Here is a 144,179-nt window from a genome sequence, read left to right as displayed (position 1 = left end):
TCAGGCACAAAACTCCTGGAAAGAGCATCTGCCTTCACATTCTTTGAACCTGGCAGGTATGAAACCACGAAATCGAAACGAGAAAAAAACAACGACCAACGAGCCTGTCTAGGATTCAAACGCCTGGCAGACTCAAGGTAAATGAGATTCTTGTGATCAGTCAAGACCACCACACGATGTTTAGCACCCTCAAGCCAATGACGCCACTCCTCAAATGCCCACTTCATGGCCAAAAGCTCCCGATTTAAAAAAACACCATTGGAGGAAAACCTCCACTAAACTCAAAAAAAAAAAAAAAAAACACCAGAACACAGGCATGCTTACCTGTTCAAGGCCTCCAACAATTGCACTACCCAGGGTGCACCAGGCCCAAGTAAAGATAGCAAACAACACAGGTGCAAATAATACCGATGCAGCCAACCTACAATCAGGAATTGGCTGCTTGGAGCACCCATGCAAAAAAATAGTCTGTATGTGGCATGTTCACACAGGACTGCAAAGTATATGGTGAAAAGCCTATTAATGACGCCATAAATATAGCGGGCTAACCATGATGCATCCTGTGTGAACAGAGGCCACAGTGTACAGAGCCATCTAGGGCCCAGGCGCACCCTGGAAAAATGTACAGTGCACCAAAAACATAACAATGTATGCAAGGTATTGGTTGATATTATGGCCACAATATTGAAGCTGCCAACCCACGTCAAGGGTCCTTGTATCTTGGCAGTCCTAATCTAAAAAAACACCATTGGAGGAAAACCTCCACTAAACTCAAAAAAAAACACACCAGAACACAGGCATGCTTACCTGTTCAAGGCCTCCAACAATTGCACTACCCAGGGTGCACCAGGCCCAAGTAAAGATAGCAAACAACACAGGTGCAAATAATACCGATGCAGCCAACCTACAATCAGGAATTGGCTGCTTGGAGCACCCATGCAAAAAAATAGTCTGTATGTGGCATGTTCACACAGGACTGCAAAGTATATGGTGAAAAGCCTATTAATGACGCCACAAATATAGCGGGCTAACCATGATGCATCCTGAGTGAACAGAGGCCACAGTGTACAGAGCCATCTAGGGCCCAGGCGCACCCTGGAAAAATGTACAGTGCACCAAAAACATAACAATGTATGCAAGGTATTGGTTGATATTATGGCCACAATATTGAAGCTGCCAACCCACGTCAAGGGTCCTTGTATCTTGGCAGTCCTAATCTAAAAAAACACCATTGGAGGAAAACCTCCACTAAACTCAAAAAAAAACAAAAAAAAACACCAGAACACAGGCATGCTTACCTGTTCAAGGCCTCCAACAATTGCACTACCCAGGGTGCACCAGGCCCAAGTAAAGATAGCAAACAACACAGGTGCAAATAATACCGATGCAGCCAACCTACAATCAGGAATTGGCTGCTTGGAGCACCCATGCAAAAAAATAGTCTGTATGTGGCATGTTCACACAGGACTGCAAAGTATATGGTGAAAAGCCTATTAATGACGCCATAAATATAGCGGGCTAACCATGATGCATCCTGTGTGAACAGAGGCCACAGTGTACAGAGCCATCTAGGGCCCAGGCGCACCCTGGAAAAATGTACAGTGCACCAAAAACATAACAATGTATGCAAGGTATTGGTTGATATTATGGCCACAATATTGAAGCTGCCAACCCACGTCAAGGGTCCTTGTATCTTGGCAGTCCTAATCTAAAAAAACACCATTGGAGGAAAACCTACACTAAACTCAAAAAAAAAAAAAAAAAAAAAAATGGCGACATTAATAGGCTTTTCACCATATACTTTGCAGTCCTGTGTGAACATGCCACATACAGACTATTTTTTTGCATGGGTGCTCCAAGCAGCCAATTCCTGATTGTAGGTTGGCTGCATCGGTATTATTTGCACCTGTGTTGTTTGCTATCTTTACTTGGGCCTGGTGCACCCTGGGTAGTGCAATTGTTGAAGGCCTTGAACAGGTAAGCATGCCTGTGTTCTGGGTTTTTTTTTTTTTTTTTTTGAGTTTAGTGGAGGTTTTCCTCCAATGGTGTTTTTTTAGATTAGGACTGCCAAGATACAAGGACCCTTGACGTGGGTTGGCAGCTTCAATATTGTGGCCATAATATCAACCAATACCTTGCATACATTGTTATGTTTTTGGTGCACTGTACATTTTTCCAGGGTGCGCCTGGGCCCTAGATGGCTCTGTACACTGTGGCCTCTGTTCACACAGGATGCATCATGGTTAGCACGCCATATTCATTAATAGGCTTTTCACCATATACTTTGCAGTCCTGTGTGAACATGCCACATACAGACTATTTTTTTGCATGGGTGCTCCAAGCAGCCAATTCCTGATTGTAGGTTGGCTGCATCGGTATTATTTGCACCTGTGTTGTTTGCTATCTTTACTTGGGCCTGGTGCACCCTGGGTAGTGCAATTGTTGGAGGCCTTGAACAGGTAAGCATGCCTGTGTTCTGGTGTTTTTTTTTTTGTTTTTTTTTAAAAGCTCCCGATTACCCACATCATAATTGCGCTCGGCGGGCGAGAATTTTCTAGAGAAGAATGCACATGGCTTCATCACCGAGCCATCAGAACTTCTCTGTGACAAAACCGCCCCCGCTCCAATCTCGGAAGCATCAACCTCAACCTGAAAAGGAAGTGAAACATCTGGTTGACACAGCACAGGAGCAGAAGAAAACCGGCGCTTAAGTTCCTGAAAGGCCTCCACAGCCGCAGGAGACCAATCAGCAACATCAGCACCCTTTTTAGTCAAATCAGTCAAAGGTTTAACAATACTGGAAAAATTAGCAATGAACCGACGATAAAAATTAGCAAACCCCAAGAACTTCTGAAGGCTCTTAACAGATGTAGGTTGTGTCCAGTCACAAATAGCCTGAACCTTGACGGGATCCATCTCAATAGTAGAAGGAGAAAAAATGTACCCCAAAAAAGAAATCTTCTGGACTCCGAAGAGACACTTTGAGCCCTTCACAAACAGAGAATTGGCCCGCAGAACCTGAAACACCTTCCTGACCTGTAGAACATGAGACTCCCAGTCATCAGAAAACACCAAAATATCATCCAAATACACAATCATAAACTTATCCAGATATTCACGGAAAATATTGTGCATAAAGGACTGAAAGACTGACGGAGCATTGGAGAGTCCAAAAGGCATTACCAAATACTCAAAATGGCCCTCAGGCGTATTAAATGCGGTTTTCCACTCATCACCCTGTTTTATCCGCACCAGATTATACGCACCGCGAAGATCTATCTTAGTGAACCACCTAGCCCCCTTAATGCGAGCAAACAAATCAGTTAATAATGGCAATGGATACTGATATTTGACTGTAATCTTATTCAGAAGGCGATAATCTATACAAGGCCTCAGGGAACCATCTTTTTTTGCCACGAAAAAAAAACCTGCTCCCAGAGGGGACGAAGATGGACGAATATGTCCCTTTTCCAAGGACTCCTTAATATAATTCCGCATAGCAGTATGCTCTGGCAGTGACAGATTAAATAAACGACCCTTAGGGAACTTACTGCCAGGAATCAATTCTATAGCACAGTCACACTCTCTATGAGGAGGGAGCGAATTGAGCTTAGGCTCCTCAAAAACATCCCTATAGTCAGACAAAAACGCAGGGATCTCAGAAGGAGTAGATGAAGCGATTGAAATCGGAGGTGCATCACCATGAACCCCCTGACATCCCCAGCTTAACACAGACATTGTTTTCCAGTCCAGGGCAGGATTATGAGTTTGTAACCATGGCAGACCAAGCACTAGTACATCATGTAAATTATACAGTACAAGGAAGCGAATCACCTCCTGATGAACGGGAGTCATGCGCATGGTCACTTGTGTCCAGTACTGCGGTTTATTCATAGCCAATGGTGTAGAGTCAATTCCCTTCAGAGGAATAGGAACTTCCAGAGGCTCCTGACTAAAACCGCAGCGTTTAGCAAATGACCAATCCATAAGACTCAGGGCAGCGCCCGAATCCACATAGGCATCGACGGAAATGGAAGACAGTGAAAAAATCAGAGTCACAGACAAAATGAACTTAGGCTGCAGAGTACCAATGGCAAAAGATTTATCAACCCTTTTTGTGCGTTTAGAGCATGCTGATATAACATGAGCTGAATCACCACAATAAAAACACAATCCATTTTTCCGCCTATAATTTTGCCGTTCACTTCTGGACTGAATTCTATCACATTGCATAGTCTCAGGTGCCTGTTCAGAAGACACCGCCAACTGGTGCACGGGTTTGCGCTCCCGTAAACGCCGTTCAATCTGAATGGCCATAGCCATAGACTCATTCAGACCTGTAGGCGTAGGGAACCCCACCATAATATCCTTAATGGCCTCAGAAAGACCATTTCTGAAGTTTGCAGCCAGGGCGCACTCATTCCACTGAGTAAGCACCGACCATTTCCGAAATTTTTGACAATATATTTCAGCTTCATCATGCCCCTGAGAGAGGGCTAATAAAGCCTTTTCAGCCTGAATCTCCAGGTTAGGTTCCTCATAGAGCAATCCCAATGCCAGAAAAAATGCATCCACACTGAGCAATGCAGGATCCCCTGGTGCCAATGCAAATGCCCAATTCTGAGGGTCGCCCCGCAGGAAAGATATTACAATCTTGACCTGTTGAGCAGGGTCTCCAGAGGAGCGAGATTTTAAAGAAAGAAACAATTTACAATTATTCCTGAAATTCAGGAAGGTAGATCTATCTCCAGAAAAGAACTCTGGAATAGGAATTCTAGGTTCAGACATGGGAGTGTGAACAACAAAATCCTGTATGTTTTGAACTTTTGCCGCGAGATTACTCAGGCTGGAAGCCAAACTCTGGACATCCATGTTAAACAGCTAAGATCAGAGCCATTCAAGGGTTAAGAGGAGGTAAGAAGCAGCTAGACAGCAATTAAGGGCTAGGCAGCAAAACTCTGAAGGGAAAAAAAATAAAAAAATTTCACTTAAACACTTCTATTTCTCCTGCTTAGCCCAAAATATTAACACTTTGTGGGCCGGCTATACTGTCATGAATCCCCAATGGCTAGGGATAGCACAGGACAAGCAAAGTACAAATAAATAACGGACGAGCTCTAGGGTGATGGAACCTGGGCTGACCGCTGCCCTACGCCTGACAAACGCAACTAGAGATAGCCAGGGAGCGTGCCTACGTTGGTTCTAGACGCCACGCACCAGCCTAAGAGCTAACTAGTACTGCAGAGAAAATAAGACCTCACTTGCCTCCAGAGGAATGAACCCCAAAAGATATAGTTGCCCCCTCACATGTATTGATGGTGAAATGAGAGGAAGGCACACACACAGAGATGATATATATAGCTTTAGCAAATTGAGGCCCGCTGTAAACTAGAAAGCAGAAAGATACAAAAGGGGACTGAGCGGTCAGCAAAAAACCCTAATCAAAAATACCATCCTGAGATTACAAGAACCCATGTGCCAACTCATGGCACATGGGGAGAACCTCAGTCCACTAGAGCTACCAGCTAGCATAGAGACATAATAAGCAAGCTGGACAAAAAACCAAACAACTGAAAATCAGCACTTAGCTTATCCTGAAAGATCTGGGAGCAGGTAGGCAGGAACCAAACAGAGCACATCTGAATACATTGATAGCCGGCAAGGGAATGACAGAAAGGCCAGGTAAAATAGGAAACACCCAGCCTCTGATGGACAGGTGGAAACCAAAGGCCGCAACCCACCAAAGTCACCCAGTACCAGCAGCAACCACCAGAGGGAGCCCACAAACAGAATCCACAACATCTACCACTCTGTCTGCACTGTTGTGTTGCGTGTTGTTGTGAACTCCGTTTTCAGGCTCCCTCTTGTGGTCACAGATGATATTGTGTGACTTTGGTTTTTTGGCTCCCCCTGGTGGTTTGGTTTATTATCCTGCGGGTCTGCTGGATCAGCTGCCTCGTTATTCACCAGGGAGGCTCCTATTTAGCTCTGCTTCACTTCCACTTGTTGCCGGCTGTCAATGTATTCAGTGCTATTCTGATTACTCCTGATTATCTCATTTTCTGCCTCTTCAGGATAAGCTAAGTTCTGTTTGAATATTTTTTGCTCATCTGCCTGCAATATGATTTCTGTGTATGATGAGTCTAGCCCAGCTTGCTAACATGTGATTTCTTTTTGCTGGTAAGCTCTGGGGTACGGAGTTGCTTCCCCCGCACCGTTAGTTGGTGCGGGGGCTTGAGCAATATCTGCGTGGATATTTTGAATAGGGTTTTTTATTGACCGCACAGTTCCTTCCTATTTTCTGCTATCTAGTATTAGCGGACCTCATTTGCTAAATCTGATTTCATCTCTGCGTTTGTGCTTTCACCTTAACTCACCGTTAATATTTGTGGGGGGCTATTCTATATCTTTGGGGTCTTCCACTGAGGCAAGTGAGGACTTACTTTCCCTCCAGGAATAGTCAGTTTCTCAGGCCGTGATGAGACGTCTAGGATTTCCAGGTTACGTTCCACGGCTGCCTATAGTTGTTTGCGGATAGGATCAGGTTGCGGTCAATCTAGTTACCACTTCCCCAGAGCTAGTAGTCTGTTCAGTTACTTAGCTAGTCCGACTTGCGATCCTTGCCACTAGGATCATAACAGTACAGCCGGCCCATAAAGTGTTAATTGCATGGCAGAAGCAGGAGAAAAGAAGCTTAGAGATATTTTTTTTTTGCTGCCGTGTGTTTAGCTGCTGTGTGTCTGGCTTCTCTCCTCCTCTTAATCTTGGTGTGGCTCTGAGTTCAGCTGCTGATATGGATATCCAGAGTTTAGCCTCCAGTGTAGATCATCTTGCTGCAAGGGTACAAAGTATTCAGGATTTTGTTGTGCACAGTCCTATGTCAGAGCCTAGAATACCTATTCCGGACTTGTTTTCTGGAGATAGATCTAGGTTCCTGAATTTTAAGAACAATTGCAAGTTGTTTCTTTCTTTGAAACCTCGTTCCTCTGGGGATTCTGTTCAGCAAGTTAAGATTATTATTTCTTTCTTGCGTGGCGATCCTCAAGATTGGGCTTTCGCATTGGCTCCAGGGGATCCTGCATTGCTCAGTGTGGATGCGTTTTTTCTGGCCCTTGGATTGCTCTATGAGGAACCTAATCTTGAGAACCAGGCTGAAAAAGCGTTGTTGGCCCTCTCTCAGGGGCAAGATGATGCAGAGGTGTACTGCCAGAAATTTCGGAAATGGTCGGTGCTTACTCAATGGAATGAGTGTGCCCTGGCTGCAAATTTCAGAAAAGGTCTTTCTGAAGCCATTAAGAATGTCATGGTGGGGTTCCCTACGCCTGCAGGTCTGAATGAGTCAATGACTCTGGCCATTCAGATTGATCGTCGTTTGCGGGAGCGCAAACCTGCGCACCATTTGGCGGTGTCTTCTGAACAGACACCTGAGTCTATGCAGTGTGATAGAATTCTGACCAGAAGTGAAAGGCAAAATTATAGACGGCAAAATGGGTTGTGCTTTTACTGTGGTGACTCAGCTCATGTTATCTCAGCATGCTCTAAGCGCACAAAAAAAGATTGATAAATCTGTCACCATCGGTACTTTACAGCCTAAGTTTATTTTGTCTGTTACCCTGATTTGTTCCCTGTCATCTTACCCGGTTATGGCTTTTGTGGATTCAGGTGCTGCCCTGAGTCTGATGGATTTGTCATTTGCCAGGCGCTGTGGTTTTGTTTTGGAGCCTTTAAAATTCCCTATTCCACTAAGGGGAATTGATGCTACACCATTGGCTACGAATAAACCTCAGTACTGGACACAAGTGACCATGTGCATGACTCCTGTTCATCAGGAGGTGATTCGCTTTCTTGTATTGCATAATTTGCATGATGTTGTCGTGTTGGGCCTGCCATGGTTGCAGACTCATAATCCAGTCCTGGATTGGAAAGCAATGTCTGTGTCAAGTTGGGGTTGTCAGGGAATTCATGGCGACGCTCCTGTGGTGTCAATTGCTTCATCCACTCCTTCTGAGGTCCCTGCGTTTTTGTCAGATTACCAGGATGTATTTGATGAGCCCAAACTCAGTTCTCTACCTCCTCATAGGGATTGTGATTGTGCTATAAATTTGATTCCTGGTAGTAAGTTTCCTAAGGGACGACTTTTCAATTTGTCAGTGCCGGAGCATGCTGCTATGCGGAGTTATATAAAGGAGTCTTTGGAGAAAGGACTTATTCGCCCCTCCTCCTCCCCTCTTGGTGCGGGGTTCTTTTTTGTGGCTAAGAAGGATGGTTCCTTGAGACCTTGTATTGATTATCGCCTTCTAAACAAAATCACGGTCAAATTTCAGTATCCTTTGCCATTGTTATCTGATCTGTTGTGAAATTGGATTCTGGGCTCCCCCGGTGGCCACTTGTGGAATTGTACTTGTGTGCATCATCCCCTCTGTTCACCTGCTCCTATCAGGATGTGGGAGTCGCTATATAACCTTGCTCCTCTGTCAGTTTCATGCCGGTCAACAATGTAATCAGAAGCCTTTCTGTGCATGTTCCTGCTACTAGACAACTCCCAGCTAAGTTGGACTTTTGTCCTTGTGTGTTTTTGCATTTTGTTCCTGTTCACAGCTGCTGTTTCGTTACTGTGTCTGGAAAGCTCTTGTGAGCGGAAATTGCCACTCTGGTGTTATGAGTTAATGCTAGAGTCTTAAAGTAATTTCTGGATGGTGTTTTGATAGGGTTTTCTGCTGACCATGAAAGTGCCCTTTCTGTCTTCTTGCTATCTAGTAAGCGGACCTCGATTTTTGCTAAACCTATTTTCATACTACGTTTGTCATTTCATCTAAAATCACCGCCAATATATGTGGGGGCCTCTGTCTGCCTTTTGGGAAAATTTCTCTAGAGGTGAGCCAGGACTGTCTTTTCCTCTGCTAGGATTAGGTAGTTCTCCGGCTGGCGCTGGGCATCTAGGGATAAAAAAACGTAGGCATGCTACCCGGCCACTTCTAGTTGTGCGGCAGGTTTAGTTCATGGTCAGTATAGTTTCCATCTTCCAAGAGCTAGTTCTCATATATGCTGGGCTATGTTCTCTCGCCATTGAGAATCATGACAGTTTGACCGGCCTGAAAAAAAAAAGGGTTAAATTACTGGCTGAGAAAGGAGAGAAAAAAGAAGTCTGCTACAATTTTTTTTTTTTTTTTTTCCTCTAGTTCTGAGTGTGCTCTTAATTGAATCACTTGCTAGTCTGCCTATACTGCAGCCTTCCTCTCTTTCTCTCCTTCTAATCCTTGAATGGCTCTGTGTTCACCTGTTTCAAATGGATCTTCAGAGTGTAGCTACAGGTTTGAATAATCTCGCCACAAAGGTACAAAATTTGCAAGATTTTGTTGTTCATGCACCTATGTCTGAGCCTAGAATTCCTTTGCCTGAATTCTTCTCGGGGAATAGATCTCACTTTCAAAATTTTAAAAATAATTGCAAATTGTTTTTGTCCCTGAAGTCTCGCTCTGCCGGAGACCCTGCACAGCAGGTCAGGATTGTAATTTCCTTGCTCCGGGGCGACCCTCAAGACTGGGCTTTTGCATTGGCACCAGGGGATCCTGCGTTGCTCAATGTGGATGCGTTTTTTCTGGCCTTGGGGTTGCTTTATGAGGAACCTCATTTAGAGCTTCAGGCGGAAAAGGCCTTGATGTCCTTGTCTCAGGGGCAAGATGAAGCTGAAATATACTGCCAAAAATTCCGCAAATGGTCTGTGCTTACTCAGTGGAATGAGTGCGCCCTGGCGGCGATTTTCAGAGAAGGTCTCTCTGATGCCATTAAGGATGTTATGGTGGGGTTCCCTGTGCCTGCGAGTCTGAATGAGTCCATGACGATGGCTATTCAGATCGATAGGCGTCTGCGGGAGCGCAAACCTGTGCACCATTTGGCGGTGTCTACTGAGAAAACGCCAGAAAATATGCAATGTGATAGAATTCTGTCCAGAAGCGAGCGGCAGAATTTTAGACGAAAAAATGGGTTGTGCTTCTATTGTGGTGATTCAACTCATGTTATATCAGCATGCTTTAAGCGTACTAAGAAGCCTGACAAGTCTGTTTCAATTAGCACTTTACAGTCTAAGTTTATTCTATCTGTGACCCTGATTTGTTCTTTGTCATCTATTACCGCGGACGCCTATGTCGACTCTGGCGCTGCTTTGAGTCTTATGGATTGGTCCTTTGCCAAACGCTGTGGGTATGATTTGGAGCCATTGGAGGCTCCGATACCTCTGAAAGGGATTGACTCCACCCCATTGGCTAGTAATAAACCACAATACTGGACACAAGTGACTATGCGTGTTAATCCGGATCACCAGGAGGTTATTCGCTTTCTGGTGCTGTATAATCTACATGATGTTTTGGTGCTGGGATTGCCATGGCTGCAATCTCATAACCCAGTCCTCGACTGGAGAGCTATGTCTGTGTTAAGCTGGGGATGTAAAGGAACTCATGGGGACGTACCTTTGGTTTCCATTTCATCATCTATTCCCTCTGAGATTCCTGAATTCTTGTCTGACTTTCGTGACGTTTTTGAAGAACCCAAGGTTGGTTCACTACCTCCGCACCGGGAGTGCGATTGTGCCATAGACTTGATCCCGGGTAGTAAATACCCTAAGGGTCGTTTATTTAATCTGTCTGTGCCTGAACACGCGGCTATGCGAGAATATATAAAGGAGTCCTTGGAAAAGGGACATATTCGTCCTTCGTCATCTCCCTTAGGAGCCGGTTTTTTCTTTGTGTCTAAGAAAGACGGCTCTTTGAGGCCGTGTATTGATTATCGACTTTTGAATAAAATCACGGTTAAATATCAATATCCGTTACCACTGCTTACTGATTTGTTTGCTCGTATAAAGGGGGCCAAGTGGTTCTCTAAGATTGATCTCCGTGGGGCGTATAATTTGGTGCGAATCAAGCAGGGGGATGAGTGGAAAACCGCATTTAATACGCCCGAGGGCCATTTTGAGTATTTGGTGATGCCGTTTGGTCTTTCAAATGCCCCTTCAGTCTTCCAGTCCTTTATGCATGACATTTTCCGCGATTATTTGGATAAATTTATGATTGTGTATCTGGATGATATTCTGATTTTTTCGGATGACTGGGACTCTCATGTCCAGCAGGTCAGGAGGGTTTTTCAGGTTTTGCGGTCTAATTCCTTGTGTGTGAAGGGTTCTAAGTGTGTTTTTGGGGTTCAAAAGATTTCCTTCTTGGGATACATTTTTTCCCCCTCTTCCATCGAGATGGATCCTGTCAAGGTTCAGGCTATTGGTGATTGGACGCAACCCTCTTCTCTTAAGAGTCTTCAGAAATTTTTGGGCTTTGCTAACTTTTATCGTCGATTTATTGCTGGTTTTTCTGATGTTGTAAAACCATTGACTGATTTGACTAAGAAGGGTGCTGATGTTGCTGATTGGTCCCCTGATGCTGTGGAGGCCTTTCGGGAGCTCAAGCGCCGCTTTTCTTCCGCCCCAGTGTTGCGTCAGCCTGATGTTGCTCTTCCTTTTCAGGTTGAGGTCGACGCTTCTGAAATCGGAGCTGGGGCGGTGTTGTCGCAGAGAAGTTCCGACTGCTCCGTGATGAGACCTTGTGCTTTTTTTTCCCGTAAATTTTCGCCCGCCGAGCGGAATTATGATATTGGGAATCGGGAGCTTTTGGCCATGAAGTGGGCTTTTGAGGAGTGGCGTCACTGGCTTGAGGGGGCCAGACATCAGGTGGTGGTATTGACTGACCACAAAAATTTAATTTACCTTGAGTCTGCCAGGCGCCTGAATCCTAGACAGGCGCGCTGGTCGTTGTTTTTCTCTCGGTTTAATTTTGTGGTGTCTTACCTACCGGGTTCTAAGAATGTTAAGGCGGATGCCCTTTCTAGGAGTTTTGAGCCTGACTCCCCTGGTAATTCTGAGCCCACAGGTATCCTTAAAGATGGAGTGGTATTGTCTGCCGTTTCTCCAGACCTGCGGCGGGCCTTGCAGGAGTTTCAGGCGGATAGACCTGATCGTTGCCCACCTGGTAGACTGTTTGTTCCTGATGATTGGACCAGTAGAGTCATCTCTGAGGTTCATTCTTCTGCGTTGGCAGGTCATCCTGGAATCTTTGGTACCAGGGATTTGGTGGCAAGGTCCTTCTGGTGGCCTTCCCTGTCACGAGATGTGCGAGGCTTTGTGCAGTCTTGTGACGTTTGTGCTCGGGCCAAGCCTTGTTGTTCTCGGGCTAGTGGATTGTTGTTACCCTTGCCTATCCCGAAGAGGCCTTGGACGCACATCTCGATGGATTTTATTTCGGATCTGCCTGTTTCTCATAAGATGTCTGTCATCTGGGTGGTGTGTGACCGTTTCTCTAAGATGGTCCATCTGGTTCCCTTGCCTAAGTTGCCTTCTTCTTCCGAGTTGGTTCCTCTGTTTTTTCAAAATGTTGTTCGTTTGCATGGTATTCCGGAGAATATCGTTTCTGACAGAGGGACCCAATTCGTGTCTAGATTTTGGCGGGCATTCTGTGCTAGGATGGGCATAGATTTGTCTTTTTCGTCTGCTTTCCATCCTCAGACTAATGGCCAGACCGAGCGGACTAATCAGACCATGGAGACATATTTGAGGTGTTTTGTGTCTGCGGATCAGGATGATTGGGTTGCTTTTTTGCCTTTGGCGGAGTTCGCCCTCAATAATCGGGCCAGCTCTGCCACCTTGGTGTCCCCGTTTTTCTGTAATTCGGGGTTTCATCCTCGATTTTCCTCCGGTCAAGTGGAATCTTCGGATTGTCCTGGAGTGGATGCTGTGGTGGAGAGGTTGCATCAGATTTGGGGGCAGGTGGTGGACAATTTGAAGTTGTCCCAGGAGAAGACTCAGATTTTTGCCAACCGCCGTCGTCGTGTTGGTCCTCGGCTTTGTGTTGGGGACTTGGTGTGGTTGTCTTCTCGTTTTGTCCCTATGAGGGTTTCTTCTCCTAAGTTTAAGCCTCGGTTCATCGGCCCGTACAAGATATTGGAGATTCTTAACCCTGTGTCCTTCCGTTTGGACCTCCCTGCATCCTTTTCGATTCATAATGTTTTTCATCGGTCATTGTTGCGCAGGTATGAGGTACCGGCTGTGCCTTCCGTTGAGCCTCCTGCTCCGGTGTTGGTTGAGGGTGAGTTGGAGTACGTTGTGGAAAAGATCTTGGACTCTCGTGTTTCCAGACGGAAACTCCAGTATCTGGTCAAATGGAAGGGATACGGTCAGGAGGATAATTCTTGGGTCACTGCCTCTGATGTTCATGCCTCCGATCTTGTCCGTGCCTTTCATAGGGCTCATCCTGATCGCCCTGGTGGTTCTGGTGAGGGTTCGGTGCCCCCTCCTTGAGGGGGGGGTACTGTTGTGAAATTGGATTCTGGGCTCCCCCGGTGGCCACTTGTGGAATTGTACTTGTGTGCATCATCCCCTCTGTTCACCTGCTCCTATCAGGATGTGGGAGTCGCTATATAACCTTGCTCCTCTGTCAGTTTCATGCCGGTCAACAATGTAATCAGAAGCCTTTCTGTGCATGTTCCTGCTACTAGACAACTCCCAGCTAAGTTGGACTTTTGTCCTTGTGTGTTTTTGCATTTTGTTCCTGTTCACAGCTGCTGTTTCGTTACTGTGTCTGGAAAGCTCTTGTGAGCGGAAATTGCCACTCTGGTGTTATGAGTTAATGCTAGAGTCTTAAAGTAATTTCTGGATGGTGTTTTGATAGGGTTTTCTGCTGACCATGAAAGTGCCCTTTCTGTCTTCTTGCTATCTAGTAAGCGGACCTCGATTTTTGCTAAACCTATTTTCATACTACGTTTGTCATTTCATCTAAAATCACCGCCAATATATGTGGGGGCCTCTGTCTGCCTTTTGGGAAAATTTCTCTAGAGGTGAGCCAGGACTGTCTTTTCCTCTGCTAGGATTAGGTAGTTCTCCGGCTGGCGCTGGGCATCTAGGGATAAAAAAATGTAGGCATGCTACCCGGCCACTTCTAGTTGTGCGGCAGGTTTAGTTCATGGTCAGTATAGTTTCCATCTTCCAAGAGCTAGTTCTCATATATGCTGGGCTATGTTCTCTCGCCATTGAGAATCATGACACTGATCTGTTTGCTCACATTAGGGGGTCTAGTTGGTTCACCAAGATAGATCTTCGTGGTGCGTATAACCTTGTGCGTATTAAGCAGGGTGATGAATGGAAAACTGCATTTAATACGCCCGAAGGCCATTTTGAGTACTTGGTGATGCCTTTTGGACTTTCTAACGCTCCTTCTGTCTTTCAGTCCTTTATGTACGACATCTTCCGCGAATATCTGGATAAATTTATGATTGTGTATCTGGATGATATTCTGTTTTTTTCGGATGATTGGGAGTCCCATGTTAAGCAGGTCAGGATGGTGTTTCAGGTCCTGCGTGCCAATGCTTTATTTGTGAAGGGCTCAAAATGTCTTTTTGGAGTCCAGAAGGTCTCTTTTTTGGGTTTCATTTTTTTCTCCTTCTGCTATTGAGATGGACCCAGTCAAGGTTCAGGCTATTCATGACTGGACTCAGCCTACATCTGTTAAGAGTCTTCAGAAGTTCTTGGGTTTTGCTAATTTTTACCGTAGCTTCATCGCTAATTTTTCTGGTGTTGTTAAGCCATTGACGGATTTGACCAAGAAGGGTTCTGATGTTACTAATTGGTCTCCTGCGGCTGTGGAGGCCTTTCGGAAGCTGAAGCGCCGGTTTTCTTCGGCTCCGGTCTTATGTCAGCCAGACGTCTCCCTTCCTTTCCAGGTCGAGGTTGATGCTTCTGAGATTGGAGCGGGGGCTGTTTTGTCGCAGAGAAGCTCTGATGGCTCTGTGATGAAGCCATGTGCTTTCTTTTCAAGAAAGTTTTCGCCTGCCGAGCGTAATTATGATGTTGGTAATCGGGAGTTGTTGGCTATGAAGTGGGCATTTGAGGAGTGGCGACATTGGCTCGAGGGAGCTAAGCATCATGTGGTGGTCTTGACTGATCACAAGAATTTGATTTATCTCGAGTCGGCCAAGCGGCTGAATCCTAGACAGTCTCGTTGGTCGTTGTTTTTCTCTCGTTTTGATTTTGTGGTCTCATACCTGCCTGGTTCGAAGAATGTGAAGGCTGATGCTCTTTCTAGGAGTTTTGTGCCTGACTCTCCTGGTGATTCAGAGCCAGCTGGTATCCTCAGAGAAGGGGTGATTTTGTCTGCCATCTCCCCAGATTTGCGACGAGTGCTGCAGGAGTTTCAGGCGGATAGACCTGACCGTTGTCCACCGGAGAGACTGTTTGTCCCGGATAGATGGACCAGCAGAGTTATTTCCGAGGTTCATTCTTCGGTGTTGGCAGGCCATCCTGGGATTTTTGGTACCAGAGATTTGGTGGCTAGGTCCTTCTGGTGGCCTTCCTTGTCGCGGGATGTGCGTTCCTTTGTGCAGTCTTGTGGAATTTGTGCTCGGGCTAAGCCTTGCTGTTCTCGTGCCAGTGGCTTGTTGTTGCCTTTGCCTGTCCCAAAGAGGCCTTGGACGCACATTTCCATGGATTTTATTTCAGATCTCCCTGTCTCTCAGAGAATGTCGGTCATTTGGGTGGTGTGTGATCGTTTTTCTAAAATGGTCCATTTGGTGCCCTTGCCTAAGTTGCCTTCCTCCTCCGAGTTGGTTCCTCTGTTTTTTCAAAATGTGGTTCGTTTGCACGGGATCCCTGAAAATATTGTTTCCGACAGAGGATCCCAGTTTGTGTCTAGATTTTGGCGGACCTTTTGTGCTAAGATGGGCATTAATTTGTCTTTTTCGTCGGCCTTCCATCCTCAGACGAATGGCCAAACCGAGCGCACTAATCAGACTTTGGAAACCTATTTAAGATGTTTTGTTTCTGCTGATCAGGATGACTGGGTGACTTTTTTGCCATTGGCCGAGTTTGCCCTTAATAATCGGGCTAGTTCTGCTACTTTGGTTTCGCCCTTTTTTTGTAATTCAGGGTTTCATCCTCGTTTTTCCTCGGGTCAGGTGGAGTCTTCTGACTGTCCTGGAGTGGATGTTGTGGTGGATAGGTTGCATCAGATTTGGAATCATGTGGTGGACAATTTGAAGCTGTCACAAGAGAAGGCTCAGCGCTTTGCCAACCGCCGTCGCTGTGTGGGTCCCCGACTTCGCGTTGGGGATTTGGTGTGGTTGTCTTCTCGCTTTGTTCCTATGAAGGTCTCCTCTCCTAAGTTTAAGCCTCGGTTTATCGGTCCTTATAAGATTTTGGAAGTCCTTAACCCTGTGTCATTTCGTTTGGACCTCCCGGCATCGTTTGCTATTCATAATGTGTTCCATCGGTCGTTGTTGCGGAGGTATGTGGTGCCTGTGGTTCCTTCGGCTGAGCCTCCTGCCCCTGTGCTGGTTGAGGGAGAATTGGAATACATGGTGGAGAAGATCTTGGATTCTCGTATTTCTAGACGGAGGCTTCAGTATTTGGTTAAGTGGAAAGGCTATGGTCAGGAGGATAATTCCTGGGTTGTCGCCTCTGATGTTCATGCGGCCGATTTGGTTCGTGCCTTCCATGTGGCTCACCCTGATCGCCCTGGGGGTTTTGATGAGGGTTCGGTGACCCCTCCTCAAGGGGGGGGTACTGTTGTGAACTCCGTTTTCAGGCTCCCTCTTGTGGTCACAGATGGTATTGTGTGACTTTGGTTTTTTGGCTCCCCCTGGTGGTTTGGTTTATTATCCTGCGGGTCTGCTGGATCAGCTGCCTCGTTATTCACCAGGGAGGCTCCTATTTAACTCTGCTTCACTTCCACTTGTTGCCGGCTGTCAATGTATTCAGTGCTATTCTGATTACTCCTGATTATCTCATTTTCTGCCTCTTCAGGATAAGCTAAGTTCTGTTTGAATATTTTTTGCTCATCTGCCTGCAATATGATTTCTGTGTATGATGAGTCTAGTCCAGCTTGCTAACATGTGATTTCTTTTTGCTGGTAAGCTCTGGGGTACGGAGTTGCTTCCCCCGCACCGTTAGTTGGTGCGGGGGCTCGAGCAATCTCTGCGTGGATATTTTGAATAGGGTTTTTTATTGACCGCACAGTTTCCTTCCTATTTTCTGCTATCTAGTATTAGCGGGCCTCATTTGCTAAATCTGATTTCATCTCTGCGTTTGTGCTTTCCCCTTAACTCACCGTTAATATTTGTGAGGGGCTATTCTATATCTTTGGGGTCTTCCACTGAGGCAAGTGAGGACTTACTTTCCCTCCAGGAATAGTCAGTTTCTCAGGCCGTGACGAGACGTCTAGGATTTTTAGGTAACGTTCCACGGCTGCCTATAGTTGTTTGCGGATAGGATCAGGTTGCGGTCAATCTAGTTACCACTTCCCCAGAGCTAGTAGTCTGTTCAGTTACTTAGCTAGTCTGACCTGCGATCCTTGCCACTAGGATCATAACAGCGTGTGTCCTTTTAGGCTCAGTGTGTGTACACCTTGGCAAACAGGTTGCACACTTATGCGGCTTTGTACCCATGGCTCAACGCCTGAACCTTAGTCAGCTACATGCCTAAGGTGTCATCAGGTACCAGTTCTGGGGTAACTTGCCGCTTGGCTTAGCATCTGGTTCGTTCACGTGTGCGGTTAGCACAGTCCAGTTACAGAGCAAGCTCAACCCTTATGTTATACTTCTCTATGAAGGCGACAGGGTATCGGACCTATCGTCATAAGAGTTCTTCCTTTCGGCTCTGCATAAGCTTCATTCATGTGTGTGGTTAGCACAGTTCAGTTGCAGAGCATGCCTTATCCATGAGCTAACGTCCCTGTGACGTGAACAGGGTTTAGCCTTTAGCACACTTAGTGCAGTACCTCTCGGTGAAGTAACTGAGCTTGGTACTCGGTGTTCCAAACACACCGTGTGGTACTAATACAATGTGTTCAAGGTAAAGCTCGCTGTTTTGTTCCATCAATGTTCACACGAGCAGAAGGGTCATCTCTGCACGGTGGATCCCGGGTTGCGATTTCACTTTATTTATGTTTTATTTAGTGCAATCCCCCAACCCTAACATCAAGTTTCCAGGTCATTCTTAAACAGTAACACTATAAAAATGAAAAGCTATGGTGGAGCTGAGTATTTTCACTATTTCACATCAATTTGATTTTTTACATTATTTGGTAAAGTGAGTGCTGCCATTAAAAAAAAAAAGCACAAAATAGAAGCTGCTATACAACTAGGCAAACTGAACAATAAAAAAGTTACCAATCTTGGAACAATTGGCATAGAAGCATAGAAAAAGAAGGTTTACATGGACCATATGTCCCAAGTGTTGGGTGTTGTAGGGGGATATAAGAAACCAGCGAAGCAAGAACACAGCAAGTTCTACTGGAAAAGTACAAACTGAAACTGCCTTGGGTAAAACATCTACAGTAATTGTCCCTTCGTCCTAGGTCAAAGGTCAAATGGACCAATTACATGTGAGATTTGCAGAATAACCTAGAGGGCATTGTAGCAGGTTCTCAGCTACCTATTCTAATAGTTTAGTGTTGTATTTTTCTATTTTTTTATATTGTCCACTGTTTATTATGATACTGACTATTTCATAAACTTTAGGAATGCAATTGTTTTTGCCCTTCTTTCTGGGCATATTATGTTTAGATTTGGACATTTTGTTCATACCACACATACTGCTGGAACAGGTTCTCTCAAAAAGCTCTTAATCCTGTGTAGATGTGTCCATGATCAAGTAAAGGCAGAAGCTGCTATTGGGTTACTATTGAGCTTTTCCCACATTTAGTGTTCGTACATGATATTGGATATAGTTTGGATTATTAGAATTTAATTACAGAAATCCAAGCTCTAAAGTATACAGGAAGCGGATAGAAATCTATAAAATGGGGTCATAATAGAAAAGGACAACCATTACAGCTCTTAGGGTATGTTCACACTAGGCATTTTTGCTTCATTTTTTTATGCATTCTTTATGCAAATTTTCAGTGGCGTTTTATATTTCCAGCAAAGTCTGAGATTTCAGAAATGTTATGCAGACAGCTTTGTTTTTTGTCCTCAGTATTTTGTGCTTTGCTTGTTTTTTTTCAGAATACAGCATGTCACTTATTTCAGCGTTTTTATCCTAGTGAAAGTAATGGGTGGTGAAAAAATGCAGTTATCCAATTTTTCAGGTTTTTTTGTGCCAAAACCTTATGAAGTAGGATATGATACATTTTTGTCACTAAGGGTATGTATCCACGTTCAGGATGGCTGGCGCTTTGGACGGAGCAGAAAACTCGCTCCGCCCAAAGCGCCGCCCCCTTCTGTAGACGTGGTGATTCCGAATGTGTTAATTGCACACATCCGGAATCATCGCACCCCACACATAGGGCCCTGTGTTTTACCTTGTGGTGACGCAGCATCGCCGCAAGGTAAACAGACATGCTTCGTTCTAAAAAGACGCGCCGCATGTCCGAAAACGCAGAACCGCCGGGTGCGTGTTCGCACGCATAGTGGAGATGGGATTTCATAAAATCCCCTCCACTATGCTGTAACATCTGGACACTGCGGATAGAACGCTGCGGCTCCACACAGCGTTCAATCCGCAGCTATTCCGGATGTAATAAGGCCCATGGACACACACCCTAATAGTGATGAGCGAGTGTACTCGTTGTTTGGGTTTTCCTGAGCACGGTCTGGTGACCTTCAATTATTTTTGACTGCTCGGAGATTTAGTTTTCATCGTGGCAGCTGAATGATTTACAGCTAGTAGCCAGCCTAAGTACACGTGGGGGTTGCCTGGTTGCTAAGGAATCCCCACATGTAATCAAGCAGACTAGTAGCTGTAAATCATTCAGCTGCCGGGATGAAAACTAAATCTCCGAGCAGTCATAAATACTCGAAGGTCATCCGAGCGTGCTCGGGAAAACCCAAGCAACGAGTATAGTCGCTCATCACTAGTCACTAAACTTAATTAGCATACAGAAAAGACAAATGTAGCATGACAAAAATGGAGCAAAAAAAGCAAGAAAAACATAGAAAAACCTGTTTTTTTCTACTCCCAAGAGAGCAGTTTTGGGCGCAGAAAAAAACACAGGAAAAACGCCACATGTAAACATAGCATTATAGAGGTTCTCACCATCCACATTGATACTTTACTTGCCCCTTTTTGCTGTATTGCTTGGCAGGTTAACTACAGTAGTTAGGCAAAAATTGGTGAAGCTTAAAGAATTAGTTCTATCATTTACTGATAGCTACCTGTCATAGCACTGGACTCTGTCTCCCTTCTGTCACGGTTGGCTGTTGTGAACTCCGTTTTCAGGCTCCCTCTTGTGGTCACAGATGGTATTGTGTGACTTTGGTTTTTTGGCTCCCCCTGGTGGTTTGGTTTATTATCCTGCGGGTCTGCTGGATCAGCTGCCTCGTTATTCACCAGGGAGGCTCCTATTTATCTCTGCTTCACTTCCACTTGTTGTCGGCTGTCAATGTATTCAGTGCTTTTCTGATTACTCCTGATATCTCGTTTTCTGCCTCTTCAGGATAAGCTAAATTCTGTTTGAATATTTTTTGCTCATCTGCCTGCAATTTGATTTCTGTATATGATGAGTCTAGTCCAGCTTGCTAACATGTGATTTCTTTTTGCTGGTAAGCTCTGGGGTACGGAGTTGCTTCCCCCGCACCGTTAGTTGGTGCGGGGACTCGAGCAATCTCTGCGTGGATATTTTGAATAGGGTTTTTTATTGACCGCACAGTTTCCTTCCTATTTTCTGCTATCTAGTATTAGCGGGCCTCATTTGCTAAATCTGATTTCATCTCTGCGTTTGTGCTTTCCCCTTAACTCACCGTTAATATTTGTGGGGGGCCATTCTATATCTTTGGGGTCTTCCACTGAGGCAAGTGAGGACTTACTTTCCCTCCAGGAATAGTCAGTTTCTCAGGCCGTGACGAGACGTCTAGGATTTTTTAGTTAACGTTCCACGGCTGCCTATAGTTGTTTGCGGATAGGATCAGGTTGCGGTCAATCTAGTTACCACTTCCCCAGAGCTAGTAGTCTGTTCAGTTACTTAGCTAGTCCGACCTGCGATCCTTGCCACTAGGATCATAACAGTACAGCCGGCCCATAAAGTGTTAATTGCATGGCAGAAGCAGGAGAAAAGAAGCTTGGAGATTTTTTTTTTTTTGCTGCCGTATGTCTAGCTGCTGTGTGTCTGGCTTCTCTCCTCCTCTTAATCTTGGTGTGGCTCTGAGTTCAGCTGCTGATATGGATATCCAGAGTTTAGCCTCCAGTGTAGATCATCTTGCTGCAAGGGTACAAAGTATTCAGGATTTTGTTGTGCACAGTCCTATGTCAGAGCCTAGAATACCTATTCCGGAGTTGTTTTCTGGAGATAGATCTAGGTTCCTGAATTTTAAGAACAATTGCAAGTTGTTTCTTTCTTTGAAACCTCGTTCCTCTGGGGATTCTGTTCAGCAAGTTAAGATTATTATTTCTTTCTTGCGTGGCGATCCTCAAGATTGGGCTTTCGCATTGGCTCCAGGGGATCCTGCATTGCTCAGTGTGGATGCGTTTTTTCTGGCCCTTGGATTGCTCTATGAGGAACCTAATCTTGAGAACCAGGCTGAAAAAGCGTTGTTGGCCCTCTCTCAGGGGCAAGATGATGCAGAGGTGTACTGCCAGAAATTTCGGAAATGGTCGGTGCTTACTCAATGGAATGAGTGTGCCCTGGCTGCAAATTTCAGAAAAGGTCTTTCTGAAGCCATTAAGAATGTCATGGTGGGGTTCCCTACGCCTGCAGGTCTGAATGAGTCAATGACTCTGGCCATTCAGATTGATCGGCGTTTGCAGGAGCGCAAACCTGCGCACTGTTATGACCCCAATGGCGAGGGTCTCAGAGGTACGTGGAAGTCTGCAGAATACAAAAATCCAGCTCATAGGGCAGTGGTAACTGGGTTGACCATATATCTACTCCTAACGCCAACACTAGAAGTAGCCGGGGATCATTCCTACGTTGATTCTAGATGACACGCTCCAGCCGGAGAATCTAGCTACCCCTAGTAGAGGAAAACAAAAGACCTTTCTTGCCTCCAGAGAAGGGGACCCCAAAGCTGGATAGAAGCCCCCCACAAATAATAACGGTGAGGTAAGAGGAAATGACAAACACAGAAATGAACCAGGTTTAGCACAGAGAGGCCCGCTAACTGATAGCAGAATAAAGAAAGGTAACTTATATGGTCAACAAAAACCCTATCAAAATCCACACTGGAAATTCAAGAACCCCCGAACCGTCTAACGGTCCGGGGGGAGAACACCAGCCCCCTAGAGCTTCCAGCAAAGGTCAGGATATATATTTGGAACAAGCTGGACAAAAATACAAAACCAAAACAAATAGCAAAAAGCAAAAGGCAGACTTAGCTGATATAACTGGAACCAGGATCAGTAGACAAGAGCACAGCAGACTAGCTCTGATAACTACGTTGCCAGGCATAGAACTGAAGGTCTAGGGAGCTTATATAGCAACACCCCTAACTAACGACCCAGGTGCGGATAAAAGGGATGACAGAAAAACCAGAGTCAAAAAACTAGTAACCACTAGAGGGAGCAAAAAGCAAATTCACAACAGCGCACCATTTGGCGGTGTCTTCTGAACAGACACCTGAGTCTATGCAATGTGATAGAATTCTGACCAGAAGTGAACGGCAAAATTATAGACGGCAAAATGTTTTGTGCTTTTACTGTGGAGACTCAGCTCATGTTATCTCAGCATGCTCTAAGCGCACAAAAAAGATTGATAAATCTGTCACCATCGGTACTTTACAGCCTAAGTTTATTTTGTCTGTTACCCTGATTTGTTCCCTGTCATCTTACCCGGTTATGGCTTTTGTGGATTCAGGTGCTGCCCTGAGTCTGATGGATTCGTCGTTTGCCAGGCGCTGTGGTTTTGTTTTGGAGCCTTTAAAATTCCCTATTCCACTAAGGGGAATTGATGCTACACCATTGGCTATGAATAAACCTCAGTACTGGACACAAGTGACCATGTGCATGACTCCTGTTCATCAGGAGGTGATTCGCTTTCTTGTATTGCATAATTTGCATGATGTTGTCGTGTTGGGCCTGCCATGGTTGCAGACTCATAATCCAGTCCTGGATTGGAAAGCAATGTCTGTGTCAAGTTGGGGTTGTCAGGGAATTCATGGCGACGCTCCTGTGGTGTCAATTGCTTCATCCACTCCTTCTGAGGTCCCTGCGTTTTTGTCAGATTACTAGGATGTATTTGATGAGCCCAAACTCAGTTCTCTACCTCCTCATAGGGATTGTGATTGTGCTATAAATTTGATTCCTGGTAGTAAGTTTCCTAAGGGACGACTTTTCAATTTGTCAGTGCCGGAGCATGCTGCTATGCGGAGTTATATAAAGGAGTCTTTGGAGAAAGGACTTATTCGCCCCTCCTCCTCCCCTCTTGGTGCGGGGTTCTTTTTTGTGGCTAAGAAGGATGGTTCCTTGAGACCTTGTATTGATTATCGCCTTCTAAACAAAATCACGGTCAAATTTCAGTATCCTTTGCCATTGTTATCTGATCTGTTTGCTCGCATTAAGGGGTCTAGTTGGTTCACCAAGATAGATCTTCGTGGTGCTTATAACCTTGTGCATATTAAGCAGGGTGATGAATGGAAAACTGCATTTAATACACCCGAAGGCCATTTTGAGTACTTGGTGATGCCTTTTGGACTTTCTAACGCTCCTTCTGTCTTTCAGTCCTTTATGCACGACATCTTCCGTGAATATCTGGATAAATTTATGATTGTGTATCTGGATGATATTCTGGTTTTTTCGGATGATTGGGAGTCCCATGTTAAGCAGGTCAGGATGGTGTTTCAGGTCCTGCGTGCCAATGCTTTATTTGTGAAGGGCTCAAAATGTCTTTTTGGAGTCCAGAAGGTCTCTTTTTTAAGTTTCATTTTTTCTCCTTCTGCTATTGAGATGGACCCAGTCAAGGTTCAGGCTATTCATGACTGGACTCAGCCTACATCTGTTAAGAGTCTTCAGAAGTTCTTGGGTTTTGCTAATTTTTACCGTCGCTTCATCGCTAATTTTTCTGGTGTTGTTAAGCTATTGACGGATTTGACCAAGAAGGGTTCTGATGTTACTAATTGGTCTCCTGCGGCTGTGGAGGCCTTTCAGGAGCTGAAGCGCCAGTTTTCTTCGGCTCCGGTCTTATGTCAGCCAGACGTCTCCCTTCCTTTCCAGGTCGAGGTTGATGCTTCTGAGATTGGAGCAGGGGCTGTTTTGTCGCAGAGAAGCTCTGATGGCTCTGTGATGAAGCCTTGTGCCTTCTTTTCAAGAAAGTTTTTGCCTGCCGAGCGGAATTATGATGTTGGTAATCGGGAGTTGTTGGCTATGAAGTGGGCATTTGAGGGGTGGCGACATTGGCTCGAGGGAGCTAAGCATCATGTGGTGGTCTTCACTGATCACAAAAATCTGATTTATCTCGAGTCTGCCAAGCGCCTGAATCCTAGACAGGCTCGTTGGTCGTTGTTTTTCTCCCGTTTCGATTTTGTGGTCTCGTACCTGCCTGGTTCGAAGAACGTGAAGGCTGATGCCCTTTCTAGGAGTTTTGTGCCTGACTCTCCGGGAGTTTCAGAGCCGGCTGGTATCCTCAAAGAGGGAGTGATTTTGTCTGCCATTTCCCCAGATTTGCGACGAGTGCTGCAGAAATTTCAGGCTGATAGACCTGACCGTTGCCCACCAGAGAGACTGTTTGTCCCAGATAGATGGACCAGCAGAATTATTTCCGAGGTTCATTCTTCGGTGTTGGCAGGTCATCCTGGGATTTTTGGTACCAGAGATTTGGTGGCTAGGTCCTTCTGGTGGCCTTCCTTGTCGTGGGATGTGCGTTCCTTTGTGCAGTCCTGTGGGATTTGTGCTCGGGCTAAGCCTTGCTGTTCTCGTGCCAGCGGTTTGCTTTTGCCTTTGCCTGTCCCGAAGAGGCCTTGGATGCACATTTCCATGGATTTTATTTCAGATCTTCCAGTATCTCAGAGAATGTCTGTCATCTGGGTGGTGTGTGATCGTTTTTCCAAAATGGTCCATTTGGTGCCCTTGCCTAAGTTGCCTTCCTCCTCCGATTTGGTTCCTTTATTTTTTCAGAATGTGGTTCGCTTGCAAGGCATCCCTGATAATATTGTGTCTGACAGAGGATCCCAGTTTGTGTCCAGATTTTGGCGGATTTTTTGTGCTAAGATGGGCATTAATTTGTCTTTTTCGTCGGCCTTCCATCCTCAGACGAATGGCCAAACCGAGCGCACTAATCAGACTTTGGAAACCTATTTAAGATGTTTTGTTTCTGCTGATCAGGATGACTGGGTGACTTTTTTGCCATTGGCCGAGTTTGCCCTTAATAATCGGGCTAGTTCTGCTACTTTGGTTTCGCCTTTTTTTTTTTAATTCAGGGTTTCATCCTCGTTTTTCCTCGGGTCAGGTGGAGTCTTCTGACTGTCCTGGAGTGGATGTTGTGGTGGATAGGTTGCATCAGATTTGGAATCATGTGGTGGACAATTTGAAGCTGTCACAAGAGAAGGCTCAGCGCTTTGCCAACCGCCGTCGCTGTGTGGGTCCCCGACTTCGCGTTGGGGATTTGGTGTGGTTGTCTTCTCGCTTTGTTCCTATGAAGGTCTCCTCTCCTAAGTTTAAGCCTCGGTTTATCGGTCCTTATAAGATTTTGGAAGTCCTTAACCCTGTGTCATTTCGTTTGGACCTCCCGGCATCGTTTGCTATTCATAATGTGTTCCATCGGTCGTTGTTGCGGAGGTATGTGGTGCCTGTGGTTCCTTCGGTTGAGCCTCCTGCCCCTGTGCTGGTTGAGGGAGAATTGGAATACGTGGTGGAGAAGATCTTGGATTCTCGTATTTCTAGACGGAGGCTTCAGTATTTGGTTAAGTGGAAAGGCTATGGTCAGGAGGATAATTCCTGGGTTGTCGCCTCTGATGTTCATGCGGCCGATTTAGTTCGTGCCTTCCATGTGGCTCACCCTGATCGCCCTGGGGGTTTTGAAGAGGGTTCGGTGACCCCTCCTCAAGGGGGGGGTACTGTTGTGAACTCCGTTTTCAGGCTCCCTCTTGTGGTCACAGATGGTATTGTGTGACTTTGGTTTTTTTTGGCTCCCCCTGGTGGTTTGGTTTATTATCCTGCGGGTCCGCTGGATCAGCTGCCTCATTATTCACCAGGGAGGCTCCTATTTAGCTCTGCTTCACTTCCACTTGTTGCTGGCTGTCAATGTATTCAGTGCTATTCTGATTACTCCTGATAGTCCAGCTTGCTAACATGTGATTTATTTTTGCTGGTAAGCTCTGGGGTACGGAGTTGCTTCCCCCGCACCGTTAGTTGGTGCGGGGACTCGAGCAATCTCTGCGTGGATATTTTGAATAGGGTTTTTTAATTGACCGCACAGTTTTCTTCCTATTTTCTGCTATCTAGTATTAGCGGGCCTCATTTGCTAAATCTGATTTCATCTCTGCGTTTGTGCTTTCACCTTAACTCACCGTTAATATTTGTGGGGGGCTATTCTATATCTTTGGGGTCTTCCACTGAGGCAAGTGAGGACTTACTTTCCCTCCAGGAATAGTCAGTTTCTCAGGCCGTGACGAGACGTCTAGGATTTTTTAGGTAACGTTCCACGGCTGCCTATAGTTGTTTGCGGATAGGATCAGGTTGCGGTCAATCTAGTTACCACTTCCCCAGAGCTAGTAGTCTGTTCAGTTACTTAGCTAGTCCGACCTGCGATCCTTGCCACTAGGATCATAACATTTGGCTCCATTTGCTCTTTTAAGCATTGAGTTTCCATGACGCAGGTCATGCTTGAAGGTCTTATGAGGCACCTCCGATGAAAGGATGCTGCCCAAGCATTCAGATAGTTGGCAACCATACCACTGCGGTAGGCCACTTCCTAGTCTTGGACGTTTGCAATATTGCTGGCTAATCCATGCTACATCACTGGCAAATTATGCCTTCACTCTTAGACAAACCCATCTATGCTACATTGCTGGTATTCCTACATAATTGCAGAACAAGTGTTACGTTGGACTCTGCTGTACTATTAGACCAGTTTTGCCTCGGAACCTTCTTTGTCATTCAGCTCTGCATCTCAGGTTTCTTTACTCTGAGTCAACTGCGCTCTGCTTCTTCGGCTCCCATGAATCCAGTTTTGCTCCTCCAGTTTCCATCCTGCCACATCTGCCACCACTATCCCAACAGGATTTTTCAGCAGCGCCATTTTTCCGTGCTGCATAACAATGGCTCATCTGAGCCAAAAGCTTCAAGGAGGTGACCTATAACACTCAATAGGAGAAGTGATGGGCTCCATTTTCTGTTGTCAGACAGGCTAAATTGAACGATACATAAGGAGAACAAATCAAGGACATATAGTTTATTTGTTTTTGTCGGTAACTGTTTTTAATTCTTGTGAAATTGCTGTTTTACCTCTCATCCTCTTTGTCCTTCTCTAATCGACACTGGGCTTCTGGTAAAACAAAAAAAAAGAGCCAGAGTATAAATTTGTAAACTAAACTTGCATCTAGGGTCGTACCGGCCCACCAGAGAACTGAAGGATTCTCCGGTGGGCCCAGGCACTGACACCTGCTGGCATACTGGCCAGCAGCTGCCAAGGGCACCCACTGCTCCAAGGGCCCTCAGCCAGTGGCTATGGGGCTCCTGAGTTGAGGGGGCCCGCCCTGTGCCAGTGGAGCAGCTGCATTGCAGCAGCAGGTGATAGGAAGCAACACCTGTCCCCGCTGATAAAGGGAATTGAATATTCAAGCTTCCCCATGCCCCCCATGGGCATTGAAAGGAGTGAATACCATTTCTCTTTAATAGCGGGTAGCATTAGCCACAGGGTGAGGCTAACGCTGCCAGCATGTAAAGTCCCACCACCACCGCACCACATACACTCATGCAGACAGAGAGATACACAATACTCACCTCTCCGCAAGTTCCCCACAGCACATCCCGGCGTCCGGCTCTCTGCTCGATGCTTCCTGTCTGAGACAGCCCAGCTGGATGACGTCGTCATCCTGTGCGCTGTTTCAGACAGAAAGCTGCCAGCAAGGAAGAGGCTGGCGGAATGTGCTGTGGTGAACTTGTGGAGAGGTGCGTGCATGTACTGTATGTGGTGCGGTGCTTTGTGTGTGAGTGTGAGAGAGTGGTGTGGTGCTGTGTGTGCATGTGGTGCGGTGCTGTGTGTGTGTGTGAGTGAGGCTGCCGTCACACTAGCAGTATTTGGTCAGTATTTTACATCAGTATTTGTAAGCCAAAACCGGGAGTTGGTGCTAAATACAGAAGTGGTGCATATGTTTCTATTATACGTCTCCTCTGATTGTTCCACTCCTGGTTTTGGCTTACAAATACTGATGCAAAATACTGACCAAATACTGATAGTGTGACGGCAGCCTGAGAGAGAGAGAGTGGTGCTGTGTGTGTGTATTGGTGATTGGCAATGATGGGGTGGTGGGGAAGGACAGTGATGGTGGTGGGGGAGGCAATGATTGAGGTGGTGGAATAGGCAATGATAGAGGTTGTGGGGGAGAAAGCAATGATGGAGGTGTTGGAAAGGGCAATGATGGGGATGCTGGGGGAGAAGGCTACATTATATTATGTTGGGGGACTGAATTATTATCTCAGGGGACTACATTATATTCTGGGGGTACCTCATACTATATGAGGGGCTACAGTATAACAGTATACTCTATGGGGGACTGCATTATATTCTGTGGTGGGGCTGCATTTTTTTCTCACGGGACTACATTATATTTTGGAGGGGGCTAAATCATACTATATGAGGGGGGCAGCATTATGCCCTATGAGGGGGCTACATTATATTCTATGATGGGGACCGAATTATACTTTATGAGGGGTTGCATTATATTTTGTGGGGTGCTTCATTATATTTTATGAAGAGGGTTGCATTATATTCTATGAGGGGGCTGCATTATATTCTATGAGAGGGGGCTGCATTATATTCTATGAGGGAGGCTACTTCATATTCTATGAAAGGGGGCTGCATTATATTATATGAGAGTGGGCTGCATTATATTATATGAGGGAGGCTACTTCATATTCTATGAAAGGGGCCTGCATTATATTCTATGAGAGGGGACTGTATTATATTCTATGAGGGAGGCTATTTATATTCTATGAGAGGGGGCTGCATTATATTCTACTAGAGTGGGCTGCATTATATTCTATGAGAGTGGGCTGCATTATATTCTATGAGAGTGGGCTGCATTATTTTATGAGGTGGACTGCATTATATTCTATGAGAGTGGGCTGCATTATATTCTATGAGAGTGGGCTGCATTATGTTCTATGAGAGTGGGCTGCATTATATTCTATGAGAGTGGGCTGCATTATTTTATGAGATGGACTGCATTATGTTCTAGGAGTATGGGCTGCATTATATTCTATGAGAGGGGCTGCATTATATTCTATGAGAGGGGGCTGCATTATATTCTATGAGAGGGGGCTGCATTATATTCTATGAGAGGGGGCTACATTATTATATGAGGGTTGCTTCATTATATTCTATGAGAGTGGACTGCATTATATTCTATGAGTGGGAGCTGCATTTTATTCTATGAGAGGGAGCTGCATTATATTCTATGAGAGTGGGCTGCATTATATTCTATGAGAGTGGGCTGCATTATTTTATGAGATGGACTGCATTATGTTCTAGGAGTATGGGCTGCATTATATTCTATGAGAGGGGCTGCATTATATTCTATGAGAGGGGGCTGCATTATATTCTATGAGAGGGGGCTGCATTATATTCTATGAGAGGGGGCTACATTATTATATGAGGGGTGCTTCATTATATTCTATGAGAGTGGACTGCATTATATTCTATGAGAGGGAGCTGCATTTTATTCTATGAGAGGGAGCTGCATTATATTCTATGAGAGGGGGCTGCATTATATTCTATGACATGGGACTTCATTATATTCTATGAGAGGGGGCTGCATTATATTCTATGAGGAAGGATACTTTATATTCTATGAGAGGGGGCTGCATTATATTCTATGAGAGGGGGCTGCATTATACTCTATGAGTGGGCTGCATTATATTCTATGAGAGTGGGCTGCATTATTTTATGAGGTGGACTGCATTATATTCTATGAGAATTGGCTGCATTATATTCTATGAGAGGGGGCTGCATTATATTCTATGAGAGGGGGCTGCATTATATTCTATGAGAGGGGGCTGCATTATTTTCTATGAGAGGGGGCTGCATTATTTTCTATGAGAGGGGGCTGCATTATTTTCTATGAGAGGGGGTTACATTATATTCTGAGAGGGGGCTGCGTTATATTTTTTGAGAGCGGGCTACATTATTTTATGAGGGGGGCTTCATTATATTCTATGAGAGTGGACTCCATTTTATTCTATGAGGGGGGCTATATTATATCCAATGAGGGAGGCTACATTATATTCTATGAGGGATGCTACATTATATTCTATGAGGGGGCTACATTATATTTTATTAGAGGGCTACCCCAAACCCTGCTACATAATTAACACATGTACTACCTTATATTATAACTAGTGTTGAGCGATACCTTCCGATTTTCGAAAGTATCGGTATCGGATTGGATCGGCCGATACCAGCAAAATATCGGATCTCGCCGATACCGATACCAATACAAGTCAATGGGACACAAATATCGGAAGGTATCCTGGATGGTTCCCAGGGTCTGAAGGAGAGGAAACTCTCCTTCAGGCCCTGGGATCCATATTCATGTAAAAAATAAAGAATACAAATAAAAAATATGGATATACTCACCCCTCCGGCGGAACCTGGACCTTAGCGGTGTAACCGGCAGCCTCCGTTCCTAAGAGTGCAGAGTGAAGGACTATCGATGACGTCGTGGCTTGTGATTGGTCGCGTGACCGCTCATGTGACCGCTCACACGACCAATCACAAGCCGCGACGTCATCGCAGGTCCTACACTCACTGCATTCTTAGGAACGGAGGCTGCCGGTTACACCGCTAAGGTCCAGGGTCCGCCGGAGGGGTGAGTATATCCATATTTTTTATTTTTATTCTTTATTTTTTACATGAATATGGTTCCCAGGGCCTGAAGGAGAGTCTCCTCTTCTCCAGACCCTGGGAACCATACACTGGGAACTTCCGATTCCGATTTCCAATATCACAAAAATATCGGAACTCGGTATCGAAATTCCGATACAGCGAATATCGGCCGATACCCGATATTTGCAGTATCGGAATGCTCAACACTAATTATAACCTGATGTTAGCGTGTTTTACCACACAATTGGTGGTCTTGTATTTATTTCTATGTAGCTACATAGTGGGCCCCAAGAATGATTTTCTCTGGTGGCCCCAAGGTGCTCCAGTCCAAAGCTACTTGCATCATATAGGAAAATGTTCATACTTTGGCTTTTTAACAGACAAAACCTAAGATAGAAACAAAATGAGCATATACCCTGCTTTACATAATTAAGTAAATATAAATAGTACATTTAAATGATATGATAAGTAAACCATGTATTTGACCATTAAAGCCATCCCACCACAACAAGGTGTACCCCAATTGAGACTGTACTATTCTCTATTATTAAAAACCTCACCTTGTATCCGACAACCTCAATGTAGATGGGCGCAAAGCAGGACCAAAGCTCAACTGTTCAGATACCTGGCATTAGATGGTTAATAGATAAAATGCTTAGCACAAAAAAAGGGGGCAAAATCCCTGTTTGTACAAAGTGCAAGAAACTACAGCAAAATCAAAGAAAGGAGCTGGAGCAGAAGTTAATATACACATCTTTGCAGTGGGACAGCTTTTACTATTTCCTTACTGTCATGACCAGGACAGGGTGGTTCTGCTCCATCCTGGTCAGGTCAGGGTTAAGTTTGTCCGTCTCTCTTTAGTTATGGGGTGGCTATTTAATGCTGGTAGTTCCTGGGTCCAGTGTCGGTGATACTTCTGTTTACTCGGCTAGAGATTGCTGACCCAGGTTACTCGTCTGTAACTGCTGTTTCTCTGCGTTTGTGAGTTTCGCTGTGTATGACCCAGTTTGTCCCTTTACTACCATCTCTATCTTCCTGCTTGGTACTGCTTTGTCCCTCGTATTCTATTTCTGACCCCTTGGCTCGGCCCTGTTTACTCATCTGACCTTGGTTACCTCGTACTTGTCTGGCTTCTGACCCTTGGCTTTGCGTTGACTTCGTTACTCGGTTTGCGCACCTTTCTCCACACCACAGTCGGCTCTCCATCTGCTTGCAAGGCAGCTCCACCCCTGTGGTCATGTGACCATCTTAGCTCCACCCCCTGAGATCACGTGACCAGCCTAGCTCAGGTCCTGTGTGCTCTACACACCTTGGTCTTCTCACTCTGCCTATATTGGCTTGTGTTCCCGGCTAGCACCCATCCCCTAAACCCCGACGACACTGTCCGTGTGTCACTTCACTACACTTACTGCAGGGTATTTGCTCTTTTGTTTCGATCTTAGGTTTTATCTGTTGAATGGGCAGTGTGAACATGCTCCTATACATTGCATGTACACCAACTTATACTACAGCTCGTTTCTTTGGTTTTCCTTCCGATGTGCACTTGCCTAGCTAGTGCCAGGTGGACTGAAAAGAGGCCAGATCACATAGTGAACTGGTCTATGGCAGTAAATAGATAGGTTAGTATTGTTTTTTTTAACCCTTTCCCATTTCTCTACGACACAGCAAAAATGCTCAATTTGCTGAATTTGCAACCTGGATCATGAGAACTTTTTAAAATTCTAGGATAATTCAATTCACCTTGAAAAACATTTGTTCATCTCTACAATGTTCCAATTTGTGATGGTACCTCTACCAGATGTTACGGAAAGCATAGTGCTATCCATCAAAATGGTAGACCCCATAATTCGATGGCATCATCCTGAAATAAAAAGATTCTTCGCATGAGAAAGGCTATGTTCACATTTGCGTCGTCGACGCAACGCATGACGCATAGGAACGCACCAGAAAACGCACTGTTTTCGACGCATGCGTTTAACGCATGCGTCGTAAAACGCTGCGTTTTTTGTTGCGTTTCAGTGCGTTTTTCAAAAAAAATGCAGCGTTTTTCGACGCATGCGTTGTCAAACAATGATGTCATTTTTAGTGTCTAGACACTAGATAAAGACCACCAATGGATAGAAGAGGGTGGGTATAATGGAATTTTAGTATATATACCCCGGCATACATGAATTCCTCCCATTTTGCGTGTTTTTTACAGCATCAAGATGGAGCGTCCCATGGAGAGCATTTACCTCAATATGGAGCTGGATTTAGCCATGGCTAATGCTTACGCTATCGCTTTTCATGAACAAAGGAAAAGAGATAAACAACGGAGAAGGAGTCATCGGCGTTTTTGGCTACACCCTATAGTGGAAGTCCGAGAGAGCCGTGGAGCCTACCATTGTTTGTTTAGCAAGCTAAATGAGAACCTGGAAAAATATTTCGAGTATACCAGGATGTCTCAAGACAGCTTCCGCTATCTTCTGCGTCGGGTGGAAAGAGCCATTACCAGGCAGGACACGCAGCTCCGGAGATCAATTTCCGCCGAGGAACGTCTGCTGGTGACTCTACGGTACGTAATGCAGCTATTTGATAGACTTTAAATGTTGTGCCCTTTTTTTAATTAACCTTTTTTTTGGTTTTGGTGTGGGAGGGATGTAAATGTAATTTTATTTTATAACAATGTACATACTTTAATTAAATTTATTTATTTTTCTTCTTGGCAGTTTCCTGGCTACCGGAGAGACCTTGAGATCCCTGCATTTCCAGTTTCGGATTGGAGTCTCTACACTTTCGGGTATTATTGCCGACACATGCCGCGCATTGTGGGACAATCTCCGTGAGGAATTTTTACCAATCCCAACAACTGAGTTATGGGAGGCCAACGCCCAAAAATTTGACCAAGTGTGTTCCTTCCCTAACTGTATTGGAGCAGTTGATGGGAAGCACATTAGGATTACAAAGCCTGCAAGAAGTGGTTCACTGTTTTTTAACTACAAAAAATACTTTTCCACCGTCCTCATGGCCATTGTAGGTGCAGACTGCAGGTTTCTTGCCGTGGACATTGGAGCGATGATTCCCGGACATTTATGGAGTCTGATATGGGCCGAAGATTGTATGAGAACAATTTTAATTTCCCCCAGCCAAGACCTCTTCCCAACACCCAAGGCCCGGCAATGCCATTTGTGGTTGTTGGTGATGAGGCATTTCAAATGTCTGCCAACCTTCTGAAACCGTACTCAAGTCGGGGCTTGGACCACACAAAAAGGATTTTTAATTATAGACTGTCCAGGGCCAGAAGAACTGTGGAGTGCGCCTTTGGAATCCATGTCTCCAAATGGCGGATTTTAGGATCCGCTATAAATCTGAAAATTGAGACAGTTGATCAGGTGGTGAAGGCTTGTGTGGTTCTACACAATTATGTTATTGCCAAAGAGAGAGTCAACGTTGAACTTTATGAACCCATACCAAACCCATTGCCCGATTTCCAAGATCGTCCTCTGAGGACAACTTTGGAAATTGCTCAGATGAGGGATCAATTTGCATCATATTTTGTTTCTGATGTTGGCCGTGTGTCATGGCAAGATCAAATGGTTTAATGTAGATACTGTACTTTATCCTGCTGTAACTGTAAGTAAAATTATTGTGATTAATAAAAATCTAATCTGTATTTTTTAAATAATGTTGTTGCCAATAAAAAAAATAAAAAAAAAATCTAATGTTCTAGAACCAAATGTGTGTACCATAAAATGTAGTAATGTGAGCACCGGTTTCCAAATTGACTCTGACAAAACAAACCAATTGTTCACATATAGCCGTGTGTTCCATAGTTTTGAAAGCCAACATGATCGGCTCCCACCTTGTCAAGCAATTAATCTTGCAGACTATTTGCATATGGAACCTGGCATCATGGAGCGTGATGGCTGAAGCAGGTTTTCTGCCGCTGTGCTGCGGCTGTGTGACAGGCACTACACATGCCTTGGATGTGCATGTGTTCTGCCTGTCACACAGCCTCTGAACATGTGGCTGCTGCAGATCATATCCGCACTCCATGAAGCCGGGGGACATATGCTACTAGTCTGCAAGTGTTTTGCTTGACAAGGAGACAGACTATCATGTTCGCTCAACTGTAGCGAGTTAACACTATTGAACTCAGGATGCCGGAATACGTCCTGAGTCAAATAGTGGTAGCTTGGCCACGTGAACATTGCTACAACCTCACCTGACCAATAGCCTTAAGGTACCGTTACACTAAACGATTAACCAATGATCACGACCAGCGATACGACCTGGCCGTGATAGTTGGTAAGTCGTTGTGTGGTCGCTGGAGAGCTGTCACACAGACAGCTCTTCTGCGACCAACAATGCCGAAGTCCCGTGTAACCAGGGTAACCATCGGGTGACTAAGCGCATGGCCGCTTAAGCCAATGTTTACCCTGGTTAGGATTGTAAATGTAAAAAAAATAAACAGTATATACTTAGATTCCGGTGTCTGCCACGTCCATCGCCGTCAGCTTCCCGCACTGTGCCGGGCCAAAAGCACAGCACAGAGTTGACGTCACCGGTGTGCTCTGCTTTTACTTTACGGCCGTAACTCAGTGTCACTCATTGCGGGAAGATGACGGCGAGGGAAGTAGCAGACACCGGAATCTAAGTATATACTGGTTTTTTTTTACATTTACAATGGTAACCAGGGTAAACATCGGGTTACTAAGCGGCCCTGCGCTTAGTAACCCGATATTTACCCTGGTTACCAGTGAAGACATCGCTGTTTACCCTGGTTACCAGTGAAGACATCGCTGAATCGGTGTCACACACGCCGATCCAGGGATGACAGCGGGTGATCAGCGACCAAAAAAAGGTCATGATCATTCGCAGCGACCAACGATCTCCCAGCAGGGGCATGATCGTAGGTCGCTGTCACGCATTAAGATTTCGTTAACGATATCGTTGCTACGTCATAAAAATCAACGATATTGTTAACGAAATCGTTATGTGTGACGGTACCAGTACAGTAGGATTTGAAAATTGATATTTTTTTTAACCTATTTGTGTTTGTAACAACTCATAGTACATAGTACAGTAGTGTTTCGCCTGCCGTCTGTGGGTCCTTGAAGGCCTTGCAGGAGCAGGACTTTGCGGCTCTGTTCTATGGTGTCGTCGGCGGCGGCGGCGGTGGCCCTCGGCACGCGGAGCTCGGTGTGGCTGCTCTGCAGCAGGAGTCGGAGTCATGCTAGCCAGCGATGGTACTGCGGGCATTGTAGTTGCTGACTGCATGATCCGAGCCTGCTGCAGAGCAGTCACGTACGCATTGTTGCAGGCCTGCATCACCGAAATCTGGAGTTCCGGCGTAAGATGTTCCACCATGCCCTTCGCAATGGCACTAAAGAAATGTTTTGCCGGCCTCGAGAGCTCGGATTCCATATTTTCAAGGCGCCGGTCGATATTGGACAGAGCAGTGTCCATTCTATCGCCCAGCGCCTTGAAACAATTCTGGAATACCATGCTCAAATGGAAAAATTTGGGCAGTAGCGGCCTGTCCGAGGCCCGCTGACGCTGTCGGGAAAACCCAAAGGAAGGAGCGCCAGTGGCCTTGGCCAGGGGAACATCTGATGGACCGTCCGCCGGTTCTCCAGATGGTGGAGCAAGCCTACTGTCGCTGTGGGATGGCTGTGATGGTCCAGATGGCGATTCACGAAGGACCGCTCCAGAGGGACGAACAGGCTCGAGGGTGCTGCTGTGTGTTCTGTGAAAACATAAGGAAAACATTAGTATACAAAATTATAACATTTCACATTCGCCACCTCCTGTGTGTAATAAAAAGTTAACATTGCATCACACACTGTAACATTAAAATTTTACATAATTGTAAAGGGTCAGTTCCGTCTGTCAGTCCTAACGGTATTATTTGCTGATTGTTACAGCCAGCTGCCTGTCATGGCTGACGCGACCAATCAGCGCCGGGCACAGTCCTCCTTACTCCCCGCAGTGAATGCCTGTCGCCCGCATACTCCCCTCTGTCATGGATAAACACTTACCGGCGGTAACCGTTGCCGCCGTTAAGATGTAACCAAATTTTTACTGTTGACACTGCCAATGACGCATCAATATTATAAATTGAAAAAAAATTGTGTTAAAAAATTAACAAGCTATACTCAACCATGTTTGCCGTTTGTAACGGCCGCCATGTTTTACGCTTATCGTCGGAACTGTCATGACGTCACGGACATGTGACCGAGACGTCATCACAGGTCCTGCGATCAGACCAACCCTGGGTACAGAACCTGCCGTGGACTACAAGGTCTCCCGTGTCAATTATTTTAACGTTATTGGAAACTGTGATAAACCTGGATGTGCAATATACTACGCCACAATGAAATATTGCAAGTGGCTGGCCAATATACTATGTGTCTGTGTGCTGTATACTATGTCACTGGCATATGTAATAAAAATGGATGGGCAATAAACTACGTGGCTGGGGAATATACTACGTGAATATGCATGTTGGACAGTACACGATGTGTGGGAATAGGTAATACTTACTGGCCGGTCTCAGGAACTGCAGAATCCTGTTGTACTTATATGGTATTGACCTTGCCGCTGCAGCACCACTACGAGTCTCTCCCTCCTTCCGCAGGCCCCGATTGAAACGGTCCTTCATGGAGCGCCATCTGGTCTTCAATTTTTTGACTGTGGAAAAGGCAAACAATTAGTTTGAGAGAAACTTTTATTGATAACACAACCGTGTGCGATGATACAAAAGTAGAACACATCACAGACGGTTGTGTATCCTGGCCTGATGGTTCAGAGCGGCATTTTGGCAATACTTACCAAATTTAGTTTGGTCAGTGGGTGAAGCGCTGTCAAAGCCATCCCACAGCGATTTGGCTACCTCAGTCCACATACGTTTCAAAACCACCTGGTCCGCGTGCCGGGGGTCACGGGGGGTCCCACAACGGGCCTCGCTCCTGGATTGATGCTACCATGACATCTACATCAATGCCCTCTTCTTGGTCCCGTTGTGAAACCTAGAATAATAGGAAAACATTAATGTTTGCAATATAAATACAAATTGGTCTCCCTCCCTTCTCCCCCCCCCTCCAAAAAAAATAAAAATAAAAAAATAATGATAAAAAAAAAATTTGGACTAGGTTGTTTGAAAAAATACTTACTCGCCGTCTTGCCAGCACAGCTTGGCCCTGAGGTCGCTGCTCCTGCTGGATCCGTTTCTCCTCACTTGAAGAAGCCTGGAAAATAGTTTTTAAAAAATTGAGTGACACGTCTACAAATGACACCCGAATAGTAAGCAACAGTAGATCATGTACTCACCGGACTCGCCAGTGGTGTCGTGTGGCTCGAGTCACTTGCCATTGTAACACGATGAAATTCTAAAATGAAAAAAAAAATATATATTTACTATGCACAATACAGAGATGACACAATGCCAGAGTATAGCAAATGCATAATATCAGTCCCAGGAAAGATAACAAAACAAATAAACAACAGACCCTATGTACTACACAAAAAAGACAAAGTTTTTTTATGCCACAATTTTATAACATTGATTTCCAAAAAGGCCCAAGAAAAGGCAAACCATACCGCCATACATTACAATAGAAAAAAATAATAAAATAAAAAGAGTACGGCTACATATGAAGCCCTAAAATTCTTCAGAACCTGATTATAAAAGAAAATATTTATATTAAAAAAAAAAAACACAGTGGAACCACCGCATGCACAGAACAACCCAAAATAAACAGCACAATACATTTCAGAAAAAAAAAAAACAACCCCCCCAAAAAAAATAAAAATCAATCCTGGATACACCACCATACTTTACAATAAAACCAACTAGGCCGGAGACAATGAAACGCCATCATATAACGCCAGAAATACACATCACAACCAGAATAAAAAAACACCACAACAAAAATGGAAAAGAAAAGTCAATCCTGGAAAGACCACCATACTTTACAATATAATCAACAAGGCCGGAGACAATGAATGCCATACATCACAACCAGAATAAAAATACACCAATGTCCATATACACTACAGTGCAGAACTACATACACAACTTGCAATACAATTTAAAATAAAACATTAAAATGCCCAGAATCATTCTATACTTACATCTCTTGAAAGCAGATGATGAGCTCTGGTAGGTCTGGTCTCTGTGGTATGCTGGAGCCAAAGTGACAAACAATGCAAACTTTATCTTTATATATGGGGGATGTTTTTTCACAGTCTAGACACTTTTTGTGTAATTTTATTTAACAACGCATGCGTCGCACAACGCACGTATGACGCACGCACTTGCATCTCGTGCGTTGTCAATTGGTTTCAATGGGGATTGTAACGCAATTACGACGCACGGGCGACGCAAGTGCGACGCACACGTTTTTACGACGCTACAAAAATGCAACATGTAGCGTCGACCGCGCCCCACCAGGTGCGGCCAAATGACGCATGCGTCATGCGTTGCACAAAAATGCATGACAACGCATGTACAAGCTCCCCCAATGTTAAAGATAGGGGCGCATGACGCATGCGTCGTTATGCGTCGACGACGCTGTGTCGCAAGACACAAATGTGAACGTAGCCAAAGTTGTTTTTCAATTAGGCTATGTTCACATGTTGCATTTGTGGCACCCCAGGAGTTCAGGTACCACAGTGGTATTGCCTTCCTCTCGGGGAGGGTGATGCCATGCCTGGAAACGAGGAAAATCCCTTTGACAGGTAAGCTGTACATTCAACACATTCTGACTCCAAGCCAGAAAGGGGAGCTCTGAACCCCGTTTTCAGGGGAGCTTCCCTAAATAATATACATTCTGTTCTGGAGGAGGAATTAGTGAGTCTGGTGCAGACAAGCAACTGAGAAGGGGCACAGGAGAAGTCAGGAGCTAGAGGAGAGTTACAAGTGGGCTCCCTCTAAGCTAAAGCACAGAAACCGGTCACTGGGAGCTCGAGGCTGTGAGGAACTACAAGTCCCACGGGAGAACCGGAGGGCAGGAAACTGAAAGGGACTTGCCCACATTACACCTGAGGTACAGCAGCTACCAAAGCCTGGAGTCACCGTGAATAGAGACCCCAAGGAAATGGCTCAAGTTGCCTACCATGCAGGTACTGTCCCAGGACAGGAGAGAAAGAGTACCTTGCCAGAAAGCCACAGGCAGCAAGGGACTAATATTCAGTGCATAGTGGAAGGCTCCCAATCTGACCTGACCAAGGGGGTTCAATCCATTTCCAGGCTGCCTGGACTCCACCGTCACCTGTTGCCAGTAACCTGGACTAAAACTGACTGCCAACAGTAAACCAGGTAAAGACATTGCAACCCTGTGTCCTTCATTTATTCTGGCACCACACCACTCTGACCATACACACCGGGAGCCCTGGGGACCCCACTTCACCTGTGGGAAGTGAAACCATCTATGCCGCAGCACCATCACCCCCAGAGGACCCCTTTAAGCAGCGTCGGTCACTCTTGACCGAGAACCACAGATGGCATCACAAACTTTTATTATTTTCACATCCCCTTTAAAGACTGTTCCCCTTTAACTTGGGCGCCCAGGGCCATGGACCGGGTCACCACCACTGTGACCTCCACTTTAACAAAGACCTGGTACCGAGTACACCTAGACCCTAGGTAGCTCACATTTTTTGTGCATTTTTTCTGCAGTGAAAACCTATTCTCTTGGCAGTAAAGAAGCTGCTTACAAAAAGCAGGTTTTGCTGTGTTTTTGCAGCATTTTTCGTGATCTCAAAGTTCAGCTTTGGGTCCACCACAGAAGCATTAACACAGGTCACCAAAGCAAGACATATGTTCATCAAAAAATACATACACAAATGTAACAGCGAGGGGAGGTGGATTGGTTGGGAATAGTTTACTTAACCCCTTTCTGACATCGGACGGGATAGTACGTCCGAGGTCAGAAGCCCCGCTTTGATGCAGGCTCCGGCGGTGTGCATCAAAGCCGGAACATGTCAGCTGTTTTGAACAGCAGACATGTGCCCGTAATAGGCGCGGGCAGAATCGCGATCTGTCCACGCCTATTAACTAGTTAAATGCTGCTGTCAAACGCAGACAGCAGCATTTAAACACCGCTGTTGTGAATTAGACTTTTTGGCTCCCTCTTGTGGTTACTAGTGATATTACTCTGGGAGTTTCTTCCCGTTAGTCCAGGGGTGTTGCTATATAAACTTCCTGGATCCTTAGTCCAGTGCCTGGCATCGTTGTTATCAGATCCTTTCTGTTTGCTCCTATCTGCTGGTCCCGGTTCGTGCTAAATTAAGCTAAGTCCTGCTTCTTTGTTTTTTGGGTTATTTGCTTGCTCACATTTTTGTCCAGCTTGTACTAAATGTGATTCCTGACCTTGCTGGAAGCTCTAGGGGGCTGGTGTTCTCCCCCCGGGCCGTTAGACGGTTCGGGGGTTCTTGAATTTCCAGCGTGGATATTTTTGATAGGGTTTTTGCTGACCATATAAGTTATCTTACTATATTCTGCTATTAGCTAGTGGGCCTCTCTTTGCTAAATACCTAGCTCATTCTTACGTTTGTCTTTTCCTCTTACCTCACCGTTATTATTTGTTGGGGGCTTGTATCCAACTTTTGGGGTCTTTTCTCTGGAGGCAAGAAAGGTCTTTCTTTTCCCTTCTAGGGTTAGTTAGTTCTCCGGCTGGCGCGAGACGTCTAGAATCAACGTAGGCACGTTCCCTGGCTGCTGTTATTTGTGGTGCTAGGATTAGATATATGGTCAGCCCAGTTACCACTGCCCTATGAGCTGGTTCTTGTGTTTGCAGACTTAGTAAATATTTCTGAGACCCTCTGCCATTGGGGTCATAACACACCGCATCCGGCCGGGCGGCCGGAAATGATGGCATCGCCGACCCCCGTCACATGATCAGAGGTCGGCGATCCTTCAGAATAGTAACCATAGAGGTCCTTGAGACCTCTATGGTTACGGATCCCCGGCAGCTGTGAGCGCCACCCTGTGGTCGGCGCTCACAGCACACCTGATTTTCTGCTACATAGAAGCGAACAGCAGATCGCTGCTATGTAGCAGAGGCGATCATGCTGTGCCTGCTTCTAGCCTCCCATGGAGGCTATTGAACATGGCAAAAGTAAAAAAAAAAAGTTTAAAAAAATGTGAAAAAAATAAAAAATATATAGAAGTTTAAATCACCGCCTTTCGCCCCAATCAAAATAAATCAATAAAAAAAAAATTAAACTTACACATATTTGTAATCTCCGCGTTTAGAATCGCCCTATCTATCAATAAAAAATAGCATTAACCTGATCGCTAAACGGCGTAGCGAGAAAAAAATTCGAAACGCCAGAATTACGTTTTTTTTGGTCGCCGCAACATTGCATTAAAATGCAATAACAGGCGATCAAAAGAACATATATGCACCAAAATGCTATCATTAAAAACATCAGTTCATCACGCAAAAAATAAGCCCTCAGCCGACCCCAGATCAGGAAAAATGGAGACGCTACGAGTATCGGAAAATGGCGTGGGTTTTTTTTTTTTTAAGCAAATTTTGGAACTTTTTTTCACCACTTAGGTAAAAAATAATCTAGTCATGTTAGGTGTCTATGAACTCGTACTGACCTAGAGAATCATAATGGCAGGTCAGTTTTAGCATTTAGTGAACCTAGGAAAAAAGCCAACCAAAAAACAAGTGTGGGACTGCACTTTTTTTGCAATTTCACTGCACTTGGAATTTTTTGCCCGTTTTCTAGTACACAACATGCTAAAACCAATGATGTCGTTCACAAGTACAACTCATCCCACAAAAAATAAGCCCTCACATGGCCAAATTGACGGAAAAATAAAAAAGTTATGGCTCTGGGAAGGAGGGGAGCGAAAAACAAACACGGAAAAATGGAAAATCCCAAGGTCATGAAGGGGTTAAGATATTGACAGTACATTGAGTTTTCAAAACACTGTTTACTTTTACACTTTGGTCTGCCATTTAGCTGCTCAGGCATTGCTCAATTTCACACCTTGGTCGGCCAGTGTTTCCTTTTACACATCACTAATTTAATTAAACTGTTCTAATTCCAACTGCCATCTCAGGTGAGGAAACCAAGACATTATGATTTAAACTTGGGAAAAATCGCCAAAAAAATGAGTTTCACATAATTATATACCTACACAGCAAAACCTGATCACTGCATTTTGTTTGCATTTTTGCTACGTTTTTGTACTTATTCATTGCTTTTTACTGTGCAAAGGCTGGTCTCTATGTCTATTGTAATTACAGTTCATACATATCTGTGCAACTAATCTTAAAAGGGAATCTGTCATTAAAAAAATGCTGAAAAAATGCCAAAAGAAGTGACATGCTGCAGTTTTCAAAAACACAAGTTTTCCAAATCAGTCAGGAAAAAAGACCAATGTGTGTCCATGAGATTTCTGAAATCTCATAGCTTTTCCTGGTACTATAAAAACAGCTTTAAATTTACATAAACTCGCATACAAACCACAGTAAAAAAACTACAGCAAAAATGAACATGTGAACATAGCCTTAGAGGTTGATACACAGGTTTGGTTCCTTGTTACTTTACCATCGGTCATTGGGAGAACAAGAGAGCTTTGAGGAGCAAGGAGAACCTGTAGTACTTCCAGTATATATTAGTGGTTGCTACAAAAGTTTGACCCCAACACATCTGATAAAATAAAGTGGACAAGCTTTGCAAGGAGTCACTGCATTGGCTTTTGTTTTATAAGCCTCTTGGCTCTTGCTGTCCTTAAATTGACTTTCCCGTTGCTCTTACAGTCTGGTACTCTTTCCCCACCTGTATTCACTGTCATTATGTGATATGTGATTGAGTGCTAGGTGGGGCACAAGAGTCAGTCGGGTGTGGGCTCTGCCAGGTTCAGACGTTACATCAGCTCTGGTCTCAGCCATGGCTTTAGAGATCTCTTTAGCTACCTTCTTTGTGCTTGTTTTAACTTTTTTATATATTGTGAATGTTCTGAAAAGTTGGAATAAAAGCAACACTGCAAATTCTCCTCCTGGACCAAGACGCTGGCCACTGATTGGGAATTTGCATATTCTCAATTTGAAGAAGCCTCAGCTGACTTATCTAGAGGTAAGAGATTTCACATCATACAGAATCTAAGAAATCTAAAGATACAAAGTATATTCAGGGTTACAAAAAACACCTATATTTATTCAATGTCTATTCACTTCCTAACATATGTAGCAAATTATTGTAGGTTTGGGTCCTGGGACCCACTAGTGTGCTGAGTTACTGCACGTGGGTGCATAGAGCCACGTTTGGGCTCATAGATTTTCTATTGAGCATACGCACTGCTCTGCGCATGCTTATGCAGGAGCTCAGTGTTTCTACTTGCTAAACAGCCTACTGTAGGATTGTTTTTCACTGATCAGTTGGTGGTCCTGAGACTTGGATCACAACCCATTGGATACAGATGTTAAGAAGGGACTAGATATTAAATAACAAATAAAAGAGATCGGAGCTGCACTACCCCACATAACCTTGGGATAAGTGTGGTGCTGGTTTGTAGTTTGTATGATAGCAATCAAGTTTTTCTTATCCTCTACAACCCTTTTAACTCAATAGTTATTCCTGCAAATATATATAGAAAACTAGACTTGATGTCAAATTGTGTTGTTTATTTGCTCTAAAAAATGAATATTTCTGGAAATTTTGGGGGGGAACAATCCTCAAACTGTGCATTTATCGATCTACAGTTCTATCACTGCAAGTCTAGGATGTAGAGCAGGTGCCTGGATCTGGAGGGTGCAGGGTAGGGAGAAGATGAAAAAAGTACATGTACAAAATGAGGTCAACTTCAAAAATGTCCATCAAATGGATGAAACCAATTGAGGATGACCGTATTTATTTATTTTTGCTTGCTTACCATAGGGGCTCAGTGGTTAGCGTTGTTGCTTTACAGCGCTGAGGTTCTGGGTTCCAGTCCTTCCAAGGAAAACATCCACAAGGAGTCTTTATGTTCTCCCCATGTTGTAAAGACGCACTGATAGGAAGTTTAGATTGTGAGCCCCAAAGTGGATGAAAACAATGATGTTTTTAAAGCGCTGTGGAATTAAAATAAATGCACATAGTGCTGTTCATTCCACAGAACTTTAAGAACCTAATCATCACTTTTCTTTTTGGAGCGAACAATAGGGTTGAGCGAAACGGATCGTTCATTTTCATAAGTCGCCGACTTTTGGTAAAGTCGGCGTCTCATGAAACCCGACCCGATCCCTGTCGGCCATGCGGTACGCGATCTTGGCGCCAAAGTCGCGTTTCGTATGACGTGTTTAGCGCCATTTTTTCAGCCAATGAAGGAGCGTGGGCAGAGTGATGACATAGGGGTTAGGGCGTGCACGCCTATCATCATTTTATCGCTTGTGCGCAGTAGCGATTTGGAATGTGTAAAACGAAATTCTCTGTGCTGGGACGGAGGAGGAGGAGGAGGAGGAGGACGAAAAAAAAAAATAAATAATACCCATTGACGTGCATAGGGTTTCGTGTTCCGGCCGATCCTCGACTTTGCGCAGTAATCGGCCGATTTCGCCCGACTCGACTTATCCAACAGTCGGGTTTCGCGAAACATGACTCGACCTTAAAAAAGTCAAGGTCGCTCAACCCTAGCGAACAATTTTAGAAATTCTTTGGAATACGGAAAGAAAGTAGAGTACCTGCAGAAAACCCACACAGATGTTCTCCTTGGTGGGATTTGAACCCTTGACCCCAGTGGTGCAAAGCAACCAAGCTAACAGTAATAGATACTTGGGCAAACAAAGGTAACAGATGTTTAAAAAAAAATATTTCGGAAGGGAAGCACTGTGGCTCAGTGGTTAGCACTGGGGTCTTGTGTTCAAAGTCCTGCCATGGACAATATGTTGCATGTGCTCCCTGTGTTTTTCTGGGGGTTTCCTCCAGGTTCTTCGGTTTCCTCCCACGCTACAAAGAAATACTGATAGTGAATTTAGATTGTGATTCCAAGTGGGTGCTGTCAAAATTAATGGGGCTATATAAATAAATAATAGATCTTCTGGCAGTGCTTTCTAACCCAATAATTAGCAAATTTTGACAATTTTTTTTGTCCCACTCAAGCAACGTGGACTAGTACCTATCGTAGGTGAGTACTTTTTTGGAATCACGACGAGATGGAAATTTGTTCGTGCCTGCATATTAAACCAAAGCATGCAAAGTATCAGCTAAATTTATCAGGAGATGCAGAAGCCAGACCAGTACGGATTAGCTGACGTTAGGTTACATAAGCATTGGCACCCAGCCGATAGGCTGGATAAAGAGGCTTTTGTGTTCTGGTAAGATTTTGCAGGGTAGTATCACAAGAGTACAGCCCTGGGATGAATAATAAAGTGGACTATCTGTAGCACTGGAATATTGTAAAGTAGTTACATAGGTTGAAAAAAACCCTAAGTCCATCAAGTTCAACTTTTTCCACCAATTAAGTGTACCTGTCCTAATTATATTTTCACTATCGATTTTAAGCTTGCAGAGAAATATGGTCCAGTTTTTACCTTTTACTTGGGCACAAAAAAAATGGTGGTTCTCGCTGGATATGAGACCGTAAGAGATGCACTTGTCAACAATGCTGAAGAGTTTGGGGGAAGAGGAAGGCTTAAAATATTTCACGATATGGACAAAGGAATGGGTAAGTTATCAATATTTTTTTTATATTGTTAGTTTGATTTATTGTGTTGCATAATTTTTTCCTCTAACCTACGATTTAGGGAAAAAAACGCATGAAAAAGTGGCTATTAGAGATGAGCGAGTACACTCATTGCTCGAGTTTTCCTGAGCACGCTCGGGTGGTCTCCGAGTATTTGCAAGTGCTTGGAGATTTAGTTTTCGTGGCCTCAGCTGCATGATTTACAGCTGCTGGAAAGCCTGAGTACATGTGGGAATTCCCTAAGAAACAGTCATTCTACACATGTATTCAGCCTGTCTAGCAGCCATAAATCATGCATCTGCGGCAACGAAAAACTAAGTCTCCGAGCACTAACAAATACTTGGAGACCACATTAACGTGCTCGGAAAACCCCAGCAACGAGTATACTCGCTCATCACTAGTGGCTATGTCATAATAACAATAGTGCAATATATGTAGTCATTTGTATTTCCAGTTGCTACATATAACACTCAGATAATATCAGGGGGTGAAGTCAAAATTTATACAATTTTGTCAGAGCCATCAATGTAATCAGTCAATCATACAGTTGCACAGTGGATACATCATATTCCCATTGATCACCATTATTCCACATGTGCAGTAGTGAACCATATTAGACTGACTCAAATTGAAAAATTTGATGCAAATCTAATTTCTTGCCCAAATTGGAGGAAACTTCCCAATGCTTGACGGATTCACTCATCACTACTGTTAACCTCATATGGAACTTTTTATATTCTCTTAGACCACAAGGCCAGATATAATTAAACCTGTGCCCCCCGCAGAGCTGTAACTGACGGTTTCTGAGGCTGAGTGGAAATATGTAACAAACCCAACCTTGAATTACCAATGGCAACTTATAATACTGCTGTCTTCTTCCTATATGACAGACGTAGCATTGGACCCCCTCTAGGAGTATAGCTAAACCCCTTCTATCTTCTATAGTTATGTCCTGCTTGGTCTGAACTGAAATGTCAGTGCTATCTGATTATGTAATTTTCAATATTTTATAGGATATGGTTCACTACATAATGGATTTCATGAAAAAACAGGCAAAATGAATACACTGTCTTCTCCTTAATACAGAACTGCGGGGGCGGAGCGCATAATAGGGGGGTTCCCTATTGACTATCTTTGTATCCCTGCATCATGTCATGCCTTCACAGAGCCAGCATTAGGCAAAACTCACTTTTCACTATTATCCAATAATTAGTGTTGAGCATTCCGATACTGCAAATATCGGGTATCGGCCGATATTCGCTGTATCAGAATTCTGATACCGAGTTCCGATATTTCTGCGATATCGGAATCGGAAGTCCCCACAGTGCAAAAATCAATATAATGGAGTGTGGGCGGAGACTGCGTGTGTCTGTGCGGGCAGCTGTTGCTGCTGCTCTCCACGGGAGATCATCATTGGTTTTTTTACAGATGACACTGGCTTCGGGGATCAAAATGACAAGTAATGGGGAGTATGTAATCTATGTTTAATGTACTGTATGACTGTATGTATGTACTGTATGTATGGATGTATGTAGTATGTATGTATGTATGTAGCATGTATGTAGCATGCATGTATGTATGTAGCATGTGTGTATGTATGTAGTATATAGCATGTATGTATGTACAGTATGTATGTAGAATGTATGTAACATGTATGTATGTATGAATGTAGCATATATGTATGTATGTATGTATGTATGTATGTAGCATGTATGGAGTTTTTTTTTTTTTTCATTCAACACATTAGCCGGATGATGGGACTACTACTGTCCCATCATTGGCTAATGTGTCAATCACTGTCAGTGTAGCAGGCATAGCCCGATGGGTCTTGTAGTCCCATCGGATGATTCCCGCACTGAGACCCCCCCACGCCGCATCGAGCCCCAGCACGCCGCATAGAGCCTGGGCAGCCTGGATACAGCGCCGCATAGAATTAGATCCCTGGCAGGCCCTCACAGACCCCGCCTGCACACACAGACACTCAGTGTCCGCCCACGCACCGCCCACACTCTTCCCCCCTCCAGAACAGCATATATAAGGACAGAAAGGGCTGATTTACGTTCCAATATTTGTGTCCCATTGACTTGTATTGGTATCGGGTTTCGGCGATATCCGATATTTTTTGGATATCGGCCGATCCAATCCGATACCGATACTTTTGAATATCGGAAGGTATCGCTCAACACTACCAATGATAAATATATTTGAAAAGCCTACGTATGAGGATCATTTCAAACAACTAGTAAATTAATACTGTACGTTCTGTCCTTATTTGTTTCTAACTCTTTGACACTTTCTTCAGTTATCTAATCTGTCTAAGAATCATTAACTGACATTTCTGTTCTTTAACTGTTAAATATACAAAAACGATGCCACAACATTTCTGTTTCAGGATTTCTAAATTCTTCAGAGCACTAGTATCACAAAGTAATTACAAGAGTGGAAATTTACCCATTATCTATCTTACAATACATCGAACCATAGCAACATTTTCACTTGCTGTTTGGTTTTTATACAATGCTACAGGATGAAATTATTTAGCATAGTGTTTCCAATAGAAAGCCACTAGTGATGAGCGAGAGTACTTGTTGCTCGGGTTTTCCCCGAGCACGCTCGGGTGGTCTCCGAGTATTTGTAACTGCTCAGAGATTAAGTTTTCTTAACCTCAGCAGCATGATTTGCGGCTATTAGACAGCTTGAGCACATGTGGGGATTCCCTAGCAACCAGTCAACCCCCACATGTGCTCAGGCTGGGTAGTAGCTGTAAATCATTCAGCTGCTGTGATGAAAACTAAATCTCCGAACACTAACAAATACTCGGAGAGCACCCGAGCATGCTCGGGAAAACCCGAGCAACGAGTACACTCGCACATGACTAAAAGCCACCTAAACTGCCTCCTTAAGAGTGCTAGTTACAATGCCTCCTTATCGACAGTTAAGGTCAAAGTGACCTAATAACAGTGCCAACTGCTATGCTCCTCTAGTGTCAAATACACATAATGGATTAAGAATATTTGCCAGATGTTAAAAAATATGGCATGGCAGAGAAATATGTAATTTTGTGCTGTGTAATGGACTGCGGTGCTTCGATGTCATGATAGCTACTTTAGGATAGTCAACATCATCATCCATGTATGGTTGATTTAGCTTTTGTTGGACCTGATAATGTCATTCTTGGTTTATGGAGTGACTGATAAACTCATCAGAAGTTGTTGATCTTAGATATATGGTAAACGTTGTATAATTTATCCATCTTTATTATTGATTTTAGCCAAGGGCTCTGCACTTGGTCTCTTGAGGTGTCATTGTAGTCGCCTATTCGGTGATGTAAATTTATTCCAGAATTGTGGGCACAATATACCAGAGGTCAAGGTTATAAATGCAATCTTTTTTTACTTAAGTATATACCTGACTAATTTAATACTAGATTGTGATTATTGTACTGTATTTTTTGTCTATGTCATCTATAGTTATAGTGTTGTATATATTTTTGAGTCATGCAATATGTTGTCATTTTTGAGCTGTCAAAAGCGTTGCATAAAATGTCGTTGGCCCATATGGGAATTTTCCCTAGACAGTAGGGTTCATCATGTGAAGTGTTTTTATTTTAATTTGAAGACGCCATGGACCCATGTTTGAAATTTAAAAAAAATGGTTTGACTTCCCTTCAAAAAACCTAAGGCTACTAACACTGATTCATTACTAAATTCTATGTGCTACCAAGGCTGATCTCCTGACCTTCTGCAGTTCTCTCACTGCCTGTGTTGTAACATCTGTTGTGTAGCTCTTGTACTCAATAATGTCACCAAAGTACAATAGGGGTGTCCTGATGCCACAGTCATCAATTCATCAGTACCCACTGAAGTCTGATGTCCCTATACTGACACACACAAGCCACTATACAGTTGGGTCCTTCCTAACCAATTCTGTTTCCTCAAACTATCACAAGATTTGTGACCCAAGATCAGCAGCTTTCTAAAAATAAAAATGATTTGGCGATTTTCTGTCTGGAGATGCTTATGTCATACAGTGACTAGCAAAATGGGAACAATGTTTTGAACTCTTGACTTTCAGGCTCCATATCTCACCATTCACTATAGGTTCTAATGTAAAATGACCATCATGTTACAGACAATCATCTTGGATATCTCATACATACATTTGACTCGCAACTATTTAGCGTGTAATTAGTTATGCAGATTCTTGTCATGTCACTGCATTGTTACTGTTTTGGTTTTAAAAATCTAAATTTTAATTTGTATTATTTTGTTAATATTTTGTAAATCCACCATTGGCTTTCAGTACTGTCTGGGCCTGCTCTCATTCAGATTGAAACATGTCTCTACCAAAATATGATCCCCGATCCCTTCTACACCTTCCCCATGTTGGTGCATAATGGTCGACTCGCTTGGGTATGTATACTGTTTTTTTTTTTTTTTTTTCAACTCTACCCACAAGTGTTCAATTTGAGTTTAGGTCTGGCGACTGTGAGGGCCAGTCCAGCACCTCTACTTAATTGTCATTGAACCATTTCTTCGCCAATATTGACGTATGCTTTGCGTCGTTGTCCTTCTGGAACACTGTGTCATCCTTTTCATAATCATAGTATGAAGTAACTCATCTTGTAGGATACTCACATACAGCTCAGCATGGAGACCATCATAAATCCTATTCAAGAATCCAATGCTTTTGGAGTAAAATAACCTCATATTATCAGGCTTCTCCAACAAACGTGACAGTTAATAAAATTTCTCGATCCATTAGCCTCTTTTTCTATCTTTCAGACCCAATTTCACCCATCAGAGCCTGGTTTATTGACTTTCGTCCCATTGCTCCAAATCACCAGTTTCCAATCTTCTGCTGTCCACCTACCGTACATTTTTGAAAACTCGAGCCGACACTTCTTTTAACTTCTATTGAAGTTGAGGCTTCTTTACCTTTTATCGAGCCACTATTTCAGACTTGTGTAAAGTGCATTGCACAGTGTTTGCTTGAATGTCTGTGAACTCACTATTACGAAGCATATGACCCACCTCCTCTGCTGTGTTTGTTGCACAAGAACTGATAGACCTTTGTGGTGAAATGACTTATTGACTCCAATATTTTGCCTGGACGTCCACCTCTTGGCTTTTGAATGAATGGACTTCTTCCAACTGTCATGGCACTCAATACAGTTGGGAAATTTTCTTGGCCTAGAGACCGCTATCGATGAGTTGGATGATGCTGTTTCTATTTTCTTGGGGAATCTTCTTCATGGCTGCTCCTCAATTTGAGTCAATGACCTTTCATTTGGGAATCACCCTAATATCACACTCAGCTATTAGTGAATGTGAGAACAGGTTGTATTTTGTAGTATACAGGAAGAAAAAGATTTTTCCCACCAACAGGAGGAAAACAGTAACAATGCAGTAACATGGCAAGAATTTGCATAACTAATCATATGCTAAATAGTTACAAGTCAAATTTATATATGGAATAGCCAAGATGATTGTCTATAAAATGATGGTCGTCTCACGATCGAAGCAGTAGTGGATGGTGAGATATGGAGCCTGAAAGTCAAAAGTTCAAAACATTGTCACCCTTTTGCTTATTATTGTATGTCTGCATGTGGCCAGTCAGTGATTGTGATGTGAAGTGCAGCTTCTAGTGGTATTACTGACTTGTCAGGATATTGTCCACTTTAGCTTTGCAGCATTGGGGTCCTGGATTCAAATCACACCAAGGACAGTATTGTACAGTACGTTTCCTCTAGTTTCTCTAATTTTATCACACACTCCAAAAATATACTGATAGGGAAGTTTGATTGTGAGCCACAATGGGGACAATGATGCCGATGTCTGTAAAGCATTTCAGAGATTAAAGGCACTATAAAAGTTAACATAAATAAATAAAAAAAAATTATGTTGAGGTTGTCAAAATAAAAATTGGAGTGCTTAACTGTTGGACTTGTAGAAGCACACACAGCATGAAATGGCTGTAGTCCATATTTGTTCACTTGCATGTCTTCCACTACCATGAATGTACATCATTGAATTAAGAATTGCAGTAGGAATGGTGAGCACTTCCCTTTTTCTACTTTATGGACATTATTGCAATATTTGGCAATGTCTTAAATTTTAAGCACTTTGCATGGATCCAATCGAAGCATTGTGTGAATATTTCATGTTCAGAGAATTCCTAAAATTTGGCACAAATTTGATTTGCATTGAATTGATTCACTCGTCTCCAGTGGACACATCTACTATATGCATCCTTAAAATGTTGTCTGCCAGTTACAGTATGCGAGGTCAAATCTATGGACGATTGTTTATTATTGGTATGATACTGAGACAGTGGAATTACCCGCTTATCCCATCCACTACATAAATCAGCCAAGACTGGATCATTTGTTCTAGCCCTGGAACAAATCATATGATTGCTTCTCTCTACTTCTGGGTTATATACTTCTTAGGATTAAGACTAGAAGAAAAAGTAGGATGAAAATGATTCTTTTGATATTAGATCAGAAATTAGCTATTGTGCATATAACTACCGCTTCTGGCCATCGGGCCGGAAATGCGCGCATCGCCGACCCCTGTCATGTGATCGGCGGTCAGCAATGCATCGGCATCACAATCTGAGGTCTCCTTGAGACCTCTATGGTCGTTGATGCTGGCTTGCTGTGAGAGCCACCCTGTGGTCGGCGCTCATAGCAAGCCTGTAATTCAGCTACATAGCAGCGATCTGATGATCGCTGCTATGTAGCAGAGCCGATCTAGTTGTGCCAGCTTTTAACCTCCCATGGAGGCTATTGAAGCATGGCAAAAGTAAAAAAAAAAGTTGTAAAAAATAAGAACAAAATAAAAAAATATAAAAGTTTAAATCACCCCCCTTTAGCCCCAATCAAAATCAAACAATTAAAAAAAAACAAATATACACATATTTGGTATCGCCGTGTTCAGAATCACCCGATCTATCAATTAAAAAAAAAAGGATTAACCTGATCGCTAAACGGCGTAGCAAGAAAAATTTTAAAAACGCCAGAATTACGTTTTTTTTGGTGGCTGCGACATTGCATTAAAATGCAATAAAGGGCGATCAAAAGAACGCATCTGCACAAAAGTGGTATCATTAAAAATGTCAGATCAGCACACAAATATAAGCCCTCACCCGACCGGAGATCCCGAAAACTGGAAACGCGACGGGTATCGGAAAATGGCCCCATTTTTCTTTTTTTTTAGCAAAGTTTGGATTTTTTTTTCACCACTTAGATAAATAATAACCTAGAAATGTTTGGTGTCTATGAACTCATAATGACATGGAGAATCAAAATGGCAGGTCAGTTTTAGCATTTAGTGAACCTAGCAAAAAAGCCAAACAAAAAACCAGTGTGGGATTACACTTTTTTGCAATTTCACCACACTTGGAATTTTTTTCCCATTTTCTAGTACAAGACATGTAAAACCAATGGTGTCGTTCAAAAGTACATCTTGTCCCACAAAATATGAGCCCTCACATGGCCATATTGACGGAAAAATAAAAACATTATGGCTCTGGGAAGGAGAGGAACAAAAAGCAAAAACCAAAAAGGGCTGCGTCTTGAAGGGGTTAAAGTATGTACCATAGTTGACCATTGCTTCCTTTATTATAGGAAGCCTAGTACAAAGTATTTGCCAACTTTTATAGCTACTGTTCTGTCCCTTTTGTCAAGATTGCTCCCTCAGCCATCCATTTTCCACCATATTCAAACCCCAAAAATGTGCAAATTGCTGCCACTTTCAAAGTAATCTTTTGGAAACACTGATTTCCTGATTTACCTTTACTTATCATTGCCAAACAAGATTGGTTGGACAAAATTGGGTTGAGTATGAGCAGAGATTAGAGCCTGGATTTTCATGAGAAGTGCATTTATAAACACCAACATTGATGTTGGCAGACAAAGGGACATTTAAGTCCTGACCCTAGACCTACCCTGGAAATTTTGCTTGGGAATGTCCACAAACCCAGCCAGTCTAGTCACTTTTGGTAGGACTTTGCGTACATACAGCTTTTAACTCGGATATTTACTTACCTTTTTGTCACGCTAGTCACTACTAACAAACTTACCGCTAGGCAGGATAGTTAAGAGGTCCAAGGTCAGTGCTAAGAGGGCTCATAGAGTCATAGACAAAGGGGATAGACAAAAATGTAACCAAGTAACAGTTTGTGGTCAGAATATCAGGAAGGTAGCAAATCAGGACAAAGGGGCGAGTCAAAAGGAAGGTCAAAAAGATAGATACTAGGTCAACAACGAAGATCAGAATACAACTAAGAGTACAGAGCAAACACACTCACCATTTGAGCAAACCTACAATTGGCAAAGGTCTGACAACTGTCAGAGTGCTTATTATCCCTGTAATCACCCAGAATAGCTGACACCTGAAGGAGATCCCACAGAAACTACCAGGTTCAATATACACACACATCTGCCTCAGACTGGACAGTAGAGCTGTCACTCACAATCCTCACAGCTCAGCCAACTTTCGATCCCTTACCGTCATTCACAGCATCACTGCGAAACCATGAGTGGTGGAATCATCACACTTTTGACTCTTAATAGGCCATGAATGTTTCTAAAAAATGTTGACAGGTCTAGCAAATTTGAGAAGGTTGCCAACTATCTCAAGGCCTAGAGATCATCAAAGATTAGACACATTTTAGAAATATGTATGTGATGTGATAGTTCACATACATGATAGTTTAGATTTCTGATGGCCCGTGGGTATTGAAAGGTGCCCATTATAACATCACACAGAGTCAGAAATGAGCAGTAGTGGCAGCTAGGAAGAAGAAAAATCACCAATGCACCCCTTTATGAATTGTCAATGCCATGAGAACAGTTTTGTTTGTTGAATGCAATAAATAAGATTGGATATTTATTGAAATGGGTTGTACAGGATACAAAACTTGCCTGCTTCCTCCTAGTAATAGTGCCACAACTGTCAAAAGGTAATGTTTGTATAGCGCCTGCATCTCTGCCTGCAGAGACATCAATGTACTCACCGCCAAGGCTCCTGTCCTGCTACTTCCACGTCTCCTGCTGCTCGGGGTGCACGCACTCCTAGCAGGTCTCCAGGCACTGTGCTGAGAGTGCGCATGCACCCTTCTTCTTTCTTAATGGTGCTGCGTGCGTTCCTCTAAAGTGTCCCCAGCCAATAGCTGGAGGTCTCTTACTATTTAAACTGCCTCCTCCAACATGGAGATGCCTGTGCAATGTTAAGTTTGTTCTTACCATACTTGTCAGTTCTCAGGTCCCTGGACTAGCATCTCAGTCTGCTGCTCCCGCCAGTGCTTCCTTCAATGGCTGCAGATCCAGATGCACCCACCAGTGCTCAGACCCAGTGGCGTAACTACAAAGTTATGGGCCCCGGTGCGAACTTCCAAATGGGCCCCCCCCTACCCCCCCCTACCCCCCCCCCACCTTCCCCCGCCACCACAACCCCCCCACCTTCCCCCGCCCCGCTTCCCCTAGATACGCCTCGGACTGTTGCAGGAATCTCCTGCACTGCAACATGGTGTTGGGTGCCAGCACAGCCCGCACAGTGGTATATCCAGCACAGCCCGCACAGTGGTATATCCAGCACAGCCCGCACAGTGGTATATCCAGCACAGACCGCACAGTGGTATATCCAGCACAGACCGCACAGTGGTATATCCAGCACAGACCGCACAGTGGTATATCCAGCACAGCCCTCACAGTGGTATATCCAGCGCAGCCCGCACAGGGGTATATACAGCACAGCCCGCACAGGGGTATATACAGCACAGCCCGCACAGGGGTATATACAGCACAGCCAGCACAGGGGGTATATAGAGCACAGCCCTCACAGTGGTATATCCAGCACAGACTGCACAGTGGTATATCCAGCACAGACCGCACAGTGGTATATCCAGCACAGACCGCACAGTGGTATATCCAGCACAGCCCGCACAGTGGTATATCCAGCACAGCCCGCACAGTGGTATATCCAGCACAGACCGCACAGTGGTATATCCAGCACAGACCGCACAGTGGTATATCCAGCACAGACCGCACAGTGGTATATCCAGCACAGCCCTCACAGTGGTATATCCAGCGCAGCCCGCACAGGGGTATATACAGCACAGCCCGCACAGGGGTATATACAGCACAGCCCGCACAGGGGTATATACAGCACAGCCAGCACAGGGGGTATATAGAGCACAGCCCTCACAGTGGTATATCCAGCACAGACTGCACAGTGGTATATCCAGCACAGACCGCACAGTGGTATATCCAGCACAGACCGCACAGTGGTATATCCAGCACAGCCCTCACAGTGGTATATCCAGCACAGACCGCACAGTGGTATATCCAGCACAGACCGCACAGTGGTATATCCAGCACAGACCGCACAGTGGTATATCCAGCACAGCCCGCACAGTGGTATATACAGCACAGCCCGCACAGGGGTATATACAGCACAGCCCGCACAGGGGTATATACAGCACAGCCCGCACAGGGGTATATACAGCACAGCCAGCACAGGGGGTATATACAGCACAGCCCTCACAGTGGTATATCCAGCACAGCCCGCACAGGGGTATATACAGCACAGCCCGCACAGGGGTATATACAGCACAGCCCGCACAGGGGTATATACAGCACAGCCAGCACAGGGGGTATATAGAGCACAGCCCTCACAGTGGTATATCCAGCACAGACTGCACAGTGGTATATCCAGCACAGACCGCACAGTGGTATATCCAGCACAGACCGCACAGTGGTATATCCAGCACAGCCCGCACAGTGGTATATCCAGCACAGCCCGCACAGTGGTATATCCAGCACAGACCGCACAGTGGTATATCCAGCACAGACCGCACAGTGGTATATCCAGCACAGACCGCACAGTGGTATATCCAGCACAGCCCTCACAGTGGTATATCCAGCGCAGCCCGCACAGGGGTATATACAGCACAGCCCGCACAGGGGTATATACAGCACAGCCCGCACAGGGGTATATACAGCACAGCCAGCACAGGGGGTATATAGAGCACAGCCCTCACAGTGGTATATCCAGCACAGACTGCACAGTGGTATATCCAGCACAGACCGCACAGTGGTATATCCAGCACAGACCGCACAGTGGTATATCCAGCACAGCCCTCACAGTGGTATATCCAGCACAGACCGCACAGTGGTATATCCAGCACAGACCGCACAGTGGTATATCCAGCACAGACCGCACAGTGGTATATCCAGCACAGCCCGCACAGTGGTATATACAGCACAGCCCGCACAGGGGTATATACAGCACAGCCCGCACAGGGGTATATACAGCACAGCCCGCACAGGGGTATATACAGCACAGCCAGCACAGGGGGTATATACAGCACAGCCCTCACAGTGGTATATCCAGCACAGCCCGCACAGGGGTATATACAGCACAGCCCGCACAGGGGTATATACAGCACAGCCCGCACAGGGGTATATACAGCACAGCCAGCACAGGGGGTATATAGAGCACAGCCCTCACAGTGGTATATCCAGCACAGACTGCACAGTGGTATATCCAGCACAGACCGCACAGTGGTATATCCAGCACAGACCGCACAGTGGTATATCCAGCACAGCCCGCACAGTGGTATATCCAGCACAGCCCGCACAGTGGTATATCCAGCACAGACCGCACAGTGGTATATCCAGCACAGACCGCACAGTGGTATATCCAGCACAGACCGCACAGTGGTATATCCAGCACAGCCCTCACAGTGGTATATCCAGCGCAGCCCGCACAGGGGTATATACAGCACAGCCCGCACAGGGGTATATACAGCACAGCCCGCACAGGGGTATATACAGCACAGCCAGCACAGGGGGTATATAGAGCACAGCCCTCACAGTGGTATATCCAGCACAGACTGCACAGTGGTATATCCAGCACAGACCGCACAGTGGTATATCCAGCACAGACCGCACAGTGGTATATCCAGCACAGCCCTCACAGTGGTATATCCAGCACAGACCGCACAGTGGTATATCCAGCACAGACCGCACAGTGGTATATCCAGCACAGACCGCACAGTGGTATATCCAGCACAGCCCGCACAGTGGTATATACAGCACAGCCCGCACAGGGGTATATACAGCACAGCCCGCACAGGGGTATATACAGCACAGCCCGCACAGGGGTATATACAGCACAGCCAGCACAGGGGGTATATACAGCACAGCCCTCACAGTGGTATATCCAGCACAGCCCGCACAGTGGTATATACAGCAGAGCCCGCACAGTGGTATATACAGCAGAGCCCGCACAGTGGTATATACAGCCCAGCCCGCACAGTGGTATATACAGCACAGCCCGCACAGTGGTATATCCAGCACAGCCCGCACAGTGGTATATACAGCAGAGCCCGCACAGGGATATATAGAGCACAGCCCGCACAGTGGTATATCCAGCAGAGCCCGCACAGTGGTATATACAGCACAGCCCGCACAGTGGTATATACAGCACAGCCCGCACAGTGGTATATACAGCACAGCCCGCACAGTGGTATATACAGCAGAGCCTGCACAGTGGTATATACAGCACAGCCCGCACAGTGGTATATAGAGCACAGCCCGCAGTGGTATATAGAGCACAGCCCGCACAGTGGTATATGGAGCACAGCCCGCACAGTGGTATATAGAGCACAGCCCGCACAGTGGTATATAGAGCACAGCCTGCACAGTGTTATATACAGCAGAGCCCGCACAGTGGTATATAGAGCACAGCCCTCACAGTGGTATATACAGCACAGCCCGCACAGTGTTATATACAGCAGAGCCCGCACAGTGGTATATAGAGCACAGCCCGCACAGTGTTATATACAGCAGAGCCCGCACAGTGGTATATACAGCAGAGCCCGCACAGTGGTATATACAGCAGAGCCCGCACAGTGGTATATACAGCAGAGCCCGCACAGGGATATATACAGCAGAGCCCGCACAGGGATATATACAGCACAGCCCCCACAGGGGTATATACAGCAGAGCCCGCACAGGGATATATAGAGCACAGCCCTCACAGTGGTATATACAGCACAGCCCGCACAGTGTTATATACAGCAGAGCCCGCACAGTGGTATATAGAGCACAGCCCGCACAGTGTTATATACAGCAGAGCCCGCACAGTGGTATATACAGCAGAGCCCGCACAGTGGTATATACAGCAGAGCCCGCACAGTGGTATATACAGCAGAGCCCGCACAGGGATATATACAGCAGAGCCCGCACAGGGATATATACAGCACAGCCCCCACAGGGGTATATACAGCAGAGCCCGCACAGGGATATATAGAGCACAGCCCACATCTCATCTCATCCCCCCCCCCCCGATAATGGCCCCACAGTCCGGTTAAAAAAAAAAAAAAAAAAAAACTCTCCAGTCCTCACCTTTCCTTTTGCCCGCGCTGCTCCTGGCGGCTGCAGTCTGCCCAGGACACTGCAGGTGCGCGATGATATGACGTCATTGCGCACCCGCAGTGTACTGTCAGAGGCAGAGCAGGGAATGATGGGAGAGGAAGCGTCAGGTGACGCTCTCTCCTCCCATCATTGCATTGAACTATACCGGTGTCATAGACGCCGGTATAGTTAAATGCGGCGGCGGCGGCACTGGGGGGGGTTCCGGGGGAGGAACAGTGCAGCGGCCCACTACTGGCATCGGCTCTTCTGGCATTTGCCAGAAGTGCCCGATGGCCAGCCTGGCCCTGCTCAGACCTGCCGGCCCGGGGCCCCTGACCTGCGGGGCCCGGTCGCAATGGCGACCGCTGCGACCGCGGTAGTTACGCCCCTGCTCAGACCAATGGCAGCAGAGCCAGCTGCACCCGTCAGTGCTCACCCCAATGCAGCTGAGCCAGCTACACCCGCTAGTGCTCACCTCAATTGCAGCAGAGCCAGCTGCACCCGCCAATGCTCACCTCAATGGCAGCTGAGCCAGCTGCACCTGCCAGTGCTCATCTCTCCGTCAGAGTGTCCTGTTTGCACCTGCGGTTCCTGTCATCTTGTTTACCTGCTTGCATCTGTTGGACATTATCCTGGGCCATTCCAGCTATCTGCTCCTAGGGGTCAGCTGCCATCTACCCAAGGTCAGTCCTGGGGTAGCCCCTGGATCACCTCGCTTGTCTCTCAATGGACTGCTGTGTCGTTAGCTTCTGCGTGTCCATGGTCAGATTGGGTGAGGCTCCAGGTCTTCCTTAGGCTTTGGCACAGTGGTTCCACCACCCACTCAGTTACAGTTTGGAATTGCACCTCATATCTAAGTAAATGAAAAGGAATAAGAAATAATACCTGGCACAACCAATGGACATGCATGACAACATTTTTGAAAGGAATTAACCGTATATTATAAATCTGATAAAAACCACTTTGAAAATGAAAAATGATTGGAAAGAAATTAAGAAAATCAATTATTAAAGATTATTATTATTATTATGGAAATTAATGGAATATCCAGAAAAAATTCAATCTAAGTGAACTAATACTGAAATTAGATTTCCTACATTTACAAAAATATTCAATATGTTAATGAAATAAGATTTATAATTTTCACTTCAGACATTCTGGGTTTTTTTACATTTCTCAGGAATCCTCTTTTCTCATGGTGAAAACTGGAAAGCAATGAGAAGGTTTACAATCAGCACCTTGCGGGATTACGGCATGGGAAGAAGTACGATCGAAGAAAAAATTGCTGATGAATGTGTCTACTTGAATAATATGCTTGCTTCTTTTAAAGGTATGTTATAATGATGATCCTAAAAGTGTATCTTTTGGGGGCTGCAATACATTTTGGGGTCTTTATTAAAGCCCTTTGGACAGAAACACAAAATCGTTGCAGAAATTGGCCAATATATGTGAGCCCCACTGCCACCATCAAGCCATACCATATAGCTGGGTCCCTGTTCTGATAAGACACCTCTCTTGGACTAAAAAGCCTACAATTTATGGGGCAGGAGGGAACTAGCTAATTAAAAAGCTAATTAAAACCACCTGAGGCTGATGTAAATGGGAGTAGGAAGGCACATGTCACAGGAGTTTGCTACTAAAAGAAAAACTGACCAGCAGTACATGTACAGGTGCTTTTCACAAAATTAGAATATCATCAAAAAGTTAATTTATTTCAGTTCTTCAATACAAAAAAGTGAAGCTCATATATTAGATAGAGTCATTACAAACAGAGTGACCTATTTTAAGTGGTTATTTCTGTTAATGTTGATGATTATAGCTTACAGCCAATCAAACCCAAAAGTCATTATTTCAGTAAGTTAGAATAATTAACAAATAAAACACCTGAAAATGCTTCTTAAGTGTTTAAAAAGATTCCTCAGTCTAGTTCAGTATTCTCCACAATCATGGGTAAGCCACAAAAGGTCATTGCTAAAGAAGCTGGATGAGTGCTGTATCCAAGCATTTTAATGGAAAGTTTATAGGAAGGAAAAAGTGTGGTAGAAAAAGGTGCACAAGCAACCGGGATAACCGCAGCCTTGAAAGGATTGTTAAGAAAAGGTCATTAAAAAATTTGGGGAATATTGACAAGGAGTGGACTGCTCCTGAAGTCATTGCTTCAAGAGCCATAATCAGGAAATGGGCTACAAGTGTTGCTTCCTTGTGTCAAGCCCCTCATGACCAATAGACAATGCCAGAAGCATCTTACCTGGGCCAAGGAGAAAAAGAACTGGACTGTTGCTCAGTGGTCCAAGGTGTTTTCAGTTGAAATTAAATCTTGCATTTCACATGTCATAAGCTGTTGTAGGTACACTGTGTTCTGCAGCCTTCTACCAGGACATTTTAGAGCACTTCATTCTTTCTTCTGCCGACAAGCTTTTTGGAGATGGAAATTTGATTCTCCTGCAGGACTTGGCCCCTGTCCACACTGCCAAAAGCACCAATACCTGGTTTAAAAACAACAGTATCACTGTGCTTGATTGGCCCTCAAACTCATCTGATCTTAACCTCATAGAAAATCTATGAGGTATTGTTAGGAGGAAGATGAAACAACAGACCCAACAATGCAGATGAGCTGAAGGCTGCTTTTAAAGCAACCTGGGCTTCCATAACTCCTCAGCAGTCGCACAGGGTGATCTCCTCCATGCCACGCCACATTGATGCAGTAATTGATGCAAAAGGAGCCCCGACCAAGTACTGAGTGCATTTACTGAACATTAATTTCAGTAGGTCAACATTTTGGATTTTAAAATCATTTTTCAAGATGATGTTATAAATTATTCCAATTTACTGAGATAATGACTTAAGTTTTCATTGGCTGTAAGCCATAATCATCAACATTAACAGAAATAAACATATATAATATAGGAGTTTCACTTTTTGTATTGAAGAACTGAAATAAATTAACTTTTTGATATTCTAATTTTGTGAGAAGCACCTATACATTGCCCAATTTATGTGCTAATCACCTTCTTTTTACTGCATATTTTCCTATAGCAATAGCACAGTTCCAATTTTCGAAAATTCCATATGTACAAAATTTATAACTTACGTACAGGTGCATCTCACATGCAAATGATGGAAAAATAGAAGAAACATTTTTTAAAACCTCTTAATTTATTAAATCTGGAGTCTGAGCCACACACAGAAAACCCCACACTTACAGCCTTGCCTGCTATCATAGAGGTTAATAATGGTTGTCTGAGGAAGGTTCTATCATACTGAATGCACTTTGGCAAATTATCAAGAACTGCTGATGGCAGCACACTTTTCAATTGCAGACCAATGATGTTCCAGATGTGCTTGATGCATTATCTTGCATCATTAAGAGCAATCTGTAACCTAGCTTGTCCTAGGACACTTTGGAGTATTGGTTGCACCACTGGTTACAAGCAGGAATGCCACCAGGAATTTCTGGGCAAAATTTTTGGTGCCCCTTGAGACTCCACCCAGGCTCCACCCCTGCTCCACCTCCAACCTTCCACAGTCCCACTGCCTACTCATAGAAAAACTCCACATCTGCATCATGTCCTCACTAATCACACATTATCATTTCCCATCTAACACCATATCACAAACATTGTGAGCAGCTTTTGTTTTGACTAAAAGATTTTTTTTTAAGCCACCACCATGACTAAGTAGACTATTTTGGCCGGAACCTACTCTACTATAACCTACTAAATATTTGTTAAACTATCCAATACTATTTTTAGATATATTTTTATTTGTTTCTTTAAGGGAATGTGTCACATACAATTTTTAAAATGAACAATAGCACCACTTACAAGAGACAAATACTGTCACACCATGGCCAGACCACATATTAACACCACCTAATGACCATATAATACCACATACAAGGGACAATTACCCCAATACCATGACCAGATCACATATTACCATCACATAGTGACCGAATAATATCATATGCAAGGCACAAATACCGCACACACTTGACCAGATCACATATTACCATCAAAGAGTGACTAAACAATGCCACATACACGGGACAATTATGGCCACACTATGGCTGGACCTCATATCACAACCAAATAGTGACCGAATCTATATATATAAGAGGCATCGTGATTACTCGCTAATCCCGCCCCCTGCACAGTACCTCCGCCGCCACACACCACTACACATAATCCCGCCCCCCACCCCATTACCACACACAATCCTGCCCCCACCACATTACCACACACAATCTCACCCCCCACCACATTACCACACACAATCCTGCCCCCCAACACATTACCACACATATTCCCGCCCCCACCCCATTACCACACACAATCTCACCCCCCATCACATTACCACACATAATCCTGCCCCCCACCACATTACCACACACAATCCCGCCCCCCACCACATTACCACACACAATCCCGCCCCCTACCACATTACCACACATAATCCCGCCCCCCACCACATTACCACACATAATCCTGTCCCCCCACCACATCACCACACACAATCCCGCCCCTCACCACTACCACACACAATCCCGCCCCCACCACATTACCACACATAATCCCACCCCCCACCACATTACCACACACAATCCCGCCCCCCACCACATTACCACACACAATCCTGCCCCCTACCACATTACCACACATAATCCCACCCCCCACCACATTACCACACATAATTCCTCCCCCCCACCATATTACCACACATAATCCCGCCCCCCACCACATTACCACACATATTCCCGCCCCCCACCACATTACCACACATAATCCCGCCCCCTCACCACATTACCACACATAATCCCGCCCCCCACCACATTACCCCACGAATCCAGTTTGCTTTTGATTTCACACTGTGAATAAAATGTAATAGTATTATTCTGATTCTTAATTATTATTATTGTTATTAACTTCATTTTAAGTTAATTTACCACCTGCGTAAGCGCTATTGAATGTTGTCATTATTTACTTTAGTTTAATCACTAGCAACGTTAATTAGATAGCAATGAGCATGCCGAGCGTTAGCTGGCTGGAAACAGCTAGTACTACAATACTGGTCATCAATAAAAAAAATATACTAATTTTACCATATGCGCTATTATACACAGGAGCTTAGTACATAAAACACAGAGTATAGTGTCAGTGTACAGGTAATACAGGGATCACCAGTGACTTTGTACACCGGATCTCTGTATATAGTGTCACTGCACAGATAATACAGTGATTACCGGTGACATTATGCACAGGAGTTCTGTATACAGTGTCGGTATGCAGGTAATATACAGTGATCACCAGTGACATTATAAACAGGAGCTCTGTATATAGTATACAGTATATAGTGTCAGTGCACAGGTAACACAATGACTTCTCTAGTTGAAGTCCTTCATCTTCGCTTTTCATCTTCATCCAGAACACACCACCATCACTTCTTCCAGCCAGAACTCATCTCTGCAGAAAATGACACAGTTATCTAGAGCACATTACCCAATTTTTCTCCAACCTCTACACTACGCCAAATGAAGAAAAAAAGCAACTGAGTTACCCTGCACAGTAAAAGGACCTCTTCTCTCACACACTGAAAACAATATCCTAAAAAACAATATCCTTTAATTAGCCCCTACAGTAATAATAGCCCACATTCTGGACCCAACATTTTATCCCATTCTGAACCCACGTGTCCTCCCATTCTGCCTCATGTATCTCCTTACTTCCCCATGTATCTCCATATTGCACAATAGTCATCCATAATAGCATAATGTACCCCATAGTCATATATAGCAGTATAATGTACCCCATAGGTGTGTTTAGTATAATGCACCCCAGTCATATATAGTAAAATGCAGCCTGCCTAAGTCATATGTAGTATAATGCACCCCCATACCAGTATAATGCACCCCCTTGTCATATATAATATAATGCTCCCCCATAATATAATACACCCTCATAGCATAATGCACCCCCTTGTCATAGATAGTATAATGCACACCCTTGTCATATATAGTATTATTTCTACCCTATAGTATAACGACCCACCTTGTCATATATAGTATAATGTGCTCTATACTACAAACAAAAAAGTTTCTCCTTACCTGGCTGAGGTCCATTGGTGTCCTCCCCTACAATTCAGCTAGGGCGCGCAACATCGCTCCGGCATATGATAATGACGTCATGCATCGGCAACGTGCATGCTGATGTCAGCTGCCAGCCTGTGACTGGCTTGCGGCTGTTAACTGTTCCAATAGATTTTAACTAATCAGTTACTGAAGTGGTAGGATTCCACCGCTGCAGGTCCCCTCTGCTCGCCAGGCCCCATACTCCAGTAATTGCAGTAATGCACTGATGGCGGCCTTGGTTCCAAATAGTGATGAACGAGCGTGCATGCCACTGCTCTATACACGATTGAGCATTGGGGTGCTCGGGTACGCTCATTACTTTACCGAGTATCGCGGCTGCTCGAGCATCATGCTTGAGCCTCCATCTCACATGTTTAGTAGCTAATAGGGTTGAGCGAAACGGATCGGTCATTTTCAGAAATCGCCGACTTTTAGGCAAAGTCGGGTTTCATGAAACCCGAACCGATCCTAGTGTGGGATCGGCCATGCGGTACATGATCAGAGCGCCAAAGTCGCGTTTCACATGACGCTGTTACTGCCGTTTTTCATCCAATGAAGGAGGACGCAGAGTGTGGGCAGCGTGATGACATAGGTCTCTGTCCCCACCATCTTAGACAAGGGCATGGCAGTGATTGGCTTGCTGTCTGCGGCATAACAGGGGCTATAAAGGGGCGTGCACACCGACCGCCATCTTACTTCTGCCGATCTGAGCATAGGGAGAGTTTGCTGCAGTTAGTCAGAAGCAGGGACAGAGTTAGGGAGGAAATATAAACCCCCAAACCGCTTGTGCTGGAGCGATTTTCACTGTCCCACACCACCTTTTTGTGCAGGGACAGTGGAGGTCGTATTTTAGTGCAGCAGCTGCATAGCTGTGGGCACGGTGCTGTGCAAACCAACTGCTTTTTTCAAAGCAAAAATCCTGTTGCTCCTTTCTGCACAGTTACCTGTCTTGTTTATTTGTCCACACTTTTTTGTTCTGATGTCCTTTTTATTGCTGCCATACTTGTCCTGAGATCATTGTAGAGACTAGGGAGCGTGTTATTGCAGTAATTTTTTTTTATTTATTTTTTTATAATAATTACAGCCACTTTCTGCCAGGTTCATAGTGTTGTGTTATACCACTGGGCCAGAGTTGTGGTTCAGTGTCTCCCCCCAAAAGTGAGATAGTATTTCTCACACAGTTTATATTCTGCTGTACTGCTAGTGTGTCGTATATCAGGCAGCCACTTTCTGCCAGGTTCATAGTGTTGTGTTATACCACTGGGCCAGAGTTGTGGTTCAGTGTCTCCCCCCAAAAGTGAGATAGTATTTCTCACACAGTTTATATTCTGCTGTACTGCTAGTGTGCCGTATATCAGGCAGCCACGTTCTGCCACGTTCATAGTGTTGTGTTATACCACTGTGCCAGAGTTGTGGTTCAGTGTCTCCCCCCAAAAGTGAGATAGTAATTCTCACACAGTTTATATTCTGCTGTACTGCTAGTGTGTCGAATATCAGGCAGCCACTTTCTGCCAGGTTCATAGTGTTGTGTTATACCACTGAGCCAGAGTTGTGGTTCAGTGTCTCCCCCCAAAAAATGAGGAAGTCTGGTGGAAGAGGCCATGGGCGGGGGTTGCCAGCTAGTACTGGTGGTGGTGGTGGTGGTGCATCTGGTGGTAGTGGCAAAAGCACAGTAGCACCTAAGGCTGGAGGTGTTGAGCCTGCATCGTCATCTGGCTACACAAGACCTCAAAGGCTCCCTTACCTGGGAGTAGGAAAACAGCTTTTAAAGCCGGAGCAGCAGGAAAAAGTTTTTTCTTTCCTTGCTGACTCAGCCTCTAGCTCTTTCACCTCCTCTTCCCAAAGTTCAAAATCTAAGAGCAGCCAGTCGTCAGTGGATGCTTCCGGTCTGGAAAAAGACGTTTCCTTGTGTCCTTCTCCCAAACCAAAAGTGAAGGATGCGTCAGGCGACACTACAGGTTACTCCATGGAGCTCTTTACCCATACCGTGCCAGGGTTAGAAAGGGAAATTGTACACTGCCCATTACAAGAAGAATCAGACATGGAGTGCACTGATGCACAGCCACAGCTAGATTATGATGCTGTTCCATTGACTCAGATCACTACATTGACCTTGCAGTTTCCTGAGCCAGAATCTGACCCTGATGAGACTATGGTGCCCTGTCCCGAACGCTATAGCACCAGCTTACACGGTAACACTGAGGAAGGTGCACATGACATTGTGGAGGAGGAGGTGATAGATGACCCAGTTCTTGACCCAGATTGGCAGCCATTGGGGAAGAGGGTGCCGCTGGCACTAGCTCACAAGCGGAGGAGGGTTATCCGCAGCAACACCAATCTACATCGCAACAGCTGTCATCAGCCAGGCCCGTATCAGGCCCAAAACGTGTGACAAAAACAGTTTTAGGACAGCGTGGCCAACCGCTGAAAGTTGCACAGCGTGCAATGCCTGATAAGGAGTTCCATAGTAGGAAGAGTGCAGTGTAGCATTTTTTTGACCAAGATCCCAATGATCAGTCTAAAGTGATCTGTAAGAAATGCTCAAAGACCTTTAGCAGAGGGAAGATTCTTCAAAATTTAAATACAACGTGCATACGTAGACATTTAACCAGCATGCACTTGCAAGCCTGGACTAATTACCAAACGTCCTGTACCGTTGGTGCACCCGGTCAGAATGTAGGTAGTCAGCAACACTACATTGCTTCCCTCACTGTAAGCCCACCGGTTCGGACACCAGCAGCAGCAAATGTGGAGGGATCGTCGCAAGGCCAAAGCAGGCAGGGAATCAGAAGGTTATTGGTAGGAAGCACTGTATGTAGGCCAACATCACCAACTGTCTCTCAATCCGCCATGTCCACCACCACCACCACCACCACCGCTAGTTCCACCATCTGCAGGTCTCCTGTCCAGCTCACCCTAGAAGAGACTCTCGTGAGGAAAAGAAAGTACTCATCCTCTCATCCGTGTACACAGGGTTTAAACGCCCACATTGCCAGATTAATCTCGTTAGAGATGATGCCCTACCGGTTGGTCAAAAGCAAAGCTTTCAAAGACCTGATGGCCTATGCAGTACCACGCTATGACCTACCCAGTCGCCACTTCGTTGCGAGAAAAGCCATCCCAACCCTCCACCAGCATGTCAAAGACCGCATTGTCCATGCACTGAGGCAGTCTGTCAGTGGAAAGGTGCACCTCACCACAGATGCATGGACCAGTAGGCATGGCCAGGGACGTTACGTGTCCATCATGGCGCACTGGGTTAATGTGGTGGATGCAGGGTCCACAGGGGACAGCCATAGTGGGACAGTTCTGCCTAGCCCACGGTCTAGGAAACAGTTGGCAGTAGGCGTTCGACACCCCTCCTCCTCCTCCTCCAGAAGCGACAGCTCATCCACAGAGCGCAGTCACCTGGCAACTCCATCCGCAGCTGCCAGTGTTGCACACGAGGTGTCTCATTATGGAACAGCTAGTGGTAAGCGTCAGCAGGCTGTGTTGGAAATGAAGAGTTTGGGCGACAACAGACACACCGCGGAAGTACTGGCCGAGTTCTTGCAGCAAGAAAGTGAGTCATGGCTGGGCAGTGTACATCTTGAGGCAGGCAAGGTAGTCAGTAGTGTTGAGCGATACCTTCCGATATCGGAAAGTATCGGTATCGGAAAGTATCGGCCGATACCGTAAAAGTATCGGATCTAATCCGATACCGATACCCGATCCCAATGCAAGTCAATGGGACGAAAATATCGGAATTAAAATAAACCCTTTCTTTCCTTGTAGGTTAATTCTACATGAAGGAAAACAACTAAGAATAATGTAGGATGTATTGGGGGAGGTGGCGGAGACATTAAAGGCACAGAGGTTTAGCCCAAACAAATAGAATAGCAGGTTTTTTTGTTTTTTTATGACGTTCGGCGTTAGAAAGATTTTGACTATTTTTTTTTTTATTTTGTCAGATATTGATGTTTCACTACTTCCACGTCCTTCACCTTCTTTTTTACTTCTCTCACACTTTCTTCTTCATTATCCTCATCATCAGCTTCTTTGACATCAACTATCTTCACCTTATTCATCTTATTCTACCTCTAATTTTTTTTTTTTACATTGTTCATATTCTTTTTATTTAACTATTATCTTTTTCATATTCAACTTCTTCATCATATTCTTATTTGTGACAGGCATTCCCGTAGTTGTTATCTATAAAAGTTTGAAGATTACACCTTCCGTTCTGCCTGTCACAAAAGAGTTACATTTGTCCGCGTTCAGTTTGGCCTGCAGCATCAGGCTTTATCCAGGGGCACCACGAGGAGGAACGGACTCACCCCCATACACTGCTTAGTCTTCTTCTGCTTATAATTTAGATAATATCTTGTGCTCTGATATTTAGTCTTATGCTTAATGTTCTTCTGCTCTTTGTTCTGCAGCCTCTTGTTCTTCTGCTTCTCGGTCTCCCATGTCGTCGTCGTCTCCAGGGTCGTCGTCTCCGGGGTCGGCGTCATCGGGGTCGTCGTCATCGGGGTCGTCTTCAGGGTCATCGTCTCCAGGGTCGTCGTCATCTCGGTGGTTGTCGTCTCTGGTGTCGTCATCATCTTAGGGGTGGTCTTCCGGGTCATCGTCTTTAGAGTCTTGAACTTGGAAATGTAGCAGAAGGTACAAGAAGGCTGAGAAAATGCCGAGAAACAGCTGATGGAACTGGAACTCGGATGGCTACCCGAAGGTCCAAGAGCCAATGGAACTACCGTGGACCAGCTGACGTTACTGGAACCCGGTTACTAAGCAGGAGGTACCCGTGCCTGTAAGCACTACCAAGGACCACCTGACGTTGGTGGAACTCGGATACCCAGAGGGAGGCACCTAAGCCAAAGGCTCTGCCCGGAACCAGCTGACGGTACTGGAACCAGGATGGGGAGCAGAAGGTACAAGAGAAAAAGACACTGCCGAGAACCAGCTGACGGTACTGGAACCCGGATGGGTAGCCGAAGGTCCAAGAGCCAATGGAACTACCGAGGACCAGCTGACGTTACTGGAACCTGGTTACTAAGCAGGAGGTACCCGTGCCTGAAAGCACTACCAAGGACCACCTGATGTTGGTGGAACTCGGATACCCAGAGGGAGGCACCTAAGCCAAAGGCTCTGCCCGGAACCAGCTGACGGTACTGGAACCAGGATGGGGAGCAGAAGGTACAAGAGCAAAAGACACTGCCGAGAACCAGCTGACAGTACTGGAACCCGGATGGGTAGCCGAAGGTCCAAGAGCCAATGGAACTACCGAGGACCAGCTGACGTTACTGGAACCCTGTTACTAAACAGGAGGTACCCGTGCCTGAAAGCACTACCAAGGACCACCTGACGTTGGTGGAACTCGGATACCCAGAGGGAGGCACCTAAGCCAAAGGCTCTGCCCGGAACCAGCTGACGGTACTGGAACCAGGATGGGGACCTATTCAAGCTTGTCTTCCTAGAGCCCCAACTGGCGGTGTTAGAGCCCAGGGTCAGCAGAAGGAGGAGCAGGGGGAGGGGAGTGTAGGCCGAAGCCTGCACTGGCGGCAGCTTTGGGTCTGTTGTGCCTGCGTGGCGGTCGCAGGACACGTTGCCGGCTACACAGCAGGGGAACAGCTGGCGGTGCTGAACCCCACTGACACATTGGCGAGGTGTTTGGCTCTGTGCAGCCAGCACTTCCGGACAGCAACTAGCGGTGTTGGAGCCCGGGCTCTGCCGGTGGAGCAGAGTGTAGGCCGAAGCCTAATTGAACCGATTTCAAAGGTAACCTTTAACCCCCCCTCAGGGGTTACAAACTAGAAGAGCCACAGCTTATGCAGCAGTAGTGCCGCACAAGTCAAAGGTTGCTCTTTTAATTTTTCTCCTTGCACACGCCGAATGAAACATGTATAACATTTAGCCCTTTATACAGTCAAACTGTGTTGGAGGCGTGAGTTCCCTTCATAATGAGACGCAGCACAGCTGGCAAAAATGCCACCTTGGTGCTTGGCGTGGCCTCCTGAGCTTCGTTATTTGGTGCACAGGAGTCTGCGCTGTCGTGTTATCCCTTGGCCTTGCGCTGTTAGCGCTGCCCATCTTCTGACATCATTTCATGTCGGCTGTTGCGGTTTGCGATGACCATGAATCCGACCCACGCAGTGTCTTTACATTGTTAAAACACTGCGGGGCTGGGATTCATGGCCTGGCGCAGTACATATGTTCGCCTCTCGCACTCGGGTCCTTACACCCGCTTCAGACTGTGCGGCGTCAGCTGATGCCTTATCGCATGCCACGGCCATGAAGCCGCACAGTCCGAAGAAGGCGGAAGGAGATGAGGGATAGGCGAAGAAATGCAGCGTTCATGCCCGTCAATCACACCCTCGCAGTCAAAATAAATAAGACACCGAGGGGCGTTGTGTGGGGCAAGGCGGCGGCATAGGCGCAGCCAGCCAAACAATGAGGCCAGAAGACGGGCAGCGCTACCAAGGAGCTTGTTGCGTGTCAATACAAAGGAAAATCACACCTGAGGGACGTTTTAATGGTCTCAGAGGACTCATTTTAGACGTGTTCAGTTCCCCATGGGCAAGGAGAATAAGTTTCCGAGCCACCTTGCACACATGCAGCATTACTGTCGTACAAGGTGGCTGTAAAACGTAGAAACACCTGGGGGATGGGGGACAGGTTTCCTTCAATTCCAGTTCTTGTGTCTGCGTGGCTGTTGCAGGACACGTTGCTGGCTGCACAGCAGGGGAACAGCTGGCGGTGCTGAACCCCACTGACACATTGGCTGGTGTTTTTCTCTGTGCAGCTAGCACATCTGGGCCCCAACTGGCGGTCTTAGAGCCCAGGGTCAGCAGGAGGAGGAGAGGGAGCAGAGTGTAGGCCAAAGCCTGCACTGGAGCAAGTTGAAAGGGAAACTTTAACCCCCCCCCCAGGCGTTTGTAGCTGAAAGAGCCATCGTGTACAGCACTAATGCTGGAAAAGGTAAACTTAGCTCTTTTAATTATGGTCCTTGCACATGCTGAACCTAACACTTATGAAAAGTGTCCCCTCCTACCGTGATACCGTCCGGTAGGTGGAACTTTCCTTTGTGATGTGACGCAGCACAGCCGTCATTCTTCCCCCTTGGCGCCATGCGCCGCCTCCTCAGCGTTGTTTGAATGAGTCCCGGAACCTGCGCTGTTAGGTTAGCCCTTGGCCATGCACACATTTTGCGCTGCCCGTCTTCTGACATCATTTGGTGTCAGGCTGGCTGCGCCTGTGCGGCTGCGCTGGCCGAGAGCCCGCCTCGCAGTGTCGTCTAATGTAATCCCACCGCGGGCCTGGGATCCGTGGCCATGCGCAGTGCATATCCTCGCCTCTCACTCCCCTCCCTACGGCTTCTTCAGACTGTGCGGTGTAACGGCCGTGGCATGCTATTAGGGACCAGCTGACACCGCACAGTTTGAAGAAGCCGTAGGGAGATGAGTGAGAGGTGGAGGTTCAGATATGCACTGCGCATGTCCATGGATCTCAGGCCCCCAGTGGGATGAAATCAGAAGACAGTACGAGGCGGGATCTCGGCCAGCACGGCCGCACAGGCGCAGCCAGCCTGACACCAAATGATGTCAGAAGACGGGCAGCGCAAAATGTGTGCATGGCCAAGGGCTAACCTAACAGCGCAGGCTCCGGGACTGATTCAAACAATGCTGAGGAGGCGGCGCACGGCACCAAGGGGGTAAGAATGACGGCTGTGCTGCGTCACATCACAAAGGAAAGTTTCACCTACCGGACGGTATCACGGTAGGAGGGGACACTTTTCAGCATGTGCAAGGAGCACCACGAAAAGAGGCACTTTTTCCCTTTGCATCATTACTGCTGCACAAGGTGGCTCCTTCAGTAACAAACGCCTGAGGGGGGGGCACAGGTTCCCTTAAATTTAACTTGTTGTGCCTGCGTGGCGGTCGCAGTACACGTTGCCGTATACACAGCAGGGGAACAGCTGACGTTACTGAACCCCACTAACACATTGGCGAGGTGTTTGGCTCTGTGCGTACAGCACTACCAGGCAACAACTAGCGGTGTTGGAGCCCAGGGACAGGTGGAGGAGGAGGAGGTGGAGGAGGTAGGAGGGATTGCCACACACACAGCAGGGGAACAGCTGACGTTACTGAACCCCAATAACAGAGGAGGGACTGTTGACTGTGCGTACAGCACTACCAGGCAACAACTAGCGGTGTTGGAGCCCAGGGACAGGTGGAGGAGGAGGAGGTGGAGGAGGTAGGAGGGATTGCCACACACACAGCAGGGGAACAGCTGACGTTACTGAACCCCAATAACAGAGGAGGGACTGTTGACTGTGCGTACAGCACTACCAGGCAACAACTAGCGGTGTTGGAGCCCAGGGACAGGTGGAGGAGGTGGAGGAGGTAGGAGGAGGTAGGAGGGATTGCCAAACACACAGCAGGGGAACAGCTGATGTTACTGAACCCCAATAACAGAGGAGGGACTGTTGACTGTGCGTACAGCACTACCAGGCAACAACTAGCGGTGTTGGAGCCCAGGGACAGGTGGAGGAGGTGGAGGAGGTAGGAGGAGGTAGGAGGGATTGCCACACACACAGCAGGGGAACAGCTGACGTTACTGAACCCCAATAACAGAGGAGGGACTGTTGACTGTGCGTACAGCACTACCAGGCAACAACTAGCGGTGTTGGAGCCCAGGGACAGGTGGAGGAGGAGGAGGTGAAGGAGGTAGGAGGGATTGCCACACACACAGCAGGGGAACAGCTGACGTTACTGAACCCCAATAACAGAGGAGGGACTGTTGACTGTGCGTACAGCACTACCAGGCAACAACTAGCGGTGTTGGAGCCCAGGGACAGGTGGAGGAGGTGGAGGAGGTAGGAGGAGGTAGGAGGGATTGCCACACACACAGCAGGGGAACAGCTGACGTTACTGAACCCCAATAACAGAGGAGGGACTGTTGACTGTGCGTACAGCACTACCAGGCAACAACTAGCGGTGTTGGAGCCCAGGCAGGGACAGGTGGAGGAGGTGGAGGAGGTAGGAGGGATTGCCACACACACAGCAGGGGAACAGCTGACGTTACTGAACCCCAATAACAGAGGAGGGACAGTCGGGACTGTGCGTACAGCACTACCAGGCAACAACTAGCGGTGTTGGAGCCCAGGGACAGGTGGAGGAGGAGGAGGTGGAGGAGGTAGGAGGGATTGCCACACACACAGCAGGGGAACAGCTGACGTTACTGAACCCCAATAACAGAGGAGGGACTGTTGACTGTGCGTACAGCACTACCAGGCAACAACTAGCGGTGTTGGAGCCCAGGGACAGGTGGAGGAGGTGGAGGAGGTAGGAGGAGGTAGGAGGGATTGCCACACACACAGCAGGGGAACAGCTGACGTTACTGAACCCCAATAACAGAGGAGGGACTGTTGACTGTGCGTACAGCACTACCAGACAACAACTAGCGGTGTTGGAGCCCAGGGACAGGTGGAGGAGGTGGAGGAGGTAGGAGGAGGTAGGAGGGATTGCCACACACACAGCAGGGGAACAGCTGACGTTACTGAACCCCAATAACAGAGGAGGGACTGTTGACTGTGCGTACAGCACTACCAGGCAACAACTAGCGGTGTTGGAGCCCAGGGACAGGTGGAGGAGGAGGAGGTGGAGGAGGTAGGAGGGATTGCCACACACACAGCAGGGGAACAGCTGACGTTACTGAACCCCAATAACAGAGGAGGGACTGTTGACTGTGCGTACAGCACTACCAGGCAACAACTAGCGGTGTTGGAGCCCAGGGACAGGTGGAGGAGGTGGAGGAGGTAGGAGGAGGTAGGAGGGATTGCCACACACACAGCAGGGGAACAGCTGACGTTACTGAACCCCAATAACAGAGGAGGGACTGTTGACTGTGCGTACAGCACTACCAGGCAACAACTAGCGGTGTTGGAGCCCAGGGACAGGTGGAGGAGGAGGAGGTGAAGGAGGTAGGAGGGATTGCCACACACACAGCAGGGGAACAGCTGACGTTACTGAACCCCAATAACAGAGGAGGGACTGTTGACTGTGCGTACAGCACTACCAGGCAACAACTAGCAGTGTTGGAGCCCAGGGACAGGTGGAGGAGGTGGAGGAGGTAGGAGGAGGTAGGAGGGATTGCCACACACACAGCAGGGGAACAGCTGACGTTACTGAACCCCAATAACAGAGGAGGGACTGTTGACTGTGCGTACAGCACTACCAGGCAACAACTAGCGGTGTTGGAGCCCAGGGACAGGTGGAGGAGGAGGAGGTGAAGGAGGTAGGAGGGATTGCCACACACACAGCAGGGGAACAGCTGACGTTACTGAACCCCAATAACAGAGGAGAGACTGTTGACTGTGCGTACAGCACTACCAGGCAACAACTAGCAGTGTTGGAGCCCAGGGACAGGTGGAGGAGGTGGAGGAGGTAGGAGGAGGTAGGAGGGATTGCCACACACACAGCAGGGGAACAGCTGACGTTACTGAACCCCAATAACAGAGGAGGGACTGTTGACTGTGCGTACAGCACTACCAGGCAACAACTAGCGGTGTTGGAGCCCAGGGACAGGAGGAGAAGCAGAGGAACACAATGTAGGCCAAAGCCTGATTGGAGAAAGTCGAAAGGGAACCTTTAACCCCCCCCCAAGGCATTTGTAGCTGAAAGAGCCAGCTTGTGCAGCACAAAAGATGCAAAAGGAAAAGGTGGCTCTTTTCATGATGCTCCTTGCAAACACAGAACTAAACACTTATAAAATGTGTCCCCTGATACAGTGTGACCGTCCCGGAGGTGGGACTTTCCTTCGTAATATGACGCAGCACAGCCGTCATTCCTACCTCCTTGGCGCCGTTCCCCGGCTCCTCAGCGTTGTTTGATTCCGTCCCGGAGCCTGCGCTGTTATGTTATCCCTTGGCCAGGCACACTTAGCGCTGCCCATCTTCTGACATCATTTGGTGTCAGGCTGGCTGCGCCTGTGCGGCCGCGCTGGCCGAGAGCCCGCCTCGCAGTGTCGTCTAATGTAATCCCACCGCGGGCCTGGGATCCGTGGCCATGCGCAGTGCATATCCTCGCCTCTCACTCCCCTCCCTACGGCTTCTTAAGACTGTGCGGTGTCACGGCCGTGGCATGCTATTAGGGACCAGCTGACACCGCACAGTCTGAAGAAGCCGTAGGGAGATGAGTGAGAGGTGGAGGTTCAGATATGCACTGCGCATGTCCATGGATCTCAGGCCCCCAGTGGGATGAAATCAGAAGACACTGCGAGGCGGGCTCTCGGCCAGCGCGGCCGCACAGGCGCAGCCATCCTGACACCAAATTATGTCAGAAGACGGGCAGCGCTAAGTGTGCCTGGCCAAGGGATAACATAACAGCGCAGGCTCCGGGACGGAATCAAACAACGCTGAGGAGCCGGGGCACGGCGCCAAGGGGGTAGGAATGACGGCTGTGCTGTGTCATATTACGAAGGAAAGTCCCTCCTCCGGGACGGTTTTACGGTATCAGTGGACACATTTTATAAGTGTTAAGTTCTGCGTGTGCAAGGAGCTAAACAAAAATAGCTACCTTTTCCTTGTGCAGCATTACTGCTGCACAAGGTGGCTCTTTCAGTAACAAACGCCTTGGGGGGGGGGACAGGTTCCCTTACATTTCAGTTGTTGTGTCAGCGTGGCGGTCGCAGGACACATTGCCGGCTACACAGCTGGGGATCAGCTGACGTTACTGAAACCCAATAACACTGGGTCGTATGTTTTGACTGTGCAGACGGCACTTCTGAGCCTCAACTGGCGGTGTTGGAGCCCAGGAATTTAAGTTCAGGTGGTAGAAAGATGAACACAACAGGAGACCTGGATACTGTAGACAGTCACCTAATTATTTAATCAGGAAGAGGAGTGGCAAATTCCTGCGAGATCCAGGCCTTGTTCATTTTCAGGAAAGTAAGCCGGTCAACGTTATCGGAGGATAGTCGCATGCAACGGTCAGTTAGTACACCACCTGCAGCACTAAAGACACGTTCCGATAATACACTGGCTGCAGGGCAAGACAGCACCTCCAATGCATACTGGCTTAGCTCTGGCCATGTATCCAGCTTTGAGACCCAAAACTTGAAAGGGGAAGAGCCGTCTGGGAGTACAGCAAGAGGGCAAGACATGTAGTCTGTCACCATCTGACGGAACCGTTGCCTCCTGCTGACTGGAGCCGTCTGTGATGGTGTAGACTTTTGTGGCGGGCACAGAAAACTGTGCCACAGTTGGGCCATACTGGTCTTGCCTTGGGCAGAGGCACTGCTTCTGCTCCCTCTTTGTGCAGAGCCTCCACCACTGCCTGGACGCACTGAGCTGCTTTGGAATGCACTAGCAGCACTTCTCTCACTTGGAATGGAGAAGATGATGGAATTCACCAGTGTGTCTTGGTACTCCCACATTTTTCGCTCCCGGTTCAACGGTGTGATGAGGCTTTCTACAATGTCCCGGTAGCGAGGATCGAGGAGGGTGAACACCCAATAATCAGACATGTTGAGAATGTGGGCGATGCGGTGGTCGTTTCTCAGGCACTGCAGCATGTAATCCACCATGTGCTGCAGACTGCCAACTGCCCAAGAAACGCTGTCCCCTGCTGGAGGCGTGATCTCTGCCCGCTCGTCATCACCCCACCCTCGCTGTACACACTGACTACTGGACAATTGTGTAACTCCCTCCTCTGGATGGATGTCTTCCTCCTCCATTGACTCCTCCTCATCCTCCTCACAAACTGTCCCCTGCCTACGCGTTTGTGAGGAATCACGTGGCGCTGACTGTCCAGAAGATGATGGAAATGCTGAATCCTCATCCTCCACCTCTTCCACAACATCATCCCTTAGCGCTTGCAGTGATTTTTCAAGCAGGCAGATAAGGGGGACAGTCATGCTGACTAGTGCATCATCTGCACTCGCCATCCGCGTGGAATAATCAAAGGGACGCAAAACCTGGCAGACGTCATTCATAGTGGCCCACTCTGTGGTTGTGAAGTCTGTACGGCGCTGAGTGCGACTTCTTTGCGCCTGAAGCAGCTGGTACTCCATTACAGCTTGCTGCTGCTCACACAACCGCTCCAACATATGTAACGTGGAATTCCACCTGGTAGGTAGGTCACATATGATGCGATGTTCCGGCAGGCGGTGTCGGCGCTGCAGAGCCGCAATGCGCCTCTTTTGCCGTGCTGGAACGCCGCAAGTGAGCACACTCTAGGCGGACCTTGTGCAGCAGTGCATCAAGATCCGGATAGTCCCTCAGAAAACTCTGCACGACCAAATTGAGCACATGTGCCAGACATGGGATGTGAGTGAGGTTGCCGAGGCCCAGAGCTGCCACCAGATTTCGGCCATTATCACACACTACCATGCCTGGCTGGAGATTCGCTGGCACAACCCACACATCGCTCTCCTGCTTGATGGCATTCCAGAGCTCCTGCGCTGTGTGGCTTCGATTCCCCAAAGAAATTAATTTCAAGACGGCCTGTTGACGTTTGGCCACGGCTGTGCTCATGTCGGTCGTAACAGGTACACGTTCATCACGGGTCCATGTGGAGGTGGACTGTGACGGCTCCTGCAGCGATGATTCTGAGGAACTGGTGTAGGAGGAGGAGTCAATGCATACAGAATGGATTCCTGCAATCCTTGGAGTGGGCAGGACACGTCCTGCGCCACTCGCACGGTCTGTACCTGGCTCAACAACATTAACCCAATGGGCAGTGAGGGAAAGGTATCGCCCCTATCCATGGTGACTGGTCCACGCATCGGTGGTGAGGTGGACCTTGCTACTGACGGCGTTCAGTAGCGCGTGTTTTATATGTCCCTCCACATGCTTGTGCAGGGCAGGGACGGCTTGCATGCTGAAGTAAAAGCGGCTGGGCACATTGTACTGTGGGACTGCCAATGACATCAAGTCACGGAAGCTGTCAGTCTCCACCAGCCTGAATGACAGCATTTCCAGTGACAGAAGTTTGGCAATGCCTGCAGTCAGAGCCTGTGCTCGTGGGTGTTTTGATGAGAAAGGCCGCCTTTTCTCCCATGCCTGTACTACCGATGGCTGTAGACTGGGCTGGGAGTGTGTGGATGACTGGGAAAGTGGTGCTGCGGGTGGAATTACAGCGGGTCTCTGGACAACAGGGCCAGAGGTTCTTCCACGGCGATCCTGGGAGGAAGCCGAACCAGCTGCGTGTGAGCTGGAGGAAGAGGCAACACGAGCTGAAGAGGTGGTAGCTGCCGCTGTTGGTTGGCCTAGCTCTTCAGTGTGTCTTTCTAACAATGCCGCGTGCCTGGTCCGCACATGTTTCCACATGTTGGAGGTATTGAGGCTGCTGACATTTCGACCTCTTTTGACTTTGTGATGACACACCTTGCATTTGACATAGCAAATGTCATCTGCAACTGTGTCAAAAAAGGCCCAGGCACTGCAAGTCTTGGGAGCGCCCTTTTTGGCTTTTGGAAGAGACAAGCTCCTAACGGGTGCCAAAGCGGAGGCTGCAGGATCCGCAGTCTTCCCCCTCCCTCTCCCTCTTTGGGCCGTACGGGGAATCTCTTCCTCGGAGCTGCTCCCACCACCTTCCTGTCCCTCACGCCAAGATGGGTCAAGGACCTCATCATCTACACTACCCTCTGCCCCCAACTGCTCCTCCTGGGTAGTCTCAGCAGCAGAGCACGCACCAGTAAGTGGCACCTGAGTGTCATCATCAGCGGATGCGGCCTGCGATGTGGTGACCGGAGGCACTGCCCCACCCGCCTCTTCAGACTCAGAGAGAAAAAGCTGTTGGGCATCACTGCACCCTGCCTCTTCTTCCATTTCTCCAATGCTGCTTGGCTGGCCCCCTGTTTCCAAGCCAAGAGATTCAGAGAACAGAAGTAGAGACGGCTCCTGTCCTGGGCTCTCTGTCTGCCTGGGCAATTTGGCAGGTGGTGAAGAGACAGATGGCTGCTCTCCAGTGCTCTGTGTCTGAGAGGATGTGGCACTAATTGAAGTTGATGCATTAGCTGCCATCCATCCGACAACGGCTTCAATTTGGTCTTCACGCAGCAGCGGTGTACGGCGCTCTGCGACAAAGCTGCGCATGAATGACCGTTCCCTTGTGAAAGTGGGTGCTGATGAGTCACCGGTGCCCGCAGCGGGCACAGAATCCCCACGTCCCCTCCCTGCTCCGCGCCCACGCCCACGTGCCTTACTCACTGCCTTCTTCATCTTGGATGACTGATAAAGATAAGCAGAAAAGTACTAACGGCTTTGTGTGCTTATTCCTGAACAACTCCTCCTAACAGGTATAAGAAACACTAATTTTCTAAAGTGTGGACTAGACTTTAATATGAGCTAATGTGGCCTACAGAAATGTAAAGTGGCGTCACTGGTGTGTTTGGTGAACTTTATTATTTATTTATTTTTTGGGGGCTGAACTGACAACAGAGAGAGCTGCAGTCACACGGAGACCGTGCAGACAGCCGTAAACGGCGCTGCAAGGCCCAAAAACCCTCCTCTACGTTATCCTATGTAGTGTTTTTCCACAAGTTAGCTGGAGACGGGTGGAAAGACACTAATAGGAATTTTTTGAAAAAATGTGCAGCAGCCTGCACTACTTAAAACAAAATGAAAATTGATTTTGCGGTATGACGCAGTGAACAACCCTGAGCTGGAGACAACCAGGCTATGGCTGCTCACAGACTACAGGGCGAGCTGCAGTCACACGGAGACCGTGCAGACAGCCGTAAACGGCGCTGCAAGGCCCAAAAACCCTCCTCTACGTTATCCTATGTAGTGTTTTTCCACAAATTAGCTGGAGACGGGTGGAAAGACACTAATAGGATTTTTTGTTAAAAATTAGCAGCAGACTACACTACTTGGAAAAAAAAAAAAAAAGAAAAGAACAGTATGAGGCAATGAACCACCCTCCCTGAACTGAATACAACCAGCTATGGATGGCCTATGTGGCTGCACTCAGACTAGAGAGTGGGCTGCACTCACTCACACACACACACACACACACACACACAGACCTTGCAGATCGCTGTGAAAACAGCGCTACAAGGCAAAAGCAAGGTGAATAGTAGGTGAACACAGCGGTTGCTAAATTAGCCTTTGGAAAGCACAAAGAAGCAAATCGCTATCTCTAAACTGGCCCTCAGTCAGCAAACAGCGTCCTGTCACTAACTGAATTCACAGCAGAGTGATCGCAAAATGGCGCCAGCGACTTTTAAACTGCATCATGACATCATTTCAGCAGCCAATCACAGCCATGCCAGTAGTTTCATGCCCTCCATGCTGAACAGGATGTGCCCACACTTGAAATCATTCTCATTGGCTGAATTTGTGCATTTTGAATCTGGGAACTTCCGATTCCGGTATCCGATACGCGGCAAGTATCGGAATCCCGGTATCGGAATTCCGATACCGCAAGTATTGGCCGATACTTGCGGTATCGGAATGCTCAACACTAGTAGTCAGTGATAACGGAAGGAATTTTATGGCTGCCATAGCCCTTTCACAACTTAAACACATACCTTGCTTGGCTCACACTTTGAACCTGGTGGTGCAGTGCTTCCTGAAAAATTATCCGGAGTTACTAGCCCTGCTCCTGAAAGTGCAAAAACTTTGTTCGCACATCCGCCGGTCGCCCGTACACTCCAGCCGTATGCTGAACCATCAGCGATCGCTAAATCTTCCACAGCAATGCCTAATTATAGATGTTGCAACAAGGTGGAACTCCACACTGCACATGGTTCAGAGGCTGTGTGAACAGAGGCGTGCTGTCATTTATTTGTGGGAGGATACGCATACACAGGCAGGCAGTTGGATGGCAGACATGGAGTTGTCTGGTGTGCAGTGGTCGAAGCTACAAGACCTCTGTCAAGTCCTTCAGTGTTTTGAGGAATGCACACGGCTGGTAAGTCCAGACGACGCCATCATAAGCATGAGCATCCCACTTATGCGTCTGCTGATGCAAAGTTTGACGCACATTAAGGAGCAGGCATCTGCAGCCGAGGAGGAGGGAAGCCTTGATGACAGTCAGCCATTGTCTGGTCAGGGAACTGTCCAGGACGAGGTGGCGGATGAAGAGGATGAGGAGGAGGATGATGGGGCTGAATATGTATGGGAGGAGGGAGCTTCTCAGGGGGCAATAGAAACTGGTGCCATTGCAAGGTCTGGTACAGGTTTCTTGCGGGACACTTGTGATGTAGATTTGCAAGAAAGAGCTCCTCAACCCAGCAGAAGCAGTGAATTGACACCTGGAACATTGGCCCACATGGCTGAGTATGCCTTGCGTATCCTAAAAAGGGACCCCCGCATTGTCAAAATGATGACCGATGACGATTACTGGTTGGCCTGCCTAATGGATCCACGCTACAAAGGGAAATTGCAAAATATCATGCCACATGAGAACCTAGAGCAAATATTGGCTACCAAACAAGCAACTCTTGTAGACCGTTTGGTTCTGGCATTCCCAGCACACAGCGGCGGTGATGGTTCTCACACGAGCCGTAGGGGGCAACATGGCAGAGGTGCTAGCGGTGCAGAAATCCGAAGTGGCGTTGGACAGAGGGGTTTTATGACAAGGTTGTGGAGTGATTTTTCAATGACCGATGACACGACAGGGACAGCTGCATCGATTCAAACTGACAGGAGACAGCATTTGTCCAGTATGGTTACAAACTACTTTTCCTCCCTTATCGATGTTCTCCCTCACAGGTCATTCCCCTTTGATTACTGGGCATCTAAACTAGACACCTGGCCTGAATTGGCAGAATATGCATTACAGGAGCTCGCTTGCCCTGCTGCCAGTGTGCTATCAGAAAGAGTCTCCAGTGCTGCTGGTTCAATACTGACCGAAAAAAGGACACATCTGGCTACCCAAAATGTTGATGATCTAACCTTCATTAAAATGAACCAATCAAGGATTTCAAATTCTTTTGCCCCACCTTCCCCTGCTGACACGTAGTTTTCCTTTAAAAAGGTCTTGCTTTTGGACTCCTCTTACTGACTGCTCCAATTCCTCCATTTGCTGCTGCTGAATGTCCACCATAGGCCATTTTTAACACCTCCCTAAATGGGCTGACTCCCCCCACGGGCCCGTGGTCACCACTTGGCGCAAGTGAGTGCCGTTTGCCTGGACAGGTGGGTGTGCCCACTTTTGGCCGACGGCACTGGCACAGAATCCCTCATCGTACAATTAACCCCTTCCCGACATTTGACGTACTATCCCGTCGAGGTGGGGTGGGCCCGTATGACCGCCGACGGGATAGTACGTCATAGCCGATCGGCCGCGCTCACGGGGGGAGCGCGGCCGATCGCGGCCGGGTGTCGGCTGCATATCGCAGCTGACATCCGGCACTATGTGCCAGGAGCGGTCACGGACCGCCCCCGGCACATTAACCCCCGGCACACCGCGATCAAACATGATCGCGATGTGCCGGCGATGCAGGGAAGCATCGCGCAGGGAGGGGGCTCCCTGCGGGCTTCCCTGAGCCCCCCGCAGCAACGCGATGTGATCGCGTTGCTGCGAGGGTCTTACCTCCCTCCCTGCCTGCTCCAGACCCGGATCCAAGATGGCCGCGGATCCGGGTCCTGCAGGGAGGGAGGTGGCTTCACAGACGCCTGCTCAGAGCAGGCACTGTGAAGCAGCCTGCACTTCTCGCAGATCGGTGATCTGTCAGAGTGCTATGCAAACTGACAGATCACCGATCTGTATTGTCCCCCCCTGGGGCAAAGTAAAAAAGTAAAAAAAAAAATTTCCAAATGTGTAAAAAAAAAAAAAAAAAAATATTCCAAAATAATGAAAAAAAAAAAAAAATATTATTCCCATAAATACATTTCTTTATCTAAATTAAAAAAAAAAACAATAAAAGTACACATATTTAGTATCGCCACGTCCGTAATGACCCAACCTATAAAACTGCCACACTAGTTAACCCCTTCAGTAAACACCGTAAGAAAAAAAAAAAAAAACGAGGCAAAAAACAACGCTTTATTACCATACCGCCGAACAAAAAGTGGAATAACACGCGATCAAAAAGACTGATATAAATATCCATGGTACCGCTGAAAACGTCATCTTGTCCCGCAAAAAACAAGCCGCCATACAGCATCATCAGCAAAAAAATAAAAAAGTTATAGTCCTGAGAATAAAGCGATACCAAAATAATTATTTTTTCTATAAAATAGTTTTTATCATATAAAAGCGCCAAAACATAAAAAAATGATATAAATGAGATATCGCTGTAATCATACTGACCCGACGAATAAAACTGCTTTATCAATTTTACCAAACCCGGAACGGTATAAACGCCTCTCCCAAAAGAAATTCATGAATAGCAGGTTTTTGGTCATTCTGCCTCACAAAAATCGGAATAAAAAGCGATCAAAAACGGTCACGTGTCCGAAAATGTTACCAATAAAAACGTCAACTCGTCCCGCAAAAAACAAGACCTCACATGACTCTGTGGAGCAAATGTGGAAAAATTATAGGTCTCAAAATGTGGAGACGCAATAACTTTTTTGCTATAAAAAGCGTCGCTGGTTTCACACTTGCGTTTTTGTCTGCAGCGTTTTTTGCACAAAAAAACGCATGCGTTTTTTCCCTATATTTAACATTGAAAACGCATGCGGTTTTTTTGTACGCGTTTGGTCGCGTTTTCAAACGCATGCGGTTTTTTTCTGCATGCGTTCATTTTCAGAAATACAACCTGCAGTATTTTCTTGCGTTTTTAAGCACATGCGTTTGTTTGCGTTAAAAACGCATGCATTTTTATCGAAAAAAACAGAAAACACACTGAAAAGCCACCCACCACCATCAAGGTGATAAAGGGATCCAAACCCTAACCCTAACTCTACCCCTAACCTCACCCCTAACCGTTTAATGAACATTTTCTGACAGTCATAGTGCCACGTATTTCAGTGCCACGTATTTCAGTGCCACGTATTTCAGTGCCACGTATTTCAGTGCCACGTATTTCAGTGCCATGTATTTCAGTGCCACGTATCACGTATTTCAGTGCCACGTGTTTCAGTGCCACGTATTTCAGTGCCACGTATCACGTATTTCAGTGCCACATATTTTAGTACCACGTATTTCAGTTGCACGTATTTCAGTGCCACGTATTTCAGTGCCACGTATTTCAGTGCCACGTATTTCAGTGCCACGTATCACGTATTTCAGTGCCACGTGTTTCAGTGCCACGTATTTAAGTGCCACGTATCACATATTTCAGTGCCACGTATTTCAGTGCCACGTATTTCAGTGCCACGTATTTCAGTGCCACGTATTTCAGTGCCACATATCACATATTTCAGTGCCACTTATTTAAGTGCCACGTATTTCAGTGCCACGTATTTCAGTGCCACGTATTTCAGTGCCACGTATTTCAGTGCCACGTATTTCAGTGCCACGTGTTTCAGTGCCACGTATTTCAGTGCCACGTATCACGTATTTCAGTGCCACGTATTTCAGTGCCACGTATTTCAGTGCCACGTATTTCAGTGCCACGTATTTCAGTGCCACGTATTTCAGTGCCACGTATTTCAGTGCCACGTATTTATGTGAATATCACTTATTTCAGTGCCACTTATTTAAGTGCCACGTATTTAAGTGCCACGTATTTCAGTGCCACGTATTTCAGTGCCACGTATTTCAGTGCCACGTATTTCAGTGCCACGTATCACGTATTTCAGTGCCACGTATTTCAGTGCCACGTATTTCAGTGCCACGTGTTTCAGTGCCACGTATTTCAGTGCCACGTATCACGTATTTCAGTGCCACGTATTTCAGTGCCACGTATTTCAGTGCCACGTATTTCAGTGCCACGTATTTCAGTGCCACGTATTTCAGTCACGTTTAGGGTTAGGGGTAGGGTTAGGGCTAGGGTTGGAGGTAAAGTTAGGGTTGGGGCTAAAGTTAGGGTTGGGGCTAAAGTTAGGGTTAGGGTTTGGATTACATTTACGTTTGGATTAGGGTTGGGATTAGAATTATGGGTGTGTCAGGGCTAGGGGTGTGGTTAGGGTTACCGTTGGGATTAGGGTTAGGGGTGTGTTTGGGTTAGGGTTTCAGGTAGAATTGGGGGGTTTCCACTGTCCAGGCACATCAGGGGCTCTCCAAGCGCGACATGGCGTCCAATCTCAATTCCAGCCAATTCTGCGTTGAAAAAGTAAAACAGTGCTCCTTCCCTTCCGAGCTCTCCCGTGCGCCCAAAAAGGGGTTTACCCCAACATATGTGTTATCAGCGTACTCGGGACAAATTGAACAACAACTTCTGGGGTCCAAGTTCTCTTGTTATCCTTAGGAAAATAAAAATTTTGGGGGCTAAAAATCATTTTTGTGGGAAAAAAAAGATGTTTTATTTTCACGGCTCTGCATTATAAACTGTAGTGAAACACTTGGGGGTTCAAAGTTCTCACAACACATCTAGATAAGTTCCTTGGGAGGTCTAGTTTCCAATATGGGGTCACTTGTGGGGGGTTTGTACTGTTTGGGTACATCAGGGGCTCTGCAAATGCAACGTGACGCCTGCAGACCAATCCATTTAAGGCTGCATTCCAAATGGCGCTCCTTCCCTTCCGAGCTCTGTCATGCGCCCAAACAGTGGTTCCCCCCGACATATGGGGTATCAGCGTACTCAGGACAAATTGGACAACAACTTTTGGGGTCTAATTTATCCTGTTACCCTTGTGAAAATACAAAACTGGGGGCTAAAAAATCATTTTTGTGAAAAAAAAAAGAATTTTTATTTTCACGGCTTTGCGCTATAAACTTTAGTGAAACACTTGGGGGTTCAAAGTTCTCAAAACACATCTAGATAAGTTCCTTGGGAGGTCTAGTTTCCAATATGGGGTCACTTGTGGGGGGTTTGTACTGTTTGGGTACATCAGGGGCTCTGCAAATGCAACGTGACGGCTGCTGACCAATCCATTTAAGTCTGCATTCCAAATGGCGCTCCTTCCCTTCCGAGCTCTGTCATGCGCCCAAACAGTGGTTCCCCCCCACATATGGGGTATCAGCGTACTCAGGACAAATTGGAAAACAAATTTTGGGGTCCAATTTATTCTGTTACCCTTGTAAAAATACAAAGCTGGGGGCTAAAAAATCATTTTTGAGAAAAAAAAAAAAATTATTTTCACGGCTCTGCGTTATAATCTGTAGTGAAACACTTGGGGGTTCAAAGCTCTCAAAACACATCTAGATAAGTTCCTTAGGGGGTCTACTTTCCAAAATGGTGTCACTTGTAGGGAGTTTCAATGTTTAGGCACATCAGGGGCTCTCCAAACGCAACATGGCGTCCCATCTCAATTCCAGTCAATTTTGCATTGAAAAGTCAAATGGCGCTCCTTCCCTTCCAAGCTCTGCCATGCGCCCAAACAATGGTTTACACCCACATATGGGGTATCAGCGTACTCAGGACAAATTGCACAACATTGTTTGGGGTCCAATTTCTTCTCTTACCCTTGGGAAAATAAAAAATTGGGGGCGAAAAGATCATTTTTGTGAAAAAATATGATTTTTTATTTTTACGGCTCTGCATTATAAACTTCTGTGAAGCACTTGGTGGGTCAAAGTGCTCACCACACATCTAGATAAGTTCCTTAGGGGGTCTACTTTCCAAAATGGTGTCACTTGTAGGGAGTTTCAATGTTTAGGCACATCAGGGGCTCTCCAAACGCAACATGGCGTCCCATCTCAATTCCAGTCAATTTTGCATTGAAAAGTCAAATGGCGCTCCTTCCCTTCCAAGCTCTGCCATGCGCCCAAACAATGGTTTACACCCACATATGGGGTATCAGCGTACTCAGGACAAATTGCACAACATTTTTTGGGGTCCAATTTCTTCTCTTACCCTTGGGAAAATAAAAAATTGGGGGCGAAAAGATCATTTTTGTGAAAAAATATGATTTTTTATTTTTACGGCTCTGCATTATAAACTTCTGTGAAGCACTTGGTGGGTCAAAGTGCTCACCACACATCTAGATAAGTTCCTTAGGGGGTCTACTTTCCAAAATGGTGTCACTTGTAGGGAGTTTCAATGTTTAGGCACATCAGGGGCTCTCCAAACGCAACATGGCGTCCCATCTCAATTCCAGTCAATTTTGCATTGAAAAGTCAAATGGCGCTCCTTCCCTTCCAAGCTCTGCCATGCGCCCAAACAATGGTTTACACCCACATATGGGGTATCAGCGTACTCAGGACAAATTGCACAACATTTTTTGGGGTCCAATTTCTTCTCTTACCCTTGGGAAAATAAAAAATTGGGGGCGAAAAGATCATTTTTGTGAAAAAATATGATTTTTTATTTTTACGGCTCTGCATTATAAACTTCTGTGAAGCACTTGGTGGGTCAAAGTGCTCACCACACATCTAGATAAGTTCCTTAGGGGGTCTACTTTCCAAAATGGTGTCACTTGTAGGGAGTTTCAATGTTTAGGCACATCAGGGGCTCTCCAAACGCAACATGGCGTCCCATCTCAATTCCAGTCAATTTTGCATTGAAAAGTCAAATGGCGCTCCTTCCCTTCCAAGCTCTGCCATGCGCCCAAACAATGGTTTACACCCACATATGGGGTATCAGCGTACTCAGGACAAATTGCACAACATTTTTTGGGGTCCAATTTCTTCTCTTACCCTTGGGAAAATAAAAAATTGGGGGCGAAAAGATCATTTTTGTGAAAAAATATGATTTTTTATTTTTACGGCTCTGCATTATAAACTTCTGTGAAGCACTTGGTGGGTCAAAGTACTCACCACACATCTAGATAAGTTCCTTAGGGGGTCTACTTTCCAAAATGGTGTCACTTGTAGGGAGTTTCAATGTTTAGGCACATCAGGGGCTCTCCAAACGCAACATGGCGTCCCATCTCAATTCCAGTCAATTTTGCATTGAAAAGTCAAATGGCGCTCCTTCCCTTCCAAGCTCTGCCATGCGCCCAAACAATGGTTTACACCCACATATGGGGTATCAGCGTACTCAGGACAAATTGCACAACATTTTTTGGGGTCCAATTTCTTCTCTTACCCTTGGGAAAATAAAAAATTGGGGGCGAAAAGATCATTTTTGTGAAAAAATATGATTTTTTATTTTTACGGCTCTGCATTATAAACTTCTGTGAAGCACTTGGTGGGTCAAAGTGCTCACCACACATCTAGATAAGTTCCTTAGGGGGTCTACTTTCCAAAATGGTGTCACTTGTAGGGAGTTTCAATGTTTAGGCACATCAGGGGCTCTCCAAACGCAACATGGCGTCCCATCTCAATTCCAGTCAATTTTGCATTGAAAAGTCAAATGGCGCTCCTTCCCTTCCAAGCTCTGCCATGCGCCCAAACAATGGTTTACACCCACATATGGGGTATCAGCGTACTCAGGACAAATTGCACAACATTTTTTGGGGTCCAATTTCTTCTCTTACCCTTGGGAAAATAAAAAATTGGGGGCGAAAAGATCATTTTTGTGAAAAAATATGATTTTTTATTTTTACGGCTCTGCATTATAAACTTCTGTGAAGCACTTGGTGGGTCAAAGTGCTCACCACACATCTAGATAAGTTCCTTAGGGGGTCTACTTTCCAAAATGGTGTCACTTGTAGGGAGTTTCAATGTTTAGGCACATCAGGGGCTCTCCAAACGCAACATGGCGTCCCATCTCAATTCCAGTCAATTTTGCATTGAAAAGTCAAATGGCGCTCCTTCCCTTCCAAGCTCTGCCATGCGCCTAAACAATGGTTTACACCCACATATGGGGTATCATCGTACTCAGGACAAATTGTACAACAACTTTGGGGGTCCATTTTCTCCTGTTACCCTTGGTAAAATAAAACAAATTGGAGCTGAAATAAATTTTGTGTGAAAAAAAGTTAAATGTTCATTTTTATTTAAACATTCCAAAAATTCCTGTGAAACACCTGAAGGGTTAATAAACTTCTTGAATGTGGTTTTGAGCACCTTGAGGGGTGCAGTTTTTAGAATGGTGTCACACTTGAGTATTTTCTATCATATAGACCCCTCAAAATGACTTCAAATGAGATGTGGTCCCTAAAAAAAATGGTGTTGTAAAAATGAGAAATTGCTGGTCAACTTTTAACCCTTATAACTCCGTCACAAAAAAAAATTTTGGTTCCAAAATTGTACTGATGTAAAGTAGACATGTGGGAAATGTTACTTATTAAGTATTTTGCGTGACATATGTCTGTGATTTAAGGGCACAAAAATTCAAAGTTGGAAAATTGCAAAATTTTCAAAATTTTCGCCAAATTTCCATTTTTTTCACAAATAAACGCAAGTTATATCGAATAAATTTTACAGTTAACATGAAGTACAATATGTCACGAGAAAACAATGTCAGAATCGCCAAGATCCGTCAAAGCGTTCCAGAGTTATAGCCTCATAAAGGGACAGTGGTCAGAATTGTAAAAATTGGCCCGGTCATTAACGTGCAAACCACCCTTGGGGGTGAAGGGGTTAAGTGTCTCTGGCGGTGGGGGTGCACACCGTCGTAATATGAGGGGCCCTGGGCCAGTACCGCCGCCCACGAGAGAGTGTTCCCCCCCCAGCTCAAACAGTGCTCCACCGCTGTTTAGTCGGTGCTGTTAAATCCTTCAATGGCACTGCCAATGCAAATTGAGAGATGATAGTAAATATATACAGGGACCATGCCCTCCATTTTGACCTGTGAATACTGTGCGCGAACTACCACTATCTGGTACTCAGCAGAGGAACCCACCCCTGTACGTTGCTTTGCCACCTGTTTATTTACAAACATTTTTTTTGCAGACATTTAGCCCGCTTTACTATTTAGGCCAACGTACTGTGTCAGCCACTTATTCCAGTTGTCCTCCACCGAACAAAGCAGTGCCACCAGTTTACTCCTGCTACCAGTTTAGAACTGCATTGAGCCAACTTTTAAATTTTAGGCCTAGTAAGTCTGTCTGCGCCACTCCTAGCAATCGTCCTCCGCTAACCAAACCAGTGCTGCCTGTGTACCCGTTACCCATTTTAAACTGCATTGAGCCAACTTTTTTATTTTAGGCCTAGTAAGTCTGTCTGCGCCACTCCTAGCAATCGTCCTCCGCTGACCAAACCAGTTCTGCCTGTGTACCCCTGTTACCCATTTTAAACAGCATTGAGCCAACTTTTTTATTTTAGGCCTAGTAAGTCTGTCTGGGCCACTCCAGTCCTGACAATCATCCTCCGCTTAACAACACTCTGCCGCCTGTGTACCCCTGTAACCAATTTTAAACTGCATTGAGCCAACTTTTTTAATTTAGACCTACTACATGTGTCTGTCTGCGCCACTCAATACAGCTGTCCTTCACTGCACAAAGCAGAGCCTCAATTTGCAGCCGATATCACATATTAAAGTGCATTTGGCCTACTAGTTTGGTTGGGCCTACTAACAGTGTCTGCCGCTCCTTGGTATTCTCCTGTGTTTTTATCCTGAGCTTCAATCTTCAGGCTTTCGGCCTATAGGAATTTTAAAACTGCATTTGGCCTACTGGTTTGGTTGGGCCTACGAACGGTGCCTGTCGCTCCTTGCTGTTCTCCTCCACTGAACAAAGCAGTGCTGCCTGTTTACTCCTGTTACCAATTTTGAACTGCATTTAGCCTACTTTATTGTTTGGGCCTATATCTGTGTTTCCTCCTCATCCTGCCCATTGCCCAGCCACTGCTAGATGAGTCTGCCGGTACATTGACCCAGACCACTACATTCCCCTTGCACTACACAGCCAGTATCTGACCCTGCAGAAAGTCTGGTTCCCCTTCCCGCATACTATACCACCTTACACGGGGACAAAGAGGAAGGTGCAGATGAAAGTGCAGGTTCCTTCAACAGGTGGGGGGCATACTCGTTGGCGACATCACTGGCACAGGGCCCCTCATAGTACGCAAAAGTGTCTCTGCCGGTGGGAGGCGCCCCCGCCGTCAATCACAACGCCGTACTTTGAGGGGCCCTGTGCCAGTGGCAATGCGAATGAGTGTGCCCGCCCTGCTTGCTCAGGATCACAGCACTTGCAAAGTTGAAATACTTACCTCTCCCTGCTCCACCGCCGTGATGTAGTCCGCATTTCCTGGGCCCACGAAAAACTTGAGCCAGCCCTTCTCCCCCCACAACTGTTGCCAAATGACCCCCAAATTTTCAATGGCTAACTATTATTATAAGGTAAATTAAGATTGACCAGCTTAAGTAACAAGAATTGATGTTTTTGGCATTAAAATGGGCTCTGTTGGTGTTTTCCTGTCCTCCACTCACTGCCGACTTTGATTCTCCATTGACTTGCATTGGGTTTCGTGTTTCGGTCGGATCCCCGACTTTTCGCAATAATCGGCCGATTTCACCCGACCCGACTTTTGACATTTCGCGAAACCCGACTTGATCCGGAAAAAGTAAAAGTCGCTCAACCCTAGTAGCTAATAAACAGCCAATAAACATGCGGGCATTGCCTGCCATACATAGTAATGCCATAGACATTTTGCCAACTGACATTACTATGATTGGCCAGCCACAACTGGTGACTTGATGCTTGGCACACTCTCCTCTAGAAGCAGTTGAAGGAGAGTTGATCTAGAAAGGAGAACTTTGATTAGAGCAGGCTTGTATACCACTGCTGCACCATTAAAACAAATGCTTTCAGGGCTATATACTGTCCTATTACTACTGTAGTAAAACTGCTTTTACATGCATTCATTGTAAGGATGTAGGAGGGATAGTTTTGGATTAGAGGCATATAGGCAGGATTTATTATTATTATTATTATTATTATTTATTGTTATAGCGCATTTATTCCATGGTGCTTTACGTGTGAGGAGGGGTATACATATTAAAAACAATACAATAATCTTGAACAATACAAGTCACAGCTGGTACAGGAGGAGAGAGGACCCTGCCCGCGAGGGCTCACAATCTTATTGCATTAGGGCACACTCTCACGAGCAAAGATATAGATAGATAGATATCCAAGAGATATACAATTAGTGCCTTGCGTGAGTAGTTTACTGTACATGGATTAGAAAAATAAATAAATAAATGATAAAAACAATTTAGGATCACCCCTATTTTTGATTTTGATAACCAGCCAAGGTAAAGTAGATATCTGGGGACTTTTATTATCAGGCAAGAATGGTCCATGGTTATTCAGCCCTTTCCAGCCTAAAAATACCATCCCGCAACTGATCCAGAATTGGAGCATCACATTGGATGTGCCAATTCTGTCTCTTTACCCAGCTGTTTCCAATTACCCTGGATGATGTCAATTGGGGTAATGGTAGTTAGTGTTGATGACAGCTGTGATTTGTCAAACAATTACATCTGCCATCAAGTCCTGGGGTTAGTAATGGAGAGGTGTCTATCAGACACTCTCATTACTAACCATGTAATCAAAACTAAAAATGCACACACTGAAAAAAAACCACGTTATTTGAATAAAGACTACCTCACACTATCCATCATTCACCAATTTGTTGAAGAAAAAAAATCTCATGCAGGTCATTAATTTTTTACACAAAATGTTGCCACGCAGGTCCAATGTATTCAACGTTCCTCTATTCTTTTTCTAGTGCCCGCTATTCACAGGCACTGGGGAGTGAAGTCAATGCTTATCATCGTCACTGGGTCCTGCTGCTCTCAGTGAGACTCGGTGACTGATTGTCATTGTAGTACCCAGCGCCTGTGAATACTACGAGTTCCATTACCTTACAATATTAATGGAACGTGTATGAGGCCTCCTTTATGTCTAACACCAAGTGTATTGAAGTCCCTCTACTTTCCAATTTTTGGCAGTTCTTGCATTGTTCACATGGGTTTTGTAAATTTCAGAGTCCCTTCATAAATTAAACAGGATGTGTCTGACCCTGCCACACACATCATATGTTCAGATAAGGGAGTAAAATGTTAAAATTACTGTTGTGAAATTGGATTTTGGGCTCCCCCGGTGGCCACTGGTGGAATTGAACTGGTGTGCATCATCCCCTCTGTTCACCTGTTTCCATCAGGATGTGGGAGTCGCTATTTAACCTTGCTCCTCTGTCACTTCCATGCCGGTCAACATTGTAATCAGAAGCCTTTCTGTGCATGTTCCTGCTTCTAGACAACTCCCAGCTAAGTTGGACTTTTGTCCTCGTTTGTTTTTGCATTTTGTTCCAGTTCACAGCTGTAGTTTCGTTTCTGTGTCTGGAAAGCTCTTGTGATCTGAAATTGCCACTCTGATGTTATGAGTTAATACTAGAGTCTTAAAGTAATTTCAGGATGGTATTTTGATAGGGTTTTCAGCTGACCATGAAAGTGCCCTTTCTGTCTTCCTGCTATCTAGTAAGCGTACCTCAATTTTGCTAAACCTATTTTCATACTACGTTTGTCATTTCATCTAAAGTCACCGCCAATATGTGTGGGGGCCTCTGTCTGCCTATCGGGGAAATTTCTCTAGAGGTGAGCCAGGACTATATTTTCCTCTGCCAGGATTAGTTAGTCCTCCGGCCGGCGCTGGGCGTCTAGGGATAAAAAACGTAGGCAACGCTACCCGGCTACTGTTAGTTGTGCGGCAGGTTTAGTTCATGGTCAGTTTAGTTTCATCCTTCCAAGAGCTAGGACTTATGTTTGCTGGGCTATGTTCTCTTGCCATTGAGAACCATAACAGTTTGACCGGCCCGAAAAGGGTTAAATTAATTGACAGAGAAAGGAGAGAAAAGAGAAGTCTGCTGAAGATTTTTTTTTTTTTTTTTTCCTTTCCCTTCAGTTCTGAGTGAGCTTGTAATTGAATCTCTTGCAAGTCTGCCTATATTGCAGCCTTTCTCTCTCTCTCTCTCCTTCTAATCCTGGAATGGCTCTGTGTTCACCTGTTTAAAATGGATATTCAGAGTTTAGCTGCAGGTTTGAATAATCTCACCACGAAAGTTCAAAATTTACAAGATTTTGTTGTTCATGTTCCTATATCTGAACCTAGAATTCCTTTGCCTGAATTTTTCTCGGGGAATAGATCTTGCTTTCAAAATTTTAAAAATAATTGCAAGTTGTTTTTGTCCCTGAAATCTCGCTCTGCTGGAGATCCTGCTCAGCAGGTCAGGATTGTGATTTCCTTGCTCCGGGGCGACCCTCAGGATTGGGCTTTTGCATTGGCTCCAGGGGATCCTGCGTTGCTCAATGTGGATGCGTTTTTTCTGGCCTTGGGGTTGCTTTATGAGGAACCTCAGTTAGAGCTTCAGGCGGAAAAGGCCTTGATGTCCCTATCTCAGGGGCAAGACGAAGCTGAAATATACTGCCAGAAATTCCGTAAATGGGCTGTGCTTACTCAGTGGAATGAGTGCGCCCTGGCGGCGAATTTCAGAGGGTCTCTCTGATGCCATTAAGGATGTTATGGTGGGGTTCCCTGTGCCTGCGGGTCTGAATGAGTCCATGACAATGGCTATCCAGATCGATAGGCGTCTGCGGGAGCGCAAACCTGTGCACCATTTGGCGGTGTCTACTGAGAAGACGCCAGAGAATATGCAATGTGATAGAATTCTGTCCAGAAGTGAACGGCAGAATTTAAGACGAAAAAATGGGTTGTGCTTCTATTGCGGTGATTCAACTCATGTTATATCAGCATGCTCTAAGCGTACTAAGAAGCTTGATAAGTCTGTTTCAATTGGCACTTTACAGTCTAAGTTTATTCTATCTGTGACCCTGATTTGTTCTTTATCATCTATTACCGCGGATGCCTATGTCGACTCTGGCGCCGCTTTGAGTCTTATGGATTGGTCCTTTGCCAAACGCTGTGGGTATGATTTGGAGCCTCTTGAAACTCCTATACCCCTGAAGGGGATTGACTCCACCCCATTGGCTAGTAATAAACCACAATACTGGACACAAGTAACTATGCGGATTAATCCGGATCATCAGGAGATTATTCGCTTTCTTGTGCTGTATAACCTACATGATGTGTTGGTGCTTGGATTGCCATGGCTGCAATCTCATAACCCAGTCCTTGACTGGAAAGCTATGTCTGTGTTAAGCTGGGGATGTAAGGGGACGCATGGGGACGTACCTGTGGTTTCCATTTCATCATCTATTCCCTCTGAGATTCCTGAATTCTTGACTGAATTTCGTGACGTTTTTGAAGAACCTAAGCTTGGTTCATTACCTCCGCACCGGGAGTGCGATTGTGCCATAGATTTGATTCCGGGTAGTAAATACCCTAAGGGTCGTTTATTTAATCTGTCTGTGCCTGAACATGCTGCTATGCGAGAATATATAAAGGAGTCCTTGGAAAAGGGACATATTCGTCCTTCGTCATCTCCCTTAGGAGCCGGTTTTTTCTTTGTGGCTAAGAAAGATGGCTCTTTGAGACCGTGTATTGATTATCGGCTTTTGAATAAAATCACGGTTAAATATCAATATCCGTTGCCACTGCTGACTGATTTGTTTGCTCGCATAAAGGGGGCCAAGTGGTTCTCTAAGATAGATCTCCGTGGGGCGTATAATTTGGTGCGAATTAAGCAGGGGGATGAGTGGAAGACCGCATTTAATACGCCCGAGGGCCACTTTGAGTATTTGGTGATGCCTTTTGGTCTTTCAAATGCCCCTTCAGTCTTTCAGTCCTTTATGCATGACATTTTCCGTGATTATTTGGATAAATTTATGATTGTGTATCTGGATGATATTTTGATTTTTTCGGATGACTGGGACTCTCATGTCCAGCAGGTCAGGAGGGTTTTTCAGGTTTTGCGGTCTAATTCCTTGTGTGTGAAGGGTTCTAAGTGCGTTTTTGGGGTTCAAAAGATTTCCTTTTTGGGATATATTTTTTCCCCCTCTTCCATCGAGATGGATCCTGTCAAGGTTCAGGCTATTTGTGATTGGACGCAACCCTCTTCTCTTAAGAGTCTTCAGAAATTTTTGGGCTTTGCTAACTTTTATCGTCGATTTATTGCTGGTTTTTCTGATGTTGTTAAACCATTGACTGATTTGACTAAGAAGGGTGCTGATGTTGCTGATTGGTCCCCTGCTGCTGTGGAGGCCTTTCGGGAGTTTAAGCGCCGCTTTTCTTCCGCCCCTGTGTTGCGTCAGCCTGATGTTGCTCTTCCTTTTCAGGTTGAGGTCGACGCTTCTGAAATCGGAGCTGGGGCAGTTTTGTCACAGAGAAGTTCCGATTGTTCCGTGATGAGACCTTGTGCCTTTTTCTCGCGTAAATTTTCGCCCGCCGAGCGGAATTATGATGTTGGGAATCGTGAGCTTTTGGCCATGAAGTGGGCTTTTGAGGAGTGGCGTCATTGGCTTGAGGGGGCTAGACATCAGGTGGTGGTATTGACTGACCACAAAAATCTAATTTATCTTGAGTCCGCCAGACGCCTGAATCCTAGACAGGCGCGCTGGTCATTGTTTTTCTCTCGGTTTAATTTTGTGGTGTCCTACCTGCCGGGTTCTAAGAATGTTAAGGCGGATGCCCTTTCTAGGAGTTTTGAGCCTGACTCACCTGGTAACTCTGAACCTACAGGTATCCTTAAGGATGGAGTGATATTGTCTGCCGTTTCTCCAGACCTGCGGTGGGCCTTGCAGGAGTTTCAGGCGGATAGACCTGATCGTTGCCCACCTGGTAGACTGTTTGTTCCTGATGATTGGACCAGTAAAGTCATTTCTGAGGTTCATTCTTCTGCGTTGACAGGTCATCCTGGAATCTTTGGTACCAGGGATTTGGTGGCAAGGTCCTTCTGGTGGCCTTCCCTGTCTCGAGATGTGCGAGGCTTTGTGCAGTCTTGTGACGTTTGTGCTCGGGCCAAGCCTTGTTGTTCTCGGGCTAGTGGATTGTTGTTGCCCTTGCCTATCCCGAAGAGGCCCTGGATGCACATCTCGATGGATTTTATTTCGGATCTTCCTGTTTCTCAGAAGATGTCTGTCATCTGGGTGGTGTGTGACCGTTTCTCTAAGATGGTCCATTTGGTTCCCCTGCCTAAGTTGCCTTCTTCTTCCGAGTTGGTTCCTCTGTTTTTTCAAAATGTGGTCCGTTTGCATGGTATTCCGGAGAATATCGTTTCTGACAGAGGAACCCAGTTCGTGTCTAGATTTTGGCGAGCATTCTGTGCTAGGATGGGCATAGATTTGTCTTTCTCGTCTGCTTTCCATCCTCAGACTAATGGCCAGACCGAGCGGACGAATCAGACCTTGGAGACATATTTGAGGTGTTTTGTGTCTGCAGATCAGGATGATTGGGTTGCTTTTTTGCCTTTAGCGGAGTTTGCCCTCAATAATCGGGCCAGCTCTGCCACCTTGGTGTCTCCTTTTTTCTGTAATTCGGGGTTTCATCCTCGATTTTCTTCTGGTCAGGTGGAATCTTCGGATTGTCCTGGAGTGGATGCTGTGGTGGAGAGGTTGCATCAGATTTGGGGGCAGGTAGTGGACAATTTGAAGTTGTCCCAGGAGAAGACTCAGCTTTTTGCCAACCGCCGGCGTCGGGTTGGTCCTCGGCTTTGTGTTGGGGACTTGGTGTGGTTGTCTTCTCGTTTTGTCCCTATGAGGGTTTCTTCTCCTAAGTTTAAGCCTCGGTTCATCGGCCCGTACAAGATATTGGAGATTCTTAACCCTGTGTCCTTCCGTTTGGACCTCCCTGCATCTTTTTCTATTCATAATGTTTTTCATCGGTCATTGTTGCGCAGGTATGAGGTACCGGTTGTGCCTTCCGTTGAGCCTCCTGCTCCGGTGTTGGTTGAGGGCGAGTTGGAGTACGTTGTGGAAAAAATCTTGGACTCCCGTGTTTCCAGACGGAGACTCCAGTATCTGGTCAAGTGGAAGGGATACGGTCAGGAGGATAATTCTTGGGTGACTGCCTCTGATGTTCATGCCTCCGATCTGGTCCGTGCCTTTCATAGGGCTCATCCTGATCGCCCTGGTGGTTCTGGTGAGGGTTCGGTGCCCCCTCCTTGAGGGGGGGGTACTGTTGTGAAATTGGATTTTGGGCTCCCCCGGTGGCCACTGGTGGAATTGAACTGGTGTGCATCAGCCCCTCTGTTCACCTGTTTCCATCAGGATGTGGGAGTCGCTATTTAACCTTGCTCCTCTGTCACTTCCATGCCGGTCAACATTGTAATCAGAAGCCTTTCTGTGCATGTTCCTGCTTCTAGACAACTCCCAGCTAAGTTGGACTTTTGTCCTCGTTTGTTTTTGCATTTTGTTCCAGTTCACAGCTGTAGTTTCGTTTCTGTGTCTGGAAAGCTCTTGTGATCTGAAATTGCCACTCTGATGTTATGAGTTAATACTAGAGTCTTAAAGTAATTTCAGGATGGTATTTTGATAGGGTTTTCAGCTGACCATGAAAGTGCCCTTTCTGTCTTCCTGCTATCTAGTAAGCGTACCTCAATTTTGCTAAACCTATTTTCATACTACGTTTGTCATTTCATCTAAAGTCACCGCCAATATGTGTGGGGGCCTCTGTCTGCCTATCGGGGAAATTTCTCTAGAGGTGAGCCAGGACTATATTTTCCTCTGCCAGGATTAGTTAGTCCTCCGGCCGGCGCTGGGCGTCTAGGGATAAAAAACGTAGGCAACGCTACCCGGCTACTGTTAGTTGTGCGGCAGGTTTAGTTCATGGTCAGTTTAGTTTCATCCTTCCAAGAGCTAGGACTTATGTTTGCTGGGCTATGTTCTCTTGCCATTGAGAACCATAACAAATTACATTTACAGGTGACAAGCGGTAGGATGCAATTCTATTTCCCACCTCTACTATGTCATCTACTGCAGTCATAGGTGATGTGGAAATATGGTGAGAGATGGCTATTAAGAGGTATAGAAGGTGGAGTTTTTTTTCTCTTATTAATTTTGCCAAGTTATTATACAAGAAAGAATGTATTGGGAGATTGCACTAAATAAGATATAACATGAAGTGCGATCGCAACCCAGGGTCCACAATGCAGAGATGAACCTCCTGCTAGTGTGAACAATGACGGAACAAAACAGCGAGCATTACCTTAAACACACAGTGTTAACGCCACACAGAGTGATCGGAACACTGAGTACCAAGTTACCTCAGATAGGTACTGCACTAAGAATGCTAAGCACTATACCCTGTTAACGTCACCGGTATGTTAGCACGTGGATTGAGCTTGCTCTGCAACTAAACTGTGCTAACCGCACATACGAATAAAGCAGATGCTGTGCCAAGAAACTCTAAAGATACTAGGAACAATACCCTGTCGACTTCACTGAGCGGATTGAGGGTTGAGCTTGCTCTGTAAATGAACTGTGCTAACCGCACACATGAACGAAACAGATGCTAAGCCAAGCGGCTAGTTACCCCAGTCCTGATGCTACGGAACTTGTGCCTGATCGGCATCCTAAGCATGTAGCAAACTAGAGACTCAAGCATTGAGCCAAGGGTACAGAACCACATAAGTGTGCTACCTGCCTGCCAATGTATACAGTGTTTGAGCAGAGACAGACTTACAGACATGCAGACAGTGGTAGAGTAACCACCCACACACACCAAAACATAAATGACACTAGCGTGCCCGCATGCGCCACTGAGAGCCTTTTATATGCTAGGCTCCACCCCAAACACTCATGCCCAGTCGTTCGAGACATTGCCCGCGGACCAATCCGGAGCTGCCACATCACCAGAGCAGCTAACGTCCGACCACCAATAAGAGGACGCTACATCTGAGACATGCTCAGGAGAATGACTCGTTTGTTGTTCCATTGTGAAAACCTCTTCATTGACATCACAACAGCTCTCATAAAGGCTATCATGGTTGAGAGGAAAACAACAATGGAAGCTGGAATGGAGGTTTATGCTGTTTAACAATGAGTCCTGCTTTTGTCCTGGGTGCACTGGTATCTGTAAATTGGTCTGGAGACCAAGTGGGCATCACCATGAAAAGGTAGCATCCCACCCATCCTATTCCAGGGATTATTTGTGGAATGGCATAATGCATGGTTGCCAAACCCCCTAACCTTTATTATTGGTTGTGTTACCAATGGTGTGACCATTTTTCCAAAGTGTCCAGAAAGCTATTTTGCAACATGACATTGTCAGGTCACATGTTTCTCATCCTACTATGGGAAGCCTGTATGGAATAAACATGCTACCATGGCCTCCAGTGTCTCCAGACCTTTTTCCCATTTAGTATTTTTTCAACATTTGCATATTATTAACATATCTATCAATCCTGTGATTGTCCTGATGAAGAAGTTGTATACTTTGAAACACGTTGACAAATAAACCACATACTACTGGATTGGTATCTTCCATTCTTTAATGGCAGTGCAGCATTACCCATTTTCGCCTTCCTTTTATGCATTTATCTCCTTGTGGGTGGGTCTGCAGCAGGGTAAAATGCTATCAATGGTTGTGTGCACACAACCCAACCAGGTCAGCACAATTTGTGCATTTTTGTTAATATTGCAACCCAGATAAGACCCTATTTTGTGCTTTGTCTCCTTCCAGATTTTCCCTTCCCATGTAACTAAACTCGATTTATTATCTCATTTAGGAAAACCTTTTGACAATATCATGATCTTGAATGCTGCCGTTGCAAACATAATTGTATCGATTTTACTTGGTAATCGAATGGACTACAATGATCCCCAATTTACGAGACTTCTGTGTTTAATAAATGAGAACGTTAGAATTGCAGGAATGCCAATGGTTGCGGTAATATCACTGACTTATGTTGTACACTTCTTTACATAGATTTTGCTGTTTGAGTACATAGTTGACTAAGTCTTATGAATTAAGAGTAACTTGTTATGTAAAATATTGTAATTAACCTGGAGATATGGGATTATGTCACAGGTTTACTCCCACAGAGAGAAGCCAGTGCGAAGGTTAATCTGCTCAAATGAGAACTCCTGGAAGCTTTCCTGCATTAAGGCTCTCAGCTGTGCTCTGTTATCCACTCCCATCTCCTATATAATCTGGGCCCTGGCTAACACTCACTGTCAGAGTTGGCTTATGCTGCATGGCTGGAAGTTGTTGTTGGTTAATATTGGAGAAGGTGTTTGGTGGATTTATCTGTGACTGTTGCTAGGTTTTGAGTGTGTGACAATTCCCTTTGTTCTCCTACTTTGGTTTAACCCCATCCTCCACTCCCCGTTGCATTCCTCTGTTATATGTGTGAGTATATTTGTATGTTTGGTATTCTTCGTTACCCCGTTTGAATTACCTTATGTCTAGTTGGTGTACTATGGTACACTTGTAATCCACTCTTCCCTGGGTGGAAGAAGAATACAGATTAAGGGCCTATTCAGAAGCTAAGGCAAGGTACATGGCCCCAGCATTTTCACCATCAGAAGTAATCTGGGGAGCAGGGTGAGCTAGGGCACACCTAGCATTAAGGACAGAGATGGAGACTTTGGCTCCGGGACACCCAATACCAGAGCCATGACAGGTTATTCTGCAGGCTAATAGCATTCAGACACCATTTGGTTCCCGCAATGAAAGTCCCATTGCCGAGTGGAAATGTACTTTTTTCCCACCACAGTGTTCAGTTTCCAATCATAGGGTTGGTCCCAGTCACCGTTCTGTGTATAGAGAGAAGCTGTAACTGCGCACGTGAATAACAGCTCGCTCCGCATTAGGTCCGGCTGTCAGTAAGTTCCGGGAGAGCAATTAAAGCCTTTCCTCCATGAGGTTATGTTATTAATCGGATGTGGGACTGCCAATATGGAACTCTGAGAGGAGCAAATATGTGTACGCTTTAGAAACTGGCAAGTTTCCATGACATAGGCTTATCATTACCCCTGCACAAGATGACAGAGACTAGTTATTTTTAAGCAAGTCTGAAACTTGAGAACAGGTTTGTTCTTACTGCAGACGCACTAAGGCTACTTTCATACTTCCGTCGGTACGGGGCCATCGCAAGCCGTCGGCCCAACGTACCGATGGGCGATGTGCTAAATTTAGCACAACGTGGGCTGCGGATGCAGTCTTACGACGCATCCGCTGCCCAGTGTGATGAGCGGGGAGGAGGGGGGGAACCGACAGACAAAAAAGTTGCATGGAAATTTTTTTGTCCCGACGGATCGCAAAAACACGACGCATCCGTTGCATAACGGATGCGACGTGTGTACATCCGTCGCAATCCATCGTCCATTGAAGTGTATGGCAAAAAAACGGATCCTGCGGACACATTTGCAGGATCCGTTTTTCTGCTAAAATGACAGATTGCGACGAACCACAGAAGACAGAAGTGTGAAAGTAGCCTAAGATACTGGTACTTGAGTTGTACAAAAACATCATATCACAAATAAGAAAATACCAAAATTATACTTTCTATGTTGGCATATGATAGGTGAGGGACCGGTATGCAAATTGTTCTTTAAGCTTCCAAAAAACGTTTCTTTTGTCAAGTCTTAAAAGTTTATTTCAAACTTCGCAACATTTTTTTTTACCATTTACTTTTTTAGGTGCCATTAGGAGACTCGAATCTGTACTTATTTTATCAGAGAAGCATTTAAATGGGTTATCCAGTTCTATTGTAGTTGAAAACTACCTGCCTATTCTCAGTGCCAATCTCTGCTGGCGCAGATCAGTCACAGACTGCTCATGCCGGTGATTCAGCACCTTCAACTGATATCAAGTTGATAGAGCCTCTATTCCCTTCTGCTCTGTTGACTGGGCACAACTGCCGACATCAAGTTGATTGACAGCCAGGTCCCGCTGCAGAACTTCAAGAGGCTGTCTGTCAATCAGCATGACATTCAGCATTCATGCCCCATTGACAGAACAGCTCAGAAGAAGGAGAGCTTCTCTTTTGATGTGGAGCAGCCAAATCGCTAGCAGGAGTGGACGATGACCTCTCTGAGCCGAAGCCGGGTACAAAAGTTAGTACAATACTTGCCCTTGTTAGCAACTATCTTTCTGTTAGCTTTTAAAACCAAGTTAAAAAAATAGTCCTGGCCAACCTATTAAAGTGGTTAGCAGGAACAATCAGTTACTAGCTTTGATTGATACTGTAATGTTTAGATGTCAGCAGTATAAACTAGCTGGCATGTACTGAATATTGGATAGGCTCAGCTTCTAAACTGAATCCACACATGCAGACCCTGGCACAGTCGTACGGTTATTTCCATTGTCACCATGAGGTTGATGCATGAAACTAGAATGAATCAGCAGAAATCAGAAGCAGAATAACTCTGAGGCGGCCATTGTTGTTTTGGAACACCAGAAACCTAAATTCCAATGTAACTAATAAAACAGAAAAATTAGATTCCTATGAAATTGAAATAAGAGTTTAATAAATCCAAGAAATCAGGTCATGAGGTCCATTTGGCTACTGCAGAATATGTTGCCACTATTTAAAAATTGAAGCTAAAAAAATTATTAAAAAGCTACAAATAAATATTTTTCACCTCCTTTCTTTCTTTCCCTAGCAATAGATGTCATTTTTTTTAGTAGAGTCACGGTTAGATTGATGGAAGCAATATTCTAATTCAACTCTTCTTTTGTTGTACTATAGCTCATTCTCATTTTACTTTTACAGTTGTACAACATCTTCCCATTTCTGGGTTTTTTTCCTGGAAGTCACAAAACTATTGTGAAAAATGTGGTGGAACAATGTGAGTTTATCACAAAGACATTTGTAGAACATCTGAAGAACTTGGACGAGAACGATCAGAGAAGTTTCATTGATGCATTCCTTGTGAGACAAAAAGAGGTACAAAATTCGATTCTCATACACTTAACTAAATGTAAGAGTAGATAGTAATGGATCGGCACTGCTTATACTTGCTCTTTTTCAATGTGTAATTTGCCCTAAAGCCCTAGGTCTTTACAAGATGCTGCTGCTCCATAGACTAATGGTGCAACGTGCCAAGCTGGTGTAAGGAGACTTAAAGGCCATTTGATCCTCCTCAAAGTGAATATGCAAATTGTCTCTTCAGAGAGGAAGAGGACCTGAACTCTAGTGCAACCTATTGGAAGTAGAGATCTAAAACATCAATGTCAACTTGTTAACAAGCATGGCCACTTGACTTAAAATAAAAGCCAGACCAGGCAGTCTTTTTGGTAGATGACAATCCTCTGATTGGGTTTAAAGGTTAACATCTGCAGCCACTGAGTTTTTCCAGGCAAAGCAGCTTAAAAAAAGTTGTTGGTTGTTATCATGAATCGACTTTGATGTTATTCTTCCAACGTCTCTGCCGTTGGCATCTTTCACTAAAAATTGTAAAGTTTTGAGAGCAGGCTAACCAAAGAATGAGCATGTCACTTCTTTTAAACACTTAGGGTTTCCACATGCTGAAAAAAGAAGTGACATAAGATCGTTTTGTCATTGGTGTGCATTCTGAACTTTTTATTGGGCACTCAGGCATTGCATTTTCAGGCGGACTCCCGTAGTAACGCAAAATTCACATAGTTCTTCAACAGTAGAGTAATAGATGTGGCATTCATGCTTCTATAATTGTCAGTTTGCCAGGTAAAGCTTACATAGAAATCAGGCAATTGCTGTTTCGCACAATATGGCTCTTAATCTAGTCTTTGTACTGTAACAAACATTGGCATGTTGACGAGCTCATTTTGGCTACATTCCCAAGATGAGCTTTTGATGTTGCAGATTTTCTGCAGCATTTCTGCACTTATTAGCTAAGTTAGGTAAATTTAATTTTTTGGGTGTTTTTTTACATGTGTTTTATCATATTTCTTACTCAATTTTTTTCTCTTTTTGGTGTGTCATGTTTTAAATAAATATGCTTTGTTTTTTATACTTCTTAGTATTTGGCAAAACTTTATTGATTCAGTCATGTGCGAATTACATGCATTTTTAGTCCATTTCTGCAGCGAAGCGCACTAATAAAGTGCATATGTGTATTACCTGTGGAGTTTCAGCACATAAAACTCAGCGTATGCGGAGGATAAATTTACATGTTGCAGATTTAAAAAATGCATCATCGTTCAGTTTACACTGCATTAAAAAAGCAGAGTGGGTGTAAGATTTTTAGAAATTCCATCCACTTTGCTTGAACTGTAAGACATTTGTTATTTAGCATTATAAATGCATCAACGACTCATCATGGGAACTTGTTCTAAGAGGTTCCGACATTAACTTAATTGGAATATACCTGTAATAGGCGTCACTGGTGAGTAGGTTTTTTAGCTTTGGAAAAGAGCTAATTTGCATCTTTTTCCTATAAATCATTGCCAATAAGACTACAAACTGAACTGGTCTCCTTAGTAGGGTTGAGCGAAACGGGTCGATCATTTTCAAAAGTCGCCGACTTTTGGCTAAGTCGGCGTCTCATGAAACCCGATCCGACCCCTGTGCTTGTCGGCCATGCGGTACGTGACTTTCGCGCCAAAGTCGCGTTTCAATGACGCGAAAAGCGCCATTTCTCAGCCAATGAAGGTGAACGCAGAGTGTGGGCAGCGTGATGACATAGATCCTGGTCCCCACCATCTTAGAGAAGGGCATTGCAGTGATTGGCTTGCTGTCTGCGGCGTCACAGGGGCTATAAAGGGGCGTTCCCGCCGACCGCCATCTTACTGCTGCTGATCTGAGCTTAGGGACAGGTTGCTGCCGCTTCGTCAGAAGCAGGGAGAGCGTTAGGCAGGGTCCACTAACCACCAAACCGCTTGTGCTGCAGCGATTTCCACTGTCCAACACCACCTTCGGTGTGCAGGGACTGTGGAAGCTATTTTTTTTTTTTTTTCCCCTCAGCGCTGTAGCTCATTGGGCTGCCCTAGAAGGCTCCGTGATAGCTGTATTGCTGTGTGTACGCCACTGTGGAAACCAACTGCTTTTTTCAAAGCACATATCCTCTTGTTCCTTCCTTTCTGCACAGCTATCTTTTTTGTTTGTCCACACTTTTTATTTAATTTGTGCATCAGTCCACTCCTATTGCTGCCTGCCATACCTGGCTTACATTACTGCAGGGAGATAGTAATTGTAGGACAGTTTTTTTTTTTTTTTTGTTTTTTTTTGTGGGAGATTAAGATTGGCATTTCTGCTACAGTGCCATCCCTGTGTGTGCCATCTCTCACTGAGTGGGCCATAGAAAGCCTATTTATTTTTTCCGTGATTTGTGTTCTAAATTCTACCTCAACACAAAAACACTACATCAATCAGTGGGAGAAAAATATTGGCCTCAGTCAGGGCTTGTGTGCCACTGCTGTGTGTGCTATCTCTCATTCAGTGGGCTATAGCAAGCCTATTTTTTTATTTTTTTTTTTAATATTATTTGGTTTCTAAAGTCTCCCTGAAAAAAAAAAAAAAACCTAAAAAAACAGTGGGAGAGTAATATTGCCCTTTCAGCTTGTGTGCCAGTCTTGACTCCTGGGTGTGCCACCTCTCTCCCTCTCATTCAGTGGGCCATAGAAAGCCTATTTATTTTTTTTTTTAAATATTATTGGGTTTCTAAAGTCTCCCTGAAAAAACAAAAAATACATAAAAAAACAGTGGGAGAGTAATATTGCCCTTTCAGCTTGTGTGCCAGTCTTGACTCCTGGGTGTGCCACCTCTCTCCCTTTCATTCAGTGGGCCATAGAAAGCCTATTTATTTTTTCCGTGATTTGTGTTCTAAATTCTACCTCAACACAAAAACACTACATCAATCAGTGGGAGAAAAATATTGGCCTCAGTCAGGGCTTGTGTGCCACTGCTGTGTGTGCTATCTCTCATTCAGTGGGCTATAGCAAGCCTATTTTTTTATTTTTTTTTTTAATATTATTTGGTTTCTAAAGTCTCCCTGAAAAAAAAAAAAAAACCTAAAAAAACAGTGGGAGAGTAATATTGCCCTTTCAGCTTGTGTGCCAGTCTTGACTCCTGGGTGTGCCACCTCTCTCCCTCTCATTCAGTGGGCCATAGAAAGCCTATTTATTTTTTTTTTAAAATATTATTGGGTTTCTAAAGTCTCCCTGAAAAAACAAAAAATACATAAAAAAACAGTGGGAGAGTAATATTGCCCTTTCAGCTTGTGTGCCAGTCTTGACTCCTGGGTGTGCCACCTCTCTCCCTTTCATTCAGTGGGCCATAGAAAGCCTATTTATTTTTTCCGTGATTTGTGTTCTAAATTCTACCTCAACACAAAAACACTACATCAATCAGTGGGAGAAAAATATTGGCCTCAGTCAGGGCTTGTGTGCCACTGCTGTGTGTGCTATCTCTCATTCAGTGGGCTATAGCAAGCCTATTTTTTTATTTTTTTTTTTAATATTATTTGGTTTCTAAAGTCTCCCTGAAAAAAAAAAAAAAACCTAAAAAAACAGTGGGAGAGTAATATTGCCCTTTCAGCTTGTGTGCCAGTCTTGACTCCTGGGTGTGCCACCTCTCTCCCTCTCATTCAATGGGCCATAGAAAGCCTATTTATTTTTTTTTTTAAATATTATTGGGTTTCTAAAGTCTCCCTGAAAAAACAAAAAATACATAAAAAAACAGTGGGAGAGTAATATTGCCCTTTCAGCTTGTGTGCCAGTCTTGACTCCTGGGTGTGCCACCTCTCTCCCTTTCATTCAGTGGGCCATAGAAAGCCTATTTATTTTTTCCGTGATTTGTGTTCTAAATTCTACCTCAACACAAAAACACTACATCAATCAGTGGGAGAAAAATATTGGCCTCAGTCAGGGCTTGTGTGCCACTGCTGTGTGTGCTATCTCTCATTCAGTGGGCTATAGCAAGCCTATTTTTTTTTTTTTTTTTTTAATATTATTTGGTTTCTAAAGTCTCCCTGAAAAAAAAAAAAAAACCTAAAAAAACAGTGGGAGAGTAATATTGCCCTTTCAGCTTGTGTGCCAGTCTTGACTCCTGGGTGTGCCACCTCTCTCCCTCTCATTCAGTGGGCCATAGAAAGCCTATTTATTTTTTTTTTTAAATATTATTGGGTTTCTAAAGTCTCCCTTAAAAAACAAAAAATACATAAAAAAACAATGGGAGAGTAATATTGCCCTTTCAGCTTGTGTGCCAGTCTTGACTCCTGGGTGTGCCACCTCTCTCTCTCTAATTGTGGGCCATAGAAAGCCTTTTTTTTTTTTTTTTTTTTAATATTATTTGGTTTCTAAAGTCTCCCTGAAAAAAAAAAAACATAAATTAGGTGGGAGATTAATATTGACATTAGTGCTTGAGTGACAGTCCTGCGTGTGTGTCATCTCTGTGATTTTGTGCCACAGAAAACAGAGTGTGTAACATTGTGCCTGATTTTCCTTGTGGTCTCACCAACCTGTTAAGGGATATTGAAATCATACTGAAGTTATAGCTCACCGTGTAAGTTGTTTGACAGCAACAAATAAAGTTACTTTGGTTAAGATTTTAAAACAATGAGGAAGTCTGGTGCAAGAGGTCGTCGTGGGCGTTCATTGTCAGCTGGTAATGATGGTAGTGGTAGTGGAGCATCAGGTGGTCGTGGGGATAAAAATATTCCACCTAAGTCTGGAGCTGTGGAGCCAGTTTCGTCATCAGGCTACACAAGGCCTCGAACGCTCTCTTTTCTGGGAGTAGGAAAACCGCTTTTAAAGGCGGAGCAGCAACAGCAAGTTTTGGCTTACATTGCAGACTCAGCCTCTAGCTCTTTTGCCTCCTCTTCCGAAACTGGTAAATGTAAAAGCAGCGCGTCGCTTGTGGATGTTCACGGTCAGGGACAAGTCGCTTCCTTGTCCTCCTCAGCAAAAACTACAACAAGAGAGAAGGATGCAGCAGGCGACACAACGGGTCACTCCATGGAGCTCTTTACACATACCGTCCCTGGCTTAGAAAGTGAAACATTTAACAGGCCATGCCCATTACAAGTATATTCTGACATGGAGTGCACTGATGCACAGCCACAGCCAGAGTACTATGCTGCTCCTTTGACTCAGACCACCACATTGCCCTCTCAGGGTACAGATCCACAATCAGACCCTGATGAGACTATGTTGCCCCGCCACGAACGCTATACCACCGACCGACACAGTGACACAGACGAAGTTGCACACGAGCTCGAAGAGGAGGTAATAGATGACCCAGTTATTGACCCCGATTGGCAGCCATTGGGGGAACAGGGTGCAGGCGGCAGTAGTTCAGAAGCGGAGGTGGAGGAGGGGCCGCAGCAGGCATCAACATCGCAACAGGTTCCATCTGCCGGGCCCGTATCTGGCCCAAAACGCGTGTCAAAGCCAAAACCTGTTGGAGCACAGCGTTGCCATCCGGTTAAAGCTCAGTCTGCAATCCCTGAAAAGGGATCCGAGTCTAGGAAGAGTGCAGTCTGGCATTTTTTTAAACAACATCCAACTGATCAGCGCAAAGTCATCTGTCAAAAATGTTCAACTAGCTTAAGCAGAGGTCAGAATCTGAAAAGTCTAAATACTAGTTGCATGCATAGACACTTAACCACCATGCATTTTCAAGCCTGGACTAACTACCAAACGTCCCTCAAGGTTGTAGCACCCTCGGCCTATGAAGCTAGTCAGCAACGCAACATCCCTTCCGTCACTGTAAGGCCACCATTTTCCGCACCACCGGCAGTATCTGTGCAGGTTTCTTTGCCAGCCAAAAGCAGTCAGGGTCAGGGAATCACCAGTTTTGTAGGAGGAAATATTGCATCTAGGGCACCGGCGGAAACAATACCGTCTCCAACCGTCTCTCAGTCTGCCATGTACACCGGCACACCCGAAAGTTCCACGATCTCCAGCTCTCCAGTCCAGCTCACCCTACATGAGACTCTGGTTAGAAAAAGGAAGTACTTATCCTCGCATCCGCGTACACAGGGTTTTAACGCCCACATAGCTAGACTAATCTCGTTAGAGATGATGCCCTACCGGTTAGTTGAAAGCGAAGCTTTCAAAGCCCTGATGGAGTACGCTGAACCACGATACGAGCTACCCAGTCGACACTTTTTTTCCAGAAAAGCCATCCCAGCCCTGCACCAGCATGTTAAACAGCGCATCGTCCATGCACTCAGGCAATCTGTGAGTACAAAGGTGCACCTGACTACAGATGCATGGACCAGTAGGCATGGCCAGGGACGTTATGTGTCCATCACGGCACACTGGGTGAATGTGGTGGATGCAGGGTCCACAGGCGACATCAATTTAGGGACAGTTGTGCCTAGCCCACGGTCTAGGAAACAGTTGGCTGTAGGCGTTCGCACCCCCTCCTCCTCCTCCTCCTCGTCCTCCTGCAGAAGCTACAGCTCTTCCACAGAACGCAGTCTGCCAACCACTCCATCGGCAGATGACACTGTTGCACACCAGTTGTCCCATTATGGGCCAGCTACTGCCAAGCGTCAGCAGGCTGTATTGGCTATGAAGTGCTTGGGCGACAACAGACACCCCGCGGAAGTTCTGTCCGAGTTCTTGCAACAAGAAACACAGTCGTGGCTGGGCACAGTAGATCTTGAGGCAGGCAAGGTAGTGAGTGATAACGGAAGGAATTTCATGGCTGCCATCTCCCTTTCCCAACTGAAACACATTCCTTGCCTGGCTCACACCTTAAACCTGGTGGTGCAGTGCTTATTGAAAACTTATCCTGGGTTCTCCGACCTGCTCCTCAAAGTGCGTGCACTTTGCTCACATATCCGACGTTCGCCTGTACACGCCAGCCGTATGCAGACCTATCAGCGGTCTTTGAACCTTCCCCAGCATCGCCTAATCATAGACGTTGCAACAAGGTGGAACTCAACACTGCACATGCTTCAGAGACTGTGCGAACAGAGGCGTGCTGTTATTTATTTGTGGGAGGATACACGGGCAGGCAGTAGGATGGCAGACATGGAGTTGTCAGGTGTGCAGTGGTCTAAGATACAAGACATGTGTCAAGTCCTTCAGTGTTTTGAGGAATGCACACGGCTGGTTAGTGCAGACAACGCCGTAATAAGCATGAGCATCCCCCTAATGCGTCTGCTGATGCAAAGTTTGACGCACATAAAGGAGCAGGCGTCTGCACCAGAGGAAGAGGAAAGCCTTGATGACAGTCAGCCATTGTCTGGTCAGGGCAGTGTACAGGACGAGGTAGCGGGCGAAGAGGAGGTGGAGGACGAGGAGGATGATGGGGATGAGTATATTTTTAATGCCGAACCTTTCCCGGGGGCACAGGAAATTGGTTGCGTGTCACGGCCGGGTTCTGGTTTTTTGAGGGACACAAGTGACGTAGATTTGCCTGCAACTGCCCCTCAACCAATCACAACCGGAGATTTGACAACTGGAACTTTGGCCCACATGGCGGATTATGCCTTACGTATCCTAAAAAGGGACACACGCATTATGAAAATGATGAACGATGACGATTACTGGTTGGCCTGCCTCCTTGATCCACGCTATAAAGGCAAATTGCAAAATATTATGCCACATGAGAACTTGGAACTAATATTAGCAACCAAACAATCAACTCTTGTTGACCGTTTGCTTCAGGCATTCCCAGCACACAGCGCACGTGATCGTTCTCACACGAGCTCCAGGGGGCAGCAGACTAGGAGTGTTAGGGGTGCACACATCAGAAGTGGCGTTGGACAGAGGGGTTTTCTGACCAGGTTGTGGAGTGATTTTGCTATGACCGCAGACAGGACAGGTACTGCTGCATCAATTGAAAGTGACAGGAGACAACATTTGTCCAGTATGGTTACTAACTATTTTTCATCCCTTATCGATGTTCTCCCTCAACCGTCATTCCCATTTGATTACTGGGCCTCCAAATTAGACACCTGGCCAGAATTGGCAGAATATGCATTGCAGGAGCTTGCTTGCCCGGCAGCAAGTGTCCTATCAGAAAGAGTATTCAGTGCTGCAGGTTCAATATTAACCGAAAAAAGGACTCGTCTGGCTACCCAAAATGTTGACGATCTAACATTCATTAAAATGAACCACAACTGGATTTCGAAATCTTTTGCCCCACCTTGCCCGGCCGACACCTAGCTTTCCTATGAAAAGCTCTTGCCTGTGAATTACTTTTCTAATGTCTAATTTGCTGCAGCTGATTGTACAGCATACGACATGTTTACACCTCCCTAAATGGCAAAACTCCCCACACGGGGCCGTGGTATCGCGACTTGGCGCAAGCACCCGTGAGACTGCTGTTTGTCTGAAGAGGTGGGTGTGCTCGCTTTTGGTTGACGGCATTGCTACTGGGTCCCTCATAGTACAATGTAGTGTCTCTGGCGGTGGTGGTGCGCACCCAACGTCAGACACACCGTTGTAACATGAGGGGCCCTGGGGCGGTCCCGCCGGCCTCAAGAGAGTTCCCCCCTACCCCAGCTCAAAATGTGCTCTACCACGTGCAAAATTATGTCGCACAGCTCCACCAATCTTTAGTCTATTCGCTGACATCATTCAATGTCTGGCACTGACAATACAAATTTGTAGACATCTATGATGCAACTTAAAGTAGTCTGTGTCTGTGTCCTATATTGGCACCATTAAATAGTTACTGCCAAATTACTATGTCAGAAACTCAGTAGATGAGCCCACCCCTGTACCTAAGTATGCCACCTTTTTTTTTTTTTTGGTTGTTTTGCGAGACATTAACATCTATTTATATTTTGGGAGTACTGGGACAGACACTCCTTGCACTACTCCTCCACTCACCACCAAGCTGCCTGTGTATCCATGTAACCGCTGTAAAGCTGCCATGAGCCTATTGTTTGTTATTTTAGGCCTTTGATAGCCTGTCTGCGGTCCCTACTTTAAATACTCCTCCACTCACCACCAAGCTGCCTGTGTATCCATGTAACCGCTGTAAAGCTGCCATGAGCCTATTGTTTGTTATTTTAGGCCTTTGATAGCCTGTCTGCGGTCCCTACTTTAAATACTCCTCCACTCACCACCAAGCTGCCTGTGTATCCATGTAACCGCTGTAAAGCTGCCATGAGCCTATTGTTTGTTATTTTAGGCCTTTGATAGCCTGTCTGCGGTCCCTACTTTAAATACTCCTCCACTGACCAGACCACTGCTGCCCGTGTACCCCTGGAACCAATTATAAAGTGCCTACAGCCAGCCCATTTTCTTATGTTAGGCCTTTGAAGCCTGTCTGCGGTCCCTACTTTAAATACTCCTCCACTCACCACCACCAAGCTGCCTGCCCGTGTATCCATGTAACCGCTGTAAAACTGCCATAAGCCTATTGTTTGTTATTTTAGGCCTTTGATAGCCTGTCTGCGGTCCCTACTTTAAATACTCCTCCACTCACCACCACCAAGCTGCCTGCCCGTGTATCCATGTAACCGCTGTAAAACTGCCATAAGCCTATTGTTTGTTATTTTAGGCCTTTGATAGCCTGTCTGCGGTCCCTACTTTAAATACTCCTCCACTCACCACCAAGCTGCCTGTGTATCCATGTAACCGCTGTAAAGCTGCCATGAGCCTATTGTTTGTTATTTTAGGCCTTTGATAGCCTGTCTGCGGTCCCTACTTTAAATACTCCTCCACTGACCAGACCACTGCTGCCCGTGTACCCCTGGAACCAATTATAAAGTGCCTACAGCCAGCCCATTTTCTTATGTTAGGCCTTTGAAGCCTGTCTGCGGTCCCTACTTTAAATACTCCTCCACTGACCACCAAGCTGCCTGCCCGTGTATCCATGTAACCGCTGTAAAGCGAGCCTATTGTTTGTTATTTTAGGCCTTTGATAGCCTGTCTGCGGTCCCTACTTTAAATACTCCTCCACTCACCACCAAGCTGCCTGTGTATCCATGTAACCGCTGTAAAGCTGCCATGAGCCTATTGTTTGTTATTTTAGGCCTTTGATAGCCTGTCTGCGGTCCCTACTTTAAATACTCCTCCACTGACCAGACCACTGCTGCCCGTGTACCCCTGGAACCAATTATAAAGTGCCTACAGCCAGCCCATTTTCTTATGTTAGGCCTTTGAAGCCTGTCTGCGGTCCCTACTTTAAATACTCCTCCACTCACCACCACCAAGCTGCCTGCCCGTGTATCCATGTAACCGCTGTAAAACTGCCATAAGCCTATTGTTTGTTATTTTAGGCCTTTGATAGCCTGTCTGCGGTCCCTACTTTAAATACTCCTCCACTCACCACCAAGCTGCCTGTGTATCCATGTAACCGCTGTAAAGCTGCCATGAGCCTATTGTTTGTTATTTTAGGCCTTTGATAGCCTGTCTGCGGTCCCTACTTTAAATACTCCTCCACTGACCAGACCACTGCTGCCCGTGTACCCCTGGAACCAATTATAAAGTGCCTACAGCCAGCCCATTTTCTTATGTTAGGCCTTTGAAGCCTGTCTGCGGTCCCTACTTTAAATACTCCTCCACTGACCACCAAGCTGCCTGCCCGTGTATCCATGTAACCGCTGTAAAGCTGCCATGAGCCTATTGTTTGTTATTTTAGGCCTGTGATAGCCTGTCTGCGGTCCCTACTTTAAATACTCCTCCACTCACCACCAAGCTGCCTGTGTATCCATGTAACCGCTGTAAAGCTGCCATGAGCCTATTGTTTGTTATTTTAGGCCTTTGATAGCCTGTCTGCGGTCCCTACTTTAAATACTCCTCCACTGACCAGACCACTGCTGCCCGTGTACCCCTGGAACCAATTATAAAGTGCCTACAGCCAGCCCATTTTCTTATGTTAGGCCTTTGAAGCCTGTCTGCGGTCCCTACTTTAAATACTCCTCCACTCACCACCACCAAGCTGCCTGCCCGTGTATCCATGTAACCGCTGTGAAACTGCCATGAGCCTATTGTTTGTTATTTTAGGCCTTTGATAGCCTGTCTGCGGTCCCTACTTTAAATACTCCTCCACTCACCACCAAGCTGCCTGCCCGTGTATCCATGTAACCGCTGTGAAACTGCCATGAGCCTATTGTTTGTTATGTTAGGCCTTTGATAGCCTGTCTGCGGTCCCTACTTTAAATACTCCTCCACTGACCAGACCACTGCTGCCCGTGTACCCCTGGAACCAATTATAAAGTGCCTACAGCCAGCCCATTTTCTTATGTTAGGCCTTTGAAGCCTGTCTGCGGTCCCTACTTTAAATACTCCTCCACTGACCACCAAGCTGCCTGCCCGTGTATCCATGTAACCGCTGTAAAACTGCCATGAGCCTATTGTTTGTTATTTTAGGCCTTTGATAGCCTGTCTGCGGTCCCTACTTTAAATACTCCTCCACTCACCACCACCAAGCTGCCTGCCCGTGTATCCATGTAACCGCTGTGAAACTGCCATGAGCCTATTGTTTGTTATGTTAGGCCTTTGATAGCCTGTCTGCGGTCCCTACTTTAAATACTCCTCCACTGACCACCAGGCTGCCTGCCCGTGTATCCATGTAACCGCTGTAAAACTGCCATAAGCCTATTGTTTGTTATTTTAGGCCTTTGATAGCCTGTCTGCGGTCCCTACTTTAAATACTCCTCCACTCACCACCACCAAGTTGCCTGCCCGTGTATCCATGTAACCGCTGTAAAACTGCCATGAGCCTATTGTTTGTTATTTTAGGCCTTTGATAGCCTGTCTGCGGCCCCTACTTGCAATACTCCTCCACTGACCACAATGCTGCCTGGAGTGCCTGCCTGTGTATCCATGTAACCGATGTAAAACTGCCATGACTGCCTACTGTTTGTTATTTTAGGCCTTTGATAGCCTGTCTGCAGCCCCTACTTGCAATACTCCTCCACTGACCACACCAATGCTGCCCGTGTACCCCTGGAACCTATTTAAAAGTTCATAGAGCCTAGTTATATATTTTATTTACTATTAATAAGGCCATGATGGACTACGCTGTACCACGCTACAAGCTAACCAGTCGACACTTATTTTGCGAGAAAAGCCATCCCAACCCTCCACCAGCATGTAGAAGACCGCATTGTCCATGCACTCTGGCAATCTGTGAGTACAAAGGTGCACCTGACAACAGACGCATGGACCTGTAGGCATGGCCACGGAAGATTACGTGTCCATTACGGCGCAATGGGTTAATGTGGTGGATGCATGGTCCACAGGGGACAGCCTACTAAGTCTGTCTGCAGTCCCTAATTCAAATTGTCCTCCACTGTCTAAATCGGAACTTCCACCTTCTGGCTTTCGGCCTATAGTATCAGAAATTAAACTGCATTTGGCCTTCAACTTTGGTTAGGGCCTACTAACGGCTTCTGCCCCTCCCTGGTGTTGCCCTCAACTAAATAAAGCTGAGCTTCAACCTTCTGCTCCAAATTACCATTTTGAAAAATGCAATAGGCTTTTCCGGCCTACTAAAAGTGTCTGTCTGTGTGCCCCTGCCTGGTGTTGTCCTCAACTAAATAAAGCTGAGCTTCAACCTTCCGGCTCTCATTAAGTGGTTTTAAAAAAAAAAAATGGTGGTTAGGGCCTACTAACGGCTTCTGCCCCTCCCTGGTGTTGCCCTCAACTAAATAAAGCTGAGCTTCAACCTTCTGCTCCAAATTACCATTTTGAAAAATGCAATAGGCTTTTCCGGCCTACTAAAGGTGTCTGTCTGTGTGCCCCTCCCTGGTGTTGTCCTCAACTAAATAAAGCTGAGCTTCAACCTTCCGGCTCTCATTATGTGGTTTTAAAAAAAAAAATGGTGGTTAGGGCCTACTAACGGCTTCTGCCCCTCCCTGGTGTTGTCCTCAACTAAATAAAGCTGAGCTTCAACCTTCCGGCTCTCATTAAGTGGTTTTAAAAAAAAAAAATGGTGGTTAGGGCCTACTAACGGCTTCTGCCCCTCCCTGGTGTTGTCCTCAACTAAATAAAGCTGAGCTTCAACCTTCCGGCTCTCATTATGTGGTTTTAAAAAAAAAAATGGTGGTTAGGGCCTACTAACGGCTTCTGCCCCTCCCTGGTGTTGTCCTCAACTAAATAAAGCTGAGCTTCAACCTTCCGGCTCTCATTAAGTGGTTTTAAAAAAAAAAAATGGTGGTTAGGGCCTACTAACGGCTTCTGCCCCTCCCTGGTGTTGCCCTCAACTAAATAAAGCTGAGCTTCAACCTTCTGCTCCAAATTACCATTTTGAAAAATGCAATAGGCTTTTCCGGCCTACTAAAGGTGTCTGTCTGTGTGCCCCTCCCTGGTGTTGTCCTCAACTAAATAAAGCTGAGCTTCAACCTTCCGGCTCTCATTATGTGGTTTTAAAAAAAAAAATGGTGGTTAGGGCCTACTAACGGCTTCTGCCCCTCCCTGGTGTTGCCCTCAACTAAATAAAGCTGAGCTTCAACCTTCTGCTCCAAATTACCATTTTGAAAAATGCAATAGGCTTTTCAGGCCTACTAAAGGTGTCTGTCTGTGTGCCCCTGCCTGGTGTTGTCCTCAACTAAATAAAGCTGAGCTTCAACCTTCCGGCTCTCATTAAGTGGTTTTAAAAAAAAAAAATGGTGGTTAGGGCCTACTAACGGCTTCTGCCCCTCCCTGGTGTTGCCCTCAACTAAATAAAGCTGAGCTTCAACCTTCTGCTCCAAATTACCATTTTGAAAAATGCAATAGGCTTTTCCGGCCTACTAAAGGTGTCTGTCTGTGTGCCCCTCCCTGGTGTTGTCCTCAACTAAATAAAGCTGAGCTTCAACCTTCCGGCTCTCATTATGTGGTTTTAAAAAAAAAAATGGTGGTTAGGGCCTACTAACGGCTTCTGCCCCTCCCTGGTGTTGCCCTCAACTAAATAAAGCTGAGCTTCAACCTTCTGCTCCAAATTACCATTTTGAAAAATGCAATAGGCTTTTCAGGCCTACTAAAGGTGTCTGTCTGTGTGCCCCTGCCTGGTGTTGTCCTCAACTAAATAAAGCTGAGCTTCAACCTTCCGGCTCTCATTAAGTGGTTTTAAAAAAAAAAAATGGTGGTTAGGGCCTACTAACGGCTTCTGCCCCTCCCTGGTGTTGCCCTCAACTAAATAAAGCTGAGCTTCAACCTTCTGCTCCAAATTACCATTTTGAAAAATGCAATAGGCTTTTCAGGCCTACTAAAGGTGTCTGTCTGTGTGCCCCTGCCTGGTGTTGTCCTCAACTAAATAAAGCTGAACTTCAACCTTCCGGCTCTCATTAAGTGGTTTTAAAAAAAAAAATGGTGGTTAGGGCCTACTAACGGCTTCTGCCCCTCCCTGGTGTTGTCCTCAACTAAATAAAGCTGAGCTTCAACCTTCCGGCTCTCATTAAGTGGTTTTAAAAAAAAAAAATGGTGGTTAGGGCCTACTAACGGCTTCTGCCCCTCCCTGGTGTTGTCCTCAACTAAATAAAGCTGAGCTTCAACCTTCCGGCTCTCATTATGTGGTTTTAAAAAAAAAAATGGTGGTTAGGGCCTACTAACGGCTTCTGCCCCTCCCTGGTGTTGCCCTCAACTAAATAAAGCTGAGCTTCAACCTTCTGCTCCAAATTACCATTTTGAAAAATGCAATAGGCTTTTCAGGCCTACTAAAGGTGTCTGTCTGTGTGCCCCTGCCTGGTGTTGTCCTCAACTAAATAAAGCTGAGCTTCAACCTTCCGGCTCTCATTAAGTGGTTTTAAAAAAAAAAAATGGTGGTTAGGGCCTACTAACGGCTTCTGCCCCTCCCTGGTGTTGCCCTCAACTAAATAAAGCTGAGCTTCAACCTTCTGCTCCAAATTACCATTTTGAAAAATGCAATAGGCTTTTCCGGCCTACTAAAGGTGTCTGTCTGTGTGCCCCTCCCTGGTGTTGTCCTCAACTAAATAAAGCTGAGCTTCAACCTTCCGGCTCTCATTAAGTGGTTTTAAAAAAAAAAATGGTGGTTAGGGCCTACTAACGGCTTCTGCCCCTCCCTGGTGTTGTCCTCAACTAAATAAAGCTGAGCTTCAACCTTCCGGCTCTCATTAAGTGGTTTTAAAAAAAAAAATGGTGGTTAGGGCCTACTAACGGCTTCTGCCCAACCCTGGTGTTGTCCTCAACTAAATAAAGCTGAGCTTCAACCTTTCGGCTCTCATTAAGTGGTTTTTTAAAAAAAAAGGGTGGTTAGGGCCTACTAACGGCTTCTGCCCCTCCCTGGTGTTGCCCTCAACTAAATAAAGCTGAGCTTCAACCTTCTGCTCCAAATTACCATTTTGAAAAATGCAATAGGCTTTTCCGGCCTACTAAAGGTGTCTGTCTGTGTGCCCCTGCCTGGTGTTGCCCTCAACTAAATAAAGCTGAGCTTCAACCTTCTGCTCCAAATTACCATTTTAAAAAATGCAATAGGCTTTTCCGGCCTACTAAAGGTGTCTGCCCCTCCCTGGTGTTGTCCTCAACTGAACAAAGCTGAGCTTCCACATTCTGGCTTTCGCCCTATACTATCAGATATTAAACTGCATTTGGCCTACTAGTGTGGTTAGGCCCTTGAAACAGTGTCTGCTGCTCTTGGGTTTGCTACTCCACTGAACAAAGCAATGCCGCCTGTTTAGTCCTGTTACCAATTTTGAACTGCATGTAGCCTACTTTATTCTTTGGCCCTATATCTGTTTCCTCCTCATCCTGCCCATTGCCCAGCCACTGCTAAATGAGTCTGCTGGTACATTGACCTAGACCACTACATTCCCCTTGTACTCTACACAGCCAGAATCTGTCCCTGCTGAAAGTAAGGTTCCCCTTCCCGCATGTTATACCACCTTACACAGGGACAAAGAGGAAGGTGCAGATGAAAGTGCAGGTTCCTTCATCAGGTGGGGGGGCATACTCGTTGGCGACGTCACTGGCACAGGGCCCCTCAGAGTACGCAAAAGTGTCGCTGCTGGTGGGAGGCGCCCCCGCCATGCAAACACACCGCCGTACTTTGAGGGGCCCTGTGCCAGTGGCAATGCGAACGAGTGGGCCCCCCCCCTGCTTGCTCAGGATCACAGCACTTGCAACTTTTAAATACTTACCTTTCCCTGCAACACCGCCGTGACGTAGTCCGCATTTCCTGGGCCCACGAAAAACTTGAGCCAGCCCTACTCCCCCCACAACTTTCCCCCAATTCCCTATGCCCAACTATTATTATACAGTTAATTAAGATTGGCAAGCTTCAGAAACAAGAATGGATGTTTTTGGCATTAAAATGGGCACTGTAGGTGTTTTCCTGGCCTCCACTCACTGCCGACTATGCTTCCCCATTGACTTGCATTGGGTTTCGTGTTTCGGTCGATCCCCGACTTTTAGCGATAATCGGCCGACTGCACTCGACTCGACTCTGGACAAAATCGGGTTTCCCAAAACCCTACTCGATCTTAAAAAAATGAAAGTCGCTCAACCCTACTCCTTAGCTTATCTCAAAAAATAATTTTTGGAAACAATGAAGTAAAAATAAAAATTCAGTTCTTACATTTTAAATAAATAGTGATCAATTAGGATATATGACATCTAATCCAATGCCACTACCAGAATAAACAGCAAATGTAGCAGCCACCAACATGATGGCTGCCTTGCTATATTAATTTGAGTAGCATATCGGTCTCATTCACATTGAATCATTTCTGTAGCACCACCGTAAACCTCATATTGGTGGCAGGTACATGTGTGCAATGTGGTCAGTGACAGCCCATTGGTATACGGCTTTAGTGCGCAGTTGCACATTCAAAGGGTTTTGTCAAAGTTGGACAATACCTATCTGTATGCACCAACTTAGTGAATCTTTGACCTGACTCTACGAGGTCTCCTGATAACTTGAGCAAAATGCTTCACATATGTTTAGAAAGTTTTTAGCTCAGGTGAGTGTGACAATGAATTACTTCTCACGGATAAACAGTGAGACAGGATAGTCAGGGAGTACGAGGTCAAAAGCCTGGAGTGTATATGATAAACAGAAGGAAGAGACAAAAGCGTAGTCGGGTAACCTTCCAGTGTCACAATACCAGGAGGTTAGCGGATCAGAGTAGAAGGTGTTAACCAGACAAATGGTCAGAATGAGGTCCAAGGTCAGGCAATGAAAGATCAAAACACAGAATGCTAGGCACAGAGAGACAAGTCACACAGTAGCTGAATGTATATCTGCCAGAGAATTGGGAGCAACAGCGCAGTTAAGTAGCCTGGCAATCACAAGGAACAAAACACCTGAAGACAGCTAGCGCCTCCCAGACTCAGAGAGGATGGCTGAGCTGTCAATCAACACTCCGACAGCTCAGCACGCCGCTGCACCAGTAATGACAGCTTCAAGATGCCCCAGTAACAGATTGGATGGCTGAGCGGTCAGTAACTGCATCTCAGACACACTGAAGGGTGGAACCACGACAGAGAGCAGTTGCATCGGGCCTTCTAATGCAAGAATAATCACTGTTTCACTGAAGCATGAATCCGACCTTGGGTTAATGTACCTTGCTCACTGTAAAAATATATTGACTTATTTTGCAGGAGGCAGGAAACCCCCTATCGTATTTCCACAATGGCAATTTGACAAGAGTAGTGAGGAACTTGTTTTCTGCAGGAATGGAGACAACATCCACCACACTCCGCTGGGGACTTCTACTAATGATCAAATATCAAAACATCCAAGGTATGATTGAGCAAAAGCTAGTAGTTTCCAACTTAAGGCTCTCCAGCTTTTGCAAAATTACAACTCTCGGCCTGTCTTGTTTGTTGTTGTAAATTTGAAGCTGGAAATCCTCAAGTGGAAAATCATGAACTTACAAAATTTGCACATTTTTTTTTAATTCCCAATGGTGTTGTGTCCAGCATTTTCTTTCCCCTGGGGTCTGATGGGTCTGATGTTATAGTACACAAGTGACAAGAAATATGTTCTAATTTAAATCTTAAAATAATATGGTGGGGGAGATTAATCATGAGGGTAATTTTTGGAATATTTGGATGTTTCTCTGATGATACCCTGTTCTAGTCATCTGACTGCTGCAGACAATTACTGGCCTCAATAGCCCTGTAACAGGAGACTGGTGACGTAATCGACTCAGTTGCTGCTATAATCCACAGAAATCAATTAATCATGGGAAAAAAATTCTAACTGGTATGAATTGGTGGACAAAAATGCAGTTCTGTCCTTTATTTTGGGTTTCGTTTTTTACAACATTTGTTTTATAATAATAATGACCTGGCATTGCGATTCTGCAGGTCAGTATAAATATATATTGTAGTGGCTTAAAAGATGTGAAACTTAGTAAAAACAAATGTATTAAGTATTATTAGGATGGATTCTAAAATGATTTCCTCTTGTGGAGACAATGATCCCTAAAATGACACACGTGTCCCTCATTCCATCATTTCAGGCCCTCATTTTGTTAAGACACAGTGCAGCACAAAAACTACTAAGTAACTAAAGCTCCTGAGTCTCACTGCATAAGTAAACCCATAAAGTCCAATTATTGATCAAACATTGGGGTATGCATTTTATGTGTTGCCTGTTTCACCCATGTAAAACATATTAAGGGAAAACCAAAGAGCATATATATATGTAGACTTGGTTTCCAGTTTCCATCTGATCTCTATCATTACTAAGGACTCATTCAGACATCCGTTTTTTTCACGTAAGGGAAAAATTGTCCTAGTTTTATCAGTGATTTTAATCAGAGTTTGGTCAGAGTTTCAACAGTTTTTTTCTTGGATGAGAAATCGATGTGAATACTTTTCTGCCCAATGATGACAAACGTATTCTCAGATTAATACTCCGAGAATACGTTTGTCGTCATTGGGCAGGAAAATATTCACATGGATTTTTCTGACTAACCCGATACCACAATATAATTTATTATTGTGCATCTTAGATGAGAAGAAATACAAAATAAAGAACTGAGAGAGAATTTATTAGCAAAAAATGGACCTTTCAATAAGTCCTTAGTAGGATAACCAAAGGTGTGTTTTTAACCCCTTCATGACCTTGCCGTTTTTTGCAATTCTGACCAGTGTCCCTTTATGAGGTAATAACTCAGGAACGCTTCAACGGATCCTAGCGATTCTGAGATTGTTTTTTCGTGACATATTGGGCTTCATGTTAGTGGTAAATTTAGGTCGATAATTTCTGAGTTTATTTGTGAAAAAAATGGAAATTTGGCAAAAATTTTGAAAATTTCGCAATTTTCACATTTTGAATTTTTACTCTGTTAAACTAGAGAGTTATGTGACACAAAATACTTAATAAATAACATTTCCCACATGTCTACTTTACATCAGCACAATTTTGGAAACAAATTTTTTTTTTGCTAGGAAGTTATAAGGGTTAAAATTTGACCAGTGATTTCTCATTTTTACAACAAAATTTACAAAACCATTTTTTTTAGGGACCACCTCACATTTGAAGTCAGTTTGAGGGTTCTATATGGCTGAAAATACCCCAAAGTGACACCATTCTAAAAACTGCACCCCTCAAGGTGCTCAAAACCACATTCAAGAAGTTTATTAACCCTTCAGGTGTTTCACAGCAGCAGAAGCAACATGGAAGTAAAAAATGAACATTAAACTTTTTAGTCACAAAAATGATCTTTTAGCGAAATTTTTTTTATTTTCCCAAGGGTAAAAGGAGAAACTGGACCACGAACGTTGTTGTCCAATTTGTTCTGAGTACGCTGATACCTAATATGTGGGGGTAAACCACTGTTTGGGTGCACGGCAGGGCTCGGAAGGGAATGAAAAATTATCTCCATCGCTAGCAGACACCATGTCACGTTTGGAGAGCCCCTGTGTGCCTAAACATTGAAGCTCCCCCACAAGTGACCCCATTTTGGAAACTAGACCCCCCAAGGAACTTATCTAGAAGCATAGTGAGCACTTTAAACTCTCAGGTGCTTCACAAATTGATCTGTAAAAATGAAAAAGTACTTTTTTTCACACAAAATTTCTTTTAGCCTCAATATTTTCATTTTCACATGGGCAACAGGATAAAATGGATCCTAAAATTTGTTGGGCAATTTCTCCTGAGTATACCGATACCTCACATGTGGGGGTAAACCACTGTTTGGGTGCACGGCAAGGCTCGGAAGGGGAGGCGTGCCATTTGACTTTTTGAATGGAAAATTAGCTCCAATCATTAGCGGACACCATGTCGCGTTTGGAGAGCCCCTGTGTGCCTAAACATTGGAGCTCCCCTACAAGTGACCCCATTTTGGAAACTAGACCCCCAAGGAACTTATCTAGATGCATAGTGAGCACTTATAACCCCCAGGTGCTTTACAGAAGTTTATAACGCAGAGCCGTGAAAATAAAAAATAATTTTTCTTTCCTCAAAAATGATTTTTAGCCCAGAATTTTTTATTTTCCCAAGGGTAATAGGAGAAATTGGACTCCAAATGTTGTTGTCCAGTTTGTCCTGAGTACGATGATACCCCATATGTGGGGGTAAACCACTGTTTGGGCGCACCGCAGGGCTCGGAAGGGAAGGCACGCCATTTGGCTTTTTGAATGGAAAATTAGCTCCAATCATTAGCGGACACCATGTCGCGTTTGGAGAGCCCCTGTGTGCCTAAACATTGGAGCTCCCGCACAAGTGACCCCATTTTGGAAACTAGACCTCCGAAGGAACTAATCTATATGTGTGGTGAGCACTTTGAACCCCCAAGTGCTTCACAGAAGTTTATAACGCAGAGCCATGAAAATAAAAAATAATTTTTCTTTTCTCAAAAATGATTTTTTAGCCCACATTTTTTTATTTTCCCAAGGGTAACAGGAGAAATTGGACCCCAAAAGTTGTTGTCCAGTTTCTCCTGAGTACGCTGATACCCCATATGTGGGGGTAAACCACTGTTTTGGCACACGTCGGGGTTTGGAAGGGAAGTAGTGACGTTTTAAAATGCAGACTTTGATGGAATGCTCTGCGGGCGTCAGGTTGCGTTTGCAGAGCCCCTGATGTGCTTAAACAGTAGGAACTCCCCACAAGTGACTCCATTTTGGAAACTAGACCCCCAAGGGAACTTATCTAGATGTGTGGTGAGCACTTTGAACCCCCAGGTGCTTTACAGAAGTTATAACGCAGAGCCGTGAAAATAAAAAATAATTTTTCTTTCCTCAAAAATGATTTTTAGCCCAGAATTTTTTATTTTCCCAAGGGTAATAGGAGAAATTGGACTCCAAATGTTGTTGTCCAGTTTGTCCTGAGTACGATGATACCCCATATGTGGGGGTAAACCACTGTTTGGGCGCACCGCAGGGCTCGGAAGGGAAGGCACGCCATTTGGCTTTTTGAATGGAAAATTAGCTCCAATCATTAGCGGACACCATGTCGCGTTTGGAGAGCCCCTGTGTGCCTAAACATTGGAGCTCCCGCACAAGTGACCCCATTTTGGAAACTAGACCTCCGAAGGAACTAATCTATATGTGTGGTGAGCACTTTGAACCCCCAAGTGCTTCACAGAAGTTTATAACGCAGAGCCATGAAAATAAAAAATAATTTTTCTTTTCTCAAAAATGATTTTTTAGCCCACATTTTTTTATTTTCCCAAGGGTAACAGGAGAAATTGGACCCCAAAAGTTGTTGTCCAGTTTCTCCTGAGTACGCTGATACCCCATATGTGGGGGTAAACCACTGTTTTGGCACACGTCGGGGTTTGGAAGGGAAGTAGTGACGTTTTAAAATGCAGACTTTGATGGAATGCTCTGCGGGCGTCAGGTTGCGTTTGCAGAGCCCCTGATGTGCTTAAACAGTAGGAACTCCCCACAAGTGACTCCATTTTGGAAACTAGACCCCCAAGGGAACTTATCTAGATGTGTGGTGAGCACTTTGAACCCCCAAGTGCTTCACAGAAGTTTATAACGCAGAGCCGTGAAATTAATAAATGTGTTTCCTTTCCTCAAAAATATTTTTTTAGCCCAGAATTTTTTATTTTTGCAAGGGTAACAGGAGAAATTTGACCCCAAAAGGTGTTTTCCAGTTTCTCCTGAGTACGCTGATACCCCATATGTGGGGGTAAACCAATGTTTGGGCACACGACAGGGCTCGGAAGGGAGGTAGTGACATTTGAAATGCAGACTTTGATGGAATGGTCTGCGGGCGTCACATTGCATTTGCAGAGCCCCTGATGTGCCTAAACAGTAGAAACACCCCACAAGTGACCCCATTTTGGAAACTAGACCCCCCAAGGAACTTATCTAGATGTGTGGTGAGCACGTTCAACCCCCAAGTGCTTCACAGAGCCGTGAAAATAAAAAATAATTGTTCTTTCCTCAAAAATTATGTTTTAGCAAGTAATTTTTTATTTTTGCAAGGGTATCAGGAGAAATTGGACCCCAACAGTTGTTGCCCAGTTTGTCCTGAGTATGCTGGTACCCCAAATGTTGGGGTAAACCACTGTTTAGGCGCACGTCGGGGCTTGGAAGGGAGGGAGCACCATTTGACTTTTTGAACGCAAGATTGGCTGGAATCAATGGTGGCGCCATGTTGCTTTTGGAGACCCCTGATGTGCCTAAACAGTGGAAACCCCTCAATTCTAACTTCAACACTAACCCCAACACACCCCTAATCCTAATCCCAACTGTAGCCATAACCCTAATCACAACCCTAACCCCAACACACCCCTAACCACAACCCTAACCCCAACACACCTGTAACCCTAATTCCAATCCTAATCCTAATCCCAACCCTAACCCTAATCCCAACCCTAACCACAACTGTAACCCCAACACACCCCTAACCCTATCCGTAACCCTAACCACAAGCCTAATCTTAACCCTATTTCTAACCCTAGCCCTAATTCCAACCCTAACTCTAATTCCAACCCTAACCCTAAGGCTATGTGCCCACGTTGCGGATTCGTGTGAGATTTTTCCGCACGATTTTTGAAAAATCTGCAGGTAAAAGGCACTGCGTTTTACCTGCGGATTTACAGCAGATTTCCAGTGTTTTTTTTGTGCGGATTTCACCTGCGGATTCCTATTGAGGAACAGGTGTAAAACGCTGCGGAATCTGCACAAAGAATTGACATGCTGCGGAAAATACAACGCAGCGTTTCTGCACGGAATTTTCCGCACCATGGGCACAGCGGATTTGGTTTTCCATAGGTGTACATGGTACTGTAAACCTGATGTAAAACTGCTACGAATTCGCAGCGGCCAATCCGCTGCGGATCCGCGGCCAATCCGCTGCGGATCCGCGGCCAATCCGCTGCGGATCCGCAGCCAAATCCGCACTGTGTGCACATGCCATAACCCTAACCCTACCCCTAACCCTACCCCTAGTTCTAACCCTAGTTCTAACCCTAACACTAGTGGAAAAAGAAAAAAAAAATATTTTCTTTATTTTATTATTGTCCCTACCTATGGGGGTGATAAAGGGGGGGGTTTATTTATTATTTTTTTTATTTTGATCGCTGTGATAGAACCTACCACAGCGATCAAAATGTACTTTGTAATGAATCTGCCAGCCGGCAGATTCGGCGGGCGCACTGAGCATGCGCCCGCCATCTTGGAAGATGGCGGCGCCCAGGGAGAAGACGGACCGACTTCGGGAGGCTCGGTAAGTATGAGGAGGTGGTGGGGGGGTGGATCGGAGCACAGGGGGGGGATCGGAGGACGGGGGGAGCGGACAGGAGCACGGGGGAGCGGACAGGAGCACGGGGGAGCGAACAGGGGGACGGAGGGGGGTACCGGACAGAACGGAGGACTGGGGAGGAGATCGGGGGCGGTGGGGGGGGCCAGAACATGATTTCCAGCCATGGCAGATGCTATTGCAGCATCGGCCATGGCTGGATTGCAATATTTCACCATTTTCATAGGTGAAATATTGCAAATTGCTCTGATTGGCTGTTGCACTTTCAACAGCCAATCAGAGCAATCGTAGCCACGTTGGGGCAAAGCCACCCCCCCTAGGCTGAAGTACAACTCCCCCTCTCCCTGCAGATCGGGTAAAATAGGAGTTAACCCTTTCACCCGATCTGCAGGGATGTGATCATTCCATGACGCCACATAGGCGTCATGGGTCGGGAAGGGGTTAATATAGAAAAATAAATATCCAATCTATAAATATTTTGACTTTGCAATTTCATTTATTTATTTTCTTTATTTCATTTAGAGAAGGTCCAGGAGGAGATTTCAAGAGTCATTGGCACCGCACAGCCATTGTACAGCCACCGAGTGCAAATGCCCTTTACCAATGCAGTCATTCATGAAATTCAGAGGTTCTCTGACATTGTTCCTCTGAATCTGGGTCACGAAACAACCAAAGATGTCACCTTTAAGGGATACTTTATTCCAAAAGTAAGAAAAATATGTCTTTATTAGTGATATAGTTAGATTAACGTGTGCACAACCGAATCAGGTGCACGGGTAGGTTCCCAAACCGTAATCAATAAACAATACAAAACCCGGCACTCAACTTTGTAGTGAGAAGAAACGAAAGATTTATTGTATCCCACATCAGAAAACTTTCGGTCACACAAAGGGACCTTCATCAGTAACATATACTGGGATAATGGATAAGTTCAAGTGACTATATGACCTGCCCGGAAATTGCTATCAATATCGTATTGGATATCCGAAAAGGAAGAGAGGCTACAGCCTATATGCAGGCTGACATCGCGGCGTCCACCGCTGGATGGTTAGTGGTGGACGCCGCGATGTCAGCCTGCATATAGGCTGTAGCCTCTCTTCCTTTTCGGATATCCAATACGATATTGATAGCAATTTCCGGGCAGGTCATATAGTCACTTGAACTTATCCATTATCCCAGTATACGTTACTGATGAAGGTCCCTTTGTGTGACCGAAACATTTTCTGATTTGGGATACAATAAATCTTTTGTTCCTTCTCACTACAAAGTTGAGTGCCGGGTTTTGTATTGTTTATTTATTAGTGATATGTCATAGGACTTTTTCAATGTAAATACTAGTACAACGTTTTAGGTCATGAACATATCAATCTTTGGTTGCAGCCTTCCTTAGCTATTCTGTTGGTTAGATCTATCTCAAGATCGTTGATCCGAAATGATCAACTTAAAAAAATGATTTTGTAATACTCTTTAGGAAGATATTTAGGAATTTCAGCATGTCCTGATCAAATGTAGAATTGACGTGTTTAATTGTGGAAAAAAAAAAATAAGTGACCGTGTTGTTCAGTAGTTGCAAAAAATTACCTTTTAGTTAGTCATTAAAAGGTATTAACCACTGAAGACTTTCCATTTTTATTTTTTTAAATCTTAAAATCAACAAAGCCTTAAAAGTTTTGATAGAATTTTCGTAAATTAAGCCACCTGACATCCTTGTAAAAAACCAGAAGACAGCTTGCAAAAGTATCTACAGTAGGTCATTTTAAAATGAACACTTTTGCTGATTTTTATCTCAAACATTAAGTTAAAAAAAAATAGTAGATTTTAATTTGTTAATTTTGACATATAAAGGCAAAAACACTTTCCGGTAAAGAGAAAATATAAGGAAGCTGTATAATTAAATGGGAAGTTATCATGAGAAAATATCGTCACAATCCTTAGTAAAATATGCCTGCATCTTTCTCAGCAGATGATGGCTGTGTGATCCGGTGCATATGACTGCACATAGCAAGAGTGATTGAATGAGTGCAGTTTCAAGTCCCCTAGTTGACCTATTAAATACAGTGAAAAGTAAAAAAAGAAAAGTTTAAAAAAATATATGAAAAAAAATTAAATAAATATAAACGTTCAAATCACTTTCCTTTTTTTTCCATTCAACATTAAGGAACAAAAAAAATAAAAACCATACATATGCATTACACAGCTGACATCAACCCCAAAAATATTACCCCCAATTGTCACCGGACCAGGGCAATCGGGAAGAGCCAAGGCTAAGCACCAGAATTGGTTCATCTAATGAATGTGCCATTTCTGGGGCGGCTGAGGGCTGGTGTTTAGTGTTGAGCATTCCGATACCGCAAGTATCGGCCGATACTTGCGGGTATCGGAATTCCGATACCGAGATCCGATACTTTTGTGGTATCGGGAATCGGTATCGGGATTAATATCAATGTGTAAAAGAAAGAATTAAAATAAAAAATAGGGATATACTCACCTCTCCGACGCAGCCTGGACTTTACCGCCGTAACCAGGAGCCGTTGTACCTAAAAATGCGTGCTTGAAGGGCCTTAGATGATGTCACGGCGCTCTGATTGGTCCGTAGCGGTCGCGTGACCGCTACACGACCAATCACAAAGCAGTGATGTCACCTAAGGTCTTTCAAGCGCTTGAAATACCTTAGAAGACGTCCGCAGCTTCTGATAGGACGCGTAGCGGTCGCGTGACTGCTACGCGACCAATCACAAAGCAGTGACGTCTTCTAAGGTATTTCAAGCACTTGAAAGACCTTAGGTGACGTCACTGCTTTGTGATTGGTCGCGTAGCGGTCACGCGACCGCTACGGACCAATCAGAGCGCCGTGACGTCATCTAAGGCCCTTCAAGCGCGCATTTTTAGGTACAACGGCTCCCGGTTATGGCGGTAAAGTCCAGGCTGCGTCGGAGAGGTGAGTATATCCCTATTTTTTATTTTAATTCTTTCTTTACACATTGATATGGATCCCAGGGCCTGAAGGAGTGTTTCCTCTCCTTCAGACCCTGGGAACCATACAGGATACCGTCCGATACTTGGTGTCCCATTGACTTGTATTGGTATCGGGTATCGGTATCGGATTAGATCCGATACTTTGCCGGTATCGGCCGATACTTTCCGATACCGATACTTTCAAGCATCGGACGGTATCGCTCAACACTATTAGTGTTATCAGTCTAGGAAGGAGCCAAAATAAATTGTCCCCTTCCCAGCACATTAATAACAGTCCGCAGCTATCTGGTTAGCCTTTGCTGGTTATTATAAATAGGCAGGACCCTATGTCATATTTGAGGTGGGTGACCCTTTTAAATTATCAAATACCCAAAAACATAGACCAATAAATATATAATGTGTACCTCCAAAATTAGCATAGACCCTTTTAAATTATCAGTAAAGGCTATGCAGACAGCTGTGAGATGATATTAATAGGCTTGGAAGCTCCATTGGTATTGGGCCCTTCCCAGAATAATAAGACATACTCACAGCTGTCTGCTTTCCCTCAGCTGGTTATTTAAAAAAAAAAAAAAAGGATTACCCCATGCCATTTTTTAAAATTAATTATTTATTTAATAGGTTAAAGAAGGCTAAACACAGTTCAGTGTCACATGAAAAGCACCAGAGGGGGCTAGTAAGGGGCTTGTGACATTAAATATCTACAAGACATCTATCCTATTTATGCTATCTATCTATTCTATCTATATCTGTATATAAGATTGCTTTAATAGTTTTGCAAACTAGCTTTAAATGACAAAGATAATTGCAGTATGTTAAACCTGATGTTAAAAATGCATTGCATAAGCATGTCATAGAGATGTCATACAGGTACAAGGTGAGAAAAATCACATTGTTCTTGCATGGCACTAGAGTGACACTAGACACTAGATGAGAGCGAGTACCAATACTCATTGGATTATTAATATTATGCACTCTTGTAATTTACACCTTCTGACAAGGTAATCCCTTACTTATTGACCTAGGGAACTCATATCATCCCATTACTGTCATCCGTACTGAGAGACAAGACGCAGTTTGAAAAACCTGATGAATTTTTTCCAAATCATTTTCTGGACTCTAATGGAAAATTCATAAAGAAAGAAGCCTTCATGCCGTTCTCTGCAGGTAAGGAGATGTAACAAATAAACATCACATCTACTAGTCACGTTGATTTCTACTTACACCCAATTAGTTTGAGAAGCTAGCTACTTCCTTCTTCATTGCATTACCCACACTCTAACATGAGATGAAAGATCTGTTTTGTCTAATGGACATTTAATCAGACTCTTCGGCTGAGATTAGGTCGAACCCGTGAGTGCGACGGGTGGGATTAAGATTCTTTATGTTCAATGGCTACCAAGGAGAATTGTAATAAGGAAAGAGGGTAAACCATTTTTGATGAAATCTTTCTTCTAATTTTACCCCATTATTAACACAACATTCTATATTTAATAGAATCAACATACAAACAAGAAATGCTCCACAGAACAATTACACATCACCATGATTGGTTCAAGGAGTTATCCTATGCTCATAAATTATTAACATTATATGTAATAACAAGTAACTTTGAAATTCATATTTTATTAAAAATCCCAAGCCAAGAATCCTGCAAGTCTCTGGTCTGTTTCCAGGGGAGTACACAAAAATCATGCAGCACCTTAATAAAAATTCTATTTGAGCACCCTTCTTTCCCCACAAAAAGTATTCACTGTAGTAGAGGGATCATGTCTCCAAACTTTTATAAAAAGGGAAAGGGATGTGTATTGTGGCATGTCTACAGTAATTACACTACTATTAAAGCCCCTTAGTGGTCTCACCCAAGATAGATCTTTAATGGCCATTAAGAGCATAATGCTTCCAAAAATGCCTCCCCTCCACACAGAGTATAAAATCACTACAGTGAACATCCTTAGCCCCACAATTACATCTGAAATCTCCCCATTCATATAATATGATGACACCACAGAGCCTGCAGTAAAGCATGCTACAACAACCAACATAATGTCCCTAAAATGACAACCACAGTTTGATGTCCCCATATTTCCCCCAAACACAGTATCATGACCCCCACACAGTATGATGACCTGTCAGTATGATGAGCTCCATTTAGTATAATACCCCCACAGCTGCCCACAAAGTGTTGTGGACCTAACGTCACCCAACACAGCATACTGGACCCTCACTATGCTGCTCCCACAGCCTTTATTTAGTCTGATGGCCAAAAACTCAGTAAGGCTATGTGCCCACGTTACATTCTTTAAGCATTTCCACCTCGTTTTTCCTCAGCGGAAACACTTAAAGAAAGCGCTAACAAAACATATCCCATTAATTTTAATAGCAATTGCTGTGCCCATGCTGTGTATTTTTCCGCAGCGTAATCGCATCACGGGAAAATATGCAGCATGTTCGTTTATTTTGTGGAATCGCAGCAATTCCGCCGCCATAGACTTGTATTGGAACGTTTGAAATCTGCAAATATTAAAAATGTTTGCAGATTTCAAGCGCATTTGCTGTGGTTTTGTAAATCAAAACTGCAGCAAATAGGAAGTGACATCATGGGACCTGTGGAGAGGTATGGATATTGTTGCTTTTTTTTGGATTAGCAAAGTAAAACATTTTGTCAAAAACTTGGTGTGATTATTTCATTAAAAGATTTTTTTAATTAATGTGTGTCTTTTTTTAACCCTTTACTACTCTAGGGTTAATAATGGAGAGGTGTCTTAATGACACCTCTCCATTATTAACCTGGCTTAATGTCACCTTTCAATAGCAAGGTGACATTAACCCCTTATGTAGAAGAGGGGTTAGACTAGGAAATGAGCTCAAAGGAGCCTTTTTTGTCATAACTTTATTTGTGCTCAAAAACGCTTATAAAACACTGAAAGAACGCATGAAAAAGCGGATCAAAAGCGCATCAAAATCATCATGCGCTTTACCTGGCAAGAGTGTTCAGTTTTGATGAGGAAAAATCTGCATATATTCTACAATGTGGGCACATAGCCTAAGATGGATCCTACAGTTGCGCATTCAATATGATGGCCCCTAAAGTCACAGTGTTGGCCCCATTGCCCTATCTCAGCTTTGTGAGTCTCTAGTTTTTAAATAATACTTTGCAATTGCCCTCATTATAAATGGCCCCTGCAAAGCTAGTATGGACCGCCCTCCACCTATGAACCCATGTGTAGCTTCACTGGATGTATGTCCGCCCCTGGTACCGCATTCTTACACCCACAAGAATACATCTCTATTAGATTAAGATTAAAATAACATATTTTTAATATAGTGGTGTAGAAGTCTTCTAGGGAAGATCCTCACAAATAGCAGCGCATCAATATTGCTAAGTCACCAGAGATAGAAAAATGGTTCAATGTCACTTTTAGTAATGTGCAAGTGCAATAAGGTGCAAGTGGAACAAAACAGCAAGTGCCCTAATGCAAATCTTATATGATCCAATGTGATACAGAAGTGTTGTGAATTCTGCTCTTGGGCTCCCTCCGGTGGTTGTAAGTGGTAGCGCTGCTGTCTCTGAATCGCAGCATTTATCAGGTGTGTTCACTTTTTGCAAATCTGACTGGGCTATTTAGTCTTGCTTCACCCTTTAGTCAGTGCCAGTTGTCCATTGTTCCTGGGGGATTCACATCTCTGCCTGGTCTCTCCTGCTTTGCAGTTCTTTTCAACAAAGATAAGTTCTGGCCTTGATTTTTTGCTGTCCACATGCTGTGGCCTTATTGTTCAGTTCTTTTCCATGTTTTTTGTCTTGTCCAGCTTGGTCTGTATAAGGATTTGTTTAGCCAAGCTGGTATCTCTGGAGATGCAGATATACCCTCCATATCTTTAGTTAGCTGTGGAGTTTTTGTATTTTCTGTGGTGGATATTTTCTAATGTTTTAATACTGACCGCATAGTACTTTGTCCTATCCTTTCTATTTAGCTAGAAGTGGCCTCCTTTGCTAAATTCTGATTTCAGTCTGTGTATGTTTTTTCCCTCTCCTCTCACAGTCAATATTTGTGGGGGGCTGCCTATCCTTTGGGAATTTTCTCTGAGGCAAGATAGTTTTCCCTTTTTTATCTTTAGGGGTAATTAGTCCTCCTGCTGTGTGGAGATGTCCAGGGAGTGCTAGGTACATTCCACGGCTACTTTTAGTTGTTGTGTTAAGTTCAGGGTCTGCGGTCAGTACAGGTACCACCTTCTCCAGAGTACATCTCATGCTGCTCTTAGGCCACCAGATCATAACACAGAAGCCAAAAGCAAAGTAGCAGTGCATAATATGACAGTATATTCATAGTTATCATGTACCATCATGATTCTTACCCAAAATATGCAAATTATTTGCATCATTTAATCATTACTACCCCGATGCGCGTTCTATGTGTCCTGTGTCATTTCACATGTTAGACAGCAGAGAAGCAGGATACAGGCAAGTGGGATGATTGTGTGTGGTGGTCACACTGTCCTTTATAGGAACACTAGTGGGCTTCAAAAAAGAAATATTTCTGTTTGGTCATGTATAAAGAAGTGAGCGAGGTAAGGGAAGTGGCATAATGTAAAATAAGACTTGCCATCGTGCTGAATGTGTCCAACTTGTCTATCTATCCAAATTGGGTGGTAGGCCACTAACTAAAGCATCTCCAAAGAGGATTTTAAGGGTATGTGCACACGTCAGGATTTCTTGCAGAAATTTCCTGAAGAAAACCGGAAATTTTCTGCAAGAAAACCGCATTTTTTTTTTCTATTTTTTTTCCGTTTTTTTCACCTTTTTTTAGCATTTTGCAAGCCTAATTAGCTTGCAGAATGCTAAAGTTTTCCAAGCAATCTGTAGCATCGCTTGGAAAACTGACTGACAGGTTGGTCACACTTGTCAAACATACTGTTTGACAAGTGTGACCAACTTTTTACTATAGATACAAAAGAGCACAGTGAGGTCAAAAATACTCTGTTGTAAAAAAATCACAGTAATCAGCAAGTGCTAGTCAAAAGATGTAAAGAAAACAGGGTATTTAGTTGATACGTTTTTTTGCAAAAAAATGTATACTAAGCTGCTCCACCAAATCGTCAAGGTATACCCTTATAGAGCAGTCCTAACTAAACGTATCAACTAAATACCCTGTTTTCTTTACATCTTTTGACTAGCACTTGCTGATTACTGTGATTTTTTTACAACAGAGTATTTTTGACCTCACTGTGCTCTTTTGTGTCTTCAAGTTTTCTGGTGGTGTGAACAGGTTCCTACAGACTTGTTCAATGTGCAAGTGGCCCATGTGTTTCTGGTTCTATTTTTACTATAGATGCTGCTTATGCAGCATCAATAGTAAAAAGATATCATGTTAAAAATAATAATAAAAAAAATAAATGGTTATACTCGCCCTCTGCAGACAGCCGACCTCCTCAGTGGCGTCCGTTCCTATAGATGGTGTGGTTCAGGACCTTCGATGATGTCACGGTCACGTGAGCGGTCACATGAGCGGTCACGCGACCAATCACAAGACAGCGACGTCATCGGAGGTCCTGAATCACAACATCTATAGGAACGGAAGAGAGAGCATGCACCGCTGAGAGGCGGGAACACTCCGGGGCCATCAGAGGGTGAGTATATGACTATTTTTTATTTTAATTCTTTTTTTTGACCAATTATATGGTGCCCAGTCTGTGGAGGAGAGTCTCCTCTCCTCCACCCTGGGTACCAACCGCACATGACCTGCTTACTTCCCGCATGGTGTGCACAGCCACATGCGGAAAGTAAGCAGATCAATGCATTCCTAGGTGTGCGGAACCCCCACAATTCCGCAAATTTAATGAACATGTTGCTTTTTTTTCCGCGATGCGATTTTTTAGCGGAAAAAAATGCAGCATGTGCACAAAAAATGCGGAATACACTGAAAATAATGGGAGGCATATGTAAGCATTTTTTTCGCGTTTTTATCACGTTTTTATAGCGAAAAAAACGCGAAAAATACTGAACGTGTGCACATGGCCTAAGAACCAAGCAAGTGAAAAATAGGGCATGCAGCCAAGAAAATATTTCAATTACAGTACTTTTGACATGATCATACCAAAATTGTTAATATACCGAACACAAAAAGTAGTGATAGAAAATTGGTAAGGCTGGTTTCACATTTGCGTTTAAAAACGCAGCGTTTGGTGCAAAAACGCATGTAAACACGTTTAAACGCTGCGTTTTTTAGACGCATGCGTTTTTGCATCTGGTAAAAAAAGCGGTGTTTTGACGCGTTTACAAGCATTTTTTCCTGCATTTGCGTTTTTGAAACGAATGATGATAAGTGTGAGACAGCTGCCAATCATCAAAATCAACTAGAAAACCCACTATAAACAGAAATAGTTAGGGTTAGGGTTAGGATCCCTAGTAACCCTAGGGATCCTAACCCTAACCCAAATCCTAACCCTAACCCTAGGGATCCTAACCCTAACCCTAGGGATCCTAACCCTAACCCAAACCCTAACCCTAGGGATCCTAACCCTAACCCTAGGGATCCTAACCCTAATCCAAACCCCTAACCCTAATCCTAGGGATCCTAACCCTAACCCTAGGGATCCTAACCCTAAGGGTTAGGATTCTAACCCTAACCCTAAGGGTTAGGGTTAGGATCCCTAGGGATAGGGTTAGGATCCCTAGGGTTACTAGGGATCCTAACCTTAGGGTTAGGGTTAGGATCCCTAGTAACCCTAGGGTTAGGGTTAGGGTTTTCTTGTTTTTTCTTGTGTTTTTCTGTAGAAACGCATGCGTTTACATAGACAGCAATACATTTTTTTTCCGCGAAAAAACGCATGCGTTTTTTTGCTGCAAAAAAACGCCGCTAGAAATTACTACAGATTGCATTTCTGCAACAAAACGCAAGCATAAAAAAACGCGTCAAAACGCATGCAAAAAAACGCATGCGTTTTTAATGTTAAGTATAGAAAAAAAACTCATGCATTTTTTAGCGCTAAAACGCAGCGGCAAAAAACGCAAGTGTGAAACCAGCCTAAGAAGGAGGTAGAAAAATGAGGACGAAGTTCACACTATCTATATTATATGAAAGAGACACACAGGATGGGGGACACATTCTGATAATTAGTATGGAGATGACAAACAAAAAGTGCTTTTGCGTATGTAGTGTAATCATATTTAGCGAGTCACAGAGCAAAATCATAGTAGTTTTCAAATAAGAGATTCATATAATGTGACAAGAGACATTTACACTAGGGGAGACTTTTATATGCATACAATATCAACAAATAAATGTTATCGAGTATAGCACCTGACGTCATGATGAAATAAAGAGCCCCAGTGTCACCCTTTCCCTGGATGGAACGGTAGAAGCCCACTACTGTTATGGCACATTAATTGTAAATTTGGCTCTCCATCTAATTCCCAAATTTTACCTAGTAGAGTTAGGAAACCAGTTAACTGATCAGTCTGCTTTTTGAGGGAATGCAGAAAACTGGGAGAAAATCATCTCCGCAGGGCAATCATAAAAGCCATTAATGCAATGATAACCACTGAGCCATCACTCTGTCCTGTATTTCCAGCCAGAGGTGTTATAATCGCAGTAGCAGGGGGTGCACCTGGTCCTGTGTGGGAAGGGAGTCCACTAACACTAATTTCACCTGGATGACCAGCATGGGTGACATTATACCATTACGGGGACATCATACCAGGATGGGGACATTATGCCAGAATATAGACACCATACCAGGATGGGGACACTCATTTTACCTGGATGACCAGAATGGGGGACATTACATCAGGATGGGAGACATTATACCAGGATGGGGACATTACACCAGAATTGTGGAAATTATACCAGGATGGGTGAAATTATACCAGGATGGGGAACATTGTACCAGAATATGGACAATATACCAGGATTGGGACACTCATTTCACCTGGATGACCAGAATGGGGGATATTACATCAGGATGGGGGACATTATACCAGGATGGGGACATTACACCAGAATTGTGGAAATTATACCAGGATGGGGGAAATTATACCAGAATGGAAACATTATATCAGGATGGGGACATTATACCAGGATAGAGAAAATTGTACCAGGATGGGGACATTATACTAGGAAGGGACCCAGGATGGGGGGTAAATGATATAGCATGGGGCCCAGTATAGGGGAGATTACAACAAGAAGGACACGGGATGGGAGACACTATTACAGATGGGGTGAACATATATGTCTTTATAGGACCTAGAACGTTTCAAGGACCCATACATCTAACCAACATGCAGGTGGAGGCAAAGGTTCAAATGTTGCATCGAGGTCCATCAAACTCTAATTATGCCAATGTCTTAATGTTGAGTTATGTTACTTGTTTATCCTGTTTTAGGTTGGAGAGCGTGTGCTGGAGAAACACTTGCAAAGATGGAGCTCTTCATCTTTTTTACAAGCCTATTACAGAAATTCAACTTCTGGTTACCTCCGGGGGTGACTGATGTGGACTTGACCTCTCTAGTTGGATTAACAAATGCACCAAAACCACAGATGATGTGTGTAACGCCTCGCATGTAAAGATGATTACCCTTCGTGGTATTTCATAAGCCATGAAAATCACAATACAAGACCACTAGTGTTGAGCATTCCGATGCTGCAAGTATCGGGTATCGGCCGATACTTGCTGTATCGGAATTCCGATACCGGGATTCCGATACTCTTGTGGTATCGGGTATCGGGTATCGGAACAACATTTTATTTTAATTCTCTCTTTTACACATTTTAACATTGTTAAAATGTGTAAAAGAGAGAATTAAAATAAAAAATATCGCTATACTCACCTGTCCGACGCAGCCGGGACCTCAGCGCAGGAACCGGCAGCGTTGTTTGTTTAAAATTCCCGCTTTTACATGGTTACGCGAACTCCCGGCTTGTGATTGGTCAGGGCGCCCATGTTGCCGGGCCGCGGACCAATCACAGCAAGCCGTGACGAAAATACGTCACGGCTTGCTGTGATTGGTCCGCGTCCCGGCAACATGGCCGCCATTAACCAATCACAAGCCGTGACGTCACGGGAGGCTGGACTTGCGCGCTTTTGAAAAAGCGCGCGTGTCCAGCCTCCAGTGACGTCCCGGCTTATGATTGGTTGCGCCGCGATCAACCAATCACAAGCCGGGAGGCTGGACACGCGCGCAATTTTAAAATGCGCGCTTGTCCTGCCTCCCGTGACGTCACGGCTTGTGATTGGTTAATGGCGGCCATGTTGCCGGGCCGCGGACCAATCACAGCAAGCCGTGACGTATTTTCGTCACGGCTTGCTGTGATTGGTCCGCGTCCCGGCAACATGGCGCCGTGACCAATCATAAGCCGGGACGTCACTGGAGGCTGGACACGCGCGCTTTTTCAAAAGCGCGCAAGTCCAGCCTCCCGTGACGTCACGGCTTGTGATTGGTTAATGGCGGCCATGTTGCCGGGACGCGGACCAATCACAGCAAGCCGTGACGTATTTTCGTCACGGCTTGCTGTGATTGGTCCGCGGCCCGGCAACATGGGCGCCCTGACCAATCACAAGCCGGGAGTTCGCGTAACCATGTAAAAGCGGGAATTTTAAACAAACAACGCTGCCGGTTCCTGCGCTGAGGTCCCGGCTGCGTCGGAGAGGTAAAGTATAGCGATATTTTTTATTTTAATTCTTTCTTTTACACATTTATATGGTTCCCAGGGCCTGAAGGAGAGTTTCCTCTCCTTCAGACCCTGGGAACCATCAGGAATACCGTCCGATACTTGAGTCCCATTGACTTGTATTGGTATCGGGTATCGGTATCGGATTGGATCCGATACTTTGCCGGTATCGGCCGATACTTTCCGATACCGATACTTTCAAGTATCGGACGGTATCGCTCAACACTAAAGACCACGCATTAAAGGAAATGTTGTTAAAAAAAGATATCAGAAACATCTATAACTACTACGTCTAAAAAATGGACAATAAAAGTAAACAGGAGCTTGGCTACAGTTCATAGGATTTTTATCATGAATTGGATCAATTAGTGAAGGTTTAACAGATTTATTTTATGTATTCTATATTTTGAGTTTTTAGATATTTGTTAGAAGAGTTTGGTAAGAGTAAGAGTGCAACATCACGATAGACTACAATAAACGTGCAATATCATGAAAGACTTCAATACCAATTTAATAAATATATTGTGGTAAAATATATAATCAAATGTTTTCAAAAGTATTGAAATTAAGCATTTATAGTTTTTTTCTTTGAATGTTACTTGTTTTTGTACGGAGTGGATATATGTAAATAAAAACATAATAATCAACAAAAATATCAACTTTCTATGTTTTACCATCACCAACCACAAGTCTGATGTGTTTTTATGTGTATTTATAATGACATTTTTTAGTATATTGGGGTGCCATTTTTGGAAGTTATCCTGCAAAGTCTTTAATAAAAACTGCAGAAAACACAACATAATGTACAACTTCAACATAGTAAAGACACTATGTAAAAAATAAACATAAACAAAAATTCTGTGAATGTAGATATCTTCGTGTTGTACTTTGGTTATGCCCTTAGAATTTCCTCTAAAAATTCCATTACAAAAAGTCTGTAAAAGCTGTTTTACGTACATAAGCCTGACCTGCTTGACCCCTTCAAGACTGGGAATTTTTTTTTTTTTTTTTTTTTCCTTTCTTCCAAAATCCACAGTGTTTCTGTGTTTATGCTGACATATTCATGTGAGGCTAGGGTTTTTTCTTTTTTTGCAGAACCAATTGTCGTTTTCAATGACAAAATTCACTTGAAAATGTGGAATGAAAATTTCAGCTACACCAATAGTTTTTTTTTTCTTTTACGTTGTTTAATGTGCTTTAAAAATATTAATAATATTAATATAATAATGTGAATAATATTATATATACTACTATATATATACTATTTATATATTCCAGTGCTGCTTGTTCTATAAGGTTCAGAACTTTGTAAAAAGTATTTGGCTTCCGTTGCCATTTCCCGAGATCCATAACTTTTTCAATTTTTCTCCCAAATATTTGTGTGTTGAGTGGCAGTTTTAATTGATACCACTTTGTGGTTCTGATTGCTTTTTTAAAAACATTTTTTTGGGGGATCAAACAGTGATTTATAAAATGGCAATGCTTGTATTTCAATATTTTTTATGCCATTTACAATTGGATACTTCTTTTTATATTTTAATTTAATAGGTTTAATAGATTTGACTATAACAAATATATTACACGAAATAAAAACTGGCCAGCCCCTCTGAACAGTATAAACCAAGGATGAACAAAAGTGAAAGCTGTTACGACTGCATAATATACAAGCATTAGAATACAGCCGCCTCTGTAAGTGCTAAGACGTGCAAACATTGAGTAAATGACATTTGGATGGCATTACAGCTCTATGTGTATTTATAAAAATGACTAGATGGTGGCCTGATTCTAACGCATCGGGTATTCTCGAATATGTATGTAGTTTATTTATGATAATTTCAGAATAATGCAATGAATACACAGGATTAGGCCTGCCGGGCGCGACCAATTAGCGAAGCGTGGTTCAAATCCCGCGCCAATTCGGGGCTGTCACCGATTGTTCGGCGCCAGCCGGGCGTGACCAATCAGTGAAGCCAGGGCCGGCTCCAGGTTTCATATAACAAACAGGGCCGGCTCCAGATTTTCATGGGCCCTGGGTGAAAGAGTCCCGGTGGTCCCCTTTAACACATACCACAATTCATAATGCACGGATACGGCAGAGAAATATAGGTATAATACAATGCCAAAGTTTTCATTTACTTCTTACATTACATGAGTGATATCTATTGTGC

General features: G+C 45.0%; 1 protein-coding gene across 1 annotated transcript; it reads left to right on the top strand.

The window, feature by feature from the left end:
- The first annotated feature begins 43,641 nt into the window (after positions 1–43,641).
- Positions 43,642–143,107, top strand: LOC143808732 (cytochrome P450 2K1-like). The gene is made up of 10 exons (XM_077291675.1): positions 43,642–44,078; positions 46,482–46,644; positions 61,269–61,418; positions 102,647–102,807; positions 105,638–105,811; positions 123,298–123,439; positions 129,890–130,074; positions 133,369–133,510; positions 140,726–140,963; positions 142,248–143,107. The coding sequence occupies exons 1-9, from the start codon at positions 43,893–43,895 to the stop codon at positions 140,905–140,907; spliced, it is 1,485 nt and encodes a 494-aa protein (XP_077147790.1). The 5' UTR covers positions 43,642–43,892; the 3' UTR covers positions 140,908–140,963; positions 142,248–143,107.
- The last annotated feature ends 1,072 nt before the right edge of the window (positions 143,108–144,179 follow it).

Source organism: Ranitomeya variabilis, chromosome 2, assembly GCF_051348905.1.
Source record: "Ranitomeya variabilis isolate aRanVar5 chromosome 2, aRanVar5.hap1, whole genome shotgun sequence".
In the NCBI taxonomy this organism is placed as follows: Eukaryota; Metazoa; Chordata; class Amphibia; order Anura; family Dendrobatidae; genus Ranitomeya; species Ranitomeya variabilis.
Note: the sequence above shows the minus strand (reverse complement) of the source record. Positions and strands in the feature narration are given on the sequence as shown.

What these genes read in the sequence shown, in the direction of transcription:
- LOC143808732 (XM_077291675.1), top strand. Translation starts at nt 43,893, where the DNA reads ATGGCTTTAGAGATCTCTTTAGCTACCTTCTTTGTGCTTGTTTTAACT. An exon ending in CTCAGCTGACTTATCTAGAG is followed by an intron (nt 44,079 to 46,481) that starts GTAAGAGATTTC and finishes ATCGATTTTAAG; the next exon opens with CTTGCAGAGAAATATGGTCC. An exon ending in CGATATGGACAAAGGAATGG is followed by an intron (nt 46,645 to 61,268) that starts GTAAGTTATCAA and finishes TACATTTCTCAG; the next exon opens with GAATCCTCTTTTCTCATGGT.